General features: G+C 41.4%; 1 long non-coding RNA gene across 3 annotated transcripts; it reads left to right on the forward strand.

Moving 5' to 3' along the window:
- Positions 1-62,294: 62,294 nt before the first annotated feature.
- Positions 62,295-120,844, forward strand: LOC119256939 (uncharacterized). 3 transcript variants are annotated; one of them, XR_008553956.1, is made up of 6 exons: positions 62,295-62,405; positions 85,464-85,683; positions 86,731-86,868; positions 88,308-88,552; positions 90,092-90,217; positions 120,559-120,844. It is a non-coding gene; the product is annotated as an uncharacterized LOC119256939 (long non-coding RNA). The 3 variants fall into 3 exon arrangements; XR_008553957.1 differs by lacking the exon at positions 120,559-120,844 and adding an exon at positions 108,390-108,414; XR_005127930.2 differs by lacking the exons at positions 62,295-62,405; positions 85,464-85,683 and adding an exon at positions 86,323-86,355.
- Positions 120,845-140,260: the final 19,416 nt, after the last annotated feature.

Here is a 140,260-nt window from a genome sequence, read left to right on the forward strand (position 1 = left end):
TTAAAAATGGTAGTGTTTATATCTAGAATTGGTGCATTTTATGGCTCATAAACTATACCTTAATAAAGTTGATAAAAACTTTGAAATACATTACAATCTATGGTTACAAATGTGAATTAGAAATATAGAAATTGTAGATTTTTGTTCCAGCTGTTTTCTCTTTTGTGATTTGACTGTGCACATTAGTTTTGCCTTTTTATGCACGGTGGTTGGTTTGCATACCTATTTCTACTGACTGTGGGTTTTTTAAGCCTGGGACCTTATTTATTCATCTTTTTTATTCCCCCAGGACTTGACCAGTACCTTAAACAGAATATGTGTTTTGTAAATGTTCCATCAATTCAATCAAAAAAATAGTTATTGTAACAAATGTTTAAAGATCATCAGCTCAATAACCACTAGAGAGCTTAGCCTATACTGCTGCTCATCACTTTGAGTTGCTTAGAAGTCTATTCTTTGCAGATCGTGTTCTTGTCTAGATGGTAAGCTGGAAGGGATTTTATTTTATTTTACAAAATCCTTAGAGAATATTATCATTTTCCCCATTTTTACAGAAGAAGCAACTGAGGCACAGAAATTGCCCCAGTTTACAGGTTGAGTAAGTGGTGGAGACAGGATCTGAATCCAGATCAAGGTCCCGGTTCTAACACACTTGGGCATGGAATGAAGCCACACTGGTGGAGGTTGTGCAGACACACATCCTGTGCCTATGCCTGCTATAGTTAGCCCCTTACCTTGTCCTGCTGCCTTCTGCTTTTGTGGCATTTATAGCCCTCACTTACCCTGCTCTTTGGCTTCCAGGTCTCCTTATAATGGTCCAGTTCTCCAAGAGCTTACCCTTTTCTTTGGAGGTATAGTGTGAGATCAGGGTATTCTTTGACTTGGCCTAGACGCTATCTGGGACATGCCTCAATAGGTGGCCTTACTGGGTGCAACCAAGCTTCCACAGCCTGGCAGTCTCCCTCAGTGTAATCCAGGAGTGTGGATCAGAGAGCTTTACCTGTCCACTGAAGGTCTGGGGGCCTCATTCCCTGCCACTAATCAGACCTGCTCTGGAGAGGGTAACAGCTGTAGTTGATGGCCTGGCCTGCTGCTGGGTCCCTCATTAGAGTGACCAGAATAGGGTCTTCCTCTCTCTGCCACCCAGAACTCAGGTGATGGCTAGGGCTGCTCACGTCAGCATTTTATGGATTTCAGGAGACAGTTAAGAGCTCCCTAGAAAGACTGTGAGGAGAATAATACAATGTGCCTATTCTCTTCTTAGCCAAAGCTTTCACATTATTAAAAACAGAAACCCAACCCCCTTTCTCTCATTGCAAGCACTTGCTGCCTCCTACTGCTGCCCAATTCAGTGTTTGCATGTTTGCGAGTGAGTGGGTGTTGGTAGGAGGCTGGGAGTGTGGAGTCAACAACCTCACAGTGTAATAATGGAGCAGGCAGATTCAATGACGCCCAATTCAAATTAGTCACGAGTAAATGCATGATCATCAGCATTCCAACACTAGGGAATTCCTCCTGTTCAGCGAAATAAAGTGTCACAAACAACAGCTAAAAGAGGACTGTGTGTTTCCAGTTGTAAGAGTGCTGATTTTTAATTTTTTTTCCTAGAAAAAGATTATAGAAATGTAAAACAAAAATATTTCGACTTGAAAAATACTTCGTAATTATATGTCATAAAATAATTAGGTCATGGCAAATTAGCACAAATGTTTACAGCAAAATTGCCATGTAAAACATTATCGGTAATATTATGCTAATTGCTACAGAAGCAAAAGCTGATTATGTTTCGGCGGGATTAAAATTTGCCACGTCTGCATTTCTCTCCAGCATCACCAGTTTCCACGAGGGTACCCAGCCTGTGATCAGTTATTGAGCTGAACTGCCCATCTTTCAGCAACTAAATCTGTAAAAAGATCTTTCTGAAGACCAAGCTAAACCCGGCAGTGTAAGAGAGAGTTCTTGAAAGTGCTGAAAACTCCAGTGGACACTCACCAGTGCTCTGTATCCAGAATGATCCCTTTTGCAGGTGAAGGGTGGGGTGTGCCAAGTATGCTTTGAAGAGAGGGCATGGAATCAGGCTTCGAAGAATCTTAGAGGGGGTCCCCTGGACTGTTGTAACACTTCTCAAACTTTAATGTGCATATGAACCTGGGAAATTCAGATTCTGTTTCAGCAGATCTGGAGCCGGGCTAGGATCCTGCAATTCTAAGCTCTCAGGGAATACTGGTGGGTCTGGTCCAGGGACCACATTTTGAGTAGTAAGGCCATGAAGGAAACCTTGTCCTGGGTAGCAAATTCAAATGTAAGAGGGGCCAGGTAGGTAAAGTGCTAGTGATGGGAGCGAGATCATTTGGGATAGCAGAACCTATGATTAATTGGAAGAGTAAGCTAGTCAATTAAAGGTATTCAAGGACAATAAAAGAAAGAGAGGAGAGAGGAAGAAAGAAAGGTCTGGAGGGAAAGCGGCCAGGTAGGCAGCACCCTGCTAGTTGTCTGTGAATCTGAGACTGATTCCAACCCAAGTCAATCCTGAGTAAGCTCAGACCTAGAGGAGCAGAAGCCACTTGTCCAAGGCCCAGTTAATGGGCAGCGTGGGTCAGCTACTGCTTCCCAAGAGTGACAGCAGCCTGTGTTGAACCTCTTTTGACTGGAGACAAAATCACCATTACCTGGGGAGCACACCCATCAGTCCTCAGTGCTCTGTGCCCTCCATGGGACCAGGCCTTCCTGCTACTTGTGCAATAGCCCCTCAGCTTTCTCCAGGAGGCACCTGTTGCCCCAGTTGTGACATGTATGTTCATACCCATCCAGATAATAGCAGATGTCAGTCTTACCTTATCTTGCTGCCTTGGGCAAGTCACTTTCCTCTGGGCCTAGTTTATTACCTGTGAAATAGAACATCAAATGCTAGAGGTAGTGATGATGGGAAGTAGCGTCTTTCTAACCAATTAGGGGTGGCACCTGATCACAGCCTCAATGTCAGAGGAACCTCTGCCCCCCATGACTGAGCCAGGCTTCACAGAGGTCCAATGTCTAGGATTCCCAGTGCTACACAAAAGCCTCTCTGCCTGCAGAGTCAAGACCTTAGTTAGAGCTCATGTGAGGTTTCTGTGGTCTTGCTTTAGCCTCAGTGTCTGGGGTCCTTTGTAATACCCTGCACCTCCTCACTTTACCCTTGCCTAAGGTCTTTCAGGACTTCCCATTTTAGTTTTAGTTTGTGAGGTCTCTAAATCCTCATGATAGGGTGTCTATGTAATGAGTGCCCGCTTGGTGCCCAGCTCTAGGCTCAGGTCTTTATAGAGATGATGTCATTTCATCCTTGCAACAATTGGCTCAGGTTTTTATAAGGATGATATAATTTCATCCTCACAACCATAGATTCTCTTAGTCCCATTTTACAGATGAAGAAACTGAAGCTGAGAGAGATTAAGCAACTTGTTCAAAATCACAGAGAAAGAGCCAGGGTTGAAAGCTAGTGTCTCTGACTCTAGACCATGCCTAGATCACCATTAAGGCACACTGCTCCCTAGTCCTTGTGCCTCAAGTCTGCAAGGCCCAGGGACAGCTCTGCATGTGCCCTTCACTGTCCCAGTGTGTGAGTGAGTGGGTGTTGGTAGGAGGCTGGGAGTGTGGAGTGTGTGGCCTGGCATGAAATATTTTTTACCGTGGCACAGAACATTTTTTAATTTGGGTTCCTACTTTCTACAAGAATGACCTCTAGTGTCTTGCAAGGAGCAGGTCTTTGTAAGAAAGACCCCCAAATCAGTGCCGTCAGCACATGCTACTGGTTGGAGTTTCTGTAAAGACTGAGGCCTAAGAAGCCAGGCACCTGCCTACCACCTCCTCTCGTTTTTGCATTTTGAGCATAAGATTCACAAAACACAGCCCAACTGTTTCACATTATTTCCTTCTGTTCTGAATCATAACCCTCTTGATTGTTATTCTTTTTTATTATTTATTGTGTGCCCTGGGGAATTTTCATTTTAACCAAGACACCGGTTCAATTGCAAAATGGCAAAGAATGATTTGTAAGGAGATCAGTGTTGGGAGCTTATTAAAACATGTATTTAGGGGATGGTTTGGAAATAGGAAAGGGAAATCTCTCAGGAGAGGAGGTATTTTCAGGAGTTGAGAGGAAATCATGGACTATGAGAGAGGGAGAAAAAAAAAGGAGGGTCACACAAGAAAAGCGTATTTAAGAAATAAAATTGTTAGAAAAATAAGAGGTAAAAGGAGGAAATAAATGTGAAAACGTCATGGATAGAAAACCAAAAAAATTTTCTCAGAAATGAAATATAAAAAATTTAACATCAATTGAAACAGTGAAGATTGCTTCCGCTCGATCCTGCAGGCTCCCAGATGGATTATTTGGACTTTTTCTCTGAAACACTAATGAAATTCACAGCCCTGGGAGGAATCTCTTCCTTGCAGATTGAGTGCCCTGGAAAACCAGGGACCTCAGAGACCCAAGGAGTCTGCAGCCCCCCTTCCAGAGAGGGGTCTGGTCCTGTCTGCTCTTGACCCCATTGGGCCACTCTGGAAGAAGAGCTGCCTTGTCCAGGGCTTTGCAGAGAGAACCCATCTGTCCCTCCAGGACACCTCGGTGTCAGCAGTGCCTCAGTTCCCTTCCCAGAGACCCTCCTGAGCAGAGTGGGCTGCACTCCTCTCTCAAAATCTCCTCATTCCCTTCCTGAGCTGTGGCCTTTGAGCTGCCTCCTGCTGGGCCTCAAATGGCCTCCATAGGGCATCTCATTGTGCAAAGGTTTTTTGGGGGAGCTTTGTGTAGCCAGGCCCAGAGCACTTCTGCAAAGACTTTCTGAGTTAGGTGCTCAAGAGGGGAGTTAAGGAGAGATATTTCCACACAGGAAAGGCAGTTTCAAAAGGCACCAAGCAGCTTGGAGTATCTTCAGCAAATCCATATTCAGAGGCCAGTGTCAGACTGTGGAATTAGAGCTGACCACTGTTGGCCCCTTGGTGCCACTGGACAGTAGTCAAACTTTTTTTAAAGATTTATTTATTTAGGCACATATTAAAAAAACTAGCAACAACAAATGTTGGCGAGGGTGTGGAGAAAAAGGAACTCTCCTGCACTGTTGGTGGGAGTGCAAACTGGTCCAACCACTATGGAGAGCTGTGTGGAGATTTCTGGATCTACTAAACATAGTGCTTCCATATGATCCAGCAATTCCACTCCTAGGTATTTACCCAAAGGACACAGAAACATCCATTCCAAAGAGCACCTGCACACCTATGTTTATAGCAGCACTATTTACAATAGCTAAGTTTTGGAAACAACCCAAATGCCCAAAAATAGATGACTGGATCAAGAAGATGTGGTACATATACACCATGGAATATGACTCAGCATTCAAAAAAGATAAACACATGCAATTTGCAGCAACATGGATGGCGCTGGAAGGGATCATGCTCAGTGAAATAAGCCAGAAAGAAAAAGAAAAATACCGGATGGTCTCACTCATAGCAGGAATCTAGAAAACTTAAATAAGGGACCAGGAAAAAAGAATAACTATAAGAAAGAAAATATCAAAATCAACAAACAACTATGAACCAGAGACACTCTATGGGGGGTGGGGGGCGGGGAAAGGAGGAATTGGGGTCAAAAATAAGGGGGTTGTAATTGTATGGGGAATATAAAAATAAAATTTAAATTAAAATTAAAAAAAAAAGATTTATTTGTTTATTCATACAAGAGCTGGGGTATAGGCCAGAGATGTGGTGGGGGTGAGAGGATTCACCAGAGACAGCGGGGAGCAGAACAGGCAGAATGACCAATGTGCACTGCTGAGGGGAGAAGCAGCAAGCCAGGAGAGGTCTGCTGCACCATGTGAGTTGCTCCCTGGCAGGCTGGGGATCAAACTTGTGCTGCAGAGGCTGCGGATTGCTTCATAGTGCGGTGCTTAACCCCTTGCGCCACCAGGGAGACCCCAGTAGTCAAACTTAAGACAACAAAAGGCAATTTGTTTTTCTCTGGACCTCTCTTTCAGAAACAAGGACAGGAGAATTCTTGAATTCATGGGCTTCCATAGAAAAATGAATTCAGCAATGAAGGATCTTGGGGATTTGAGATGCACATTCTTATATCATTTTAAGAAAGAATGCTGCAAGCCACTTTCTCCTTGTTCTCTCCGCTTTCAGAACCTCAGATCACCTCTTGTCTGGCACAAATACGCACACATGTGAACATGTGCATATGCATGTGCTGCCCCTCCCTGTACCCCACTCTCCTCTGCAGTTGCATTTTTCAATCTATTCTTGGTGCAAGAGCAGCTTAAGCTCCAGTCCTGGGCAAGTGACCATCCCTCAGCCTTCCAAGCCCATGCATTTACTCCCCATGCCCGTCCAGAGCAGCAGTAAATGTGCATGTGTGATAGACAACACAGTAGTCCCCCCAAAATGGCTACCTCTCAACCGCCATAATTTGTGCCTCTGTCACTGAAATGTGACTACGTGAAGGATCTTGAAATGGAGGAGTTTTTCTGGATTATCTGAGTGGAACCAAGAAAGATCACCATAAAAGGGAGGCAGAGAATAGTAGAGAGTAAATAGAGAAAGAGGAGACAATAGAAGTCAAGGTCATAGCACTGTGGGGCCACAAGCCAAGGAATGTTGGTGGCCTCTTGAAACTGGCAAAAATGAGGAATGTCTTCTCCCTGAGAGCCTCCAGGAGCTGTGGAGCCCTGCTCACACCTTGATCTTAGACCTTCAGACTTCTGACCTCCAGAACCATAAGATAATAAATCTGCATTGCTCCAAGTGACTGAATTTGTAGAAATTTCTTACAGTAGCAATAACAGCTAACACAAACTGGACAACCTGGGGCATGACCAACCCCGGAGGCACAGAGAGAAACTCCTTTTCTGTCTTTGAGTCAGCACCTCATGGCATCTATGTTTGGCCACAGAATTTAGGCAAGAGGGCGGGGCAGTCAGGGATAGGTGGGTTCAATCACTTGTCATGTAATCTAAGCTTGAAGAGAAGACTGGGAGTCAAGTCATGTACCCGTGGCAGGAAGTTAGTGAGATTGTGCTGGAGTGGCCTCATGCAGATGAGGGGCTGAACTTAGCATACCACCCGGTCCACACAGGATGATGCCTGCAGCAGTGCCCTGGTCTGAAATCTGTCATCCTGAGCTAGGGGGTGCTGGAGGGGGTGGAGCTGAGGGGATTATTTATTTATTTATTGTTTGTTTGTTTTTGAATCATCAAAAGTGAGCTAAGCATGTAGACTCACGTTTTTGCGGGAACTGTTGTGGAAGGAAGTGACTAACAGTCACACCTGCCCTACCTTTCCCATGTTGAGGGAACCCCTGACCTTAGTTGTTGAAGGCTGGGGCAGCCTGTCGGCTCCTGTGTCTGCAGCTCCATCTCACTCCTCTACCCTGCTAGTTCTGCCTTTACCCTGTTGGTTAGAATAAAATGTGTTTTTATTTTTCTTTTGCTGTGCTAAAGACACTTTTGTTTGCATTTGTGGCAGATGGTGACCAGGCCCAGAACTGGTGAGAGAGCTTCTGATCCAGTGATAATTTTTAGACCCTTTGACTGGTAACAAATTCAAACTTAAATCTTGCTTTTAGGATTCTGGGGTAGCCAGTTATTAAGAACCTGAACGCTGAGTGTGAGCAGACTGCCTGTATAGGAAATTCAAGGAAGGGACCAGCATCCATCACTCTGTTAATGCTAGTGGGTGGGGACTGGAAAACAGGAGCATGGAACTTTTTAGATTTTTATTTTTCTACTTTTGTAGTTCCCAAGGTACCAGATGATCTGCATCATCTGAGCGTCTGATAAAAATACAGATTCAGAGAACTGTCCTGGAGTACTCAAAGAGCTCAACTGTAGGAATTGTTTGCAGTAACTATTTGCACCAGCTGTGGTATCTTGTGCCCTCCTAGCCCTCTCCATGTACATGGAATCCCTATGGCTGGCCTCTGACTCAGATTTCCATTCTGGTCTCCAATCATCTACTCCCACCCCAGCCCAGAGTGCCTAATGGACAACATTCTGACCTGTACAGGCATTGGTCAGCCCTTGGGGAGGGCACCCAGTCCCCTCGGTTCTCCATCCCAAGCTTTCCCAGCCTGGCCTTCCTTCTCTTGTCAGTCAGCTGAGCTGGTGGTGCTCAAAGGGTTTGGACAGCTCCTATTTACACAGATATGCCACAATTCTAATCATGTGGGCTCAGGACCTTAGCAGTTTTCATTCTCTCTGTTCCTTCCTGCAACTTTTCAAATTGGACCCTAAGGCTAAGGTAGCTGAGCCTTTCTACCTCCTGCAGACAGGGACCTTTGGGATTTTGCGCCATCCTCAACTTTTCCTATAATGATACACTGTTCTGTTTATTCCCATTTGAAAAATTTTGCTATCTGTCTGTCTCTCTCTCTCTCTCTCTCTCTCTCTCTCTCTCTCTCTCTCTATCTATCTTTCTACCTATCTATCTATCTATCTACCTACCTACCTATCTACCTACCTACCTATTTATTTATTTTAGGTTTGGTTCTTTGAGCCCCAGGAAGTATCACACACAAGTTAAGAGGGCTGGCAATTTCAAAATCCATGCTTTAATAGTTTTTAACTGTTTGACCTCAAACAAGTTTCTTTTTTTTTAAGATTTATTTATCTATCTATCTATCTATCTATCTATCTATCTATCTATCTATCTATTTATTTATTTATTTATTTATACAAGCACTGGGCACAGTCAGAAGCTCGGGAGGGTGAGAGAGTTCACCAGAGCCAGAGCAGGGAACAGAACAGACAGACCGACGAAGTACACAGCTGAGGGGAGCAGCGGGCGGCAGGAGAGGTCTGCGCGACATGCGGGACCCTCGCCCAGCGGCTGGGAATCAAACCGGCACTGCAGAGGCTGCGGGCAACTTCGCAACCCAGCGCTCAACCGCTGTGCCACTGGGAAGGCCCCAAACAAGTTTCTAAGCATCACTTCACTCAGTCTCCCCATTTCTGGAACAGAGATAATAGCAGTCCCTAGCCCACATGTCCCACATGATAAAATGAGCTAATCTACATATAATTTTTAGAACAGTCCCTTGCAAATTATAAAGGTTCGATAAATATTAGGGGTTATTTTGGGGGTTAGGCTTGAGGAGATATTTTTGTGAAAACAGGAAATTTTAAAATACCCCAAGTTCGGTAGACCCTTTTGTCTAAAACTCTAATCTTGTCAGTTTAGTTTGGCTCCTGGCAGGCCTTCAAACAGCAGTGAAAGAGTGATTTCAAACTCAGCCCACCTTGCTGGCCCTGTATCCTTTTTTATAGTTGAGCAAACAAGCAGGAATAAGCTCGCAAGGCAGAGAGTGGAGGGTGGGGAGGCCCAGGTTACTCAGGCTGAGATAACCGAGAGGCAGCCGAGGGTGGCCTGTGTGAATCTAATCGGCACACCATCTGTTTGCTGATTTCCCCCTCGGTCCCCCTCTTTCAGTAGCAAGACATTCGGAGCAGGCGGAATTGAGGGCCCGGCAGACAGGTGGCCCCGGCCCTTCATGCCACAGTTTTCAATTATGATGCCAGTCAATGGGAGAGAGAGGAGTGAAAATGAAAATAGAATATTTGGTTAGTGCTCTGACAAGCCATGAATCAAAACCAAGTGAAATTGCTCTGGGGTCTCTGGGCCTGTCAGCCTCCACCATCCATTCTGCTTGCCCCTTGGCAGTGTAATTCCGTGTGCGTCCAACACTATGGCAAGAAAGCTGACCCTGCGCGTTGCTCACCTGGGTCCTTGTGCTGCCTGCTCTACCAGCTGAGGGTGCGGATAGTGTGTCTTTGGCAGGACGGAGGAGGTGGGAGGGGGCAGCAGGGGGAGCTGTCAGTGGTATTGGCACCACAGTGTATCTGGCCCATGTCACACAGCTCCTCCCTCTAAAGGCCCTTCCCTGGGCTCATTGATTCCCTGCCAAGTGGCCATTTGTTCTTATTTGAGGAGCTCTGGCAGAGACTCAGGGCTGTTGGTGCCAGCAGGGGTCAAAGTCAAAGGGTTCCTTTGGGTTGGCGAGAGAAACAGAAAAGCTACAAAGGGGTTTTCCCCATTAGGAATGTTCCCCTTCAGCAGACTTGACTGATTTAGTGCCTGTCAGGGTGGAAGCAGAGGACACTGGATAAGTGATGGGGATTTGATTGAGCAGATGAATGAAGGAATGCTTGCTGAAGAGGTGGACCTGAATTCAATAAAGCAAAGCATCACACTTCAAGGTTCTGTATCCAAGATATGGAGATTGGGTTTCTTCTTTTTAACTTCTTATCACTCATCTTTTCATCTGTTAAGTGTATGTTGAGCACGATGAGTAGTATGACATGATCCAACTCTCAGGACCCTGGTTGTCTGGCACAGCTTAGAGCATGAGCAGGATAAAGAAAGCAGTAGGAACTCTGGTCCTGGATTCTGGCAGGTCCCATGGAGAAAACCTGTGTGGTCAGTACCACACAGAGCTGCTGCTCACACTTGGGTAGGCAGTTCATTGCCCCAGGGCAAAGCCCTGGAGGGTGAAGATTTCACTCACTTTTGAGCCACTTGTCCTAGTGTGGTTGTGTCTGTCCAGAGAAGAGAAACTTTCAGATTCACACAGAAGCAGGGTCAGAGGAGGTCCTGCTGTCAGATGGCAGAGAAGTCAGACCACACTGGAGCTCTGGAGCTCCATATCTCAGAACAAGTCAGGACCTTGTGCAGTGAGGTCAGAACAGAGCCCACAGAACTCATGTCAAGTTGGAAAATCAGAGTAGAATGAAACTCCAATTCAAACTGTCAGCTGTGAATAGAAAGTGGGCAATAGCCACAGGTGTGTCTTGGATCCTGGTGTGTGATCAGTCTTTCTGGAAAGCCCATGATCACGATCACAGTGTCTATTTGGTCATCATTTTTTTTAAAGATTTATTCATTTATACAAGAACCAGGGTACAGGCCAGATGCGTGGGAGGGTGAGAAGATTCACCAGAGACAGAGCGGGGAACAGATCAGGCAGACTGATGAAATACACTGCTGAGGGGAGCAGTGGGAGAAACAGGAGAGATCTGCCATGCCATGTGGGACCCTCGCTGGCTGGTGGGGATCGTACCATCGCTGCAGAGACTGTGGACAGCTTCACTGCACAGCACTTAACTGCCTGCACCACCAGGGGAGGCCCGGTCATTATATTTTTTTAAATTTTTTAAAAGATTTATTTATTTATTCATGCAAGAACTGGGGTACAGGCCAGAGGTGTGGATGGTGAAAGGATTCACCAGAGACAGAGTGGGGAACAGAACAGGCAGACTGAAATACACTGCTGAGGTGAGCAGCGGGTGAGACAGGAGAGGTTGGCTGGCCAGGGATTGAACTCTTGCTGCAGAGGCTGTGGAGAGCTTCATAGTGCTGTGCTTAACCCCTTGCAGCACCAGGGAGGCCCAATAGTCCCAGCACACCTGCCTTACCAGAAGGTATTAATACAAACCCAGATCATGCTGGTAGGTTCTGAGGGCAGAACCAAGACCAGTGGTTGGAAACTTCTGGGCAGTAGATTTTGGCTCAAGATATGATCATTGGCTATAAAGGAGGTTGCTTTGTGTGGTGGGGAATCCTCTGTCACTGAGGTGTGTTCAAGGCTGTGGAGGAAACTGCTAAGGGGATTCCTTGTGCTAACTGGACAGTGGACAGGAAATCCATCAGGTCCTCTTTCAGCCCCATGTCATCTATGAGTCTGTGAGACTTCAACCACTGACTTTCATTTCTGTCAGAGAGGATTAATTGCAGAGGAAGTTGAAAGTAATGACTAGTATAGGTTTTTAGATTTTAACTGTATTTACTTTTCTCCTTCTTTCTGGCCCCTTCCCAGGTCCTCAGTACCATATCCACTGCTTGGGTACCTGAGACTAAATTAACTAGGCAGGGCCTGGAGGGAATTGTGTGGTCATTTTGCAGGCAGTTTCTGCCCATCTCTGCCTTGTCACTGCACTAGAACAGACAACCATCCTGGTGGCTAGGGGCATGGGACGTAGGGAAGTAGCCTCACTAGACATGGTAGGAGAAGGGAAGGCTCCTGGTACAGCATTTTTTCTATGACTTCTGTCAGGCTACACTGTGAGGGAAAAGGCCAGCTCTGGCCCTACCAGCTGTGTCAGCAAAGAGTACTTTAGTGGGATGTTTCTCTAAGCCTAGCATCCATTTCCCTCCCACAGCTTGATTTGGCTTTCCTTTGGCAAACCATTTCTCTCTCACTTCCAAGCCATGTGGTAGAGTGACATCCTTGGTTAAGTGTTAAGTATGTGACACCAACCAGGTTAATGAGGTGCAAATCCAGGATTTTATATGGGCATTTGGGACAGCAGAGACTCTATATTTGCTAATGGGTATTGCTTAATATGGAAGAATATGTCTGGAGTTTCTTAGCATTATTGCAAAAAGCCTGCCTAAGACTCCAACTAGCACAGGGAAAGCAGGGTTGAGAGATGGAAAGAGCAAAATTCCAGATTCAGTTTCTCCTGAAGTCAGATCTCTCCTTGCAATTTTATTTACTCAAGCCAATAAAGTCTTTAGCTTACTTTTTTTGTTGTTGTTGTTGGTGGTGAGCTGGTGTGAGTTAAGTCTCTACCCTTGTCACCTGAAAGCATCTTGACTCATTGAGGAATGTTTCAGGTGAAACCCTGCCTCTAAGGTGTGGCAAATTAAGAGTCAGAGTAGGCTGGCCTCCCAGCTTGGGTAGTGAAACCGTTTCTTGGGTGCCTAGCTTCCTGTGGTGACTTATGATTTGATCTGAGGGGTAGCCCCGTTCCTGGTAGCCATCCTGTTTTTAGTTCATCATTCTTCACCCCATGAAATTAATGTCAGTAGATGATCTCTGAGATTAGAGACCTGAAAAACACTCTACAGAATAGTGGTTTCAGGCATAATATTGAAAAAAAAATACCAATTCACACAAATACTAGGTGCACATATTAACAGTAGGTGTGATGTAGACATGAGATGTGCGTCCCTGGTAACATCTGCAGGGTTGGGCCCTTCCTGTCTGCTTGGACACTGAGGCTGGAGAGCCTCCTTCGGGGAAACAGGACTAATCAAACACAAAACAGCTTGACACTACTGAAAACCCCTGATATACTCCTTTCTACTTTCCTCTTTAGCTATTGTTCATTATTATTTGCCCGGACATTTCTGAATATTTATCAGACAGACATAAAGCAAGGTGCCCTATGTATATGGATCACACTTAGGAACTAAAACATAATCAAAATAGAGACAGTACATTTAATCACATCATCCCAGTTCTGTTCTAAAGGCTTTGCCTACATTATCTGCTTAATTTTTCTGACACCCTCTGAAGTGGCTAATGTTATTATTTTTCCAGATGAAAGAATGAATGCTTAAGAAATTGTCACTTTCCTGGGCCTCCCTGGTGGTGCAAGGGGTTAAGCACAGGATTGTGAGGCTATCTGCAGCCTCTGCAACATGAGTTCAATCCCAGCAGGCCAGGGAGATACCCACATGGTGCAGCAGACCTCTTCTGTCTCACCCACTGCTCCCCTCAGCAGTGTATTTCAGTCAGTCTGCCTGTTCTGTCCCTCACTGTCTCTGGTAAATCCTCTCTGGCCTGTACCGCAGTTCTTGTATGTATAAATAAATAAATTTAAAAAAAAAAGAAATTGTCACTTCCCCACGGTTTGTTAAGTTGTAGAGATGGGGAGAACTCAGATCTTCTGGCTTCTGGCTAGCACTTTTATCCCACTATAGCCACTGTGGATTAGCCCCACACCAAGAAGCTACAAACTGGTCCCATGTATGAGACAGAGATTCAGTGAGGTGCCAGCGAGTTGCAGCCAACCAATGATCTTCTCCAAACACCACCCCGAGCATCCCAGAGCGAGGTGATGGCTGTTGTCCAGGGAGAGGGATGCTCAGCCTGGTAGGGCCATAGGTTTCACATTTTAATGTCTTTTAAGCCATGAAATTCTTTGTTTCCCTCAGACAATAAAAGCACTCTGACTTACAAAACAGATAAGGTTTGTTCGGTTGGAACGAATTGATTTTGTAAGTTCGAATGTATAATATTTACTCATTGTAAACCAGATAGTAAGAACAATGAGACTTTTTAGATTAATACAGTCTGTGAAATCAGTTTTTTTTGGGATAATATTTGCAGTCTTAGCTCAGTCTCAGCATTCCATTTATATATGCAATTTTTTAAGGTTGCATAACATTGAAAAAAAATACCAATTCATATAAATACTAGGTGCACATATTAATTCCTGAAAATGTGCCTTATGATTTCAGTATACTGTTAAATGCAAGTGATACAGAGGTCTGAAAGCAGAGTGGCAAGGTATTTTTGTTCCAAAGCTGAATTACTCCCATGTCTAAGAACTGCCTGCACTCCTTAATTAGTAAATGTAGAAGCTGGAAGGAGTTGATGAATGGGTTCTTCAGCTAGTTTGAAATCACAACTGATGGTAGAAAACACTTTTCAAATTTATGTTGTAACATTATGAGATGTTTAGCAATATCATTAGAAAACTCTCATATATCCTAGTACCTGCCTCTGTCATAGAGTAGCTTTAAATTTCGAAGCTGTCAAATTAAGTTTTCATTCATTCATTCATTTGTTCATCCATCTATTAATTCAAAAAAGTCATTTTGGGTATACTTTCTATATGCTGACCAGTAGTCTGAGTGTAGTGAAAAACAGAACAAAGTCCCTTCTTTCCTGGAGTTTACATTTGGAGGATGGGAGAGATGAAGGGTTATGGAAATAGACAATGAATATATACATTGGTCAGGCAGTGATATGTGGTTTTAGTAAGAGGGCAATGTTGTTTAGACTAATGATGAAAAATTGTCAAGTGAAGCAGAGTTAAAAGTACAATAGTGGTGTGAACATGAAACATATGGTGAATGTAAAGAGTCGCTCCCTTTTGTATGTTCAGTTTCTCCCAATAAATGGAGTACATGTCTCTTTTACCTTGCTGGTGAAAAAATACCAAAACCTTGGCATTTGCTGTGATGTTAATGACTTTGTACCATTCCTGTTCATGTGCACAATTTTCCACACAAGAAGTATAAATGCATTAATGAAATAATGAGGAAACCTTATTTAGAAATTTACATATTTATAAGATAATAAGGAAACTTTATTTTGAAGTCCATGCATTAACATGTCAGCATAAGGTGACTGATTCATATTTGCTATAAAACACATTGGCTTTGCCTGTGTTTTTTTGTATAGTTTTATAAAAATGGTTAAGTTATATTACAACGCAAAATTTTTGTAAAATGTTTATACTGTCTTTAAAAATCATCTGCTCTGTACTCTAGGCTCTTGGGAAACAATTTGAAAATGAGAAGCATATTGGGGAGAGAGTAGGTGTTAAGGTCCGACAGACCTGTCTTTGGCCTCACCCAGTCTGGCTTTGTCTTTATAAGTTGCACGACTCGGGGTTGTGTCTAGGCTTTAGCCTCTTCACCTACAAGGCAGAATGAATCACTTCCCACATTGACTGGATGTCTGGAACAAAGACACCCAAGTCATGTTTGAGTCCCTCTCCTTCCCCAAACTGTTCAGTCTGGATCAGCCTCAAGGATGCCAGTTGACAAGGAGAGGACCCTTGTCATAGGAATCAGGTCATGCTGGAGTATCAGTATCTTGGGAACAGAGGCCAGGGGTCAAGAGTCACTTTGGGGATGGGAAAGTAGTGGGTAAAGGGACAAGGGGCCAGAAAGGGGCCCTCTGTGGTAATCACTGCTTAGTAATGAGTTAAAACCAAACCAAGTGGTTCCTGGTGTGAGGAGAAAAGAACTTTGGGGGCAGGAAATTGTGCAGGGCTGTATGGGTAAGGTAGAAGGTTATTTTTTGGATTTCAATGACCAGTTTCCTTTCAAAGATAGTGTTCAAGTTTATCTTGACTGCTTGGGCTTGGAGATAGGACACAACAGTTGTGGCTGGAGCAAGTTCCTACTGGCTCAGGAGGCCAGACTGTCCACATCAATTCCCAACTCCATTTTTAGCACTTGCATGCTGGCACCTTAAAATCAGCAATGTTGGGAGCACTTGCACCATGCAGATTGGCAAAGATAAAAGTCAGGATGGTTTTCTCCACTGAGCCAGGTATTAAACACTTGAAATGAGCCTCTGCTGACTTTACCCGTGGGATTAAGGTTGCACGCAAGGTTTTTAATATACAAATGATGTAAACTTAGATGAGTTTGCCTCAAGAATTCCCCTAATCCCATCACTCACTCCCTTACAGGTGCCACCTCCAAAAAGCTAGAGATAATCCACAGATTCAGAAGGGGAGGAGGAAAGACTGAAAAGACAGAAGACATGGAAGAACTGTTCTGTCTGCTGGCTGGTCCTCCTCATAGTTTTTGTTTCACTTGGTCAAGTAGCTTGAAATGCTGGTAATATAAATGAGGGCAGAAAGAACCAACTGACCATTGAAAGATTTGTGTAAATTTGTTTCAGGAGAGAGTGAGGGAATAAATTAGATAATTGCTTTCAGAGCCTGGAGTGGGAGGAGCTGCCAAGGGCAGGCCCCAATGTGATTCCAACACGAGGGGTGACCCTAGGGTCTCAGAAACCAAGAAGAGATTCTAAGGTACCAGAGGGCTGAAGACCCAGCTATTCATTCTTAAATTTCTCCTAAAGTTGGCCCTGCTCCCAGGAAAGAGTGAGAGAGTTTTTTCTATATCCTTCTTCCCCTTCCTTAGCGCATGACCCTACCCTATGAGGCACAGCTTATTTTAGCATTATTTAGATTCATGCTTAGACATTTTCTCCAAATTTTTGGAGAAATGTATTTTAAGTAACAAATCAGCAATCAGACAACACAGAGTTGACAACTGTCTCTAGCTCTCTTTATTTAACAAGTCAAGATATTTTTGAAGTTTTATGTAGAGCAGGATAGATTCACTCATCAATTCAGATGATAGTTACAGAAATATCTTACTTTAATTTCTGATTCCTCCTTTGTGTGTAGAAGCTTTTAATTTGTTATCCTCTGCTTTCCAAGCATCTCTGTCAATTGGCTAATGAAGTAAACACAAATACCTGAATGTGCTAGGGTCACTTGGCATTTAAATAAACACTTTCGTAGAGAGTGAATTATCCCCACGTGGCCAGACTCCAGACCATGTAGATTCACATAGAATTTCGTGCAAGGAAACATAGGCCTGGTTGGAAATGGGTCCACTGAGGTTTTTCCAATGCTATTAATACTATTTGCCAGGATGCTCTGTTTATCTGCCTCTGCATAAGAAAAGAGTGCAAAGTTAGTGACAAACAATAAGCATTTTTATTATATCTCATTTTGTGGGTTTGATATTTAGGCAGAGCTTGGTTGAATTATTCTTATGTTTCCTTTGTCATGGACTGAGTTCACTCAGGGGTCCTTAGCTGGTACATAGCTACTCTGGAGATCTAAGAGAGCTCACAGGCCTAACATCTTGGTGAAATAGAAGTTTATTGTGGTATATAATAAGAAATATATATTGATATTATTCCTAGTTTCTGGCACAAGAGTTCCTAAAACCATTGGAATATCCTAAGAGAAGAGAACATCTATAAAGTTATCTCTTATCATGTTAATAAGGTGACTTTTGGAAAGCACCTCGGTAACCTAAGGATGACGGCTGGTTGCCAGGAGACTGAAACAATGATTAGAGTGTTGGAACTGTCAGATTTCCCTACCCCCTCACCTCTGGAAAGGAAAAGACTGAAGGTTGAATCAATCACCAATGGTCAGTGATTCATCAATCATGCCTTGTTAATAAAGCCTCAATAAAACTCAAAAGAATGTTCAGAGAGTATCTAGTTTGGAGAACATATGAAGATTTGGAAAGAGTAGCAAACTCAGAGAGCATGGAAACTCACTGCCTTTTCCCTATGGCTTGTCCTATGTCTCTCTTTCATCTGTTCCTGTGTTATACCCTTTTATAATAAAGCAGTAGTATAGTAAGTAAAATGTTTTCTTGAGCTCTGTGAGTTATTGTAGCAAATTAATCAAATCCAAGGAGGGGGGGTCATTATAGCCTGAATCTATAGCTGGTCAGTCAGAAGCATAGGGGGCAACCTGGACTAGTTTGTGATTGACATCGGAAGTTGAGGTTGGGGGGACTCAGTCGTTAACCTATGGGATCTGAGCTACCTGCAGATAGACAGTGTCAGAATTGAATTAAGTTGAGTAGGATGCTTAGCTGGTGTCAGACAATTTGTTGGTGGCATTAAAAAAAAATTCAGAATTGGGTTTAGAATTGGGATAGATGAAAGCTGGACTTGATTGGGAATATCAAAAGGAATACTTATTGCTTTTTCAACATGGTGGTCTCAGAATAACCAGAAGTCTTATATAGCAGATGACTCCTCTGACAGTGAGAGTCACACCAGGCCTTTTCTGACTTTGTCTCAGAACTCAGCACTCCCATTCACTTCATCCAATCGGGAACAAGGGGTCATCAGGACAGGCCTGACTCAGGGAAACACAATCAGACTCTACCTCTTTAAGGGGGACTGGTAGGATCCTACTCTGGAAGAGCATGTGGCATGGGAACTCTTGTGTGGCCATCCTTGTGGAAAAACAATCTGCTCACTGAATATCCTAACACTGGGTATCACTTACTTGTTGGCTGTCATCTTATATCAAGCAGTAGCCAAAAGTCTTGATTGACAGCATTTTCTGTAGCTAAATAATACTGAGTTTTGTTCAGGATCTGGATTAATTTCAACATGATCTTCATCCTCACCAGTACGCTACATCATGAAATCCAAATCCTGGTTTTGCTCTACCCCCAGCATGTTGTCAATCATTTTGAGAGTTGTCATAAACATCCTAAAATATTAACATTAATTAAGTGATAAATATTTACCATTTATGCCTTTGAAGATTTCAACATTGTTACAGCTGCAATCAGACAAGCTATGACAGGGTATTAGTCTCAACTCTTAAAGAAAAAAATGTGAGAATCACAGATGTGTATCCTAAATACCATGAATGGATAGAATTTGGAGGAATGATTATTTCAGGGATCAGGGTGAGCACATGGGTAAGTTTCTGTAAGTGCAACCAGTCATATTTCTTTAATTGATTTTTTTTTCTTTTACTAAGAATTGACCTTTTCTCCCTGCTAAATGACTGTTGTGCAGGCTGTTGCCGCTTGATTGTTTCTCTCCCACAAGCAGAGATTTGGCTGTTCACATGTGTGTTGATGAGTGTGGACGATGCCATCACTCGTTGACACCGTGCTGCTGTTACTGCCTGCTCTGCTCCTGGGGGTGGTTAATAAATCGTTTTTGATGATTTGATGACATAACCTTTAGATCTGAAATTGCAGTTGTGGTGGACTGTCAGGAAAAATCCCCTTGTGTCATACCTTGCCTGGATTTATCAGAAAACACATATTCCTCTTTGGTTTATTGAAGTCTTTCTGGGTATTTAAATAATTCCTTGAGCAAATGTTTTAGGAATCAATTGAATTGTTCCTATTGTCTTGACTAAGCTTTTTCTTTTTTGAAATTGTGAAAAAGGTATGTGGTATCTCAAAGAAAAATAGATTGAACATTTAAGTATCTGGTGCTTTTAGATAATATGTCTATTTTGGGGGTAAATATAAATTCTTTATAAATTTCTTTCCAAGACTCCCAAATAGAGTATTTCTCTAAAAATACTTGCAGACTTCTGTACTTAAATGACTCCTGAGGCCCAGAGTATACACTTGATAGTATTCTGACATTTCTTTGTTCTTGCTTTCTTCAAGTCTACTCATCTTTTACAGTTTCCAATTTTTCAGAGCCTTAGTGAGTTAGTGTAGGATGTTACCTGGGTGTCATTTTCCTTCTTGAGTCTGTCACTGGGGAGAAGGGATAGTGGCATATTCTTTAGTTCCTGGTGCAGTTGGGAAACCTTAGCTAGCACTTGTCTACCGAGAACATCCTGTGAACTAGGAGTCGTAAGGAAATGGGACATTCAGGTCAAATGGGAAGGGGAAGAGGATCTGATGCTCAGTCAGGAAGCTTCTTTTTATCCTAAGTGTCACTGAGATGTAATTGTCGCATAGCACTGTGAAAAGGTGTACACAGGAAGCTTTGATACTAGTATATATTGTGAAATGATCACACAATAAGATTAATTAATACATCTATCGCCTCACATAGCTAATTTTTTTCTTTCCATGGTACCATCTTAAATGATCCAGACCTAGTACATCCAAGGGAAATACTTCTTTCAGTTTGCCTGTCAGGTAAGACTGAAATTCCCTTAAATAGTAACAGCAATACATTGGCAAGAGGCTTGTCTCTTAACTCATGGACTGAATCTTTTAATTTCCTCCTTTTGTTTCAAAACACATTTTGTTGAGTGGAGAAGGGAGGCATTTGGAAAACTTGGTTCTGTAAGTTTTGACCTGTCTCAACATGGTATGCAGGACTTGTGGGTACTGGATCATAAACCACATCCTTTATATTAAATTTTCCTTTTTCTGATGTCATTATTTAGTGTAATTTTTTATGCTATTCATTATTATTGATTCATCTATTTAGACAGTATGTTCACTCTTGACTATGCAACAGAGAATATATAACATCTCTTCTCCCTTTTAATTCTCAACTTCTGTTGTTACACCATTACTTTCATATGGTGAAGTTTATGAGCGAGACATAATTTAGCCTTCTGCATGTTGTTTAGATTGATTTCTAAATTTGAATATCCATACATGCCATTTATCATATTGGCTGATATGTGTATTGTTTCTTTAGGAGTCATTTAGTGTTACTGTATCCATAGAAGAAGAGAAAATAATTGTCTCCAAATCTGTGCCTCTCTAAGGAGAAAGCTGCAAATGTCAGGATCAAAGAAATTTTGAAAATTATGTCATCTATAATTTTCTTTATATTTAGCTTAGTTATTTCATATACAGCTTTTCATTTATTCTAGAATTTCCAATTGCCATTCTTTTTACTTGATGATAGAAATATTTGTCTTTAAAGCAAAAGCACGTATTAAACACATTTGTTGGGTGGTAAATTTTAAACAAGTCTTTTTTAGGACTTTGAACAAAGACCATTCTATTTTCTTTTAATATATTTTAACATAAATATATTTCAATATATTATACATTATGTTAAATTTTACTATATTTCTTCTTTGGCCCATTGATTATTCAGGAGTATATTGTTTAATTTCTGCATGTTTGTGCATTTCACAAATTTCCTTGTGTAGTTATTTTCTAATTTCCTTTATGATGGTTGGAGAACATACTTTGTATTGTTTCAATCCTTATTAACCTATCGAAGCTTATTTTATGACTTCATGCAGCATATCTGGAGAGATGTGCCCTGAGAATATTTTGCTATAGTGGATGGAATATTCTGTAGATATCTGTTTGATGTAGTTGATTTATAGTATTGTTCAAATCTCTTTCATTGTAGATCTGCTGCCTACTTGTTCTATTCATTTTTGAAAGTATGATGTTGAAGTTTCCCATTATTATAACTAACTTGTGTATTTGTCCCTTCAATTCTTCAGATTTTGTCTTGATTATTTTGGGACTGTTATTCGGTGCCATTTCGTTCTTTTGTGTTCTTTTGTGTTCATTCAGTGTTCTTTTTCCTGCTTATTTTTGTTACTTTTTTTAAAATCATGCTAATATGTCATCTGTTTTTTTATTTGCATTATCTGATAATCTTTAACATCTAAGCCTACTGTTTATTGTGTCACCAATCTCATGAAGCTGAATAATTTCCTCATATATTTTGTAATATTTCATTGTGAGTTCACATTTGGGGATTTAATATTAGGAAACTTATGCAACCTGGATTGAAGTTGTGTCTCTCCAAATTGGTTTTTCTTTAGTATCTGTCAGATTCTCTAAGAATATCACCAATCTGAGATCATTTTTTTAAATATGTATTTGTGATGTGGTGGGTCATGAAAAAAAGCTCAAATTTGGTCTCTAAAACTGTGTAAGCTTTGGCCCATGAGACACTTTTTCTCCCACTGAGATGCCAGACCAAGATAAGCAAACTTTCTTTTTCTTTCCCCAGTGCCACTGGGTTGACATTTTCTAGTCTGTTCTTTTACAGAATGTGGAGCCTTTCTAGGAACCTGGCTTTTATACAAAAGTCTCAGTTCTATTCCTTACCATAAGCAGGATCAAGAATTCATTTCATTTTCCTGTGAGGTCATGAAAACCCAAATCCCTTAGATACGAGACCAAAAAATACCCCTAGGGCTGCTACAGGATCTGCTCAGGTCCTTATCTCTTTGTTTTTTATTTTCTCTTTGTTTTTGACATCTGGGAATTTCCTTCTTGGGACCATGACTATGCATGTAACAGGGTATTTGTACTATTTTAGCCAGCATTTGTGAAGAGTTTCCAAATTATCAAGTTCAGACAATTGCCAGAAATGAAAGTCAAGTCACTTTCTTTTTATTTGGAAATAAAATTGATTTAATAAAGAAATTCAATTTAGAGTGAGAGAAATAGAAAATCATCTAATCCTAATTGTTACACTAATCATTGCCATAGGCAAGATCGGTTGATGAATTTCTATCTACTGATGAATTCTACTCTGAGCCAAAGGCACCACCAACATATCCTTTGCTGACAAGGAATAGACATTCCATATTCTGTTCACTTATTTCAGCCCTCCTAGAATGCCACCCTGCAAAACTCAGATCTCCTGTGAGTCCTAGCTATACACCCAAGAGAAATAAAAGCCTATGTTTGCACAAAATCTTATACACTAAAACTTATGGGATATTTCATAACAGAAGAGGGAAATACACCAAATGTTCACTAACACATGAATGCATGAGTTAAATGTTGTATATTCATACAATGGAATATTATTCATCCATAAAAAGGAATGAAGTAGCACTACATGCTGCAACTTGGGTGAACCTTGAAAACATGGTAAGAAAAAAAGCTAATCACAAAAGTCTACATGTTATATGATTCCACTCATATAAAAGTTCAGAATAGGGAAAAATAATGAGATAGAAAGCAGATTTTGTTTGTTTAGAGCTAAGAGAGAGAGTTAAGGATTAGAAGGTAATAACTAAAAGATACAGGATTGCTTTATGAGGTGAAGAAAATATTCTAAAATTGTGATGATGGTTGTGCTTCTCTGTGATTGTACTAAAAGCCTTGAATTGTATACTTACATTGAACAAATTTCAATAAAGTTGTTAAAAAGAAAACCTATAAAATGCAGTAGCCCTCATTATGTATTGAAAAGTGTTTTTATTTTTATTTAAAAATTTGACCCAGTTTTATTGAAAAATAACCGACATACAGTAAAATCTTTATGTCCAGCAGTAAACATAGTAGCAGTAAAAACAGTGATAGTTTGGAAATGGTATAAACAGACAAATATGCTTTTCTAAACTACTTTAAATATTTGTGATCTTAGTATTTGTTGTCCTTTTCCCATTTTCAGATAATGAAGTATCATCTGTGTATGTTTCAGGAACATAGTTTCACACTTTACAAATGCATGTTCTTACACCATACCTACCACTAGAATAATCTTCCACCATAGTCCAGTGAACCCACTGAAATAAATGCTCTTTTTAAAACTTAATTTTGTTTGATATTAATATATGTACAGACTGTCTGTTGGTTTGGATTTTCCTGATGCATCTTCTTTCATATTTTATTTTCAACCCTTCTGTTGTTCTTATAACTGAGTGGGTTTTTGTTTTTAAAGTGTGTTTAATTGTTTTGTAAGTCTAGTTTCACAATTTAGTTAATTGGAAATGTTTATTCATTATTATTGATGGTGATTTTTTTTTTTGTGTGAGAGTGTATGTGTACATGACATTTTTTTTTATCATCTTGTTTTGGAGTATTTGTCCTAGCTTTTCTGTTTCTCCTAACTTACTTTTCTTGCACTCCTTTAGATTTATTTGCTACTCATTTTTTTTTTATTTATTTTTTTTTTTATTTTTATTTTTTTTTTAAATATTAAATTTTATTTTTATATTCCCCCATAAAATTGCAAACGCCCCATTCTGACCCAATCCTTCCCCTCCCGCCCCACCCCCCAAAAAGTGTCTCTGGTTCATAGTTTTTTGTTGATTTTGATTTTTCACTTTCTTATATTCATTTTCCTGGTCCCTTATTTAAGTTTTCTAGATTCCTGCTATGAGTGAGACCATCCGGTATTTTTCTTTTTCTTTTTGGCTTATTTCGCTGAGCATGATCCCTTCCAGCGCCATCCATGTTGCTGCAAATTGCATGTGTGTTTATCTTTTTTGAATGCTGAGTAATATTCCATGGTGTATATGTACCACATCTTGCTGATCCAGTCATCTTTTTTGGGCATTTGGGTTGTTTTCCAAAGCTTAGCTATTGTAAACAGTGCTGCTATAAACATAGGAGTGCAGGTGCTCTTTGGAATTGATGTTTTGTGTCCTTTGGGTAAATACTAGGAGTGGAATTGCTGGATCATATGGAAGCTCTATGTTTAGTAGGTCCAGAAATCTCCACACAGCTCTCCATAGTGGTTGGACCAGTTTGCACTCCACCAACAGTGCAAAGAGTTCTTTTTCCCCACCAATCCTCGCCAACATTTGTTGTTGCTAGTTTTTTTTAATATGTGCCATTCTCACTGGTGTGAGATGGTATCTCATGGTAGTTTTGATTTGCATTTCCCTGATTACAAGTGATGTTGAACATTTTTTCATATGTCTGTTGGCCATTTGCATTTCCTCTTCAGAGAAGTTTCTTTTTAGCTCTTCTGCCCATTTTTTGACTGGATTATTTTCTTTGTTGTTGCTGAGTCTCATCAGCTCTTTGCAGATTTTTGTGATCAGTCCTTTATCATTAGTGTTGGTGCAAAAATGTTCTCCCAGTTGGTGGGGTTTCTCTTTGTTTTTGTTATTGTCTTTTTGCTGTGCAGAAGCTCTTTAATTTGATGTAGTCCCAGCTGTTTATCTTTCTCTTCACTATCACTGCTTTGGGTGATGTGTCTGTAAAGATGTCTTTGATGTGCAAATCCGTAGTGTTTCGCCTATATTTCCTCTATGTATTTTATGGTTTCAGGTCTTATGTCTAGTTTCTTTAATCCATTTTGAGTTGATTTTTTGTGTATGGTGTGAGGTAGTGGTCAAGCTTCATTCTTTTGCATGTAGCGACCCAGTTTTCCCAGCACCATTTATTGAACAAACTTTCTTTGCTCCAATGCATAGTCTTTGTCCTTTGTCAAAGATTAGTTGACCATAAATCTGTGGGTTATTTTGGATTTTCTATTCGATTCCATTGGTCTGTATGTCTGTTCTTGTTCCAATACCATGCAGTTTTGATGATTATGGCTTTGTAGTATAGTTTGAAGTCTGGGAGTGTGATGCCTCCATTTTCTTCTTTTTTTTTTCAGTAGAGCTTTGGCTATTTGGGGTTTTTAGTGATTCCATATGAATTTCATCAATAATTGTTCTATTCTTTGAAGAATGCCATTGAGATTTTGATTGGAATAGCATTGAATCTGTATATTGCTTTGGGTAATGGCCATTTTAATAATGTTTATTCTTCCAATCCATGAGCAGGGGATGTCTTTCCATTTCTTTGTGTCTTCTTCTATTTCTTTTAACAGTGTTTTATAGTTTTCTTTTGTATAGGTCCTTTACCTCTTTTGTTAGATTTATTCCAAATATTTGATTTTTTTTGTTTCGATAATAAAAGGGGTGGTTTTTTTTTGATTTCTTCTTCTTCAGATTTATTGTTTGTGTATAGGAAGGCTACTGACTTTTGCGTGTTGATTTTGTATCCTGCCACTTTAACTGATTGATTGATGAGTTGAATTAGTTTTTCTGTGGAGATTTTGGGGTTCTCTATGTATATTATCATATATCTGCAAATAGTGATAGTTTGACTTTCTTTTCCTATTTGGATTCCTTGGATGTCTTTCTCTTGTCTTATTGCTCTGGCTAGGACTTCCAGTATTATATTGAAAAGCAGTGGTGAGAGTGGACATCCTTGTTTGTTCCAGATCTTAATGGAATTGCTTTCAGCTTTTCACCATTGAGAATGATACTGGCTGTTGGCTTGTCATAGATGGCCTTTATGATGTTGAGGTATGTTCCTTGTATCCCAAGAATTTCAAGGGCTTTTATCATGAATGGGTGTTGCAACTTTGTCGAAAGCTTTCTCAGCATCTATTGATATTATCATATGGTTTTTATATTTCTTTTTGTTGATGTGTTGGATAACGTTGATTGATTTTCGGATGTTAAACCATCCTTGTGCCCCTGGAATGAATCCAACTTGGTCGTGGTGAATTATCTTATGGATACATTGTTGGATTCTGATAGCTAAAATTTTATTGAGGATTTTTGCATCAGTGTTCATTAGGGAGATTGGCCTATAGTTTTCCTTTTTTGTGTTCCTATTCGGTTTTTTTGGTATTAGTGTAAATATTGGCTTCATAGAACGTGTTTGGTATTGTCCCTTCCTTCTCAATTTTTTGGAAGAGTTTGTGAAGGATAGGCACTAATTCGTCTCTGAATGTTTGGTAGAATTCATTTGTAAATCCATCAGGTCCTGGGCTTTTGTTTTTGGGGAGGTTTTTAATTACCATTTCAATTTCGCTGCTTGTAATTGGTCTGTTTAGGTGTTCTATTTCTTCTTTATCTAGCTTTGGGTGATTGTAGAGTTGTAGGAATTTGTCCATCTCCTCTAGATTGTTGAACTTGTTTCCATATAACTGTTCATAGTAGTTACTGATTATTCTTTTGATTTCTGCTGTGTCCGTTGTGATTTCTCCTCTTTCATTTATGATCTGTGTATTTGTGCTTTCTCCTTTTTTCCTTTGTGAGCCTGGCTAGGGGTTTGTCTATTTTATTTATTTTTTCAAAGAAGCTCTTGGTTTCATTGATCTTTTGGATTGTTTTTTTAGTTTCAATTTCATTTATTTCTGCTTTGGTTTTTTTATTATTTTTTCTTCTACTGGTTCTGGGGTTTTTTTGTTGTTCTTTTTCTAGATCTTTGAGCTTCGAGATTAGGTTGTTTCTTTGAGTTCTTTCTTGTTTTTTGATGTGAGCTTCTATTGCTATATATTTTCCTCTTATTACTGCTTTTGCTGCATCCCATACATTTAGGATATTGGTGTCCTCCTTGTCATTCAATTCAAAGAATTTTTTAATTTCTTCTTTGATCTCCTCGTTAGTCTAGTGGTCTTCCAGTAGTGTGGCTTTTAATTCCATGAGGTAGGATAGTTCTTGCCTTCTTTTATGATTTATTTCTAGTTTGATGCCTTCGTGGTCAGAAAAGATGGTTGGTATGATTTCAATCTTGGTGTATCTGTTGATGTTTGTCTTGTGCCCCAGTATGTGATCGATCCTGGAGAATGATCCGTGTGCGCTTGAGAAAAATGTGTACTCCGTTTTTTTTGGGTTTAGTGTTCTATAGATGTCTGTTAAGCCCAAATGCTCTAGGTCCTTATTTAGAGCTTTAGTTTCTTTACTTATTTTTTGTCTTGTTGATCTATCCATTGTTGATAGTGGTGTGTTGAAGTCTCCCACTACATATGTGTTTCTCTGATGTCTGTTTTCAGAGAGGACAACAGTTGTCTGATATATTTGGTGCTCTTTTCGTTTGGTGAGTATATGTTAATGAGTGTTATTTCTTCTTGAAGTATTGTCCCCTTAATCATAATGTAGTGACCATTGGGGTCTCTTTTTATTTTTTTGAGTTTGAAGTCTGTTTTATCTGATATAAGTATAGCTGTTCCTGCTTTCTTTTTTGGCCCATTTGCTTGTAGGATTGTTTTCCATCCTTTGACTTTGAGCCTATTTTTATCTTTTGTAGCTAAATGTGTTTCCTGGAGACAGCAAAGGTTGGGTTTTGTTTCTTAATCCAGGCTGCAACTCTGTGTCTTTTTATTGAAGAGTTTAGTCCATTTACATTTAGAGTTAATATTGATATGTTAGCATCTGTATTTGCCATTATGTTTGTCTTTCCTTTGATTTTATTTATTTATTCTTTTAATAACTTTTTTTTTTTTTTGGTTTCTTTCGTTGTTATTCGTCCCTCTGAGGTTCTGGCTTTAGGATTCCTTGTAGTTTTTGGAGTGGGGGTTTAGTCGAATGAAATTCCGGAGTTTTCTTTGTCTGGGAAGGTCCATATTCTTTCTTCATGGAGGAAAGAGAGCTTTGCGGGATAGAGTATTCTTGGTTGGCATCTGTTTTCTTGGAGTCTGTTGACTATGTCCCTCCACTCTCTCCTTGCCCGTAGTTTTCTTCAGAGAAGTCTGATGTCAGCCTGATTGGTTTTCCTTTGAATGTTATCTGTTTCTTCCCTCTTGTCAGCTTCATTATTTTTTCCTTGTCCTGGATTCTTGGAGCTTTACTATTATGTGTCTTGCTGTGTTTTTCCTTTCGTCGTGGAAGTTTGGTGTTCTTCTTGCTTCTTGTATATCAATTTTCAGCTCCCTTCTTCTCATTTGGGAAGTTCTCTTCAATTATATCCATGAATATTTTCTCTGTTCCTACATCTCTCTCCTCTCCTTCTGGAATTCCTATAACTCTTATATTTCCTTTCCTCATGGAGTCAGATAGTTCCCGAAGTCTTTCTTCATTCTTTTTCCTTCGTACTTCTCTTTCCTTTTCTGTTTTGGTTCTTTTTATTTCTGTGTCTTCAAGATTACTTATTCGTTCTTCCATTTCATCTATTCTGCTTTCATTGCTTTTCCCAGAGTTCTTTAGTTCCTCCATTAATTCTTTGATCTCTTGCATTTCTCTTACTTCCCTTTAGGGACTCAATTTCTTCTTCTGATCTATCACTTTTTTTAATCAATGGTAATTTTAAATCTCTTTCTGGAAGGCTCAGAAGTTCTTCCAAGTTGCTGTCGTTGCAATCTGGGGAGTGGTTTTCTTTTGTGGGTGTGCTTTTTTCCTGAGGAGTTTTTAGGTTGCGTGTGGTTCTTCTACTCTACTGTCTGTTTTCTAATTTGTCGTATGCGTTGGGACACTGTGTTGCTCGGACTGACTGACATCTTGGGTGAACTTCTCCGCTCCCCTCTGGCTCTTCCAGGACCATCTCTGTCTTCTGGGGGAGCTTTCTGCTGGTTTTAGGCAGTTTTTTACTGAAGAAATGTCCTGTTCTCAATGGCGAAGCGGGATGCAGTCCCTGCGCCTCCGGTTTCAGGCACTCTTCTGCGCACGCCGTCTGCCCGGACGTGGGTGCCTGCTCCTCTGTGGGCTCAGACTGCTGGTCGGAAGGGGCCTGGCGTGGAATAACTTCCTGGCTGGCCACTGGGTCCTCCGGAAACCTTCTGCCCTTTTCAAGCAGTCTTAAGAAATGTCCTGTTTTATAGGGTGTTAGTGACTTTTTTTTTTCCTGGTCGCTAGGTGGCGCCAGAGATCTCTCCTATTGTCCTTGGGGGGCTGTTTTTCGCCTCCCCCCACCCCGTGGGACAGAGAACAGAGCGGGAATGGTAGGGTACACCTCAACAGCTTTGGGTGCTGTGTCTGCCTTGTGCCCCACCGTCGTGGAGAACCCACGCCCTGAATTTTCGTGCCCCGGGTCTCAGTTCAAAGCCCTCAGTTCCAGGACGCGGGCCGTAGCCCAGTTCAGTGGCGCGGGAATGGCGCCTTTTGCGCAGCTCCCGTGCCTGGGCGCCTGGTTCCTGCTCACTCAGGGAGGGACCTTCACCTCAGTGAGGACCTCCGTGCGTCTCCCCGCAAGCCTAGGTCGCAGGCGCGGGGACCTGGGCAGGCCGCGATCCAGGTCTGCATTGCTTTTCAAGCTCCCGAGCGCACCGCGTTTCCGCGCCAGCTTACCGGCAGCCCGGGCTGTGTGCGGGTCTCCGGGGTCTTTGTTCTTCTCTAATGGCGCCAGGAGCCGTTCGCTCACCGCTGCGGCGGATCCTGCAGGGTTCGCCTCAGCTCCCGTTCACGGGGTGTGGTGGCTGCAATAGTTCCTTTCCACTCACAGTCCCGCTTGCTGCGTCCTTTGTTCTTGTGGGTCGTTTGGTTTGTTTGTTTCCCTCTCTGCGGTCGGAGAGTGCCGCCTCTGTGGGCGGGGGAGGGGAGCAGGGTTCTGCGCTTCCCTCCCTTCTAGTCCTCTTTTATGGCCACTTCTCTTCGGGCAGTTCGCTGGCGTCACCCATTTATCTTCGTGTCCCACTTCTCACTGGGACCTGCCGCTTTTCCTCCCTATTAACTTTTTTAATGGGAGATCTTACTCGCAGCGTCTCCTCGCCGCCATGTTGCTCCGCCCCCTCCGCTACTCATTTTTTATATGTTTATTTTTATCCTAGTTTGATTTTTTTATACTCTAATGCTATTCTTTCAGTAGTAACTAGCAATTTTAACATGCACACTTATGTTAATGAAAATGAAACTAAATCAGAAATCATATCCTATCCAAATCTTCAACAATATGAAGAGGTTGGGATACTTAATAACTATTGCTCTTCAGTATTTTATTTTTAAAAAAATCTACATTTTAATTTTTATTATATTTAAAGAAATAATTATGTTTAGAGCCATGATCACCTTCTTTTTGTTCACCTATCTTTCTGGCATCTCAAACCTTCTGTGGTAATTTTCTCCCTTCTTGAAGTGTGTCCTCTCTGTCAGTAGTAAAAATTTTACATTATTAGTTGTCTCAAAATGCCTTAAGAGTTGAAAGATAACTTTACCAAGTATAATGATGCTTAGTTGACACTTACTTTCTCCCAGAAATTTGAAAATTCTATGGTCTTCTAGCTTCTCCCCTGACCCCTAGGAAATCAACCATCATTCTATTGAAAGTAATCTATCTTTTCTGTCTTACTACTCTTAATATCTTCTCTTTGTCTTCTAAAGTTATACTAGATTTTTCTAGTTATCTTTGTGTTCATACTGTTGGGAATTGTTAGACTTCCTGAATCTGAAGATTGGTGTCTTTCATCAATTTGTGAACAGTCTCCAAGTCTCATATCCTTTGACTATTTTATTTATTTTCTTTGTAATCTTTACCATAAATTAAATTTAGATATATGTTGTAACTTTTCACTTTATATTCCATTTCCCATAACCTCTTTTTCATTTTTTTCTTATCTTTGTGCAGTATTTGGAAAGTATCTTTTGTCTGTTACTTGGTTCACAATGATCTCTGAAACTGTACCTAACTTTCAACTTAACATCTATGTAATTCTATTTCTATTTATAATTTTTATTTCTAGAAGTTGTATTTGGTATTATTTCAAACCAGATATTTTCATAGCCTTTTGTTCATTCATCATACTTCTAATATCTTATTTCTTTTCTTAAAATATTTTAAAATATTTTTCTATTCTGCTCCTGATATTTCTAATATCTTTTGTTTGTAGTCATTATTATTCTGTGATCTTTACTCATGAAAGCATTCTTTTTTAGCTTTATGTATTTTGAGTAAATACATGGTTTTCAGTCATGCATTTAAAAATTGTTTTGAAAATAAGATAGTAACCTGTATTTTATGTTTTATATCAGTAGGGTTTACCTAGATAGCCATTGTTAAGTATTGAAAGCAATAGAACTGCAATCATCCTTTTATCTTAAATTTCTTTTGTTACATTTTGTTTCAGACATGTCTCTTATTAAATAGCAATTATTTGCCTTTTGCATAAGCAATTTTGTGATGTCTTAGAAAATGAACTTAGTCTTGGCATAATCAATGTGTAACTGATATGTTTGTTATACTTCTGTTAATTTTATGCTCTCTGATTTTATTTTGACTACTTTTTGCAATGGCTTGCTATGGCCTGCCTTGGTCTTCTTTGGTAGTCTGTTTTGTTTCACACTTATTTTTTTTCTACTGATATGTAATTAAAAAAACACATTTCTCTATATTTATCTTCTCCTTATGTAAGGCAAGAGATGTATTATATTTATGATACTTCTCTGATTACCCTCATACACTATATTTTCATGGAATAATCTGGCCTTTTAGATAAATTATTTACATTTTATTTTTGCATATTATGTATTGCCTCTTTTGGGAATTATCTTTTAAAATTGTATTAAATGTTATAATTACATTGTATTTGTCTAGACATCTTTTTTAAGTTTTATTGAATTTACTTACTCACTACTAGATGTTGTTTCCAAGAGTGCTTTCCAATAAACCACCTGCATTTGAATTTCCATCTCAGACTTAAAACATCAGGACTATCTCTGGGGTTCTCAGGGTCCTGGGCAAATACTGTCTCTATGACTTTGATTAAATTTTATTTAACAAATCCATGGACCCATGTTAGGTTCAATAAATTGCTAATGAAGAGTTAGATCAATTAATAAAACAGATATACTTATGTTTTTGTTTCTTATCCAATCACTACATGTGAAGACTCTCTAGTGTCCAGAACCATTTCTTGTTCAGGTCCAGGAATCATCTTATCTTGCCCCTTATTAGTTGTCTATTTATTTTCAAATACGTAGTGCCTGGTTAATTTCCTATGTTTCAGCAGGAGAAAATGCTGGTAAATATGTTATCACATACAAGGCCATCTCTTTTCTGGACTTTTTGTATTGGAATAACACAGATCTTGTCTCTGCCATTCACAAATGCCTTTGTTTAATGCTGGGCTACTTTAATGGTGACATTGCATTAACAAAAGTTGCCTGTGAATATGGTAGCCTGCCTTATCCTCAGGAAAGCCATTCTAAGACACCCAGTGGATGCCTGAAACTGTGGGGGGTACCAAACCCTATGTATACTATGTTGTTTACCCTATACATATGTACCTGTGATAAAGTTTGATTTATAAATTAGGCACAATAAGAGATGAGCTATAACTAATAATTAAGCAGAACATTTTTTCTATTTTATTACAATATGTTCTAGTAAAACTTGTGTGGATGTGGTCTCTCTCTCTCTCTCTCTCTTTCTCTCTCTCTTCTCTCTCTCAAAATATCCTACTGTACACAGTGTTTTTGGGCCATGGTTGATTAGGAATGACAGAAAATGCTTAAAGCAAAGCTGCAGGTAAGTGGGGGACTGCTATCTTGTCTTGTTTTGGGGTCATCTTAAATTTACACCTTGACATTTTGTAGCATAAATTTAAAACATCTCATTGTCCTCCCTTGATCTCTTCAAACTGTGATCATTATATTCCTAGAGCATGACCTCTTTCACCTTTGACAGCACCCCTGCTGCAAGTAGAGAGGATAGTTGGGGGATCTGTAGGTAAAGCAAGAGGAGTGTTCCTATACCCCCAGACAATGTGTGTCTTTCATCAAACACCACCGAAGACTGATCCAGAAGAGCAGGATACCACCACATCCAGCAGAAGCAAGAGAGTACATGTGTTGGAAGGACCTTTGTGATTGTAAAACAATGGACTTGAAAGAGTCCATTGACACATAGAGGACTGGAGGACTGCTTGACACATAGAACCAAACCTGTTAGAGGGGTGGCATGATGACTCTGCTGGGGGCCATACACGGTGAGGGTGTCTGCATCCACTCTAGCACCTTCTGACCCTGTAAGTTGGATTCAGCAAGCAGTCAGAACCTGGATGCATGAACATTAAGGCACAGCCCCCTAGATAGATCCCAAACCCATGGGGCAGTAATGGCCCAAATATCTGAACTCATTGTTTATCCAACATGAATGATAATCACTCCAAAACAGTATGACAGTGCCTTTTTCAGTAGTTCAATTTCATGCCATGACATGAAAGAAATACTGTGCTGGGCAGTGCTTGCAATCTGCTCACCAGGTAACTCTTCTGGAACCAGAAACTGGTCCCAAGACCTCAGGACAACTCTAAGGTACAAGTGGCAAGGGATCACTGCGTGGACATTCTGGGAAGGCACTTTCTGTGTGAGCTCTGGAGTTACTCTCTGTGAGAAGAGTAGGGCTTCATCCACCTACACCTCCCTGGCTCCCCCTCAGTTTCAGTGTCTGTTTCTATGAGCATGGAAAAGCTGAGGATGGAACTTTGTGCTGGGGAATCTCACCTAACTTTGCTTTCCAGAGAGGTTCTTTCATTTGTGTTGGACTAGAAACTGGTGCATCATTCCTTGATTTGGAGGACTGAAATTATGAAATTTCTTCAGAGATCTTCCCTCTTTTCTTTTAAGATTATTTTTCTCATGATTTTTCTTTCTATTGACCATTGCAATGGGAATTTGGTGAAAAAGGGAATTAAAAACAGGCGCTTAAGTGGTCATTAATTATTGTTATTTCTTATTTTATTGACAAGTCCATTTTTGGCACTGGCACCAGACTTGTCTTCATGCTTCAGCAGAAAATCTGCAAAGATAAGTTCTGTCTCTTCCTAAATATGGGGTCTTTTTATTGTAGGCACTTGACCACAGCATGGCAATTAATGTTTGGATTTAAGAGGTTTAGGGTGTATCTCCAAGCTGGTCACCACAGGAGAGCCCTCTTTTCATCCGATCTCCAAGATTTGGTCTGGATTCTCATCCTCAATTACTTGAGAGTTTTTCCTTGAATACTGTCTTTAAATATTTTATTTTTCCTCATCTTGTTTGATCCCTTCTAGGCTCTGCTATCCTATGGGCTGACAATTTCCTTTGGATTCAACTGGTCACTGAGCAGGAGGAACTAACCACAGGAGAACTGAATTATGAAATTATGAACTTGCATGAGCTTGGCTTATGAAGCACAGATAAAGCACAGATAAAGTAGCCCCATCTCATCCTTCCAGGCCTCCTTCTGCATCAAAGGAGTCTTCTCTGGGGAGGACCTGCCTTTGCATTCTAGGGCTGCCTTAAGAACAGGAGCCTCTAATCAGACTCCTCCTTTCTTAGCCTGCCTTGGACCACGTGGCTAGCAGCCCCCTGCGGAGTCTCCCAGCAGATGGCCCAATTATGCCTTTGAGCTATTGTCACTGTCCCTGCCTTGTGACTGTGCCTGATTCTCACATTCTGACATCCTTTTTTACTTGCTCTTTCAAGTACTTTGACATTTAAAAAAATTGCCCTTCCTTCTTATCATTAGTATACTTTATTAGCATCTTGATTAAAAATTGAATAGACCCTGCAAGGCTTTATCTCCTGGGCCTACCACTGGGACCAGGCAGGGTAGAGGAGGCTCTAAGGCTGTCCTGGCTGTGAGCCAAGGCAAGCCAGAGATGCAGCATGACAACTTGGGCTGCTAGCTGGATGGGTCACTTGTGCCACAGGTCACAGCATTCTGGACCCAGCAGCTCTGCATGTTGACCACTGAGAAGCCACCGCAAGATCTTCCCTTTCTGTGCCATAGGCATCTCCAGGCTGTCAAGTCTGTGTACTGTGCTGAACACTCTTTGGGGTTAAAGAAGGAGTTTAGGACAGACCCAAGTCATTCTAGCTGAGAGCCTTTTGCAAGTGATATGCAAGTGTAAGCAATTTCTGTGTCCTGTTGTTTGTATGCATGACCACCTTGAATAATCCCTAAGCTCTTAGGAATCTCTAGAAGGTGCTCTCATTTTCTTCTTAAGCATTAAAAACTCTGTCCTTAATTTTCTAATTATATATATAACAAATTGTAGAGAATTAGAAATGTAAACAAAACACAAAAATAAAAAAACTCACCTTAACCCCACTATTCAAAGATTATTGTGAATGTTTTAAATATTATTTCCTTCTAGTCTCTTTTCTACATTTACATTTATTTTTTTTGCCTATGTAACGTTATTCTACAAACTATTTTATTCTGTGGTTTTCATTTAGCCATATGCCCTGGACCTTTAATCAGGTTATTAAATATTCTTCTAACTCCATTTTTAATGGCTGTATCATTTTACATTTCATACAGTTATCAATAATTATTTTTATAATTTCTGGATGTTGAATATTTAGGTCATCTTCTTTTTCTTCCTCTAACTCCCCCTCCTCTTCTTTTTCCTGTTCCTTCAGTTTGAGTATTAAGCAGCATTGTGATTGTATAAGCTTCATTTTTCACAAATCCTTGTTTATGTCCTTAGCATAAATTCACAGAAATAGGAATGCAAGGGAATTCTAGCCTTCTTTTAAAGCACCAAATAGTCCTTCAGAAGGGCCATGCTAATTTATATGTCTGCTTGAAGTGCCAAAATAGGATAATATATATATATATATATTATATTATATAAAATAAATTAGAGAAACCTGAGCTTTAATTTATATGTCTTTGATATAAATTTATCATTTTCAACAAAGCATTTATCATTTTCAAATGATTATTTCTCATCTCTTGGGTCATGCCTGTTCATGCATTTTGTTTTTATTCTCCCTATATTGGTGGTTATACCTATTGGCTGCTTTGGAAGAGCTTCTATGATTAGCACTTCTTTGTGCATTTCCATAATTTTCTTTATAATTTTTGACTTGCCAAGTTCTAATTTTGAAAGCAATAGTTCATTCATAATTCACTTAACAGAAAATATTTAGGTCCTACTTTATGCTAGATGCTGTCCTAGGTAACAGAGAGATAGCAGGGACATATGAGACCAAGCCATCCCTCCTGGTTTTACTTTACACTGGATGTTGGAGAAGTCACACTGGAAGGCTGGGTTTGCACACACTGTGTGCAAACACAGTACACACAATGTCAGATAACGATAAATGCTAAGAAGCAAAGCAGGTATCAGGGAGAAGAGAGAACCGGGGAAGCTACTTTAGCTGGGCTGGCTAGGAATGAGTGTTGCCTTCAGAGCAGAGTCTCCAGTGAAGAGAAACACATTTTGAGGCCATCTGGACAAGTGTTTCAGACAGAGGGAACAGTAAATGCCAAAGCCCTGAGGTGGAAGAGTGCTGGAGAAGGACCCCAGTGTAGCAAACCTCTGAGGTAGGGACAGAGTGATGAAGATGAATGGGTTGTGTGCTGCAGGCTGCTTTTACCTGCTCAGCAGAGCCAGTTGTGAAATTCTGAGGAATTTTGTAAGGCAGTTGTTAAACATAGTCATTATTAAAAATTAAATTATAAAAATATAAGCTTATAATTAAATGCATTATAATAAAAATAAATGTCATCACTTTCTAATTGGTACACAGATGTCATCACTTTCCAATTGTCTTCTACATTTGTCTATTATCTCTGCTCTAGAAGCTCATTGTGTCTATTGTAACTGCAGGGTGGAAACAACTATTGCTCATTTCTCACATCTTTATGCTCCATCACGTCATATTTGTAGCTTGAAGTCAGCCATCATGAGACTATTTCCCCCATGGAAATCAGCAAATTCAACAAGTCAGAGCTTCATTTATTGTTTTGTTGATGTCTAGACTTAAAGTGAAAGAGAAAACATTAATAATACAGATTAAACTTTAAAATCTGTTCTGTCTACAGCTGTTACATTGTGAATTGCACAAAATATGAGAAATATTTCTCCAGTAGTTAAAAATTATCATCAACAAAAAGTTGCTTTTCTCACTGATAAACAAGTAGACTTGTGCATATGTTTTTATTGTTTCACTTCCTTCTTACTCATTAATGAAAGATATATATATCAACCAATATTCATTTTGGAACTATACTCATCTGTCAGTTGCAGCCACAGGCTTGTTAAGAATACAGGAGTTTGAAAAAACAAAAAAAACAATGAAAGCATTCTGTGAGAATCAATTGATGTATGGATTTTACAATGAAGAAAGCTGTATCGTTTACTACTTTTTGCAAATTGTATACTACATATACTTTAAATCAGTAAAATTTGTAAGAAACATGTATGTATGCTTACATACAATTTCTTTTTTTTTTGAGAGCTGGTTGTTGAATATTTATCAGCACACCAGAGCCAGGGCCAGAACATATGGGGCTTTTGTGGGCTGAGAGAAAGATTTGGGATATTTATTCTAAACATAATGTGGCCAGTTACTGTTTATAAGAATCATTCTGGCTGCCATATGGGAAACTGACTGAAGGAAGTGAGAGGGACACAGGGAAGCCAAGGTGGAGGCTCTGTGCAATGATCCAGGTGAGAGGTGCTGGCTTAGATTAGGGAAGGGGCACAGGAGCTGCTAAGTGATTGTGCTCTAGTGTATTTTGAAGGTATATTCACAGCATTTCCCGGTGGATTAGATATGGGACTTGAGAGGCAAAGTAGGATCAAAATATCTCTAGAGATTCTGATGTGAACAACCAAAAGGATAATGAGGTGTTGTTTCTAAGATTGGGGAGTTAGAGGAAAAGCATTTTAGGTGAGAAAACTATTTGGTTTTGGATGAATAACATTTGTGATGTGTAAATGAGACATTATGATCTAGATGTCTAGCAGGCAAATGGCCACAGATATCTGGAGTTTTAGGAGAGATAAGCGCTAAAAAAAAAAAAAAAAAGATGATACAAAAGTGCAGAGAAGGTATTTGATGACATAAAAAGGATGCGATCATCCAAGAATGAATGTCACAGAAAGGGGAGGGTTTCAAGGTGGTGCCACAGAGCACCTCAGCTTCAGGAGACAGAAGACATAAGTGAGATACAGAAAAGCATCAAGAGACCAGTGTCTTCCTTCTTTTGTATGGTTGTCTTTGGTGCCTGGCTTTTCCAATTTTTTCTGCACAATAATCAATCATTTTAATTCCTGTGACTTTATGATAGATTTTAATATCAGGTAGAGTAAGCCTCTGTCATTAGTTTTCATAATTTCCTTAATTAGTCTTTTGTGTTTATTTTTCTTTATAATAATCTTTATGACTAGTGTTATGTATTTATTTGTATAGATACTTGAGAATGATGCTTGAGTTTTAAAATTTTGATGGCTGAATTATAAATCATTTTTAGTTTAATTGGTGTGTTAAGATATTTTCTTTCTAAGAAAATGTTATTTCTCTGCCTATTCAAATACTACTCAGTGATCAAAAAAGATAAATTCAAGCCATTTGCAGCAACATGAATGGAGCAGGGAGGGATTATGCTAAGCAAAATAGTCAGAAGGCAAAAGATAAATATCAGGGCCTCCCCGGTGGTGCAGCGGTTGAGTGCTGGGTTGCAAAACTGCCCGCAGCCTCTGCAGCGCCGGTTCGATCCCTGGCTGCTCCCTGGCCACTGGAGGAGGGTCCCACATGGCGCGCAGACCTCTCCTGCCGCCCGCTGCTCCCCTCAGCAGTGTACTTCGTTCCTTCTGCCTGCTCTGCTCCCCGCTCTGGCTCTGGTGAATTCTCTCACCCTCCTGCGCTTCTGACTGTACCCAGTGCTTGTATAAATAAATTAAATAAATAAATAAAAATAAATCTTTAAAAAAAAAAAAAAAAAAAAGATAAATATCAGAAGGTTTCCCTTCCCTGTGGAATATAGAAAAAACAAAGGGTCAAAGACAAACCTTGAAACCTGACTATAGATATGAGGCTTCTTGGAGGGGAGGGGAGGGGAGGGAAACGGAGCTGGGAGGGGTGAAAATGGACATGAGGGGTGGGAGAGCACAAATGTATATGGTGATGGACTGTGTGTGATTTGGTGGTGGGAGAACTATAGTGACCACCCCTGAGGCGAAAAATCATAAAATGTCCAAAAATTAACAATGATGTTAGAAAAAAGTACCAAAATAAAAAAATATACATATACTATATGCCTTTGTAAAATTTTTAAACTGTATAAAGAAGTTAAGTAATTTTTGATACATTTATTCCTCACATCTTTTTTTTTTCCTCTTGTAAATTAAACTTTTTCTGCCTACTGATTTTCTAGTTAGTTAATGCTAGTATATAAGAAAGTACTTAATTTTTTTAAGTACTTAATTTTTAAAAAATACTTAATTTTTTAAAAGATTTATTTATTTATGCATACAAGAGCTGGGGTACAGGCCAGAGAGTAGGAGTTGAGGGTGAGAGGATCCACCAGAGACAGAATGGGGAACAGAACAGGCAGACTGACTGAAATACACTGCTGAGAGGAGCAGTGGGGGAGTCAGTAGAAGTCTGCTGCACTTGTGGGTTGTTCCCTGGCCGTCTGGGATCGAACTCTTGCTGCAGAGGCTGCAGATTGCTTCATAGTGTGGTGCTTAACCCCTTGCGCCACCTGGGAGGCCCTATATACTTAATTTTTATCCTACCAAGTTATTGAACTTTTTTTCCTTATAAAGAATTTTCAGTTCAGTGGGGTTTATCAGAAAATCATCAAAATATGAATAATGTAATATCTTAATTTCAAATACTTTTACTTGTTATTTTTTATTTTGTACTTCTAGTTCAATAATTAAACTTTTCAGAGGTGAGATAATTAAACTGAAAGCAGACACCCTTGTATTTTTCCTGGCTTTAATGGGAAATGTCTCTATCATTTCAGTGTGTTTTTTTTTTTTTTTTTAAATAGAGGCATGTTTTATTTATTTATTTGTTTGTTTGTTTGTTTTTGTTTATACAAGCACTGGGCACAGTCAGAAGCATGGGAGAGTGAGAGAATTCACCAGAGCCAGAGCGGGGAGCAGAGCAGGCAGAAGGACTGAAGTACACTGCTGAGGGGAGCAGCGGGCGGCAGGAGACGTCTGCGCGCCATGTGGGACCCTCCTCCAGTGGCCGGGGAGCAGCCGGGGATCGAACCGGCACCGCAGAGGCCGCGGACAGCTTCGCAACCCAGCGCTCAACCACTGCGCCACCGGGGAGGCCCTCATTTCAGTGTTAACTGTCTTTTGCTAGTTTGGTTTTGATTAGTGGTACTCAAATTTTGGCAAACATAAGGATTATTTGCTTTTTTGTTGAAAATGCCAAATTTGGGAAATCATTTCCAGACTGTAAATGTCTAGGATGAGACTCAGAATTTTATGTTTTTGGCATGCAACCTATTGTGTTCTGAATTAGGCTACCCTGTATAAGCGATACATAGACTTCATATTAAGGTCAATCTCTCCTACATGTAGTTGAATTTCAACAAATGTTTTCTTAGACTCCATAAAATGTGAAATTCATTCTTTAGTAAAAAAAAATGTGGTAGATTCTAAGCTTAACTTTAATAGGATTATTAAAACATTCCTTTCAGTTGTACTTAAACATTTTTTGCATTTATATTCAAAAGAGAAAAATTTTACAGTATTTTGCAGATTAACTTTGTCAGGATGTCTTTGATAATCAGGTTTAATCTAGCTTTTACAAAGCAAATCAGAAATCATAATATGTTACATTTTATGTATCCTAGAAGTTTTCTATCTATTAAAAGTTTGAAATATTGAATACTTTTTCCTATAAAACTCTCTGGGCCTGATGCTGTTATTGAAGTTATTCAATGCTTAGAAAACAGTGTCAACTTTATCTGTTTAGGTGTGCTTCATTCTTGAGTCAGTTTTGATTTACCTTTTTAATTCTTTAGTTAAAAGGGGTGTTTATTTGTTTTCATTCATTTATCTTTAATGCTGAAAGCATTTGAGATTCATTAGATTTTCTTTGAGATTAGTTTAGGACTCATCCAATATGTATTAACCTGGAATCTTCTTATTATGGCTCTTCTCTAAATCAAATGCAAATGAAATTTTTATTTCTTCTTTGATCTAATAATTATTTAGGAGAGTGGATTTTAAAACCATTTCAAAGTGGTTGGAGCATTTCAATGTAAAATGTGGAATTAAAATTTAGCATATTTACTGTGACTTATACAATTTGATTTATTTTTTGTAGCCTTTTATATGATATGTGATCAGTATTTTTTAAGTATGACATTGATCATGGAGAAGAATTGTGTGATCTATGCACTTGGAACACAGAGTTCAGTTACATAAATATGCACATATGCGCATAAATATGTATGCATAACAATTATATGAAACTAAAGTTCCCTTGTGACATATTATTCACATCATCAATATCCTTGCTGATTTGATATATCCAGTATTTACAAAGGTATTGTGATGACTAATTTTATGTGTCAATTTGCTAGGCTGTGGTATCAAGATATTTATTTAAACATGTGTATGGGAAGGAATCTTTTTGATGATGTTAGCATTTAAATGAGTAGACTCTGAATATAGCAGACTGTCCTTCCTAACAAGAGTGGGTCTCTTGGAATCAATGGAAGGTCTTAATTGAAAAAGGCTGTCATCCCCAAGGAGAAGGGAATTCTGCCAGCAGGCTGCCCTTGGATTCAAGCTGCAACTCTCTCCGGGCCCACAGTCTGCTGGCCTACCCTAAAGATTGTGGACCTGTCAGTCTCTCCAATTAAAGGCCAATTCCTAAAAACAAAGCTCTATCTTTATAAATATGTTTATATACCATTGGTTTCTCTGAAGAACCTTGTCTAATACAGGTATATTCAAATCTCCCAACTCTAATATAGAAGAAACTTATTCTACAAATTATATTTCCAATAGTTAGTGTTTTACACATGTTGATGTTATATTTTTCAGTACACAAAGATTGATGACTATTTTTTCTCTGTAAATGGTGTGTCTATTAATAGTAACATCATCATATTCATTATTAAATTCTTATTAATGATAAGTTTATATTTTTTAATGCCTTTCTTGGCCTACTTTGTCTACCATTAATTTCTGTTTGGTCAAATATCACATTACAGAACTTTTAAAAGATATTTTTATTAATTGTTATCAAATTCCATTGTTTTACATTTTTGCGTTTGTTCTCACAGTAAATTTGCATTTACTTATAAGTCTTTGCTCATTTTTCTCCTTTTCAGTTTTCTGTGCCACTTGTTTTAAAAGTGACACTCAAAAACATAGTATTTTGTTTATTTTTAAAAACAGAATTCTAATGCTCTTTTCTAATAATAATATAGAAAATTAATCCATTAATATTTATTCTTAGAACAGATACATTTATTTTTACATCATCCTGGTTAATTATGATTCGTAGTTTTTTGTTTTATTTTGTTTTTACTTGGTTTTTATCTTTTACTAAATGGGCAACAATGTCTTAAATTTTATCTTGTCCTGAGGTTAGGGAGATGTTTACTAAATTTTTATTAATTTTGTAGTTACCTTCAAACTTTGCAAACTATCTTTCAATCTATTTTTCTCTTCCATCTGTTTATTTTTTGACTTGCTTGCATTTTATGTTTTATTTTATATTTTTATAATTGTTATAGCCAGTGACTATAATTTTTACTCCTCAAAGTTGTACTTAGGTTCTTATCTTATTTCTTTAATGAAATACCATTGTTCTACATCCTTGTTAATATTTTGACAGCATAGGATTTCTCCTCTCAGCTGTGGTCACTGCAGCTCTCCCACCACCAAAGCACCCATAGCCCTCCACCATAGTCCCCCTCTCTCCCCTGTCCTCTCCCTCCCCCTCTCACACTCCCCCTCTTCCCCCCCTACCCTCCTCTTCTCTCCCCTACCCCTCTCTCCCTCCCCCTTCCTTTCTCCCCCTTTTCTTTTGGTGCCTCAGATCTATGGTCAGCTTTCTCAGGTTGGCTTTAATATTTGTCTTTGTCGCACCCTTTGTTTGGTTTCTCTATCGATTTTATCCTTAAAAACAGATGGAAGAGAAAGGAAACCTGCATTCTTCTGTCTGATGTCAAGGATGAAATAACATCTCTTAAATTTCTATTTTAAAAGGATGAATTTGGGACCCTTGCCTTTCACTTGTGCTAATCAGCTAATACTAAAATACTTTGTCTATGGTAAATGTAATATCAGCTTTTAAATATCATGAAATATAATTATTATTTGATATGTTAAAAGCAGTTTTTTCAAGAATGATTTTTGACATGGTATTTAATTTTGTCTCTATTAATAATAATTATTTTTATTGTAATTCATTTCATAATAACCACCAGTATTCTCCTATCTTGCGCTTATAGTTCTTGAGTTCTTTTTTTAAGATTTATTTATTTTTTATTTTTTTAATAATAAATTTTATTTTTATATTCCCCATACAATTACAACCCCCCATTCTGACCCCAATCCCTCCCTCCCGCCCCCCACCCCCCAAAATGTGTCTCTGGTTCATAGTTTTTTGTTGATTTTGATTTTCACTTTCTTATAGTTATTCATTTTCCTGGTCCCTTATTTAAGTTTTCTAGATTCCTGCTATGAGTGAGACCATCCGGTATTTTTCTTTTTCTTTCTGGCTTATTTCGCTGAGCACGATCCCTTCCAGCGCCATCCATGTTGCTGCAAACTGCATGTGTTTATCTTTTTTGAATGCTGAGTAATATTCCATGGTATATATGTACCACATCTTCTTGATCCGGGGTACAAGCCAGATGCACGGGAAGGTGAGAGGATTCACCAGAGACAGAGCAGGGAACAGAATAGGCAGACTGATGAAATACATTGCGGAGGGGAGGAGCGGGTGAGACAGGAGAGGTCTGCTTCGCCATGTGGGATTCTTGCCAGCCGGCCGGGATTGAACCTGAGTTGCAGAGCCTGCGGACAGCTTCACAGTGCAACACTCAACCGCCTGCGCCACCAGGGTGGCCCTATAGCTCTTGCATTCTTAATATGCTTCTTTCCTTAATTGATGAAAGTGCAGGTTTGCATTTTATCTAAGGATATCTTTCTTCTGCTTTTATATTGAAACAAACCAGCTATAAATTATTGGGTTAGACATTTTTTCATCCACACTCTAGATGTTGCTGTTTGTTTTTGGGTTTTGTGTTACAAAGAGATATGTGGGATCAGAATGAAGTGTGTGTTTTTTTGTTTTGTTTTTTTTGAGGTGATCTCAGCTTTTGTCTCTGGTGATTTTGTATGAAGATCAGAAGCTCAGAGTTTGCAGTAAAATACCTAATTCAAATCCTGGTTTCAGTCACTTAATAGTTGTGTGATTGTGGGCAAGTAGCTTTCTTCTTTCTTTCTTTCTTTCTTTCTTTCTTTCTTTCTTTCTTTCTTTCTTTCTTTCTTTCTTTCTTTCTTTCTTTCATTTTATTTTATTATATTTTTAAAGATTTATTTATTCATGCATACAAGAACTGGAGTACAGGCCAGATGGAGCAGGAAGGTGAGAGGATTCACCAGAGACAGTGCGGGGAACAGAACAGGCAGATTGGCAGGAATACACTGCTGAGGGGAGCAAGCAGCGGACGAGATAGGAGAGGTCTGCAGTGCCATGTGGGATTCTTGCCGGCCAGCCGGGCTCAGACTGGTGCTGCAGAGGTTGCGGACAGCTTCCCAGCGCTGCACTTAACCTCCTGAAATCCTTGGTCATTTGTTGGTCTCCAATAACTTTGAACTCCAACTTGCTGGAGACCCCAATAACTTTCTATTTTTCTAGTCTGCAAAGTGGGGATAAGGATATTTTCTTTATTTTTTTAAATTTTTAAAAAAGATTTATTTATTTATGCATACAAAAGCTGTGGTGCAGACCAGAGTTGCTGGGAGGTGAGAGGATTCACCAGTGACAGAGTGGGGAACAGAACAGGTGGATCTACTGAAATACACTGCTGAGGAGAGTAGCAGGTGAGGCAGGAAAGGTCTGCTGAGCCTTATGGGTCACCTCCTAGGCAGGCCAGGGAATCGAATTCGTGCTGCAGTGGCTGGAGATAGCTTGATAGCGCTGTCTTTAACCCCTGCACCACTAGGGAGGCCCAAGAATTATTTCTTTAATTTTCTTTTCTTTAATATTTTCTTTTCTTTTCTTTAATATTTTCTTTAATATTTTCTTTATTTTCTTTAATGGGTTGATCTGAGTGTGTGTATGCATGAATATGTACACACATTTGTATATATGGTGTGCATTTGCATCACATATATCCACCTGTGCACACATGTACATCTTGACATGGACTTGCAAGCATGGACATAATCCATTGGGGCATGGAGGGCTGTGTGCAAGCATTCCTGTATGTGTTATTGTATGTTACCTCAGAGTTATTCTCCTTTGGCCAGATCACATGAAGACATCTGCAAAGGGGCTTTGGAAGGGAAACTGTTTTATAAAGTTAAAGTTTTGTGATGCAATCAGTTGTTGTATCCCCTCCTCTGTTTGTTCCTCTCTTAAATAGTCTTATTTTTATTTAGCAAAAGTTATCTCTTCCATTTCTACTACCACTTCATTCCTCATCCCTTGCCTCGATCCAATGCAGGGGCTTATTGATTGGACTTCTTGCCTCCAGGTAAGATCACCTCCAACCCTCTATAATCTCAAGGGTAATTTGTCTTTTTTTTTTTTAAAGATTTATTTTATTTTTATGTATACAAGAGCTGGGGTACAGGCCAGAGGTGCGGGGGTCGGTAGGGGGGTTGAGAGGATTCACCAGAGACAGAGTGGGGAACAGAACAGGCAGATTGACTGAAATACACTGCTGAAGGGAGCAGACGGTGAGTCAGGAGAGGTCTGCTGCGCCGTGTGAATTGCTCCCTGGCCAGGGATTGAACTCGTGCTGCAGTTGCTTCGGTTAGCTTCATAGGTTGCGTCTTAACCCCTTGTGCCACCAAGGAGGCCCTCAAGGGTAATTTTTCTAATGTGCAGAACTCGCCACAGAACATCCCTACTCCCTACTGTCCGTGTCTTCCCTTCACCTACATGTGATGCTCCAACTCACTTTACACCCTTCCCCACCTCCCAGTTTCTCTTGCCACCCACACATGTTTCATGGATACTGTCTTGCTTTTCTCCCATATTCTGGTTCATTTTTAAAAAGCCTAATCCAGCAGCTTCCTTGGAGGAAAACTTTCCACCTGCCCTCCCTGATGAATAATGCAGTGGTCCTCGCTGTGTTCACGGTATGCCCAACCCTCATCTCTCATGTACACTCACCTGAGAGTGTGCTTGATTTACTAAATTCTGCAAAACCAGTAAGTGGCAGAAGTGGGATTGAATTCCAGACTTCCAACCTGGAGCCCAGTGGCTGTTCAGTCCAAGCTTGGCATTGCTGCCCTGGCCTCTGAGCAGGTTGTAATGTTAAAAGTTGGGTTTTGAGGTCCTGATGCTCAGGTGAGAGCACAGTTTGCTGCATCACTACCTTGCCCTTCACTGAATGTTCTGCTAGGTTCTGCCGGAGAAAGAGAATGCACACTCAGAAGAGGAGGTGGGAGGAGGTGACCAGGGTCTTCACTGTAATGAGCAGTGGGCTGGGCTGAGCACTGGAGAGGGTTAAAGGTGATTTCCCAGATGGTTTCACTGAAAATTCCAATTCACTCACTTAATTCAGGTAGCTCATAGGGCCCAGTCAAACTGGAGCATTATAGCCCATGGGTGTCCCTTAGGAGAGCATTAACAACACAACTCAGTCAAGATTACTCCAGGAGCTCTTTATTATGCCACCCCCGAGTCTGGGAGGGATGGTCTTTGTATTTTGGTCTCAAGAAACATTTTGCTTCCTCTATCTCTGAGCCAGAAAAGATTTTTGGCTCTTGTTTAATAATAATAACAATAATCACAATAGTAACTTTCCCAGAAGCTGTCACTGGCTCCATTCCTGTGATGAATTCAGGTTCTATTTAAGTTATTTAACTCTTAAGCTACTAAAGATATTCAAACAGATGTTCTGGGGCAGTTGAAGGGAAGGCTGATGGATTAATGACAACGTGTAATAAGAACTCACATTTGAAATGCACTTTAATGTCCTTATTAACTTGTTTTCAGGTTCATAACAGTCCAATAAGGAGCCTGAAAGGATTGTTGAGTCAGTACAGGGAGAACCAGGGCAGAGCAGTAACACCAGAGATCTCTGGACAGCAGCTTGGGGGGTATCTCAGCTCTGTCCCATTGCAGCTGTGATTTGGGGCAAATTGCTTAACTCTGTAGGCCTACCATCCCCCCTTCTTTAAAATGCGAGTGATAATGATTTATTACTGGGCTTGAATAAGATAGCATCTCACATGTAATAAACACTTAATGAGTGATATTGTTATTATTAATGGTCACATAATAGTAAGTGGTAAAAGTAGGTTTTATATTTGAGTCCTTTGATTCCAAATTTATGAGTTAACATATCTAGTCAGAGTTCTCTAACCTCAATTTTTCTGCACCTCTTATTTTTCTAAATCTTCATTTATTCATCAAACATTTTTTGATCACTACTATACTTGAGAAGTTCTGGGGGTAAAGAGACAAAGTAAACACAGATTTATGGCCTATAGTGAAAGACAGAAAAACAGACACTCACATGTAGAGTGACCTCACAGGGTCTGTGACAAGGTTTGCCTGGGATAAGATTGGTACTCTGGGTGTCTGGAGACAGAGTTAATGAATTGTAGCTATTGATCCAGGCCCCGAGATGTGAAGCTTGCACTGGGTTTAGAGGACAGTGTAGGAAGACATGAAGGTTGATGATAGTAACTGTAGTGAGGGTGCTTTCCTGGCAGCAGTGTGGATGTGGCTTGGGTGTGTGGTTGGTGTGCATAACAAAAGGGTGTGGTGGGCATGGAGGGCGGAAGGGAATGGAAAGCGTAAGGCTAGAGGAGCAGGCAGAGGCCAGTCCATGAGTGGGTAGTAGTCCATGAAGGGCCTCCTGTGTCCTGCCGCCTGGTTTGCCTGGTGCTCATCAGGAATGGGAGCCGCTGAGTGGATTTTAATAGTGCCATGATCAGATGAAATTTTGAGAAGAGAGAAAATGTGAAGGATGAATGGTAGGGTGTGGAGATGAGGCCAGGGAAATAAGCAAAGGCCCAGATTCCAAGCAGGGTCCAATCCTGGACACTTGGAGCTGCGACTCTCAGACCCTGCAATGGGGAGCTTCTCTGGCTAGTGAAGGCAATGGGTGAAAAGAGACTGTGAACGTGGGAATGACAGTGTAGCTCATAGGAGCATTCTCAATAACTGCAAAATCCAGGCTGCAGGAATGGAATCTCAAAGATGAATTAATTGAGGAGAAGGGATTTTTTAAAAAGATTTATTTATTTATTTATGCATACAAGAATTGGGGTATATAAGCCAGAGGTGTGGGGAGTGAGAGGATTCACCAGAGATAGAGTGGGGAAAAGAACAGGCAGATTGACCAAAGTACACTGCTGAGGGGAGCAGCGGGCGAGACAGAAGAGGTCTGCTGTGCCATGTGGGTCACCTCCCTGGCCAGGGATCGAACTCATGCTGCAGTGGCTGTGGATAGCTTCAGAGTGCTGCGTCTTAACCTTTTGTGCCACCACAGAGTCCCAGGAGAAGGGATTTGGAAGCTAACACTGGATGTTTCACTAACAGAGACATTGAAATCACAAGGATGATGGCGGCTTGAATGAAAACATGAGTGGAAGTCGGATGTCGTGACTTTAATGACCTTTAGGTCAGTAGACAGCAGTGACTGGGTTTGCAAGATGGGAAAGGAGTAGCTTTTGCAGAGGCCCACCCTTTTTATAGGGGAAAGTTGTTGTTAAGCAAGAAGAGACAAGAAATCCAAAACTGAGCTGGACCCCAAGCGGCTTAGTCAGGACGTAGGAGAATGAGCCGCCTCCCATCAATAAAATGTCTGAGAAGCTGTGTTCTTTTAAGAAACTGGAGGTTAAAGGAGGCAAGAAACGTATGGAGTAACTGTGAAGAGGTTGAGGCTATGTGTAATGTGTTTATAATAACTGGGGATTCTAGAAGGCTTCCAGAGCTGATGGGAAGCCAGTGTTTAAAGCAAGAAAAGGATGTTCTCTTCTTTTAATTTATTCATTTTTTTAAATTGAGGTAACACTGGTTTACATTGTTATTTGTGTTTTAGAGGTATAAGATCCCCCCTCTAGGTGTTGTTACTACACCATCCCCATCACTAAAGTACCCATAGACCATCCCATAATAGGTTTGTTCTCGCTGGTTTCGCTCTAGTAACCTCAGTCCTCTAGTCAGCTTTGTAGGGTTTGTTATTAGTTTACCATTATCTGACCCTTTGTCTGGATTTTCTGTATTCCACATTTAAGTTATCATCCTTTATATTTCTTTTTCCTTCTTACTTACTTCATTTTGCATCAACCCCTTCAGCTCCATTCATATTGTTGCAAATAGCAAGAGTTTATCTTTTTTGATAGCTGAGTAGTATTCCATTGTGTACACATATCACATCTTCCTGATCCAGTCATCTGGATTTGAGCACTTAGGTTTTTTCCATAGTTTGGCTGTTGTAAATAGTGCTGCAATAAACGTAGATGTATATGGTTTCCCTTTGAATAAACGTTTTTATATATTTTTTTTAAGATTTATGCTTCGCAGCCCAGTGCTCAACCGCTGTGCCACCAAGGGAGGCCCTGTTTTTATATTCTTTGAGTAAATGCTTAAGAGTGGAATTTCTGAAAGTCATTTTTATTATTTTAAGATTTCCCTGGTTTTTGTTCTGCTTTGTTCTTGCTTATGGCTGCTGTCCTTTGTCTATTTTAATGCTGTTGTGCTTGACTGCCCTCCCGTTCATTTTTGAAACTCTTTCTTTTGGTGTGTTCCTACCTATACTCTTTCCTGGTTCATTGCCTGTCTCTCAGGCTGAGTCATATTTATTTACAGTCAATAAATATTTATTGAAGCACTTCTTTTGGCTTCCTGGCTCTTCTCCAGTCTCCAGTTAAAAACCAGTCTCTTCTACTCTTTTCACTCCACTAAGTCACTTGGGTATTGTTTAAGTTCTCCTGGTTTCGATTCACATTCTAGACCATGAAAAATCCTGAAGCAGATTTTTCTACTTCCACTTCCGGGTGTGATGGGCTCGAAAGTAGACTCAACCTTGTAGCCAGAAAGGGACCAAACCACTCAACACCCTGGTGACAGGACCTTTCTATACTCAACATCATTTTGGGAAAAGGGCTCTGAACTGCCAGTGTCAGACAAGAATTTTTGTATTGGGCTTTCCCCAGTAGGAGTAATGAGTAGTTGCACCCACAAAACTATTGGACAGGGTGACTAAGCACAGAGAAAAAAGAGAAAACAATATGTGACAATCCATACTTAGACTGATCCTGAATTCCCAAATTCTAAGACACCTGAAGAAATCTAAAGCCAACAAGGGTTGCTAGCAGTATCCATCAGCTCAGAAATTTATCTCCAGGTGAAATGCCTTTAAGAGTCTGGAGGGGGAAAAAAAAAAAAAAAAGAAAGGTCTAAAAAGTAGGTTTAAAAATCTGAGATAGTTAAAGAAATAATTTTCATTAAAACTAAGGACTTATGAAACAAGATCATTAAGAGGAAACAAGAACAGTACACACAATAGAAACCAAATAAAAAGCATAGTACCTAAAAAGTTAATGGATATAAATTCTAAACTGGATACATCTGAAGATAAAAGTAATGAATTGGAAATGGCACCAGTAAATATATTCAGAAGAGAGGGGGGGAAAAGATACAAAAATAGGAAATGTGTCAGGCCTCCCTGGTGGCGCAGTGGTTGAGTGCTGGGTTGAGAAGCTGCCCGCAGCTTCTGCAGCGCTGGTTCAATCCCCGGCCATAGGGCAAGGGTCCCACATGGCGCACAGACCTCTCCTGCCGTTGGCTGCTCCCCTCAGCAGTGTGCTTCGTCAGTCTGCCTGCTCTGTTCCCTGCTCTGGCGCTGGTGAATTCTCTTACCCTCCCGCGCTTCTGACTATACCCAGTGCTTGTATAAATAAATAAATAAATCTTTTAAAAAAATTGTAAAATTCTACTTGAAATGATTTACTAAGGAAAAAAAAATAGGAAATGTGTAATTTAAAGACTTGTCTAGCTTAGACTTAGATAGCTTATGACTATCCCCAAACATTTCATGGGGAATTCAAGAGAAAATAGAAACCCCAGCAGAGAAATAATTGTTAAAGAGATAATACCTAAGACTTCTTCTGAATCAAAGACAGATGAGTTTAAGAGGGGACCTATCTTTGGAGTATATTGAAAAATAATTAAGTTTGAGTCTACACTGAGACATATGACATGAAATTGTGGAACATAGGGTAGAAGACAATCTCAGAAGTTACTAGAAAGAAAAATAGAGCAAGAGGCAAATAACACTCATATTGGCAGCAGATTTCTCCTCAGCAAAAAAATAGATGCTAGAATAAAATAATATATTTAAAGTGTTGAAGTGCCAGACTTTGGTACTGTACTCTGGCAAGCCTCCATTTTGCTCATGAGAAAATGCAAATTAAAGACATTACAGAACATCAAAAATGAAGATACTTTGTCATCCACATTTACCAGTGACAGGCAAATAAACAAACAAAATCTTAAGAGAGACTCTTTAAATAAAGAAGGAGAATTAGTCAAGAAAGAATGCATGGGGGGAGGAGAAAACGTGGGAAAATCTAGAAACTAGTAAGGTATGTAGGTAAGCATAATAAACTAAATATCTGTATTGAATAATTTTATATTTTATTATAATAATTGCAAATTATGGAAGCTAAATAGCTTGTATGGTTCCATTTTATCTTGTTGGCTTAATAACATTCATTTCCTTTTCTATTCTTTTTAAGTGGCTTCTGCAGAGTTTATAGTATACATCTTTAACTTATCACAGTCTCTCTTCAAGTAATATTATATCACTTTTAAGTGTAGTATAATGGCCTCCAAAGGAAATTCTGTACCCCCCTTTCCCTGTTCTTCATGTTATTGTTGTACATTTTGCTTCTGCATGTGTTATATAACCTACAATTCATTGTTACTACTACTTTAGCTTCAAATAGTCAATTATCTATTAAGGAGATTTTTTTAAATAGGGAAAAAGGAATTTTTCATATAAATCCACTGTTTCAGTCTCCTGTGTCTCTCATAATAAATGATCCTAAACTTAGTGGCTAAAAGAAAATAAATATATTTTATTACATCCTGGAGGCCAGAAGTCTCAAATCAAGGTGTCAGCAGGGCAGGCTTTCTGTGGGGTCCCTGAGGGAAAATTTCTTCCGAGTGAGCCTCTTTTAACTTCTGGTGGCTGCCAGTAGACCTTGGTGATCCTTGGCTTCTAGCCACATGTCTCCAATCTTTGCCCTCTGTCTTCACATCACCGATTCCTCTGTGTGTGCCTGTTTTCTTTTCTGCCTCACTCTTAAAAGGGATTTAAGGTTTTCACCTTGCAATCCTTAACCAAATTCACCCTTTTTCTAAATAAGGTAACATTCATAATTTTCAGAAATAAGGATGTGGGGATACTTTTTGGAGGCTACCATTCACACCAGCAAAAGGACAAAAGTGTGTAGTAGCCTCCCTGGTGGTACAGGGGTGAAAGTCTCAGTGCCATCAAGCTATCTCCAGCCATTGCAGCCTGGGCCTAAGTTTGATCCCTGGTCAGTTAGCCGACCCGCATGGTGCAGCAGACCTCTCCTATCTCACCCGCTGCTCCCCTCAGCAGTGTGTTTCTGGCAGTCTGCCTGTTCTGCTCCCCACCCTGTCTCTGGCGAATCCTCCTTTCAACCCCTGCACCTCTAGCCTACACCCCAGTTCTTGTATGCATAAATAAATAAAATAAATCTTTTTAGAAAACACAGGACAAAGGTGTGAAGAAATGGGAATAATCACAAGTTGTTGGTGAGAGCAATTTGACGATATCTATAGATAACAAATACATACACATGTGACAGAGGTATTTTCCCAAGTCGGGAGACTCAGTCTATGTAATGGGTCAGCTGATTTCTCCAGTTCTTTTCCTGCTGGCAAGTTTCTCTTTGAAGCTGTTCTCTCCCTACTATTATCTTCTTTGTCTAATGTCAACCTTGCTATTTTTACTAACTTTAAAAGGAAGTGTCCCTTAATAATTTGGTACTTATATTTTTCTACCCTTCACTCTTTCAATTCATATTTCAGAGCTCTCAAGATGGATTCATTGGTAGTGTCCTGGTGCTGCTGAGGTTTCTGGGGGATCACTAGGCAAAGTCTTGAAAATCAAGTAGTTCCCCTTCTCTAGCACATTTGTTCAAGGGGTTTTCTATAAACGGAATTTCCTTGAAGCAGGGTCTACCCAGCCGTTATTACCCAAAACGGAGCTGTCAGATGCTTCATTGTTTGGGAAGAACACTGAGCTGGATGACTGAAGTGGTGTAATTGGGCCCTGATCCAAACTTGAATCCCACAGCAGGAAAGGGGGCCTTTCATCCTCCTGCAGCCCCGCCTCCCACCCTCGCTTGCTGGGAGACACCAGCAGTGCTGTCAAGGGAGCCCAGCCCAGAGCTTGCAAGAGAGCTTGCAGACGAGATCTGAGGCCCTTTAAAGATCTTGTATCTAACAGAGGAGGATTTCCTCTAACAGGCAGGAGACAGATGCGCTGCAGGGCCAGAGAGAGACATCAGAGAAGGGGTCTCTCCCCTGTGAAGAGGGCTTTGGGGATGAAGCAGGGGGGCAGGACTGGAGGCACTATTGCTCGCTGTGTGTCACTCAGGCCCAGCTGACAGCCTGGTCATAGAATCTCAGGGTTCTAGAAAGGCAGCAACAGCAAGGCCCTCATTGTGCACTGGGCTCCAGAGGGAGAGGGATTGGCATGGGTCACACAGTGGGTTCGTGGCCATGCTGGGCCAGGTCTCCTAAATAATAACAGCATAGGCCAAGTTTCTATGTAGGGCGTTTCCCTCTCATTCCTGCTGTCAGAGCGTAGTCTTCATGCAGAGTGGAGAGTGTCCAGTCTATTCCATACATAACTCAATGTTAGGTAGAGAACAGAAGTCCTCTCTCCCATTATGAATTCCCTGCTCTCACTGCCTCTTTCCAGAGCATCCTCTGTCTCTTTCTAGACAGAGCCCAGCCCAGTCTTACTGGCTCTGATCCCAGGGTCCTGCGACTCTCTCTGTTTGGGGTCCCCTGCAGCCTCAGTGAGATAGATGCAGTATACTCGGTGGCATGTAGCAGCTCTGGAATTTGTCCTGGGGCTCTTGGCTAAGCACCTTAATGGAGACACTACAAAATCAGCTCTAGGCCATGTAGCCACCCCTGACCATTGCTCTAGATCCCCCACATTCCTTACAACCTCTGGAAGGGGTTCCTCCTATGGACCTGCCCACGGTGCAATTAGAGACCCATCCGGCATGCACTTGGCCTGAGCTCACTCCACCCCTTGCACACATGCTTCACACCTGACTTCTGTTTTGACTCAGGAAAAACCTGGCTCTTCATGGAGACATACTGGGCCCTTCTCACTTGGGACTTCTCACCTCCCCAGTTTTTTTTTTTTTCTCCCCAAATTATAGGAAACTACCTATTATTAGAAACTAATAGATAGTTTCCAATTTTTTTTTTAAATTTTTGCATAGAACTGGTGTGTAGGCCAGAGGGGTGGGTGGGGGAGAGAGAGAGAGAGAGAGAGAGAGAGAGAGAGAGAGAGAGAGAGAGAGAGGATTCACCAGAGACAGAGTGGGGAACAGAACAGGCAGACTGACTGAAGTACACTGCTGTGGGGAGCAGCGGGCGAGGCAGGAGAGGTCTGCTGCGCCATTTGGGTAGCTCCCTGACCGGGGATCAAACTCAGGACACCAGGGAGGCCCTCACCAACTCAGTTCTGATGCACCCTGTGTGTTAGGCCTCTTGGATCTGGTCAAAATCTACTTGGGGTTGAGGATACACATGTCTTTCCTCCTGCCTAGACTGACCTTCACTGTGGCACCCCTGACTATGTCCTCACGCTGAGGACAGCTGGGAGAGCCTCTAGGTCAACTCTCACTCTAAATGAGAGAGAAAAACCCGAATTTTGAGAGCGGAACTGAGACTCTGGCCTTGTTTCCACTGACCTCAAGACTGGCTCTCAGAACAGAACGGGACCATTACCTCATTTACAAGAAAACTGCTGTCTGGCTCAGATTTCTCTTCCAGACCCCTCACATCTCCAGCGAGGGGAGTTTGAGACTTTCTGAGCTGCCTAGGCGGGTGTTTTTCCACCACCCAGGGCATTTGGTGGGAGAGGTTGCCCATGCTCTTCAGGTTTTTTCCTTTTCAAAAAACTTTTCTTCTATCAATATTTGATGAGGGTAATTTCAAAGACTTGTTTAGTATGATCTGCACATAAGGAGCCCTTCCGAGTATTTATCACGCTCGGGGTATAATTACATTCAAATCCTGAGACACTGTTGCTAGGTTACTGTTGCTCCAGGTTCCTCTGACTTCCATGCTCGAGGTGCTCCGCCTCCCCCTTGTGATATTAGGGGCAGGGGACTGGCAGGGTAAGGCCTGGATCCCCCTTAATGAAGAAGAGACTCGGGAGTCTCTCAGATTCTTGAGAAAGGGGGTGGGGTGCTACCTGTGCTTGCAGGGCCACTCGTACACCTCCCCAGGTGGAGCCCGAGGTATGGATCATGTGGTTCTTGCAGCAAGATTAAAGAGGAAGGGAGGGGATAAAAAGAAGGCAGTTGCTGCCTTGAGAGACTCCCTGGGAGGACTCATCTCTGAGCCTCCCCTTCCGCCCTGCATTCTCCCTGAAAACTGAGCAGGCTTCCTGCATCCTCCTAGGCCCCAGGAGGAGTTCCGTTCTGACAGCAGGAGACTGCCCTTGTCCAAGGACACAGGCAGTTTCTGAGGGGAAAAAAGCACCAGCCTCCCGAGCTGAACTGCACCCGTTCCCAAAATCTAAGGCAAAAAATCAGGATGACAGCCCAAGGCCAGCCCCAGTCCTCATGAGACTCCCCCAAGTCAAGTCACTTCTATACAACGAGTGGGGGTGACTGTAGTCTTGAACCTGAGCTGCCTGCCACCATGCCCTTGGGGTATGGAAATAGGGACAGGAGGCCTTTCTTTCGGTCTCACATTCACAAAAGGTCTCAAATGCAGACATTTGATGTCCTTTCCAAATGAGGCTAAGTACACAATTGTTGTACTTTTCTTCTTTTGTTTTTGTTTTGCCAAAATTAAAGGACTCACATTATTCAAAATAAGCCTTTAAATGATACCACATATTTATGACTCTGGTTTGGCATTTACATTTCTTTTCAATCAACTGGGGCCTGTCAGCATGGGAAGTGGCCTGTGCCCCCATCTACCTTTGAAAGCTTGGTTTAATTTCTTCTGCCTGTGCCTGGCACCTCGCAGTAGATTGCTAATCCATGGATGCTGCCTTTGTGGCTGCACGTTGATTAATGGCCGGTCAGGGCTGAACCCACACATTTGTGTTTAATGCACTACTGAGTCAGCACCACTGGCCTTGGGGAAGAAAGAAAGGAAATAAAATCCAGGCAGATGGGTTTGGGGATGGAGTTTAGCTTTGAATTTGCATTTCCTGACTCTGCTGCCCAATCCATTTCCCATTGGCCTTTAGAAATGTGCTAGATTGAATTGTGTTTCCTATTGCAAATTTTAAATAAGGTGGATGATACAGTAGGCATTACTATCCACAATCCCTTGGGTATAGATGCAAATACACTTTTAAACCGCCAAGCAATTTCCCTAGTCATCACGGAGCAATAATTGCTATTAAAAGGAATATATACTCACGCACACACACAGTGTTTGTAGCTCATCAGTGGGGAATATCGATTGTTGTCAATTTTTAATGCAAAAAATAATTAAAGACTTAGCATCTGTTCAAAATATTTACAAACAGATTTACTATTAGTGTTTATCTTCAAAACCACAAGCAAGATCTAGAGATAATTCTTTGAGACGTCAGCTGGGCAAAACACATTTTGTTTCAACATTTAAAGTTTCTGAGCCTTCAAGTCAGGAGCTGCCATGAAGGGTAGTAGTGGAGAAGTTTACCTAAGTGGGAAAAAGCTGATTTTATGCAAAATGCAAAGGATTCATCAATTCTTCAAAATGATACTGCATAGTGAAAAGGAGAGGTAATGCTGGCTGTGGGATTCTTTGTATTAAAGAGTACACATTTGATCCTTGTGTTTGTTAATTGGCTTATGGCCAACAAACAGAACAGCCACTTCTGGTTTTGCTGACCCCAGGACTTGACTCACTCTCTGCTCTGAAGCTCTTCCCAGACTCAGGAGAGAAGATAAGGCAACAATCATCTGTATCACCCAGAAAAATAGAACCCAGGCCAAAGAGTTCAATAGAGGGAGTTAGCTAAGGGAAATTAACTACTGAGGGGTTGGAAGAACAGAAAACAGGGGGTGGTAATGTTACATGGCAGGGAGAGGGGCACCCCAGACCCTGTAAAACTGCCTGCTCTAAATAGGTTCTGCCATCCACTGCATCAACGCAAAACATATGAGACTTTAATGGGAAGGAACTTTAATAAAAATAAAACTTTAATAAAATTAGGAAACAATCCAGGAAAGGCACTAAATTAAGCACTCAAAGTTACCCATCCCCTCATGGGTAAAAGTCCACCCAAGCAGGATTGGCCCAGAGCAAGGCCCCAAAGCCTCCCACAAGTCTAAAGCATCTTCCAGGGGGGACCCACAGAAAAGCATCAGAAACAACCAGACAAGTCTGGAAGGAAAAGAGCAAAATCAAAATCAAGACAAAGACCGCCATTGTCACCTCCCCATGGGTCTCTCACACACATCTGTGTCACCCAGTCCACAACCAAAAGGCAAGCGTGGTTTCTTTACGTGTCTCATGTGCCTCCTCCAGGCCTCCTTCTGGCTCCCCATCCTGCTTCCCTCTTTCCTCAGTCTCCACTGCAGCTTCTTTTCCCTCTGCTCAGCTCCACCCTCCTTTTGGGTGGGGCAGGAAACCTGGAACCTCCCCCTTTTCTAGGGACCACCCTGTTACAGTAAGGCAACCCAGAGTTTAACAAAGGAAACTTTTACCACTCACAGGCTGATGAGGCAAAGAGAGAACTTGGGGTGACAGGATCTGGGCTTGCCTGTTAAAAGCTGAGGTCATGTGATCATACTTCTTCTAGTGATAGCCTTTCTCAGAGCAGAGAGAGGTAGAAGAAGTTCCCTGGATTCTTCCTTTCCTCTGTTTTTAAAGCTTTGGCCATGGCTTCCCCTGGAAGACCCTAACCAGGAGTCAGTGGGCATGTGCATCTGGGAAATGCATCCTGCAATGACAGGCCTCTGAGGCACAGAGCAATAAGGCAGGGAGCAAAAAAAGATCTGAGAGTTGACTGGTGTTTGGTAACCAACTCAAGCATAGGTGGTGGTGGTGTTTTTGGAGTCTGTGGTTTGGAGTGCGGGGTCCTTGGGTTCACTCTGGGAAAGGTGTCACCAGAGCTCCTGTTTCAGCGACATGCGGCGAGTTTCCCAGCGAGTTTTTCCATGAGACAGAGATGTTAGTTATATTTAAAGGGAAGGTTTATTAGGGGAGGGATAAAACAGTTAAAGACACTTGCACAGACACAAGCGAGCAGGAAGAGCTGCCCCAGAGGCACAGGTTTGCTAAGAGAGGCCTGCATGGTTGCGGGTGGGTGGCCTTGAAGGGTGGTGGGCAGGCAGGAAGCAACTGCCCTGCAGAGGGAGAGAGTTGGTGAAAAGAGGCACCTGCATAGTCACAGGTGGGCAGTGGGAGTGCTGCCCCGAGAGCCTGAGCCTGTGCGGAGACTGCACTGATAAAGTCTTCTTCTATTTGGGAGGGGCCACTCCTTGTGAGCCATCAGCTGGTTGCTAATTTTGGATAACTATGTAGAATTTGAAAGGGACCAGAGATTTTCAATGGGCTCAATCTCCATATATTTACCTTTGGATGCCCCTTGGATACCTGCTTGGATGTGATGTTTTGTAATCTAAGCATCAGTGCCTAAGGATACTAGTCTGCGTCTAAGGATACTAGTTTCTGCAACTGTGTCCTATGAGTCTAACAATCTTGGTTTCCATAGCTGTGTCAATGGCTATGCTAATGTCTTCGACACCACCTCCTTTTGTGAACCAGGCTTCTGGTCTTGTGGCGCACCTCCTTTTCAGTTTTGTTTTTTTCCTATTCTTTTTAAAAAAAAAAAAACTTTTATTTATTTATTTTTTAAGATTTATTTATTTATTTATACAAGCACTGGGTACAGTCAGAAGCGCGGGAGGGTGAGAGAACTCACTAGAGCCAGAGCAGGGAGCAGAACAGGCAGATGGATGAAATACAGTGCTGAGGGGAGCAGCGGGCGGCAGGAGAGGTCTGCACGCCATGTGGGACCCTCGCCCTGTGGCCAGGGACCAGCGCTGCAGAGGCTGTGGGCTGTTTTACAACCCAGCGCTCAACCGCTGCGCCACCAGGGAGGCCCTTTTTTCTATTCTTGTCTTCCATCAGGTGGGACAAAATAGTGAGAAGAGTGACTATGTTCCATGGGGATATCAAGGAAGGTTTTCTAGAAGAGGCACTAACTGAAATGGATCTCAAAAGATAGAGAAGCGCAATAAAACTAGGGGTGAGAGATGGAGAGACACTGTTAAACACTCTTTTGCAATTGAAGGTACAGACAATATGAGGGAGAGATTATTTTTTTAAAGATCTATTTATTTATGAATACATAAATATGCATTAGAGCTGGGGTACAGGCCAGAGTTGCAGGAGGCAGGTGAGAGTATTCACCAGAGATAGAGTGGGGAACAGAACAGGCAGATTGACTGAAGTACACTGCTGAGGGGAGCAGTGGGAGAGTCAAGAGAGGTCTGCTGCACCATGTGGGTTTCTCCCTGGCTGGCCAGGGATAGAACTTGTGCTGCAAAGGCTGCGGATTGCTTCATAGTGCAGTGCTTAACCCCTTGAGCCACCAGGGAGGCCCAAGGGAGAGATTATTTTGAGCCAGTAGGAGATGGATATCATTTGCTGGTGATACTGTAATTTCAGGTTTTCAGGCCTAGTCTCCCAGTTAGGAATGAATCCCAGAGTGCAGTGGCAGCGCTGAGTCCCAGCCACTAGATCACCATGGGTTGGTGTCTCACAAAGCCACAGCAGGAACTTTGCTGATGCTCAGGAAAGCAGTGAAAAGAGGCAAATTTATTTAGAGAAAGAAAAATTTATTAAGGAGAAAAGGAACAGATAAAAAGTGGGACTCCCAGGCTGGTGGAACCAGGCCAAGGAGGAGCAAGGTAGCCGAAGTGGAGTCGTGCCTCAGGGAATATGTACCTTTTCCCCTAATTATTCTAAAACCCCAACAGTCGCTTTGTGACTAGTTAGTTCTCGGTGGTCTCATTCACTCTGCTACTGTGCTTGGGATCTTTCCGCTTCACAGCCCTTTTTATTGTCCTTGTCCAGGAACATCCACTATGCCTGGTCCTGGGGTGTTTGATTAACCCCTTTTGGAATTTATTGACCTTATTGCTGGACCTTCTCTTTTTCCTTTTGTTGCCTTATTTCAGAATAAGATAAGATAACTCTCCTGAAGCCCCTGCCTGCACTGTCCCTGAAGATGACTAATCCTAACTTGCCCTAGGACTCACTGAGACCAGGTATGTGGTTGAAGAGGATAGACTTGAAGCTAAGACAAAGAAAAAAGCTGTCACAAGTTGAGTTGCTCAGGAAGTGGACCCTCAGACAGATTGGCATGCAGGGAATTTATGAGGGCATACTCTCAGTATCAGGAAAAATAGGAGAAGGGAAGGAATCAAGATTGGGTGGAGCTATTTACAATAGCCAAGATATGGAAACAACCTAATGCCCTAATCAAGAAGATGAGGTATATATGCAGGATGGAATACTACTCACCATTTAGAAAAGATAAAACTCGTGCCATTTATGGCAATAGGAATGGAGCTGGAAGGGATTATGCTTAATGAAATAAACAAGGAAAAGAAAGATGAATACTGGATGGTTTTACTTAAATGTGGAATACAGAGAAAACAAAGAGTCAGGCAAAGACAAACTTTACAAACCCTTGAACAAACCCTTGAAAGCTGACCATAGATCAGAGGCATCCCGAGGTGGGGGGGAGGGAGAAGACAGGAGGGAGGAAGAATGGTGAAAACAGGGATGGGGAACAAATGGATTATGGTGGAGGACTATGGATACTTTGGTGGTGGGAGAGTTATGGGGACCACACCTCAAGGGAAAAACACTATACTGTCAAAGTATTAACATGGATGCAAAATCATGGTACTTCATTGAAAAATAAAAAAAAAATAGATGGAGAGAGGAGTTTGGCTGTGATGCAGTCACAAGGACCTCAGCCAAGTCCCTGGGGAACCCTGGGGAGAGAATTGTAAGATATTGAAGGACTAAACAAAGCAAGACAGCAGCCATTTTAAGGAAGACGACCATTTTGAAGAGCACAGCTGAGCCCAAGTTTCGTTTCAGGGTAAAACCACAAGTTCCCCAAGGCAAGGATAAACAAAACTTAAAGGTTGCCAAAGAAAGGTACACAATCAGATTGAACTTGGTCTCTGTTGTGAAAGGTCCCCTTTTTCTGATATGAAAGGTCCCCTTTTTCTGCTGTAAACAGAGTATAAAAAACAGCTTGTCACCCTTAAAGGGGTCCTTCTCTCAACCTGATGAGACTGCTGTGTCAGTACACCAGGCAGAGTCGGACCCTAGCTTAAGCCACCCATAAAGCCTTTTTGCTTTTGCATCTCTGGCTCCGTGTAGTTTTTGGGAACCCTGGACGGAGTTGAGGCGCCAACTCCTAACATTTTGGGGCTCGTCCAGGATACCCAAATACTGCACAAAGTGGCCAAAGAAAGGCTCAGGCCAGAGGAGGACAGCTGGTTCCTGGTATATGGGCTTCCTGGGTCGGGCGGACGCGCCATACGACCAGGGGCACGGGGTTTGGAGAGACGTCTCAAACCCGCGACGGCCGACGCCCAGGGAAATTCAGATTTTTCTGGGGCGTACGCGGCCCAGTTCCGACGAGGAATCCGGAAATCTGGGGCGTACGATTTTTCGGAGCCGGTTCCGACGGTTTTTCCGGAACCCGTCCTGAGATTCGAGCCGGGACGGGGAGGCAAATTTGGGGAACAGTCACTGTCCTGTCCGGTAAGCCCGAGGGCCTGTTTTTGTTATCTGTGGTCTTCAGTTTGTGTCTCGTGGGAATTGTTGTCCCTGTCTTGTTTTCCTTTCTACAGGATGGGCCAGGGACAAACCACACCATTGTCCCTCCTGGTGGACCATTTCTCGGAGGTCCGGGCAAGGGCCCAAAACCTTAGTCTTAATGTTAAGAAAAGGTTACTAATCACTTTTTGTTCTAGTGAATGGCCAATTTTTACTGGCATCCAGTGGCCAAGTGGAGGATCCTTAGACCTTGCTGTCATTCAGCAAGTTAAAAAGCGAGTTATGGCTCTTCACCCTGATCAAATTCCTTGTATACTTCTGTGGGAAAATATTACTACCTTTCCCCCTAAATGGTTGCAACCCTTTGTTCCAAGACTTGCCCTCGCAGCCGGACAAGGAAAAACCCGTGTTTGTCTAGCACAACTAAAAGAAGGGCCCAAAAAGCCTGTCCTCCAAGACTCTTCCTATCCCCAGGATATTGATGAGAGCCTTGAGCCTATGACGCCTACGGCTCCACCTCCCCCTTATCCCGCCTTAGACCCAGAACCCAACCCTGAGCCTCTAATTCCCGATCCCGGACGAGCCCCCAAAATGTTAGGAGTTGGCGCCTCAACTCCGTCCGGGGTTCCCAAAAACTACACGGAGCCAGAGATGCAAAAGCAAAAAGGCTTTATGGGTGGCTTAAGCTAGGGTCCGACTCTGCCTGGTGTACTGACACAGCAGTCTCATCAGGTTGAGAGAAGGACCCCTTTAAGGGTGACAAGCTGTTTTTTATACTCTGTTTACAGCAGAAAAAGGGGACCTTTCATATCAGAAAAAGGGGACCTTTCACAACAGAGACCAAGTTCAATCTGATTGTGTACCTTTCTTTGGCAACCTTTAAGTTTTGTTTATCCTTGCCTTGGGGAACTTGTGGTTTTACCCTGAAACGAAACTTGGGCTCAGCTGTGCTCTTCAAAATGGTCGTCTTCCTTAAAATGGCTGCTGTCTTGCTATGTTTAGTCCTTCAATATCTTACAGAATGACCTTTCATAATTGTCCTACATTGGGACAAGGGGGATGGACCTCTATACCTTGGAGTCAGTTAGTGGGTGTAAGCTGCCCCAAGAAGAGGTAAGACTCTGGGTGAGGCTACTCTCTTTAGACAGGAGAGTCCCCAGGGTGTGGGCAGCCCCGGTGGCACTTTCATCAGCACGGGCGATGACATCCTTCAGTCGAGTCTCGGTGGACACACCACTGATTATTACCAGAGGCCCAGGTCAGGGAAGTAACTACAGTAGCTGCTATGCTCTATACCTGCACTTCACACATCTCACTTTATTTCCAGACATACCTTGCAAGGTCAATATCATAACTTCATTTCATCGGCAAGAAGCTGAGGCTCAGAGAAAGTAACTTGCTCAGTGTCCCCAGTCAGCAAGAAATGAAGTCAGGATTTGAACCCATGTCAGCCTGGCTTTATGCCCACAAGGCCAGTGAGAATACTAACCATGGGGAGCCTCTTTCCTCTCTAAAGAAGGAAGTGAGGGGTCAGTGGTAAGAGAGGGAAATGGTTTTTAGAGTGCTGGAAAAAAAAAATACAAATAACTGCAGAGCTGGACATGATAGGAGGAGAATAAAAGGATTGATTGCCAAGCAACAGAGAAGGCCCAGGTGAGGTTAGCTGGCACGGATGTTTCTGGCACATAATGGACTTTTTTATTTTTTTGGCCGATCAGCAAGATGAATCCTCTCACTTATGTTGAAGAATTCCCTGTCTTATAAGCCCAGGTGGGAGAAACTGAAAATGGGTGGTCGTCACTTTACCAACCACCCTTGCTTCAGGGGGCGTCCATGACGCAGGCACCATTGCTCATCCACAGCCCCCCAGCTTTGAAGCAGATGGTTGTGGGGAGTATATGGTAGGGAGTGGAGATCTCCAGGAAGAGATTTTTGTGGCTACGGGGTTGGTGGGCTGGTCCCACCCATGCTGGAGAGGGAAGTGGGAGGCAGCACTATGGCTGGGCACAGCAGAGGCATCTGAGTAAGCTGTTGGGCAGTGCAATTTCTTTCTTTCTTTCTTTTTTTTTTTTTTTTTAAAAGATTTACTTATTTACGAATACAAGAACTGGGGTACAAGTCAGAAGTGTGGGGGTGAGAGGATTCACCAGAGACAGAGAGAGAGCGGGGAACAGAACAGGGAGACTGACTGAAATACACTGCTGAGGGGAGCCATGGGTGAGACAGGAGAGGTCTTGCGCTATGTGGGTCACTTCCACAAGTTCAAAGTGAGATTGAACTTGTGCTGCAGTGGCTGCGGATAACTTCACAAGTGCTGTGTCTTAACCCCTTGTGCCACCAGGGAGGCACCTGGGCAATGCGATTTTTAGCACATTTTGAATACTACTCCCAGCTGGATAATTCTAAGTCTGACTGTTCAGCTGTCCTGCTAATTCTGTGAGTGACCCAATTAGAAAAAACATTATCGTGAAACAATTTCACACTTATATTGCAAAAACAGTAAGTCCATAAAACCTTCATTCACCCAGATTCTCAAAATGTTAACATTTTGCCACACTTTGTTTTCTCTCTTCATTATCTGTCTTACTATAGTAATAGTTTCAGGTAAGATTCATGAGGATCTACTAAATTAATGCCTGAAGAATGAAGATAAATGAGATATTTACATAGCCTCAAAATATATCCCCTCAAAGTAACTTCACAATGAAAAAACCTGGTAGACAGACACCACCTTAACCAGCCACCAAACGCAGTCTCAGGAGTTGGACAAACACATACCATACAAGATTTGGTAGGAAGAGCCGAGAAGAACACACGCTCACATCTATGGCATTTCTATAAAAAACGAACAACCTAAACCTACTCCTCAGGAAACACCAGAAAAAAATAAGCCAGAGTTTGTTCTACAAATGATCTGGCCCATTTTCCTTGTATCATTTACATAATTTTAAAAATTAATTTAAGGGCAACCTTCTCTGCAAGTGCTTTGTTACCTGCACATCACTGTTGCTGTGATGGGGTCCGGGCTAGTGAAGACACTGCCAGGGACTGACTATCCACTTGTAAGCCCCCCCCCGCCCCCCCCCCCCCCCCCCCCCCCCCGGGAACAGCAGCAGCAGCGGCAGACATGCTGGTTGAATACTTGTGCACATTCTTGAATACTTGTGCACATCCCGCTGAAGCTTTGTGTTTCAGTTTTCCATGCACACCTTTGCTCCATGGCTGCACAATTATGGCATATTTATTTTTCGTCTTTGAAGCTGTGGGAGTGACAAAGGGCAGAGCCAGGCAGGGTCTCTCGCTGAGTGCTGACTGTGTGCTGGTGTGGTGGGTTGCCTCCACCCAGTGTGTTGCAGTGGTTAAGTGCTCAGACTTTTGAATAACTTTCTTCATCTGTAAAATGGGGGAAATGGTAACATGTAGTTCTGAGGAGTGATGTGAAGCTTAAATGGGATACCAAGTATAAACAGTGCGCCATTGTCACAAATTTAGATCATGGCTGTGTATGTGACTACAAGAGTGTTTGATTAGGTGATTAGATGCCCCCGAGGTCAATCAGCTTTGAAGAAGAAACAGGGACAGAGCCCAGGTTTGCATTTTTCATTCCAGCATCCTCCTCCATGGAAAGCACAGAGATGACAGGACTGACAGAGGGGGCTTGGGCTGGAGACCAAGTGGCCATCGCACAGACAAGGAAATGAGGGCTGGTGGAGAGCTCTGGGCTTTCCAGGTCAGTGCGGGACACTCTCTAACACTCCCCTCTGTTGGGCTCCTCCATCGCCCCCACTCGTGCTAACCTTGGTGCTTGCAGAGTTGGGCAGGGAGCTCATAACTCGATAATTGCCTTGTGGATTTTATGGGGCCATATAAGAGTGTGCTGTGCAAACTTTTATGAGTATTTACTTTACAATGTCTACGGAAGCCATTAACACTTTCATTAGCCAGATTCAAGGGCTTTGAGAGGCTTGACTTCCCCACTAAGTTTGAATTGTGAATAAAAGTTTACAAAAGCTTGCATGCTTATTCCAAGGCAAGGCGGTGCTCTTGGTGTCTCACGGACACAGATGGAATTACAAATCCGTGGTCAACTATCCTTTCCAATTCTGTGTTGACTGGAAGGGGGCAAATGAAGATTACTAGACTACAGACCTCAGTATTTGTTACTTAGTGAAACCTGAATTTCTCCAAAAAAGCTGATCTCAAGTGACCTCCTGCCTTCTGAGAATGCACTTTCAGTTTGGATTCCATAATTTCTGGCAGGTAGGCTCTTAAGCATCAGGTAGCAGAAAAGATAAAAAAAAATAATTTCTAGTTCCTTTGAAATATGTGGTTGTGCATTACAGGTTTCTCTACCTGGTAAAATGAGGACACTCTTTTAAATGTACTTAAAATCTATCGTAAAGGCTCAGAGCTGGTTCTTGTATTATTTTAAGTGGTGCTGTGAGTTCACGTTATTAAGAGAATTACTGTATTTGAGAGAAGTGACCATTAGCAGGAAATGATCAGATAGAGAAACCAGGCCCTGGGAGTTTGCTCCCAGTAGTGCATGATGAAAACATGGATTGCTTATTTTCTGAGCACTGAGGCACCTCGTGGAGCTTGTCTGACGAAAATAAATGCACACTTTGCACATCACTTGATCCCCCCGTCCCCCAACAATATGCAAGAAAATGTCCTAAAAATGATGAAGAGAGATGTAAAAATGAATTGAATCCTACTTCTCTGGGATACAAGTTGTTTTGTTGTTACTGTTTGCTCATTTCTTGTGTATCTTGCTTGCAGTAAGTGGAGTCTGTCCTCCTTCTGAGTTCCAGGCCCATTTATCATTATTGATACATGCCAAGCCCTTCTGTCCTTTTATTTATTTTTTTCCTTTTCTCCCCCATTCCACTCTCTCACTCCCTCCTCCTATGGGCAACTGCACTTTTGCATTTGATGTCTGTCATTTTTGCCTGTATATGTTTTTATAAAATGTTTACTGTTTTGCTGCATGTATTTTTAATGTATGTAAATGGTATTGTGTTGTATAATCTCACTCCATTTCTTACTCTTCTCACTAAACACTGTGTTTTTAAGATTCACTCATGTTGCTGTATTTAAATCTAATCTGTTGCTTCTAATTGCTGCATAATGCGCCATTCAGATTTTATTTGTGTGAAAGAGGAAGCTATTTTGAGGAAGAGGTCTATCTGAACTTCATGAAAATAATTCTATGGGTTCTGGAGAGAATAGACTGGAGTTCCTGGGGGAGGGGGAAGCTGGGAAGCAAGTCTTGTCATCCAAATGGAAGGCCCCTAGTTGGTGGTGGGAATGGGTAGGAGGGGTGACTTGATACATTTTACTGCATAATGGATACAGAGAGGTGGATGCAAAGGAGTCAAAGGTAATATTAGAATTCTGAGCCTGAGGGGCTTCATGGCCCAATGATTGAGGGAGGAAACAATGGAAGTGGGGGATCTATTGAGAGACAAGAGGGTGAGGTGCCTGTTATATGTCCCACATTGAGCAAGTCTGCTAGGAAATGGCAGGGCTGGGTATAGAGAGATCTTTACCTTCATTGAGTGGAAAACAGACACTATCAAAAGATCATAAAAATAAAAACAAGTTGCCACAGGGCTCTGGGAGGTTGAAGGGCACCAGGTATAGGTAGGATGTAAGGAGGGTGTACTCTGGGGACATCACACCTGAGCTAGGGCTTGGTGTAGGAGTTCCCTGGGTGACAAATGAGGGGTGAGAACATGAGCAAAGACCTGAAGTGGGAAAGAATTTGGCACAAGTGGGGGGCTGAAAGAAGGCAAGGATGTCCTGGCACGGGGAGCAGCCGCTGCTGGGGCCTGGTTCTGCAGGGTCTCCGGCTCACCCACAGCATTTTTAGGATCGTCCTAAGAGGGATGAGGAATAGGAAAGGCTGTGATTCAGGCTTGCTGAGTTGAGCGGTTCCAAACAGGATGTTGTGGAGAAGATTTTTGAGAGGCAATGAGGGAGAATAGGAAGGGTTTTGTGGGTGTGGGGTAATGTTTAGGCAGACGATTAGCATGTGGGAAGCCCTGGAGGTTGCTAGACATGTTAGAGGAGTTAAAAGAAATGAGTGTAGCTGAAGTGCGGAAATGAGAGGAAGAACGGCGTGATGATAGGATTCAGACCCACTTGGGGCTATTAGGTCACGTGATGGAGTTGGACACTGTCTGAAGGAGAGGGCTTCAGGCAAGAGTACGATTGGAGTTTTCCAAATGAGAGGTGGGAGTGGCTTGGATTGGGGGTGGCTGAGGAGATGAGGACACGGAGATTGATTTGAGAGGTTTTAAGGTCAAGTTGACTGGGCTTGATGATGGATTGGAATGGTGGGGGCAGGGAGTCTGTGTCAACAGAACGGGTTGAGTTTGAGCTGCCTGTCGGATATGCAAATACAGATGTCCAGGGATCACTTGGATATGACACTCAGACATGCAGAAGATGGTTTAGAGAGCCTGAGATCAATTTTGGAATCACCTGTGCTGGGGGAAAGGGGAAACCATGAAAACGGGTAAGATTACAAGGAATATTGTATGGGAACAGAAATTTGGAGATGCTTATTTGGAAGATAAATTTTTATTGGCAGTTTTAAATTTTGTTATTCATTTTTCAGACATTAAAAATGCAATGACAAGCAAAGAAAAAGACAGTGTAATCTTATATTCCCATCATCATGAATATATGCAGTCATATCTGCTACATCAAAAAAATAAGAAATAAAATATTATAACCCCAATTCCCCTCAATTTCTGCTAAACACATTCATGAACTTGATGGCAGAATACTTTTTTGAGATGTGCATTCCTCTTTTCTCTTCGTGTTTTTCCTTTCCTAATTGAAGCAGGTTGCAGATTGCCGAAGCAGAGTTCTGGATGTTTATGAGGTCAAGGCTGTCTGAAGAAGATGGAGAGTGAGATAAGGAGGATTTCCTAGTGATTATGTAGAGTTCTCTGGGTGATGTCTATGGTCCTGGAGTGGAAGCAGAGGGGTCCTTTTCTCTGTCCCTGGAGTACTCTCAGCATTGGCAGGACCTTAGAACGGTGTCTGAGCTGCCAGTTATGCTAAAGCTTTCCCTCTATTAGCTTGGTAGGAAGAAGTAGGGCCCCATAGTACCACAGAGTCTGAAGCAGTAGAATTCTCTGTGGATATCCAGAGTGAACCGATGTCTTATCAGAGGTGTCTCTCCTCTATGTCCTAGCCCTGTGTCTCACCTGAAGACCATAACATAACCCCTCAGGGATAGAAGAAGGGGCCCCAGGGATGACTGAGACTCAATTCCTCACCCGCAGGATAAGTGCTCAATGTAGAACTTAACTTGATTAACAGAAAACAAATAAATGAAATATTTTCTGAATCCTTGAGTCTATGGGTAGAAATTCATAGCCAACATAAGTCTACTTGATGAGAGGAGTCCATAGGGAAGACTAATAGGAGGAGTTAACTGTCTCCCAGAGAAGAGGTAGTCCAAAAGATGAGAGTGGTCTGCTGTGTGAGATGTGGCAAGAAGTCCTGGGGTGGGAGTCCCAGAGGAAATAGGCGATCCAGCCTGTTGGGATGGGGAACCTTTGAAAGGACAGAGGGTGTGTGGCAAGAGGCCAGAAGAGACTGGGAGTAACACTTGTTTTTTCTTTTTTAAAGATTTATCTATTTATGCATATAAGAACTGGGGTGTAGGCCAGAGATGAGTGGGTGAGACAGAGTGGGGAGCAGAACAGGTGGATTTACTGAAATATACTGAGGGGAGAAGCAGGCGATACAGGAGAGGTCTACTGCATATTGTGGGACACCTCCCTGGCCGGGTATCGAACTCATGCCTCATGACTAGCGATACCTTGATAGCGCTGTGTCTTTAACCCTGTGCCACCAGGGAGGTCCACTGTGGGTGACACTTGTATCGACTCCACTTAAGAAGCTTGTTAGTGAAAAGAAGGGAAGAGAAAGAAGATTTATTTTATTTTATTTTATTTTATTTTATTTTATTTTATTTTATTTTATTTTATTTTATTTTATTTTATAGGGCTAAGAGAGACTTGAGGTTATTTCTTTCCTGAGATAGAAAAAAAAGTAGGAGAGCGTTAATAAGAAAGGTAGGGAGGACAGCTGATAACTGATGGAAGGAGATCATGGTAGCCAACTTGTACCAGAGAGGAGGGAGGGGATTGACCCTGTAAGGAGGAAGAGCACATCCCTCTGGATCTGCAGGAAGAAGGACCTATGGCCATATATAGAGGAACCCTTATAGTGTATACAGTGTACAAGGAAGCACATGGTGGGTGGCCTAGACCTTCACAGCAAAGCATGTAAAGCATGTTAACCCATCATGGACTTGGGGATAATAGAAATATTTTAGGGTCAATACAGGAAAGGACATAATAAGAAATAATTAAGTCTGCGGGCCTCCCTCGTGGTGCAAGGGGTTAAGTCTCAGCACTATGAAGCCATCACCAGCCACTGCAGCATGAGTTCGATCCCTGGCCAGGGAGCTACCCACATGGTGCAGCAGACCTCTCCTGTCTCTCCCTCTGCTCCCTTCAGCAGTGTATTTCAGTAAATCTGCCTGATTTGTTCCCCACTCTGTCTCTGGTGAATCCTCTCACCCATCCCGTACCTCTGACCGGTACACCAGCTCTTGTATGCATAAATAATAAATAAATCTTTTTTTAAAAAATAATTAAGTCTGAATAAAAGTGTAATCTTAATAAAGATACCGCAATGATTATATTTGATGTGGCAGATACTGTATTATGCATACTACTGATATAGGAATTGCAGGTTTTCAGGCCTAGTCTCCCAGCCAGGAACGATCCCAGGCTGCAGTGGCAGTGCTGAGTCCCAGCCACTGGACCACCACGGGTTGGTGGTGTCTCATGAAGCTGCAGCAAGAACTTCACAGACGCTCAGGCAAGCAAACGAAAAGAGGCAGATTTGTTTAGAGAAAGAGAAAGTTTATTGAGGAAAAAAAGAACAGGAAAAAAAGTGGGACTCTCCGGCCATGAAACCAGGCCAGGGAGGGGCAAAGAAGCTGAAGTTGAGTCGAGTCTTAGGGAATATAGACCTTCTTTCCCTGATTATTCTAAAGCTCCACCAGTCTCTCTGTGATTGGTTAGTTCTCGGTGGTCTCATTCACTGCCTAAATGTCTCCGTGCCCGGAACTAAGTCTCTGTGGCCCAGCCCTTATCTTTTTTTCTTCATTGTCCTCTCTTTGGAATGTCTTGTTGACCCTAAGGTCATAAATTAAGTCCCTAATGTCATAAGTCATGGGGTGTTTGATTAGTTCCCTTTGGAATTTGTTGTCCTTATCTTTGGAGCCTTCCTTAACTATCCTGAAGTCCCTGCACTGTCCTTGAGGCTGCCTAATTATCCCTAACTTGCCCTAGGATTCACTACTTAATGATTTATATAATCAGTATAATTCTTAGATATTTTAGTTATCATTATCCCCATTTTATTGATGAGGAAATTGAAGCTTAGAGAGATAAATAATATAGTAATTTGGTCATTCATCAAGAACATTGCAGTGCCATGGTTTTAGCCAATCTACTGGACACCAAAATCAATTTCAGTCTTTTGTCAACCGGAGAAACACAGCAGCACAGGCCTGGTGGTTCCACTGAGTGAGATGCAGGCAGCATGGAAGTTCTGCAGTAGTTTGGGTTCAGGAGGATTTCTGGATGCTGGATGAACTGGTTTAGGAGTTCCAAGATACTCTGATCTTAAGATGTGTGGATAAAGATGAGTATGATGCATGTGTCACCCCGACCAGGTTGTTCAGGGAAAGAACTGACAGTCTGACAGAATAAAAAGTGTGAAGGATGAAAAATCTGTAGACCGAGGTCAAAGGTGGATTTCAGAATGCATCTGTGTATAGTTGGAATCTGGAGACATGACTGATGGACTCACTGGGGGTCCAGTCAGAGTAAAGAAGAACAGACCTGAGAGCAAGTCTGAATGAATTCCAACAGGAAGCAGTCAATAAAAGAAGGAGAAATTTGCAAAGGAAATAGAAAAAAATGTTGGCAAAAATCCAAGAGAGGGATAGAGTTATGTCGTTAGAGCAAAGTGAAGAGAATAGGAATCAAGAAGTAGAGAGTGTCCACCAGGGCCAGTGAGGCTGACAAGTACAGTGAGCTGAGGATCAAACACGCCCATTGGGTTTGGGACCTGGCAGTCTCTGGCAAGTTCTAGTGGAGTGATCGGGATTACAGGCAGTTTGGGAGTAGGTTGAGAAGTGAGATGAGCAAGGAACTATAAATAGGAAATGTGAAATAACCTCTTCAGAAGTTTGGCTTAAAAGGTAAAGAGATGAGGCAATGGCTAGAAGGGTGTCTGAAGTTGCGGGAGGCACTTTTTAATTTGAGAAGACGATGGCTATGTAATTGCCGTTGGGAAAAATCCATTTGAGAGGAAACTAGAAAAAGGATTGTGGATAATGCACATTTCCTGACAAGGCAGGAGAGGCTGAATCTTAAGCCATGTGGACTAATCAGTCTTGGTTGGTGGGAGGGAGAAAAGGCCAGGGAACAGGAGGGAGGGGGTGGGCTTACGTGCTTGGTGGTGGGAGGGCAAGAGAGATCCTCATAAGAGACTCAATGTTCCCTGTGAAATAGAAGCCAGGTTGTTAAGCCAAGAGTGAGGAAAGAAGTGGGGGAGTCTGAGGCTTGAGGAGGGCAGATCGGGCTGGATGTGTGTTGAAAGAACAGTGGCAAGCACGCCGGGCAGTGTTGAGTGCTGTCTGGGAATAGTCAGAAGAGTGAAATGTGTCTGCCCTGTTGTGGTACTTTCTTAATAAAACTCAGCAGTTTGTGCCATGCCTCAGGGTAAGAGGAGGTTTATTCAGAGTTGACTTTTTGCCAGGGAGCTGTAATAAAAAGACAGAGTAGCAGAGGAGTTTAGAGTTCTGAAAAAAAGTGTTGTGGAGTGGTAGGCCTTGAGATCTGTTTGTTAAGAAGGAGAATGCAAAAAAGATGTTAGCTGAGGGACTGGCAGGGAGTGAAGGGGGTTCATTGACCTGAGATTCCAATGAGGTTCAGAAACAATTGGTGAAAAGTTAACCAAACCAGCTGGAAAGGAAGTTGAAACTTGTGCATAAAATGAATCACAGTGACAAGATTGAGGTGGTTTGGGGAATCAATGAGCAACGGAGAAAGTCAGGAGGGGATGAGGAAGTCAAGGGACTGAGAGGAGAGTTTTGCATGGTCATCCATGTGGACTCTGGACTCACATGGTTCAGGGGCTAACTTCATCAGTGGATGAGGATGGTAGGGATGGTAGCACCCCTGAAGAGGGAAGAGCAGTAGAGCCAAGAGTCCTGGGAGGACTCTCTGTCCAGCTGGGAAGAATCAAGAATAAGCTCGTGCCTGAAATGCCACAATCTGAGATTCCTTTTTTTGACTTAAGATGTTGTCCCCTTTAAGTTGCAAAGGTTCCCAGAAAGAGTAATGCACCAAACTTTGTGAATCATTTACTCTTTGGTATAAATGAATTTTTCAGTAGTTTACAAAAAATACTTTTTTTGGCCAGGAGAGCTAAAAAGGCATATGGAATGAGAGGAAATGGCTAAGCCTAGAAAATGTCATCACAGTCAATCCTAGGAATGAACACAGGGCAATTGGCTCCATGTAGCAGGAAGTCATAATCAGGCAGGTGTAGTTCGACTGGCTCACAGCAACCCCTGTGAGCAAGCAGAGGGCACCATAAGACATGATTCAAACCTTTCCAACTCTTTGACTGGAATAGTTTGCATGAGATCTGGGTAGAGATCAGAATCTGGACAACACAGAGAGAACACAATTTGCCCTGTTAAGGATCATTTTTAAGCTGCTAGTTGCTGAACCTATAATTGTATATAGACTTTTTATTTAGAAAGGTAGGAATGAATGCACTGGCTTAATTAAAGGGGTTTACTGATTAAATTATAAGCCAGCTGTCATTAAGGAAAGCAGATCACATGTGTCTATTTTGTGAAACAGATAGTATCATACTTGTAAATTCATCTGTCCACTCACCTATTTATCGCTCCATCCATGTATCCAAAATCAAATTTTCATTGATCATTTTCTATATGCATTTTTTTTTTGTGAGGATTAGGCAAAGATATGAATAAGACATGTTCCCATACTTCAAAGAGATCAACATCTGGGCAAGAAAGGAGACAAATAATGAAAATGCTATTCAATGAATTCCATAATAGTCAATTGAACAAAACAACTAGGGAATATAGCAAAAGAAGGAAATTTGCATACAAATTTTGTTCTAAATAAGAATATGGGAAAACTGAAATATTTGTTACAAATATCTTTAGAAAGTTGATGTCTTTTGGGTAGGAAATAAGGCATACTGTGCCTTCTTAAAATCACTACACAGAAAGAAGTTTTTAGAAAGTCCTGCCATCTGGACAATTGTCTTGATGTTGCTATGAAGGAAACACTTTTAGGCCAAGTATGTTCCAAATTAATAAAGGTGAATTTTATGAATTACAGGTCCTGTACAATGAAGAGAATGCAAGCAAAATCATACAACTGTGATTTCTTCCCCACTTGGGAACTCTCCAATGTGTCCTTAAGGCTGGGAAGGGATCCCAGAGATATCCCTACATCCTCTGGTCTTTGGGAGATGTAACTTGAGATCTCAACAAAGCCTGGTGCCTGAAAGCTTTGCATACACCACTTTCTCTTTCTTCTCTCTAAAACCATGGTTTTCAGCTTGATGTCGCTGCACAAGGATGTATGATCACACATGTAATAACTAGAAGTAATTCACTGGCCCCCCAACAGTAGTTCCAAAGTTATTTCTATAATAATATAACCCTCACATACAACTCTGATTCGTAGTTGAGATCTTTTCTTTTTCGTAGATGCGGAAGGGGGTTGATGTGCAACCCTAGAAGGAAATTCAGCATGACCTACCACCTATTTCTTTCTTTTTTTTTTTTAAGATTTATTTATTTATGCATACAGGAACTGGGGTACAGGCCAAAAGTGTGGGAGGTGAGAGGATTCACCAGAGACAGAGTGGGGAACAAATCAGGCAGATTGACCGAAATACACTGCTGAGGGGAGCAGCAGGCAAGTCAGGAGAGGTCTGCTGCGCCATGTGGGTAACTCTCTGGCCAGGGATCGAACTCATGCTGCAGTGGCTGCGGGTTACTTCATAGTGCTGCGTCTTAACTCCTTGTGCCAAGGGAGGCCCCCACCTATTTATTTCTACCACATCTTTTCTACCATGAGGAGCTGTATGATTGAGGAGCTGATTGTCAAGGATTATACAGGAAAAGTTTCAGTTTGGGATCGTGGGTACCATGTTGCTGTTAGCAGGCCCAACCTGGAAACTCCCCTTTTATTTTTTTTTAAAGATTTATTTATTTATGCATACAAGAGTTGGGGTACAGGCCAGAGGTGTGGGGGTGAGAGGATTCACCGAAAACTGCCCTTTTAATGGAGATTTACTCTCTGTAACGTTGCTGTTTCTCCAGATGTAAATAATTAATCTTTCTGTGATACTGCTTATGATCTAGTCAGTCATGATTCTTCTATAAAAAAAGGAGGTTTTTTAAAGAAAAAGCGATATGCATTAATTAACTTTACTCCATAGGAGGTGAATAAGTTCAAGTTTTCAACAGGGTTTAGAAAGAAATAGAAAGGTGAGGCACAGATTGGTGCCTTTGAACTGGAGCGCTCATTAATTTCTGCTTGACCTGAGGTTTCCTCTAATCCTCTAGGAATCTTTTTAACAGTCTTTCCAGCTCCTGCCTGTCTGTGGACTTCTAACTCACCTTCCTTCTGGCTTAGCCTCTGCCTGGGGCTGGGGTGGGTGGATGTCTCTCCTACCTTGTCTCTCTCCAAGTGCCTTCAAGAGACAATTGACTTTTTGTTTCGTTTCCTTTGGGACTAGAACACAAAGAAAATGAAAAGCTCCTGTGGGTCACATTCCGTCCCCTTCTACTCAGGCTCATGTTGTGGTTACACAGGAAGTCTCTCTCCTCTGCCCCCTGCCGGGATCTCTCCACACACCTGTCCTGCCTTTGCTGGTGAATGGACCCCTCAGACACACCAAAGACTAAGATTCCGCCTGGGAGCCTGCAGTGTGTGGAATGGCACAGCCTTCTTCTGACAGCCCTTTCCTTAAAGAAGCCAAACTCTTTTGGCCTTTCCAAAATTGAAAATATAGCTCAAATATGCCAGAGCATGTGTTAAGCAGAACAACATAGAAGTTTTCATATATCCAAGTTACTAATTTTCTGGGTCCTGCCAACATTTCCATTTTAGGCTTGTAAAATTAGAAAGAATAATTTGAAAATATGTCAAAATTGTACATATTCCATATAGGCCTGGGGTGTGGGTTTCTAGGGGTAGACTTTGTGGTTCCTTGGCAATGCCTCTCTTCTCCCCATGGGTTGCCAAATTTTTGTCCATTTACTGGAGGGCAGATTCAGAGCTGTCTGCATTATTTTAGTAAAGTAAAGTAAGAATGGAAGATGGGAAGAATTTAAAACCCATAGACTAAATTGAGGTGTTACAGTTGTATTGTATGAAAGAAGCTTTGATGGCAGATAAAGGGTTTTGCGCATTGGGGCAGGTATGTGCCTCTTTTGTGCTATCCACAAAGAAAGCATGTGCCCCTGGGAAGGGAGATATGTCCCTACTCTACACTTAGTTTTCCGTTAGCCCTCCACAACTCAGCGCTTTCCCATCTCACAGACACTTACCCCCACTCACCCTCAGCTCCCCACACAGATGCACATACATCTACTCAACCCCTCCCTCTACACACACACAAGACATACACTTAAACATAAGTGTGACTCAGAAGTAGGGTCACACTAGGCAGAATGGAGTGGAGAGGTCCCTTGATGGGAAATGAGAAACTTTGGTTGGTTGTGTGTCACTTTGGTAAACCCTTCACCCCAGTTAGGGCTCAGTTGCTCCACTTGAAAAATTAGGGACATGTTTGCTCCATTCCTATAGCAAACAAAAAAATCTTTCCCTCAGGATGCCCTCCTACCTCTCTGTGCTGAGGCTTCTCAGAAGCCAAAGAAGATGATGAAATGATTAATGAGGCAGCAGAGATGTAACCTGCTTAGCTGGTCTAGCACCTTTTGGCCTATTATTCAGAGCAGTTTTTTGCATCTCTTTTCCAGGATTTCAAATATTTCTCCTTGACATGATACACCCATCCCACCTACTTTCACTCCTGGACATGCTGGGTGTGGGCTGGAAGCCAGGCCCACTGCCAAGACCTTTGGGGATGGTGAGGCTGCAGCTCTGAGTGTAGACATTGGAGCCCTGTCACCTTGGGATTCTGACCTTAAAGGGAAAGAGGAACAGCGATTGCTTCTCAGCAGCATCTCTAAAGGCTCAAGAGGCACACAGTTGCTCTCCTTTTCACATCACTTTGCTGCAGGCAATGCATGTTCACGCCTATTAATTACTTCTTTTGGTTCTTACAAGAGCGCTGAAAAGAAGAGAGTTCACATATTCTTATCGCAATTTTTGATAAAAGGTTAAGTGACTTGCCTCACGGTCACGGCTAATGAGGAGCAGAGGTGAGACTGCACGTGGGTTTTTCTGATTGACAGGCCAGGGCCTTTTGTGAAGCCTTTTTTATCATCTTTTTAAAAATATGGATGTCTGAGACACCTCCAGTGGTGAAGGAGCTCATGGTTTCAGCATGGGGTGGGCGGCTAGTTTGTTAGCTAGCACACCTCAGATTTGCCCAGATGCATGTCTCCCAGAGAATGGAACTGCGTAGCATGTTAAGGAAGCTGTGAGTGGGGAAGGTTTTTGTGTTTGCAGTCAGAGTCCTGGCATGAAATTCTGTGAGACACTAGATTCTCTCACCTGTCACTCTTAGTTTTAATCTCTATGTCATCACGAGGAACATGAAGTCTACCTTGGGATATCCCTTCCCCCTCCTACACACACACACACACACACACACACACACACACGCGGGTAAGCTCAGGGGTTAATGTTTGGGAAAGACTTAATATACATGAAAACTGAATTAGCTTTTGTTGTGGCAACAGCCTCAGTTTATCTGTGGCTTACAACTACCAATCACTTATTACTGACTTTATTTTTCTTAAAAATTTTCATTTTCATTTTGATTGTGGGTTACACTTTTGCTCTTGCATATGTGCACATGTTCCACTCACCCTCCACCAAATCACCTGTGCCAATATCCCTTCTGCCACTGACCCTCACCCCTTCTTCATCCTCCTGTTCCCTCTGATAACCATTAACTTCTTCCATTAAATTCAAGATTTATTCTTGCTGTATTTTGCCTGTGTATGTTTTTGGTTGTTTATATTGCACAAATCAGTGAGACCATCTGATACAGGTATTTCACTTTCTGACTTATTTCATTTTAGGTCCATCCATTTTGTATTAAGAAGTCACTATTTCATTTTTTTTTTCACAGTTGTGTAGCATTCCACTGAGTATATATTCCACATTTTAAAAATCTATTTGTTTGCTGAAGGGCAGTTAGGTTGATTCCTAAGTAGAGGCTTCCCTCCAAGGAGGATTCAGGGGCCCAGACCACTTTTATCCCATGGCCCCATCATTCCCTAGGTCTTCAATATAACAATTGTGGATAGTACTGTTATGTACATCATAGATCAATCTTTTCACATCAGAGTTTTCATATACAAAGGTTGCAGATTGCTGTCCTTTTACTGGGCCTACAGAGTTGAACTATGCTGAGGTACAGACTAAGGGGTGGCCACTCTCTAGGACAGGCTATTCCCATGGTGAAGGGTAGGAGTAAAAAGGGTTAGAGAAAAACTCCAAGTTTATCCAAAAGTCTTCTCAAACATGATCTACACACTCACAGTGCTTTAGTCAAAACATCTCAACCAAAGCTAATATTAATAAGATGGGTAATTATATATTCCACCTGCAGGGAATTATGACCTGAGTGGAGAGGGAGGGAATAATTGTCAATACACACTGCAGTTCATCAGAGGTGTGTTATTATACTGCCCACGTTTACAAAACTCATGAACTTCAACTCCAGTGGTTGACTCAAGCTCTCCATTGTCTGGTTGAGTTATTACCTTTCAGTTAGAGTGACTTTGATCCCATCCTAGTACTTCTGTGACTGTCTCTGTCTCAGGGCCTCTTGATGACCCTCTCTCTACAGCCTCTTCTGCCCCAATAGTGCCCATGTCTCAATAGAAAAGTTCTCACCTTCAGGGACATGCAATATAAATGCAAACAAGGAGTGGCCGCCACAAATCTCAGCAGTCTTCTTGAGTGTTTGGCATGCTAATCACTCAGCTTGGCATGGACAAATGCCCTCATCCTTCTCTTTCACAAGAAGTATACAAGTATACGCGGAAGGTGAGGCCACATAGAGAAGATAGGAGACCAGCTTTCAGGGTTTCTTGCAGGCAATGAATGTAATTAAAGGAAGCCAGAAATTTGCAAGGATTTCAGTGACAGGAAGAGAAATGTCAGCATGAATTTTCCTCCCACTGTTTTAGGGGCACAGTTCTCTAGAAAGAGGTTCAGACCCCATGGCAGAATCCATAGCACATATGGCTTCTTGAAAGGAAGCCTGAGCTGGCCCATGTTCAGAGCACAGTGAGAGATCATGCCTCAGAGGGCTCAGTGTTTTGTAACAGCCACCCCCTTGCATGGTGGTGTGATCCTTTCAGTCAACTCCATTATCATTGTGCATCCTGCTAGTGAATAAACTGATCCCTTACCTGTTATCAACATCCCAAGAGCTTGGGTGTTTCTTGCTGTCTAGGCCCATCTCTGAGGATATGAGCAGGCCCCAGGCTCTGACCCCAAGAATTCAGTCTGCAGCACAATTTTGATATATAACCAAGCCTCCTATCCCAGCAGAGGCCCATTGGAAAGGCAAGATTGATGCAGATAAGAAATTCACTTCTCCTGTTACGTCATCTCCTTTTCCATAATGATAGTAACAACCAGCACATGTGGGGCACTTAAGCCCTTTGTTCACTTTTTTGCTATAAGCAGCTCTTATATTAACATACTTGGCTATGGAGAAGCATGGGACATAAACCATCCTGGCATTTGAATCCTTTGGCTCTCCCCTTATGAGCAGTGCGACCCCATGTGAGTTATTTAACTTTGCTGAGCTGCTTTTTTTCGGTGGTAAAATTGAGACAATAATACATCCTTTCCTGGGGTCTTATGAGAATCAGAGGCAAAATGGACAATTGGATAGTGTCTACTTCCAAAATGTTATATATTCTAATTTTAATCACCTCCTTTGAAAACTGGGTGAATACTAGCTGGTGCAACAAACAAATCTCTTGATTTCAGTCTTTAATTAAAAAAACTATTTTGCCCTAATATTAGAGTTTAACACTACTGTTCATGATTGGCAAGAGGCTTCCATCCAAGGAGGATTCAGGGGCCCAGGCCACTTTTATCCCATGGCCCCATCATTCCCTAAGTCTTCAACATTCAGAGATTACAGCAGATGGGCAAGGAGAAGGAAGAGTCTGCATGCAGCTTCCTAGCCAACCTGATGCAGAAATAAAACACATTGTTTCTATGTATATTTCACTGAGAAAACAAATAAAGAAAAAAGTCAATGACCACTTCTAATAGCAGCAGATATTAAGAAATGTAGTCTTCTTATGAATCAGGAGGGAAAATGTTCACACAGCCAGTCCACACATCAATTTCTCTCTCAGACGGCTGCAAATGTCCCCTGAGCTCACTTTCACCCCAGGCTAGTCTATCTCCAACACTATCTTTTTTTTTTTTTTTTTAAAGATTTATTTATTTATTTATACAAGCACTGGGTACAGTCAGAAGTGCGGGAGGGTGAGAGAATCCACCAGAGCCAGAGTGGGGAGCAGAGCAGGTAGAAGGACCAAAGTACACTGCTGAGGGGAGCAGCGGGCGGCAGGAGAGGTCTGTGCGCCATGTGGGACCCTCCTCCAGTGGCCGGGGAGCAGCCAGGGATCGAACCGGTGTCGCAGAGGCTGCAGGCAGCTTCGCAACCCAGCGCTCAACCACTGTGCCACCGGGGAGGCCCTCCAACACTATCTTTTGTAAGTGTGAATTATGTTATGTTCCTGTATAAAGCCTTTTGTATCTAGAATGAAATCTAGATTCCTCACTGTGGCCAGGAAAGGTATACAGGACCTGGCCCTGCCTACCTACTACTCTGCCTCTCACTCACTCCACTCTAGCCCTACAGATCTTTCTGTTCTGATAACAGGCTGGACTTACTAACAACTACGAGGTTTTGTACGTTCTGTCCCCTTGACATGTGAAAACCCTCTACCTCTCATTTCATTCAGTTCTCTGGAGAGGCCTTGTGTGACCTCTAAAGGATGATCAAGGGAAAAAAATAATATGACCCTTATCTTCTTAAACATTTATATTAGCAAATACTAAAAATAGGAAAAGCTTTAGAAAATCTTGAGGTGAATGCCTATACCACCATCAAGCTTTATCAAGGCTAAATATATGTAGGAGTTTATTAATGAGGATCTTTATAACTCCACTTTGACCAGGACCCAAGATGGATGTAAGTGTTAAATAGCCCCATAGTCCAAAGCAAGCTAATGCATTAGATAATCACCCACCTTCACCTTATAGAATGGGGAGGCTGGAGAGGTTGGAAGAGAGATTTTTTGCAGGGAGACAATGACTGGAATGGCATGTCCCTTAGAAAGAAGAGAGGGGTCTTTTCTTTTAATGTAAGAGGTAGAGGCATTACAAGAGTCACTCAGAGAGACCCCTGGAGTGAGGGAAACCCCGAGACTAGAAAAGTCTCTAAAGAAAGTTGAGTGGGAGCAGAGAACGACGTAGAGGAGAGAAGCCTTCTCCAGGGAGAGTTGCAGGGCAGGTGCTGCCAAGGTGGGAAAGCCAAGGTGGGAAAGCCAAGGTGTTGACCAGATGATGGGTGCAGATGAGCACCTCTGAGGAAGCTAAACTCACATTTCCTGGCAACTAGCTGGCTGTGTGTCATCAGTAGGTGCCCCCCCCCCATGTCTCACTGTAAGGTGCTGAGAGAATGGGGGGTCCATGCACTCCCTGACCCTTCAGATTTGCTTTCGCTATCTCCCATTCAACCCTCTACCACAGGAGGGGGTATACTTAGCTGCTGAATCCACATTGGGCTTGGCCTAGTGATTAGCTTTGGCCAATAGAATGTGAGCAGACATTTCATTATGCTTACTTTTGAGCAAAAGGTTTTAGAAGGATTACCAGTCTGTTTGTTTTCTACCTTATATTTTGGTTATGGGAGTGCCATTTAGTCTCAAGACCCATCTCTCTGCAAACCAGGAAGAAGAAACTCACCAGGAACTGAAGCATCACCCAAATTGTGGGACTACCACCTTCTAGACCTGTGCAATCTAAGCTACCCAGCCCTTGGAGTTGTTAGAGTAACCTGAACACTGAAGCTGCACCTGAGCACCAGACGAGGAAGCACATATTAGTTTAACATTTTCTGTAAATTCTCTTTATCAGATTGAAGGATATCCCTACATTTTTGACTTTTCTGAGAGTCTTTTATCACAAATAGGAAAATGATAAACAACTGCATAGTCACACAATAGACTACCTCTCAGCAATAACGAAAGAATAAGCCATTAGCATGTAAAAATGTGGGTGACTCTCAAAACATGTTGACTTAAAAAAGACAGACCCAAAAAAGTACATACCCGGTGATCTCATTTTTATGTTGTTTCTGAAAAAGCAAAACTAGCCAGAGATAATAGAAATTGAGGAGTAATTACCTCTGGGTGGGAGGATTGACTGGAAAGTGACATGAAGAAACTTTCTGGGACCTCCCTGGTGGCACAGGGGCTTAAGCATCAGCGCTTTGAAGCAATCCACAGCCACTTCACACAAATTCAATCCCAGCCAGGGAGGTGACACACATGGCGCAGCAGACCTCTCCTGTCTTACCAGCTGCTCCCCTCAGCAGTGTAATTTCGGTCGTCTGCCTGTTCTGCTCCCCACTCTGTCTCTGGTGAATCCTCTCACCTCCTGCACCTCTGCCTACACCTCTGCTCTTGTATGCATAAGTAAGTAATTTTTTTAAGAGAAACTTTCTGGAAGTGTTCTCTATTTTATGATGGGTGTTGGCTACATGTGTCAACATGTGCACATGTGTCAAATTTTATTGAATAGCTATGATTTGAGAATATGTTTGCCATTTTTATTTTGCTGGGTTATGTTTGGCTTTCTTTGTAGTTAATTCTACCTGTGATTCACAGCACTTCATGTGTATGGAGTTTATTATTTGCCTCTACATTTTGAAAACAATCATTATGTCTTCAAATACTTGCTTCTGTCCAATTTTCTTTCTCTTCTCCTTCTAAAACCATAGTACACACACACTGGGTAGAGGAGGACAAGGAGAAGGATGAGGAAGACAAGGGGAAGCCCCTTCAGAGAAATTGTCTTGGTGTCTTTTCAACTCAATTCCTCTTGTGCCTGTGGGGAGCCCTCATACCTTCCGGTATCAAGAATCTTGTTTCCAGATCAACACGAAGCTACCTCTTATAATTCGTTTCAGGGGTAAAGGCCCGAAATGTGACCATACATTCTATTCTCTTCCCTGTCTTACGGGGGAAATGTATTATAATAAATCCTTGTGCATCAAAGGTCTCATGACTTTCAGATGCACTGGAGTTAGGTTCCCAAGACTGCAAAAGGAAGCCGTGAGGCAGGGGATGTTTTAGGTCCTGTTCCCTTGATTTCCCTTTTTGAAATGTAGTTGCATTTAGATGAGCAAAACTAGTACTTGTATATGATTTTGTGGATTAACAAGTAGCTTTGCATTTTAGTTTAGTAATCAATGCTTTATTTATTTATTTTTTAAAGATTTATTTATTTATTTATACAAGCACTAGGTACAGTCAGAAGTGCTGGAGGGTGAGAGAATTCACCAGAGCCAGAGTGGGGAACAGAACAGGCAGATTGACTAAATACACTGCTGAGGGGAGCAGCGGGCACGGCAGGTGAGGTCTGTCATACCATGTGGGACCCTCGCCCGGTGGCCAGGGGTCAAACCAGCACTGCAGAGGCTGCGGGCAGCCTTGCAACCCAGTGCTCAACCACTGCGCCACCGGGGAGGCCCTAGTAATCAATGTTTTAGACAGCACAAACATAAATACCCCTATTTTGCAGATGTGGAAGTTGAGGTTCAGACTGCCTCCATGTGACTCAGCTTCATAAGGTTGGCGATTATTTCTAACCAAGGCTGAGTGAGGTTCTAACCCAAATATCACTGATTTTTTATCTTATTTCTTGCCAGCTTTACACTTATTAAGAAAATAATAGTAAAAGAATAAAGAAAAAAGATGAAGACATGAAAATGAAGGAAATTTATGTATAACTCAATCACTCCAAGTGAAATGTTCTGATTTTCCTAAGCTTTCCTTTCAGTGTTTGTCCACGTGCCTACATAATACAAGGTGTCTTGATCACAACCCAGAGAGCACCCTGGATTCTGGTTTTTCTCTCAGTGCCACATCATGAGCATTGCCCACGTTGTTGTAGGGTCCTCAAGTTTACCATGCTCGGGTGTGGATTGTTCTGTAGGAACCTCAAGCTTTCTCTGTCCCTCCCCTTCCTACTCTACCTCCCTGACAGCCTCCCCACAGCTGGACATCAGACTTCAAGTCAAGGGCTCCATGACCCTATGTGTGTTTTGGAGGGGGTACAGTGCAAAGTCTTTTTTCTTAAAAACTCAGATTTGAGCATCAGCCAAGAATAAATATGCCTGTTACTAAAGCAGTAATTTTTAAGGATTGTTCATCAACAGGTGAGTCTATGTAAATCCCTGGTTCAAACTGCTATTTTGAGGTCCAGAGGAAATGGAAGGTAATGACTCTCTAATGCCTTCATTTGCTTGGACATTCAGCAGGAATGGCAATTTCACTTAAGGGAAAATTTCAGCAGGAATCAATTTTTCTAAATCAAATTCAAGGGTCACTGATTGTTAAGGCAACCATGGGGACGCTAACGATGCTATTTATAGTTTGGTTAATACGTATGCATAATAAGAGAAAATTATTTACAGGGATGATGAATTTACTATTGGAAGTGAAGCAGATTTACAGCCTGGAAAATGTAATTGCTTTTTGATATCAATTAAAGGACTGTTTCCAAAATCAATAAGAATTTTAAAGAATAGCGTGAACCTGAATGAATGATAAATAACCTGGAAGCAATTTTAAAATCTTGCAGTGAACAATTCTCTTGAGCCCCATGAAGGGCTTTATGGGCCTTTGAGGAATAAGGTAAGATTTTTTAAAACTTTCATTGATTCAAAATGAAAGCAAAGCTTGCACACACCACTGAACTGCCACTTGTGTCGCTACATAAAGCCATGTTGGACATAGTGCTCTGGGAATGATGAATCAGGAGTGAGAGAGCTCTGGAGTGGTGTCTTATAGACTGGAGTCAGACAAAGAAGCACCTGCTGAGCCTGGGAAGGGTTCAAGGCCTGCCCTATCTGGGGGCTTTGAGGAAGGAGAGGTGGATAGCACGTTGGCCGCAGAACAGAGCAGAAGAAGAAATCTAAGAGAGATCAAAAAATGAAAGGCAGGCAATTACATCACTTCACAGACACCTATGGCGCATCTACCAAGAGGAGATACCTTGCAAGTCTCTGCTGGGAAACAGGGGTGAATGAGAAAAGGTGTTGTCCTTGAGGGGTTCATGGACTAGAGGAGAAGGCAGATATGCAAGCAGTAACAGGACAATATAACATTTTTCCCCATTTATTGAGAACTTACTATGTGACAGACAATGTAGAAACTCATGGAAAGCACTGTCTTATTTAGTCTTCACTAGAAGGCCCCACTTTATAGATTAAAAAGAAGACAAAACAAACTTATGTAACCTGCCCAAGGCCACTTACCTAACAAGCATAAGAAGTGGAAATCAAGCCCAAGCATTCTACTTTTGTTGTAAGTGATAATGCTGTTTTTGGTGGGGTTTGGGTAGTGGATCTTTGCAGCATGATGCCAAAGCAATGGCCATAACATCTAGGTTAATGCCCAGTGCTCGGAATTGCCCAGAAGGAAATCTCACTTTACCTGGGGGAGGTAAGGAAAGTCTCAGTCAGCTAGGTCTCCAGAAGACAATGACATTCAATCAACCATTCAAGGATGAATGGGCATGGGTTTAGTAGGAAATCTAAGGAAGGATATTTTACAGGATCAGAATTGTAGTCCTTGGAAGGAGGAATGTATGGGTCATGAGATAGTCCTGTTAGCTGTAGAAAAACTTTCTCAGATCATCTCAAACAATGGATGCCACTCCTGTTTTTAATGATTCCTCAGAGGATTTGCCTGTGATGAAGACCTTCGGCTAGTGGTCATTACTGTCCATTTGTAGGGTGGCTGAATCTCATCAGCACCATCTGGGGAATCTGAAGGCCAGGATAAGAGTTCTACCCCTCCCTTGCTGTGTCACAAAAAGTAAGTCATTCAACCTTGCTTAGTCTTTATTTCCATATTTGTAAGATGAAGAAGAAGATGTAACACCTATTTTTAAGGTGTGTTGTAAGGTTTAATATGCAATACTGAATCTATAATGTTGTTATGGAGGTCTGGCCCAGGATAAGGCTAAGTAATTCTAATTATCTTTGTGTTAATATCTGTATCCATGTGATTATAGCTATATGTATATCTATATATCTCTATCTTTTAATACTTGTCCCCAAAGAACATGTGAATGCTAACTTCCACTACAAAACCAAAGACCGTGTTATTGACTAAGGTAGAGAACCATAGGATCTCCAGGATTTGGAACTGAGAGATATCTAATTGATTATCTGGTGCAAACTTCTTGATTGTGTCTGATGGTTAGTTGATTGTGTTTTCCAGCACAACACATTTTAGTGTGTGGCATCACACTTAGTTCCAATAAAAATTGTTACATAATAATCACAAATCAGACATGTCTCGATTAAGTGTTTAGACATGGAAAAAGTAGGCTAAACCTTAGATTTTGGGTCCATTACCAACTACCCATGGGAGCTTATAATATTTATAAACTTAACTGTGACTTGATTTTTTCAACTTTAAAATGGGAATAATAACTTCAAGTATCTCATTAAATTCTTGGGAAGATTAAATGAGAGAACATATGTTCATCTCCGGGATAATGTTTGATTCATAGTAAGTGTCCACTAATATTAATACCAAAGAACTGCGAAACTGCAACAGGCAGTTTACTTCTTCCAATGGGTCATCAATGCAATCAATGTGGCCCTGCCAACCCAGCCAAAAAGCACGTGGACAGTGATCTGGAATTTTCAGAAAGAGGGTTTGATCTATATTCTGTTTTCCCCATTGGCTTACAGAACAGAATTTCCATTGATCCAGAATAAATTTAGATACATTCTATTGGTTCAGAAATTGATCTTATGTGAGTGCTGGCTTGTCTCCCATTAGGATGTTGCCAGGAAGAAATCAGTATCATCTTGTGATAAAGGAGGCATAGAAGGATCAATCCTAAAATACCTGTAAAAGAAAAGCCCCAAATCAAACTTTGCTGGAGAAAGCCCCACTCAGCTATGTTGATGTAACAAAGGGTTAAGTGATTGAATTCTGGAGGATCCCTGGGCAAGTCATCTTGCTTTGTTCTGCTTCAGAGATCTCATTAGTAAAATGGGGATAATTAAAATACATAATTCACAAGTTTGTTGTAAAGATTAAATACATGTACATATAAAGCATCTAGACGCTAATAAATGCTGAATACTCATCAGATATTATTGCTAATACACAGATCAGTGCAATAAGTAGAAGTATTTCCACAAGGGTAGGGGTAAAGGATGAGAGGATGGGAATTCTCACTTCTTCATCTCTAACTTGTCTCACCATTCTAATTGTATTATTTTTAATTTGTTCAGTTCCTTATGTAAAGCATTTACTGAAGGCCAGATGTGGGCTTAGCAATGTGAAAATATTGTAGGAGACCCACAAGGAAGAGCAAAATATATCAAGCATCATTTCCACCCCAGGGAGTGCCCCATCTGAAAGCAAGCTATTTCTAGGAATGTGTACTTCTCTGGTGCACTAGCTCAGGCAAGAGGAGAGCAGGGCTGGAATAAACTACGCTCTCGCAACAATCCAGGATGACATGAGAGCTTTTCAGGTAAGAGGGCATCAAAAGTCAAGTCAGAGAGTTTTGACCTAGTTGATAAGTTGGGGGAGGGAAAAGATGAGGAAACCAATGTGGCTGGGAACAGAAAGTTAAACTTGAGGTATTCTGTAGATTACATTGTTGTCAGGGCAAAGATTTCAGTGGTTGTTCATTGTAGAATTATAAAACATGGTTGTTAAAGTATTGAAATTTACCCACATGCAGTTATTAACCTGGATAACTTGTTCTACCCTCCCCCCAACAAAGGCCCAAAACTGAGAATTAAAGTGATAAAGGAGGCATATTTATTTATATTTATATTATATTTATATTTATATAATATATTTATTATATTATATTTATATTTATATTATATCTCAGTTTATTCCCAAACTGAGAATTAAAGATTAATATCAGCACCGCAGGGTATCTCCAGGATCAGCTACTCTAGTTCTGTGGCCAACTATTCTGATTGATGAGTTGGAAGATCACCCCAATTATTAGTATACAGAGGACCTCAAGGGCTCAACTGGTGGGATTGTGCTTTACTCTCGAGACCACAGAGATCCACTGGCAGTCACTGTCCTTAAAAATTCTCTTTATCCTATAAAGACACAACAAACCAATGCCTCCTGCCACAGTGGCATTTGTTGCATCCATCCTCAGAGAAGGTATATTTGCTCTCTCCCATGGGTTTTCCCCTTGACTCTCTGGATCCAATTAGCCATGTCACTGATGCCACACTGAGGTCCCAACATCAACACAGGACAATAGATGCTTACCTACCTTTCCCCATCCCAATTTGCCACTATAGAGCTTTAGTAGCCACCTCCCCCATCCATTACAAAGGATATTGGTGGCCACTCTGGATCTGACTCTGCCTTTGTACAAATTGTTGGTTTGTCCTCATAATCTCTCAACAACTTGTCTTGTGTGTTCTATTGTCTCCCCAACCTCAGGTTGCCCTTTACCACACTAGTTCCCTCGAAACTTCTTGATGACATCCCCTGTGGCTGAATTCCGTTCTAGTACCTGCCACTTTTATCTTGTCTTCTTACCTTCCTCTAGGTGCAGGGAGTGTATTTGTGGCGGCCTAACCTAATAGAGACAGGATGCATATAGTGGTTAGTATTCAACTGATACATCTGTTGTTGAGGAGGAGGACAGCACCAAGGAAATAGAAATGCACTCAGGAAAGGTTGGGGAAAGCTTCCTTGAGGACAAGTTGGAAATTGATTTCTGATACTTTTAAATTGAAAGAGGGAAGTACTCCTTGTTTTCTTTAAATAAGTCCAGGTAATTCTATCAAGGAGGCTGATTATATTGGAAATTTTGATTGATTCAGAAACATAATTATTTCAATTCAGAAACATACAAAATTACATTGGTTAAAAGCCATCATTTCCCTATCTTGTATTTAAACAAATTACAGGATTCTTTGTTCTCTTCCTTTTAGATAGCTATTGAGAGAAATCTGGATCTCCCAGCTGCTTGATTTGCTTCTTTTTTAGACTTAACACACAAAAACAGTGCTACTTCTTTTCACTCTAGTACTGTGGTGGGCTGAGGAGTTTGAAGTACAAGGTAGAGCTTTCTGGAAAATCCTTTGAAGAACCATTGAAAGGATGATCAGAAACCATGTCTGAGATAAACTGAGGTCCTAGAAAGAAGACAAAGGTGGGTCATGAGTTTGTTATTTGTTTATAAGCCTGAAATTTTCTGAATCTATCATTTTCTCCTCACAGCCTTAGTCACCTTCCCAACCCAGTTCCCACTACCTGGATTCTGTGTGAGCCTCTGTCTGCATTTTCAACTATACTTCCGTATTACCTCTCATTTCCCCCTATATCTTACTGCTACCCCAACCCAATTACAAACTCCTTAATGTGCCTTCCAATGTACCCAAAGCAGTGGTCCACAGATACTCCATGACAATTTGTTCATTGACATTTGCACTGATGGGAAATGATCCTTGTTGAAGGAAATGCCATCCAAGGAAAGTGGTTTTATATGTTGAGCCATCTTGGCCAAAAATGAAACGATAGCCTGCCTTACTGAAATAATATCCTACTATCTTTGTCTAAATGAATGACTGAAGGTGGGACTTTACACACCCATCACTTTAGAAAGTGAACATCAAAATTCAGGCAATTGCCAAGAGCCATAGCTGGGTGCTCCAGGGGAGAGTTTGTCCAGAGCAGGGGAGCATTCCAGTTGCTCACTCAAGTCTGAGGGCCAGACTCTCTATATCTGAATCCTGATTCTGCCACCAATTTTCAGAGTGCAATTGACAATGTTTTAAGATGTTCCCTTGTTTCATAGCAACCAACCAAAAGTGGTACTGAGAACAGAGTCCAAAAGATAGAAACTATTGTTGGTTGGTCCCCTTGCAGAAGGTAACTAGGACCCAGTCTTCTAACATCCAGAAACCTGCTTTCCTGTTACCCTTGTGAAACTATTTCAGCTCGCTATTTAACAAGATCTGCTTCAGTATGCTCATGTGCTTTGGGGATTATCACATATATGGATTTTAGCAAACACCCTCATTTTGTAGATGTAGGGGGGAAGGAAAAGTACTATGATCTAGGATCCAGGAGTCAGACTCTAATTTGACGTCTATCATTCAGCACATTAATTATTTTGGGAAATACTCATTTTGTTGTGTGTATTGACAATTTATTAGTTTGCATTGCTGCAAAATGAAAGGATATAGTGTAATACATAAGACTTATCTAAAAAGTTTACAGCAACTTTATTTAAAAAGACTAAAAGAAAAGAGCCTTGAAAACAACCCATGTCTATCCACACAAATGTTTTTATGATATATTGGTCTGCAATTTTCTTATTGTTGTTATATCTTGGTTAGGTTTTGGTATTGAAATTATACTGGCCGTAGAAAATGAGGTAGGCATTGATCCTTTCTCTTGACAAATATATGTAGTATCAGTTACTTTTTTTCTTCATTGTATGTTAGAATTCACAAGAGAAACTACTGTTTCTGTAACAAATGGCTAAAAATTTAGTGATTTAAGATAACACAAATTCATTGTATTATAGTTCTGGATGCTAGAAGCCTGAAATGAGTCTCATTAGGTTAAACTGAAGGAATAATCAAGGATGTAGTTCTTTTGGGGTAAAGCTTACAGGATACAATCTGTTTTCTTGCCTTTTCCAGCTTCTAAATGCTGCCTGCATTCTTTGGCTCAAGGTACATTTCATTTTCAAAGTCTGCAGTGACCAGTTGAGTATTTCTTAGGCGTTCTCTGACTCTGACCCATCAGCTTCTCTCTTTTATATCTAAGAATCCTTATGGTTATATTGCATTCATGTAGCTAACCCAAGATATTCTCTGTACTTTAGGTCAGCTGATTAGGAACAGCTGCTGCCACAATTTCCTTTTGCTACATAGTCACAAATTCTAGGGATGGAGCCATCTTTGGAAAGTCATTATTTTGAGTACCATGCTGTGTCAACCCAGATTTTTCTTTGTGGAATGGAGTTAATTTCTTTTCAAACAATTTCTTTAATAGATACACTACGCATTCTGTGTGTGTGTGTGTGTGTGTGTGTGTGTGTGTGTGTGTAGAACTGGGGTATAGGCCAGAAGTGTGGGGTGTGAAAGAAGTGTGGGGTGTGAAAAGACTCCTCAGAGACAGAGTAGGGAGAAGAACAGGCGGATTTAGTGAAATATACTGATACACTGCTAAGGGAACAGGAGAGGTCTGCTGCCCATATGTGTGTTAGCTCCCTGGCTGGGCATGGGACTCAGGCTATAGCCGTGATAGTGCTCAAACTTAAACCCTAGGCCTCCAGGGGGATCCCAGTTCTTCAATTTCCTCCATCAATTTTTGTAAGTTGTCATCTTCCCAAAATTCCTCCATTTTTACCTATATTCTCAGATTTGAGGGTTATTCATCGTATCCTCTTGCTATTATTTTAATGTGTGTAGGATCTGTGGTGATAAATTGTTTTCATTCCTAAATTAGTGATATGTGTCCTTTTCCTTTTTTATTTGATGTTTTTAGAGTTTGTCAACTTTGTTAAGCTTTTGCAAGAATCAGATTTGCTATGTTAATTTTCTGCCTACTTTTTATTTCATTAATTTTTATGCTTAACCTTCACTCTTCCCTTTTCTACTTTGGATTTGTTTTGCTCTCCTTTTTTCTAGTTTCTTAAGTTGAAACTCTAGGTAAGTGATTTTTAAGTCTGTCCAAGTACAGCTTTAACTACATATGGACAATTTTGATGTATTGTATTTCTGTTGTTTTTCAAAAAGTCATTAAATCCATTAGTTGCTGTGGATCTCCAGTCTCCTTAAAACTTTTCTTAAAAACTGGAATTTGAAATGGTGATATTTCTATATCCCAACAGGTTTTGGAATGGGAACATTCCCTTGAATTAAAAAATGAAAACAAAACAAAAACAAAAACTTAGCGCTAGACCAGAGGTCTTAATTCATGACTGTTATTTGCCCCCAATAATTTTTTTTTTTTAGAAAAAGAATTCTATAAACATTTCCAGTATGCTCCAGTTATTTGCCATCTAAATTCAAGTTGGTTAGAAATCACATCTTGAATAATCTATTACCTTCCTTCTAACTAGGGAAGAACAGTAAAAATCATCTTTAATAATGTCACCTGAATGCATCTGTTTCTAGCTTAGCTTGTACAGACTTTGTTTTTTCCTGGTACCTTTTTGAACTACTTCATTGTGCTAAATGGGGTGTATATGGGTTCCTAGAATATGTACTTGTTGGGAGGAAATGATGCAAAGTAAGGTCCATAGAGGACAGGACTTTCTGAGTCAGTAAGGTTTAAGGCAGGGAAAGCATGTGGGGCTGTACTTCGGCATCTGGGTTTTATCATGGTTCTGCCACATAAGGAGACGTGAGAGCAAATCCTTTCTTCTCTCTGTGTCTGCCCTGTCAACAGCATGGGTTGTGTGGCCCTCAACAGAGTGCTCACGTGAAAGTCCCTTGTGTGCTGGGATGACTAGTGCCTGGCATGGCTCTCTGGTTAACCTCCTCACCGATGATGGGCACCCATTTTTTCCAGGACATCTTGCTGTTCAGTCTTAACTCCATGTTCTGCTATCACTCTCTTGAAATTGTAAATAAATTTTAGCCAGAGGCCCCAAATTTTCACTTTGTACAAGGCTCCACAAATTCTGTAGCTGATCCTATTTACCTGGAAATCCCCTTAAAGACACACTTTTCCTTGAAGACAGTGAATTGGCAAGTATAGAGGGCATAGAAAGGCTCCAGGGGCAAAGCTCAGAAGTGGTTGCAGGCACAGTCAGGTGCAATGTGGGATGGTGTGTCACGTTTTTGTGCCTCGCTGAAACAACTTCCAGCAGTGCCTCCCCCGTCCCTAGACCTCCTTGTAAGGAGAATTTTTGGAAAGTTAAATCATATTTTCCCGGATATTCCTCACCACACACCTGCCCCAACAACTCCTCCAGTTCTCATTCACATCTAGCAACCCAAGAATCAACAGCACCCATATGGTGCAGCCTCTATAAATGAAAGCTCTTTTAATTAGTGATGGGATACCTCAAATAATTTCAGCAGATGCTTCCATTTCATGCAAACAGGCACACATCTTTGCAATTGGGCAATATTGTTCTAATTATATCATAGCCTGCAGCCCAACTGGGTATGTCTCCTAGACAGTCTTTCTGAGGGAGAGTGCGTGGGTTGGGGGAGATCTATTTTATTCACTCTCCCACACACACACTATCATATCTCCTTTCAATATTTAATGTTCGTTAGCTGTTTTTTTGTTTTGTCTTTTTTTTTTTTTTGCGATTTTTATTTCCAAGTGCTTCATATAGTCAGGAAAGGAGGGATGGGAGGGACATAATTACTTGGCACTAGAGTAGGTGAGGAGAGGAGACTCTAGGACTTTCCTTCTTTTTACAATTTCCTTAAAAAGAATGGGTCTTCTTCAAGGAGGCTGCAGAACAGACTGTGTGACGCAGAAATTCATTTCACTCGCCCCAATATCTCTGGCAGAGATGACGGGGCCGATTGCTATAATTAAAGATTCTCTAAGTTGTGGTGGGAGAGAGTGTGGTCTCAGAACAGACTGGGTCTGTATCTGGAGGCGTTCATATGGTTCTGAGTAGCTCTTGCCCACAGTGCCAGAGGGACCTGTGGGCGCGTCATGCTGGGAAGGTGTGTTGTCTGGGCCCATGGGAGACTAGTTGTGATGACTCACTGACTATTTCTGGTTCATCCTCCACCCTTTGAGCACATAGTAGGACTATGTTTCTGTCCTTCTTTGGGGTATTATGGGGTTGTGTGCTTTACTTAAGCCAGTGAAATATCAGTGGGCGTGACCTGTTCTCTTCTCAGTGGAAAACTTCAAGAACCAGGCTTCCTTCCACTACTGTGGTGGTCACGGAGGCACACATCCAGTGTCCCTGAGTGTTCAACCCCTGCAGAACCTTCCTACGTAACTAAGGCACTTTTGTCATGTTACGCTACCGTGATTTTTAGATTGTTAGTGCAGTATAAGCTGGCCTATACCGAATAATATAACAGCGACTAGTGCTAATCCAGGTTCACACTGAGAATTCCCACAGGGCCACTCTGAGCTCTGAGGAAAACAGCATTTCAGAAGGAGCAGTCTGGGGATTGACCATACCAAAACAAGTGAGAGAGGACCTATTGATTGACACCTCCAGAAGCACTTCTTTCCCACTCTGGAGCACAACGAACCATGAGGTTCTCCAGCTATTTTTAGGCAAGAAAGAGTAGCTAGACTCTGGAGCAGGAGGCACAGATAGGATGACTCAGTCAAGTTGAGGAATAGACTAAATGAAACTGTGGTTGAGGTTACCTCAGGAGAACCCAAAGTCCTCAGATAGATGTGGCAACTGGTCTTTCTGTGATCAAGAGCTGGTCCTAACCTCTGTTGGCTCAGCACTTGGGCCACACTGCAAAATACAGCTGGAAGATGCACCTGGGTGTCCCCATCATGCAGAAGGGACCCAAGGAAAGCATAGTTTGTTTCCCTTTCCTCTGGGTCATGTAGGTTCATGATTTCTTGGTGAATAATCTTCTAACCTAGAAGGTTCACTTGCCTTCCTGATTCTCCTGTGATGACCCCCACGTCCAAAAGCAAGTTCAAGACTAAATTTTTCCATTTCTGGAAAAACTGTCTGTCTCACTTTCCCTGGTATTGCTCTGGGAACAACCTTTTATGAAACCTCTGCTTGTAGAAAACATGACCTAGGCCTCAATCAATTGAGTAAGATGATTGCAAGATGGGGAGATTTGTGATCACTTTTGCCTCAAAAATGTTTTCACCAAAACAGAATATAAGCAAACATGAAAGAAAATAAGCAAGCAAGCAAGCTTCTTATTTTAAATCTCTTCTACCACATACTTCAATCTGCTTTATTACCAAGATAGTAAAAGTAATGGGGGTAAATTTGATAAAAGCAAGGAGACATGGTAACTTTTATTTTTAGTGACACATAACATATTTAAAATGATCTCTCAGAGAAAATAGTCAAGGCCAAGTCTCCCAGCCTGAGGGCTACTTGTTCTACCCACTGGCAGTAGGAGGCAGAGAGGAGGGGTCTTCAGCAACGTGGGCACCACCCACCTGCATCTGCGCCATCTTTTCTCCACAGTGACTCAGGTGTACTGACAAATTGCTGTAAAAAGGAGCCAGAAATCTCCTTCTGTCTTGCTTAGAGGCAAGGGACTGGATGGAAGTCATTCCACGATGAGTTCTCATGGGATTTTTCCAGGCTGAACGAATAATGCAGATTGGTACAAAAAGGCAGGAAATTATAGGATTTTGAACTTCCATGCATTTCCTGTCTGAGGTGGCACTCAAAGAAAATAAGTTACAGCCATTCTCAGGTAGTTAAAAATATTTGACATATGTGCAGATCACATGCATTAATGCTAATGGCTTCAGGACATCATTAGCAGAGCACTTATTTTGCACTTGTTCTCTGCCATTGGGTGCTCACTCTGGAGAGGCAAATATATTTCAAAACTGTAATTAGGATTGTGTTAGAGACCTGTACAGCTACTGTGACAGTGCCGATGGGACATAGGCCCTGACTCTTTGGATGAGTGGATCTCAAGCAGGATCTTCAAAGAAGTGAAAATTAAGATCTAGGGTGACAAAGCAGCATCCCTGGGGTGAGAGAGCTTTCCCCTGGCAGGACAGGGCAGTGGCAGGATGGGAAGCTGGAAAGGATCACATCAAGTGCAGAGGACAGAACGTGCCAGTGAGGGAGTACAGATTTCCTCTTGAAGCAGTGAGGAATGGAGGGAAAGACACAACAGGTGGATATGTCAGACCAAAGATGTCTGCTACAGAAGGAGACTGGCTGGAAACAGTCACATTGGAGGCAGTAACTCTGTAGAAAGCTTCTGTACTAAAGCAGGTGAGAGATGGCCTAAGGGCAGGGAAGTGGGCACAGAAAATCAGGGGAACTCAGTATGAAGGGTGAGCACACCCTCTATCTTGTGCTCTTTCTCGGGGAACAAGCATGCCCAAGCAGCCAGCAGCCTGCCTGTGTCCAGCTTGGAAGTGCTTCTCCATCACAGAAGCATCTGTGTGTGGGTTTGGGCTTCAGTCCAGTGACAATTGAATTGGTGGAAGTTTGTTTATTTATTTATTTGTTTGTTTGTTTATTTATTTATTTTACTTTATTTATTTATATATATTTTACACCATTGTTCATTTTTGTACAATATATGCTTTCTCCTCCCAGGTGTAGTCCCCATAAAATTCCCACCAGCATTCACCCGTGCACCATCACCATAGTCCCTTGTGCTCTTCCTCCCCTGTTTTTATCCCTTTCTCTCCCCCTCCCCTGCAGAGTCTCTCTGATTAGTAGTTGCCTGTTAATTTTGTTTTTTAATTATTATTATTTTTCCTGATCCCTTATTTGGTTTCCTGACATTCCTCCTATGAGTGAAACCATCCCCAATATTTTTCTTTTTCCTTCTCACTTATTTCACTGAGCATATCCCTTCTAGCTCCATTCATGTTGCTGCAAATGGCATGAGTTTATCTTTTTTTGATTGCTGAATAGTATTCCATTGTGTATATATACCACATTTTCTTGATCCAGTCATCTATTTTTGGGCATTTGGGTTGTTTCCATATCTTATCTATTGTAAATAGTGCTGCGGTAAACATAGGGGTACAAGTGTCCTTTTGAATTAATGTTTTTATGTTCTTAACTTTAAATGCCTTCTGGCCACTCAGTCTCTGAGCAGTGGCTTCCCCTGAGCTTAGAAGCAGGACCATGGTACTGAAGGAAGCAGTTTAAATATCAGAAAATGGTTCTCATCCAGATATGCCACAATTCTCCCTTTCTCTGGACCTCACTTTTTATTTCAGAGAAATGGGTGCACTCAGCTTCATGCTCTCAAAAGATGCTCTGAGTCTCAAGCTGCAGCATGCATTAGAATCTTCTTGGGCTTGTTAAAATACAGAAAATACAGTTGGCCAATCCCCACCCCAAGATTCTGATTCAGCAGATATGGCCCCTGAGAATTTGCGTTCCAATGAAATTCCCAGGCAACAGTGATGCCAGTGGTCAGGACCAAATTTTGCAAATCATTGTTTTCCATCACATTCTTCCAAATCATTTTTTAATCATACCCTATGGAGCACCCAGCCCTTTTAAACAGAAAGCAGGAGTATTATATTTCTAGTTGGCAAGTGGGTGATCCATATTGACTCTTGCACCAAAGTGCCAAGCATTGCTCTCTAGGCTGGTGGACCTGAAAGGAGTAGGCATAACTGGGAGAGGCTGGTATATGGGGGTGAAGTCAAGGCGGATATGAACTCTGAGCTCTCCTGCCCAGACCTGCAGATGTGCTTGGTGACTTTGCCTTGGCACGCTCCTTCATTCCCTAGTCAGTTTCCTCTCTCCTGATATGTGGGAAAATCAATGCCAGCAAGGTATTAGAAAAGCCATCGAATTGCCCTTACCTGCCACCAGGTGACACCTGATATTGATTTAGCTTATGAAAGTGATTCACAGGTTTGCGGAAGCCTGGAAAAGATCAAATGTTATGAGCTTTATGATCTCATCCTCCATCTCTGTTCTCAGCTAACACTAGAGGAGGTAATTGGGAAATAATAGACTGAAGAAGCTCTTTTGGTGTGCACACAAGGAGAACAAAATACAGGAGAATAATTTCATTGGGAGAGAAGGGATTTTAGTATGATTCGTTTTTATTTAGGGCAATTTTCTCTTTAAGAGAAATATCCTCCAGACTTGACCATTATAGAACAACAATTTTACCACAACCAGTAAATCAAAGGAAAAATTACTGTGGAGAAAAAAAATCACAGATGTTCCGATGGTTATATACCAAGCAGGTAGTGTAGAGCTGAGAAAGGCTGGCATCTGCCAGGGAGCCTGTGTTGGGGCTTCCCAGCCCTTTGGAGGGAAACTCTCCCTTTTTAGTGGCAGAAGTGCTGGGAATAAGACAAATATTTACTAGCTTGTGACTTCAGGCAATTTCCATCTTTCTGAGCCTTCATTTATAATGATAAATTATACACTTATTTGGTAGGGTTATTGTACAAACTGAAATAATAAAAAGCGATTTGTCCTGATAGCATTAGATTGGGATTGTTATTGTTAGGGCATCAGAAGTAATAGTGAAAACAACATCTGTTGCAGGAGGACAGAGTTCCCATTCACTGAACGCTGGGGGAACACGGTGACAAGTGGTCTCTACACCCTTTTGTCCCCTTGGACACATAGAGAGGCCATGTACCCCAGCTTCCTTTGCAGTTAGTTTAGAGCCATATGACAAAACTGTGACAATTAAGACACAGGTAGAATGATGTTACGATTTGGTTCCAGACTCACACAAACATTACAAAAGCTTCCAAACCTTCATCCTGGCTGCATTCAATTTGAGTTTTCATATGCCATGTGTTCAGCTGCAAGATGGAGGAAGGCTACGAGACCTGCATTACAACTTATGTGAATAATAAATAGACCATTTTATGTCAAGAGCAGGAGACTTGGAAGTTTATTTGTTACTGCAGCATTGCTTATACTATCTTGAAATGCACTAATGGCTACTATGTGTTAAATGGCAAATTAGACACATGAATAAATAATATAACCTTACTTAATCTTCAGAAAAACACTGTTGGCTTACTGTCCAACTCTACCCTGCAAACTTGATCTGTGTTTGTATACATTTGTACTACAGAAAGCTGAGGGAGTAGAGAAAGAAGGATTTCTAAAACTGGCTACTGTTTTGCCTAGCATTTATTTTTGTCTAGTATTTATTTTCCTTATTAGTAGAGGGTAGATGTGCCTTTATTTAACCATTAAGGAATTTCAATTTTAATTTTTAAATAAATTTTATTTTTATATTCCCCATACAATTGCAACCCCCTTATTTTGACCCCAATCCCTCCCCCCATAGAGTATCTCTGGTTCATAGTTTTTTGTTGATTTTGATTTTCACTTTCTTATAGTTATTCATTTTCCTGGTCCCTTATTTAAGTTTTCTAGATTCCTGCTATGAGTGAGACCATCCGGTATTTTTTTTTTTCTTTCTGGTTTATTTCGCTGAGCATGATCCCTTCCAGTGCCATCCATGTTGCTGCAAATTGCATGTGTTTATCTTTTTTGAAAGCTGAGTAATATTCCATGGTGTATATGTATCACATCTTCTTGATCCAGTCATCTATTTTCATGCAAGTACCATAATGGTATCTCTTGATAGTTCATGACTATTGGACCCTATTTCTAGACTGTTCTTTTTATCATTTGGTGTAAGCATTCTTTTCTCCTCTTACTTGGTTTGCCATATAGAATATCTTGAGTAAGATGAATATCACTTTTGCTTAAAATTTGATTGAATGTTGTTATTGGAAAGGCCTTTACTATTTCTATAAAATATCTTTCAAATACTATAGCCACCATATTTCACATTTACGTACTACATATGTGTTTATTTGTTCATGGTTTACTGCTCATATCCCCTCACCACTAGACTGTATGTATCTCACTACCTATAATTATAATTTTTGCAGATTCACATGCAGTTTGAAATACTACTACATACAAGAGAGGTCTCTTGTATGCTTTGCCTAGTTTCCCCATTTTTACAGAATTCTCATATGATCTCACATGCAAGATACTGACATTAATATAATCCATCAATATTTTTCTGATATCCCCCCTGGTCTTTTTTGTACTCACGTATGTGTGCAAATAAATTCAGTACAATTTTATTATTTCTGTATGTTTGTTTGTCTATCACCCCAACAGAGATACCAAACATTTCTGATGCCACAAAGATTACTGCTGTAGGCCTTTTATAACTGGGCTTGTTTCCCTTCTATATTCCACCCCTGCAACCCACCATCTATTCTCTGTCTCTAACATTTTGTAATTTCAAAACCATTATGTAAATGGAACCATACAGCATGTAATCATACCAAATATAATCAGACAGTTTGGGACTGGCTTTTTTTAATAACATTCACATAACATAAAATTAACCATTTTAAAATGTACAATCCAGTAGTATTTAGTATATTCACAATGTACAACCATCACCTCTGCTAAGATCCAGAAAAATTGTCTTCACTCCAAATGGAAACACATAACTATTATGCCCTCACTAGCTTTCTCCCTTCAACAGAACCCCTTGCAAATAACAATCTGTTTTATGTCTCTATGAATTTACCTATTCTGGATATTTTGTGTAAACAGAATCCTACAATATATGACCTTTTGTATCAGCTTCTTTCACTTAGCATAATGATTTCGAGGTTCAACCATGTTGTAGCATATACCAGCACTTTCTTTTTATGCTTGACTAGTATTTTCATTGTATTCAATGAAATGGCTGGACCACATTTTTGTGTATCCATTTATTAGTTGATGGACATTTGGGTTATTTCCACCTTTTGGCCATTATGAATAATGCTGCCAGGAACATCTGTGCACATGTTTTGTTTGAGAACGTTTTTCAATTCTCTAGGTATATACTTATGAATGGAACTGCTGAGTCAATTCTAGTCAGTTTAATTTTTTGAAGAACTGTCACATTCTTTTCTACAGCTACTATGAGACTTCACATTGCACCAACAATATAGAAACACTACAAATTCTCTACGTTTTCACCAACACTTGTTATTTTCTACTTCTCGACAATAGTTATATTAGAGGGTGTGAAGTAGCATCTCATGGTTTTGATGTGTACTTCTCTAATGGCTAGTGACTCTGAGCATCTTTTCCTGTGCTTGTTGGTCATTTGTGTATCTTATTTAGAAATATTCAACTCTTTTTTCCATTTCTAAATTGAATCAGTTGCCATATTGTTGATGACTTCTTTATAATAATCTGGACATATATGATCTGAAAACATGTAGGTTGTTTTTTCACTTTGTAGTGTATTTTGTAGTACAAAATGTTTATTTTGATGAAGTCTAATTTGTAGATTTTTTCTTTTATTGTTTTTTGCATGCGTCATATCTCATAAACCATTGCCAAATCCAAGGTTATGAAAATTATCCCTAAAGATTTTCTATATTTTTGGCCTGACACCTTCTTTGACATCAAAATAAGCAGTATGTTATCTCTCCTTTTGAGCTCTGCTTCTACGCTTCCATCGTCTCTCTCTGACTCTGATCCCTCCCTCTTCTTATAGCGGACCCTTGCAATTACATTGTTTCCCAAGCATAATACAAGATCATTTCCCCACAGCAAGACCTTTCACTTAATCACATCTTCAGAATCTCCCCTGTAAAATGATAAATTCACAAGTTCAGGGGATTAAGATCTGTTTGTCCTTGAGCACCTATTATTTAGCTAACCACACTGGCACCAGAGTTTGCCATTTCCATTGAGGTGTGAAAACCTTCATAATAAATCATTCAGATCTCTTTGTCTTCTCCATTTTGCATAATTATTGTCTTGAGCATAAGACGCTGTTATGATTTTGGTTCAATAACCTATTGAGATTTATAAAGCTCATGAAGAGAAAGCCTATTTTATGTACCCAAATTTCTGCTCTTTCCATTCTTCTTTCCTGAAACCCCAAGATTCATTCTTTTTTTTTTTTTTTCATTTTCTTCAGTTTGAAGAAATTTCTTTAGCCAATCTTTGAGAATATGTTTGCTAGTGATACAGTTTTAAAAATTTCCTTTGTCTGAGAATGTTATTTCCCCTTCATTCCTGGAAGAGAGTTTCAGCAGATAATTAATTTGCAACTCACACTTCTTTCCTTTCAGTACTTCTTTCTGTCCTTCCTGGCTTCAGATGAGAAACCCACTGTCTTTCAAATGGGTGTTCCATACAGGTAATGTGTTCTATCTCTCTGACTGTTTTCAAGATATTTTTTTCTTTATCTTTATTATTTTTTTAAGTTTGATTTTGGTGTTTTGGCATGATTTTTTTTTTGAGTTTATTCCTTTTGGGGGTTTACTTAGCTTCTTGGATCTGTAAGTTTATATCTTCCACCAAATTTGGTAAGTTTTCAGCTATTATTTCTCCAAAGACTCAGCCCCATTGTCTTTCTCCTCTACATCTGGGATGATGGTCTCCCATTTAGGCTTATTATGCAGGCATTAGCCTACTTCTATAGGCTGTGGTTGCAAAGGCAGGTTAATTTTCAAAGTATTTCAGGTGTTATTTTTGTCTACTTAGTATGTCTGGTATCACTGGATTCCACTAGTGGTGTTGCCTGGGAAAAACGCTTTGCCAGGGCTATCTTGTATGGCTAAGTAAGGAAAGGGCTAATCTCGATGGCTAAGTAAGGAAAGAATATACTCGATACCCCCCGGCTAATACTTCCTCACCTGCACTTCTTCATCCACTTCCCATCCCCAGGTGTCTCTGAATGTAGGGGGAAAGTTTGGGCTCTTGGGGACACAGAGCCTTCACAGATCAGGCCAGCTGCTGTAACTGCATCTCTGGCTTCACTGACCACTGCATATGTCTCTTTGTGGAAAAGGGAAACTTCAGATAATGGGGACCTGGCTGCTGATTCTGATGGGGTTCCCAATCAATTCTCCTTGCCAGTGGTGTTGTACTCACCTAATGTTTTCAGAGGGACCCCCACTGGATCTCTGTGAAGAATGAATCCATTGTCTTCTATTGCTAGGTTGAGGGTGGGGAGATGCCACATCAGAGTTTTCCCCCCTTGTTGGGTAAGGGGTGCAAGAAGCCCACCTCTGTGTTGTTGCTCTAGTCTTGAAGTCTCACATCTTTTACCTTTCTCTTCCTACCATTCAGAATTCTTTGATTGTTTCTTGCTCCATTTATAGGGATTATATTTGTGCTTAGCAAGGACAAGTCAGGAAAAATAATCTTACAACTATGTAAGTCACTAGAAGTGACTACCATTTTTCTCTAATAATTTCCTCATCTTAAATGACTATAGTAGCTCATTCTGGAAGTCCTAATAAATGTATTTTTATTCTTTCTTTTTATTCTTTCTTCCTTCACTTAAAAATAATGTTTATGGCCTCCCTGGTGGCACAAGGGGTTAAATCCCAGCACTATGAAGCAATCAGCAGTCACTGCAGCACAAGTTTGATCCCCACCCAGGGAGCTGACCCACATGGTGCAGCAGACCTCTCCTGTCTTTCCTGCTGCTCCCCTCAGCAGTGTATTTCAGTCAATCTGCCTGTTCTGCTCACTACTCTGTCTCTGGTGAAGCCTCTCATCCCTCCTCCACCCTGGCCTACACCCCAGCTCTTGTATGCATAAATAAATAAAATAAATTTGAAAAAAATGTTTGCTCTTTTAGTTTCAATCTCTGGCTTTTTGCTATGGAAGTTTTCCTTATCTTACCATTTGCTGTTCTGGTTTGCATTAATGTTTATTCTATTGTTTTGATGCCATGCTTTTTGATTTTTATCTCAAAATTTCAAATCAGAAGCATTTTTCTCCCCCTCTGATTGCTACTTTTAAACGCTTCCTCAAATAATGCTAAGAATACAAGTAAGTAGTATAGTTTTTAAGTTACTTTCTTTTCCTTTCTTTCTTCTCCCCCTTGATTTCTTGAATATGTTCTTGTTTGGTTCATTTTGGCTTTCTCTTCCATGTTGCTGATTTTCCTACAGTCCTCAAGATCCCAGCTGCCTTTTCATATTTATGAATGATAAACAAGGCTGTTTGGTAGGGATGGCACTTGAGGAAGACTTTGCCTCTGTCTATAAGGCCTAGGGGGCAGACTGATGTTGAGTTTGGTAGACAAGCAGGTGTATACTTCCCCCCACTGCCTAAATACATTGGATTTGACCCTTGTCACAGCACTTTATTGTGTTTTACTCTTGAGTGAAACTGCCATCATTTCCGTTAATCTGAGATACCCAGTCTTTCTTTTTCACTTTCCCTACATCCATATCATGAGCCATGGGTTCTGCCAAGTAAGTACCTTCCTATAGCCAGGAAGGTACCAAGTCAACTCACTTGGATGATAGACAATAACCTAGTAGATGCCATTGGTGGGTCCTCTCCCTGTGGTTTAAATGAGTGGATTCTTGGGAATATTATAGAACTTCTGCTGATATGAATTTTCATCTAAAATATGAAAGACAATAAAACTCACTAATTTTAATATATGGACTGTCATTCCTGAGGTAGAATAAGAGTTCCTTAATCTGCTTGTTTGCTTGTTTTATTGTCTTGTGATGAATTGCATTTTATGTCTTCTTCTTCTTGGTTAAAGAGATTTATGGATAATATATTACATTAAAAAAATCTAATCTTTGCAAAATGGTTAAGTGATTAAAAATTCTGGTCTAGAAAATATGAATCAAAGAGAATTTTGAAATGTCAACACTAGTAAACAATTGCAGAATAGCAAAGTCAATACTTCTATCTTTCATTCATTATAATATGTGATGGAAATAGTGGTAACTTCAGAGATCTGTTGATAATTTGTCCCCTAAAGTTTAAAACTATTATGAAGACAACTTGTAAACTGAATTATTCATGATCATTAGTGATTAATCTCACCCAAATATGAATTGTGTTGAAATATGTTCTAAGTAGTGTATGTGTGTATAGTGTGTGTATATATATACACACACATATATATATACTTTATAAATAAATTTACCTAAATTTTGGGTGAGTGCTTGCTTTTTTAAATGATAAGCATGTGACTCAAACTGGGAGACCCTGTGGGGCTCCCCAAAAAGTAGAGTGTACCCACTAGAGTTAGAAAATTCTCCCTCATGGTTTCAAATGGGAACTATCCAGTCACATCTGTATTCTATTTCCCATAAAATTTTTTATCATTTCTGCTCCTTTGATGACCCTGTTCCTTATATTTAAGTCCTGCCACGGATTTATTCTTTTTGTTTTGTCAAATGTCAGTGACACTTTGTGCTATCCTGCAGGGAGACGGGACAATGCATATACATAGACCATCATCCCAAATCTGAAGCTCAAAGGTCGCTATTGAGCTTGGAGAACAAGAAATTCTCCAGTGGATGTCTTCTCTATCAATTGTATTTTCTTTTCATTTTCTGTTGGTATTTATTGAAACAAAAGTTAAAACAAACAAAAGCAGCCTGACTCAGGAGTCAGGCGATAGAACAAGCTTAGATTTTGTTGTTCAGCAGAAAACTCCTGGGTCCTGATGTGAGTCCGCCATCCAAGGGGACGGTAAGACTGATGGCGAGAAGGGCAAGTTATTATTATCATCAAGTGGTGTTTAAAGGGAAAATGGGAAAGGCAATTTTTTTCCCCTCTAGAAAAATTCTTCTACCAGTAGAAGGCTAAGGTCAGAATCAGAACCAAGCTTCCCTCTCCCACCTCTATTTAGACCAAGTAAGTCACCTTCTGGTGCCCTTCCTTGCTAAGGTCCTTGGAGGCCCCTGGGCTTACCTTTAATGAGGGAGGCTGTTCTCCACAACAAAAGCCTCTATGGCTTAACTTTATGGTACATACATTCCCTCCTAATATATCATATGGCACATTCAACACAAGAATGAATTTAAATTAATTGGGTTTGAGATTCCTTTTTGGAGAGTTTCATGAGGCCTTTTGAAATAACAGCAGTGTCATGAACAGACTGGGAAGCAGACATTGAATACAGAAAGTATGCCAGAGGAAGATACAGTCGTCAAAAAGGTATTTTTCCTCCTACAGTGACAGGTGGCTCTGACAGGTCTGGTTTGTCAGCAGGCAGACACATGAAGATGAGAGGATCAGAAATGAAAGATGCCAGTGAAAATAATTCCGTCCATGGCTGTGAAGTGATCATGACATTGCTGTGTCATAACATGCTGAAGACAGGATCAAAATGAAATCTCTCAACCTTTAGAAGAAATTTCCACCTGATAAGGCTCTGTCCCCAGCCCTTTCTGTATTTGCTGGTGTACCCTATTGATGAGTGGAACGGAGCAGGTCTGAGGAGATGATCTGCCCACGTCCACGGAATTCTGGAGTCTGGAGGCTGCTTTAGGTTGAGTGTGGTTTCCATGCTGTGTCCCTGACTTAGAGAATGGGCTCAGAGAGACTGGGTGCTGGAAGCTGCTGGGTGGGGTCAGTTATAGTATATGGGGCCCAGCACCAGGAAGAGATCAACCTCCTGCCTCCGGATGCACAAGTAGCTTGATGTGGTGGTCTATTTGTGTTAAAGTCTTTTCCACCTTCTAATGGCTGCAGATAGTGAAAAAGGTGTTCATTTTCTTAGGAAAGAAGGTCTTAAGAGAAATAGTCTCTCCTCAAAACTTTGGAAATAGATGATGGCCACTGTAGTTTCCTTCCCTGTGTTCGATAGCTGGGAAAATAGCTAGTCATGGAGTCCTGAATTACTTTACCTAGACACAGGGATGCTTTGTCCATCAACCAGACATGATAATGGAAACACAACTTTCTGCTGAGTTTGACTTGAGGTAGGCTGGCAAAGAGCCTGAGAGGAGATTCTGCGTATTAAGTTCAGAATGTGGGTGGACGTAGGAGTCAAGGACTGCAGTGGAGAAAGATGGGTTCACTCCTGGATGGGTCCCCGATCCCTGCTCCTTTATGGCATCTATATGAATCTGTTTCCCAAGATTTTTCTGAACATTTGGGAAAACAACTGTATGTTAAACATAGCCTGTACCCAATCATTGTGGCAATGAATTTCTAAGCTCACCATCTATAGCAGGTAGAAGTGCTTAAATATCTGCTCTTTTACTTTACTGTTGTGGGGGCTGGAGAAAGATTTATATTCATTTGAACATAGCCTATTTTTGGAAAACCTGGTAAGTCCTCATGCTTGTTTCCTATTGGTAACTGTAGGCTATAAATTCTAGTTTAGGTATTCATCAAGTCATCATTTGAATTGTCCGTTAAAAAAAGTGGAATCTTCTTCAAAACTCCATATATATGGCAATAAATGTATAGCATAGATCTTCAAGGATAAATAGACTATTAGAGAAGCAGCAACAAAATGTTTGAAAGCTGGATTGCAGGTGTACAAACCTCATTTGACCTTAACATAAAGAAAATGGAATCTGAAGACCACAGTGGGGAGCGTCGAAAAGCAAACCAGTTTCCAACCTCAAACTCTCAAAAGGCTCAGCAATCACTGTTCCTGGAATCTTTGGGAGTGGAAATTAAAGTCAGGATGAATGTATCTCTTTAGACCCCTTTTACTCCAAGAAGGTAGACTTCTGTCCCTTTTCCATCCTTCCGGAAGGCTTATTTTATGGAAAGAGAAGAGAGGGTTTCTGTTTGAGGGGATCAGGCCCATGTGAAGAAAGGTCAGTGTATGTAAAAAAGGGGGATTGCATGCAAGTTTATTTACTGAACAACAAGACCACCAGCTCCCTTTCATACTCTGCTCCCCAAATGCTGACATCCAGATCTTAACTTCCAGGGAGAAGAGCAGAAGAATCTTCAATCCTATGTACTCTGACCAGCTTAGGAATACATACCTAAAGATAATGGAACTGATGTTTCCCAAAGAAAAATTCAACCAGAACCCCACTGCGTGACATCCACTCCAGAGAAGCTTTAGCAAGTTGCATAGAGCTGCCAATCAGAACTTCAGTTTCCTAATGTGAAACATAAGCAATCAAGGGTGACCAGAAAATGGAAGAAGTCCTCAAACTTAAAACATAGAGACCCAAACAAGTAAGAAGATATGTAACTTGGAGAAAATGTAAGAATAGGAAAATCTGAAACAAATCAACCCTACCATGAATATAATCTGACAAGTAATAGAAGATATTCTCTCCATGAAACAAAAAAAGAAGAGGCTCTAAATGTTAACATTTGGGGGACAAATATATAATCTTGAAGGTCAAAAAGATGATGATAAAAGTGGAAAATGCAATAATAGGATTATTGGGAATAACAGGAAGATAGAGTTAGAGAGAAAGTGAACATAAAGAAGAGATATAACGGAGGAGAAATCACAGAGCATTTTAGGAATGTCTCAGAAATTCAAAATCTAAATAATAGGAATTTGCAAAAGAAAGAACAGTTAAAATAGGAGATATTTATCTATAAAGAAATTAAAGAACTTTCTAAGTTGAAGGGCATGTTGCCCAGAATTTAAAACTTAGTGCCCGGCAGAAAAATAGAACCACATCACCCTTATTACCAAAATCATCATCATCTTCATCAACCTCCCCCTCCTCCTCATCCTCATATATAAAAGTGAACAAATACATGTGATTTTTATGGTATTGGACAAAACGCAGAGCAGAATTGTAAGCCTTGAGAGAGGGAAATATGAACTGGTCCCAAGCACATCAGGTTTTTTCTTTATACTTTTCTACCATAGTGCAGAGACCTGGCGCCAGGTGGACCATTCTTACACTGAACTGAGGAGGCAGGTATTAGAGTTTGAGACTGCTGACATAGATTGTAAGAACATCTGTGAGAAACCAGAGCTAGAACCAGGAATGCCCAGCAGGGAGCAGCTGCTACAGGACAAAAGCCAAGCTGAATGAGATAGAAGAGGCCCTGCAGTGACAGGACACTACAAGCTGGAGAAGAGCCCTTGCTGCATCTCTGTAATATTCAGATAAGACCCTCAAAGACCACATCTTAGCTATAAAGGTCATATATATTATAAGTAAGAAGAACTAGGTATTAACATAGACACAAAATCTCAGCAAATTGGATCCAACATTGTATAAAAATAGTAATATATTGACCAGTGAGATTATACCTGGAATGCAACTTGGTTTAGCATTTTTAAAATAGTATAATTTACTTTTTAATAAAATAAAAGGAAGTTTGATTACTTCAATAGATATAGAAAAATATTTGAAAAATATTTTGAAAAAAATCAACAACTATTCATGATAAAAATTCTCAGAAGCTAGGAATAGATGGAAAATATCCTTGACCTGATAAAGAACATTTAGAAAAAAAAAATCCTTCAGCTAAACATTGTGTTTAATACTTGCCATCTAAAATTAGTATCAAAGCAAGGATAGTCTCTCTCATTAACCTTATTCAACATGGTGTTGGAGGTTGTAGCCATTGTAATTAGGCAAGATATAGAAATGAAGCTACAGAGTTTATGAACCAATAATTAAACCTGTCATTATTCACAGTCAACAAAATTCTTGAGTAGGAAACCTTAAAGAATACCACAAAACCCTACAGAACCTTATTCATGAAATTGGCAAAGTACAATATATGTTCCACCTTAGTGTTTGTTACCTTAATAAATGACATCTCTACTCAGTCTTGAACAGAAACCTGGAAGTCTTTCCTGACTGTTCCTCTCTGTCAAGTACCACATCCACCAACCATCAAATTCTGGCAGTTCTCTCATAAACAGCCTTAATCTATCCACTTATCTCCTTCTGAGGCACAGTTATCCTAATCCAAGTCATTATCATTTTTTACTGGGACTGCCTCCTAAATCCTTTCCCCAAATCCTATACATTTATGACAGAGCAAAGTAGTCATTATGATCTTTAAAAAGGGCATTCTACAGGGTGAGAGAGGGGAGTAGGATAAAAACAGGGGCGTAAAGAGCACAAGGGACTATGGTAATGGTACATGGGTGAATTGGTGGTAGGAATTTCAAGGGGACTATAACTGAGATGAGAAAACATACATTGTACACAAATGAAGAATGATGTAAAAATATATACAATTAAAAATAAATAAATAAATAAATAGATAGATAGATAGATAGATAGATAAAATAAAAAGGGGTTCCAGAACGCACTCTGTTCGTGGGGAAAATGCTCATGTACATTTTCTGTCATCTACTTTTTCCCTACCCTGTAATGTCTTTTATCCCTCTATATAGTCTATTGTCTATCATCTCTGTATCTATTATTTATGTATCATCCACCTATCATGTCTTATTTTGTGCATCATATTGGATGTACTATGTGTGATTTTAACTTCCAATTATTTACTGCTATTCCATATTCATTTGCACAGAGCAGTCCTATATCTGTCCCAGGTCATGTGAGTTGGCATCCATCCTGCCAGGAGGTGGCCTGGAATGAAGAGAACATGGCAGTGCCCAATTATGTTCCTTCCCCCTTGGCTGAGCAAGGGTGAGAGGGGGACCAACACTTCCAGGGCATCCTTTCAGTCTGAAAAAACCTTGATTGCTAAGGCGCTTTTTCCTCCAGAAAAGAAGAGTTGCTAGGCTGGAGTTGGGATATCCCGAAGCCCTAAAACACTGATTTGTTCACTTTCCTTGGAACTTCCTAACTGTGTGAACCTCCTTCTCCAGACACTGGGCAAAACCACCCAGGACCAGAGGTCACTCACACTGATTGTACACAAAGTCAGTATGGACTCAGGTGTAGAAAATAGAGAGTGCCTGATGAGGGTACTGACCTCATCTAACATGGCCTGAGACTCACTCATTTCCTTAAATTCCCCTATAAACTGCCTGTGCTCCAGCCCCATCTTCTCTTGGAGGCTCTGTGGTAAGGTAATGGCCCACTTCCGCCTAACCACCGGACTTCACCACATGTAATGGGAAAAGTCGGTGGCACACTCCTTCCTCCTCTCGTGTCTGTGGGTGAAGTCTTGCCTGGCCAGCTCTGAGCAGGAAGCTTTCCATCCACTCCCAGGCAACCAAACCAGGTCCTATCCTTGCTTTCCGGAAAGCCGAACTCTCCCACAAGATTGCTTATTCATAAAGGAGTTTATTTGATGTCACCACCAGGAGTTGGCAGGACTAACGCTCTGAAAACCAGTTCCCCAAATGGTGGAAAGGCTGTTACTATATAAGGGGGGAAGGAATGTGAGGGAGTAAAGGAGAGGGGGCTTCAAATTTTCAGGCTTGAGGAGGTGCTGGGCAGTCCAGTCATCACAAGGAGTGTGGTTCCTCAGCAGGAAGGGCATCCTTGGGCTATCAGCTCCTAATGATCAGCAGATGCTTATTTTTGATGTTACTATCAATCTCAATGCGGGACAGAGCTTTTTTGTTAAAGATGTAACATAATCAATTTTCCAAGTTTCTTGAATGCAGTTGGAGAGAAATGCATTAGTGTCCAGTTAAAGGTTAATCACAAGGAGGAGGTATGAGGGAGTGAGAACAAAGACTGGTTAGAGTTTAATTCTGTTTAGTCCTAATTTTAAGTCTAGGGGTGTTTGGTTGCAAAATGGGGGAGGGGGATTTGACTATCCACTTAGTGCTCACAGTTCCTCCAGAGACCGCAAGCAATCTACTCACCAGGCCCAGTCACCCATTTCTTGGGTGCAGTCTGATCTGTTTCTAGCTCCAGTTTCCCTTTCTGTGTTTGAAGAACGTTGGCTGGGTTTTGAGGGAAGTGACATCCGTAGTCAGGAAGATGCTCCAAGCACATCAAGGAAGATTTGAGGCCAAGCTGAGCTAAATCAGGCCAGTTTGGAGCTTACAGATGGCTTAAGGCCGATGATGTCAACTCATTTGCATGTCACAGACATTTAGTGGGCATTTTATTTGTGCCTCTAGGCAGGTTTTCACCTGGAGAGGCAAGGCCCTCTTCATTCTGCAAGCAGCAATGTCTTTTCTGTCCTGAAAGACATCTTGTACCTCCTGTACCCCAGGAAAATCCCACCTCTTGGGGGCTTTAACAGCAGTGAAGATTCAAAGGAAGCCCAGGGACTGCCAAGCCTGTCTGCCTGGTGAATGAAGTAAATCTGTGTCAGTCACAGGTTAGAGTCCTACCCAGTTCTGATGGAATTTCCACATAGGATTCTCCTTACAACTCTCCCAAGAGATGACAGGCTCCGTCCCCTTAGGTCTCCCATCTGCAGCACGGAGCCTGCTGCCTGCGAGGGTTATGCACTCTGTGACTGGGCAGCTCTGTCAGAAAGTGCTGAGCTGCCGCCTTGTAGGGTGGTTGCTCTGGCTTCTCAGTTGACTCAGAACAAACAGTCCTCTTTTCCATAGGAAGAGTCTGCTCTCAAACCCTTTCAGAATGTGTTCTGGGCTCAGCTACCATATCTTCTAAGGCTGGGTTTTGCTTTCCCTCATCATCCTGGGCATTTCTTGTGGACGTACTCACTGTTATGGGATCGGAACCCAGAACTGAACAGAGAACTCCAGGTTGGGGGAAAGTTCTCACCTGAGTTCCCTGGGCTCTTCAAAATCTGCCACCTGCCTCCCGCAAACCAGGGCACTGTGCTTCTGTAATTTCACTTCTCTGTATCTCATTTTCTTGATCTGTCAAAGAAGGATAAAAATAGTACTTACCTCATAGGGTTGCTTGAGGGTTAAAGCAGACAATCCATGTAAAGTACTTAATACATGACTAACATGATTAATCAACCTAGCCTGAGCCACCTCTAGAGCCTGAGAAAAAATTACAGGCAGGGAATTTATCTGAGGAAGAAATGGCAGGAAATAAGAACGGGGGACTGAGAGAGAGTCACATGCTGGTCGTGGGAAGAGTGAAGCAGGAAGGAAAGAAAGCTAATCCATGGATGTTCTTGAATTGGTCACTGTTGCCAATTGGGGCTCAGTCCTGCTGGAGTCCTCTGCAAAGCAGTGTATCTTGAATTTTCCATCTGGAGGATGGAAAGGGGAACATTTATCGTTGCCCTATCTATTGATAGCCTTCCTGTGTGTTGACTTTCCCACGCTTTGTGACACGTCTGAAAGTGGCAGCAAATTTCTAAATTACCCACACTAAGGAATCTAAGAAGTCGTCATAAGCAAGAGTGATAGGTGCAGCTGAGAGACAAGGCATGCTCAGGTTATACTTGCAAAAAGGTCGTTATCCCAGCAAAAACTGGAGTAAAATGGTGGGTTAAAAAAAAATGTGAAGCAGGGCCTCCCTTGGTGGCGCAGCAGTTGAGCGCTGGGTTGCGAGGCTGCCTGCAGCCTCTGCAGCGCCAGTTCAATCCCCGACCACCGGCAAGGGTCCCACCAAAAAAAAAAAAAAAAGAAAGAAAGAAAGAAAAGTGAAGCACTGCACAAGAAATGCCCAACATATAGTGCTCAGTACAGCCTTGTTATTTTTTTCTTTTTATCATTATCACCAAAATTAATGCAAGCCCAAGGTCACATTCACTCTTTGTCAGTCACATGCTGATCCTAGTCATTAAGTTGGCACAGAACCAAGTTTCCCAATAACCTCAGAACTGCACATAGTGACCTCTCGTGTCAATCAACATCCACTTCATACAAGTTGCACACTCAGCAGCGCATTCTGATGCCCCTTTCCTGCAGACTCTTGGTGACCCTAAGGTGTCCTATGCTTACTGAATCTGAATTTCCTAATCTCCAAAATGGGTGATTGGGGGTGGGGTGGAGGGCAGCATCACAGAACCTTTTCTGGGGCTGCTCAAAGGTGCATACATACAAGGAGGAACTGTGGGGTAGTGTGAATGAAGAGAAGATGGGGTGCTAGTAGTCCCTCAAAGACACAAATGCTCCTCACTTGTCCCTTTGGAACATGGAGAGACTGAGTAAGAAGAATCAGCTCTATAGCTGCATGGGTGGGCCAGCGAGAGGGGATTCTCAGAAAGGTTGTTGGGCACATTGGCCACTGGCTTACACACCAAGGCCAGGTTATCCTCTTCAATACAGGGACACAAATATGGGAGTGAGTGAGAGAACAGATGACATAGGGACATCCTTACTCCGGTCCCTCTGGCCAAAACTTGGTCTACCAATGAGGATGGTAAATCTAAAGTTGCAACCTAGACTGGAAGTGGCCAGAAAGCCCAGAATTGCCCGAGTCGTACCAGAAAGACGGGAAAGGGAGATTTGACAAAGCACAAGTGAAGGCAGAGGCAGAGGAAAAGCTCTTCTATGTGTGTGCTCTGCAGAGTTCAGACAGGTCAATAAACCAATTACATTTGTGTAGCTGAGGGCCAGAGTGGACCACTGTGGGACCAATTCACGGCTTGCTTGCTCTGACTTAGTCTCCTGCAAAGCAGTCCACGGAGTAGAAAGGTTCGGGGCGGCATTCCTGCCCAAATCAGAATGTCATGCTTCATTGTCTTCATCCTTTCCCTGGAAATGATGCTGAATAAGAATCAGATGGAGCCGCTGTCTCCTACTTTTCTGTAATTTCACCCGGGAAGGCTACTGGCCAGGGTGGGGTAATTACCCCTGGCCTTCCCATCTGCGCTGGAGATGAAGCCTGGCGCTCGGCCACCAGGACTCAGATCCGTGCTCCGGGCAGCGGCGCTCCTGACAAGCAAACTGACACTTCCATTGCTCTCATGCCAGCACGAGGCACAACTTTAATTAAATGGGGTTGCTTAAAACCTCGGCAGAAGAGCTGGGGCTCAGACTGTTTCTTCTATGACATCACCCTGCTTGAGGGCGTTCTTTCTCCATTCCTAGGGACTAATCTTCCCTTGGCAGTGCTGTTCTCTGACTTCAGACCACTGAGATTTCTTTAAATGCTGCCTTCAAAGTCCTTTGCAAAAATAAACTCTGGTGGGGAGTGAGGACAGAAAGAGCTTCCTTTATGTGGGTTGCCTCTTTAGGAAAAGTGGATTCTTTCCACATCCTCTACTGTACACCCTCTGCTCCTGGCTGTGTAGATTTAATAAGAATAATGCAGATGCCCAACTGAGAATTGTATGTTGTCTAAAAGGTAACTAATTTAATCATATTCTGGAGGTAGGGCTATACCCCATGGGGAAGATGAGACATGTTTCCGAGTAACCATATTGGCCTGGTGTCCACAGGAACCTGGAGAATCAGTGCCCTGGGGTTTGAAGTAAAATCGGTTCCGCAGGACCTTGGTGACCTCAGTCTCAGGCTGCATCCTCAGCAATGCGGGTAGTGGGAATGGACAGGGAGCTAGGAGAAGGGCATGGTCATATTTCTATATAGGTTTGGCCAAATTCCAGTTGGCTGACCTCCTGGCCATCAAGGCCAGGACTCTTGCATTGTTATTCACTGCCCGCTAGAGCCTCGATTGAAGCTTTATTTAGTTCTGGATTTAGTTGTTGTAAAATGTGGGGATACTTTCCCCTTTAAGTAGGATATTATAATTCTGCACTGGCTTCTCTTGAAGTTGATCTTTTGTAGGCTGCCATATTTAAAGGAAAGAGAAAGAAAAACCGAATAAATAATCGCACTGTGCTTGATAGCTAGGTGTCAGAGATGGATAGGGGACGATAAGGGCCTATTCCTGGTGACTTATTCCTGGTATGAAATTTATCAGGATGGGGAGGAAAGCCTTGGAGTGAATGTTTAATCAGAGGAAGCAGTGACCGATGGGCAGACTCATTATGTCCACCTTCTGTAGTGTGATCCTAGGATCATGAGGAAAACAGTGCCTTTGTCTGCCCCTCTTAACGTTTTTTAATTTTTAAATGCATTAAAATTCTTTTTAAATAAGTGAAGAGTTCTGAAGGTTTTTTAATAACTGACTTGACTAAAAGTTGGATTGAGAACGTCATTTTTTTTCTGGAAAATTTCCCCAGCCTTTGAAGTACTCCCAACTATATTCTCCCTTCAGAGAGAAAATGGTTGTTTTGAAAGTTGCCTTTTAAGCAGCAACGCTGTTTTTTCTCTGCAGAGAGCTGCTCTTGTGCACTTCAAAAGCAGAGCGTGTCAGCCTTCCCCACCCTGTTTCTCCCCTTTGAAGTAAGTGTGGGGGCAGCCGCTGTTTCTTGATCACACTCTCTGGCATTTCCATAGCACTTTACAGTTTTCAAAGCTCTTACACAGCCATTATCTTATTTGATCCTCATGACAACCCCTGAGGTAGGAAGGGCAGGTAGGGATATTTATCCCCATTTCACAGATGAGAAATCTGGGGCCCAGAAAGTTGGAGATTAGTCCCAAGGTGGCAGGGCCCCCAAAGTAGAGGAGCTTTTGATGGCGACTCAAATTACACCACCTTGTTCCACTGATGGTTGGAGAACTAGGGATGGAGGAATTGGAGTAAATGCGATAGTTGATGTTGGCTCTGCCCAGTGTACCAGTGACACCTGCTCTCTCGGGCTCTCTGCTTGCAGTTCTGGAGATTGTGTTAGGGATAGACCTACATTAAAATCTCTCCTTCCACAATGGAGGAAAAGACAATCAGAAATAAAGCTGAGCATTGACAAATCTTGTTCTCTGCCTTCAAGCTTCTCAAATTCTGGCAACTGTGGTCACTTGTCTCCTCACCTCTGAACCCAGGCCAGGCCAGGCCTGATATTCCTGGAGCAGGAATATTAAATACTTTTTATCATCACCCTGGCTCAGAAGCCACAAGTCCATGGTGATATCATCTTTTAATGACTAAACTTCAGCTTATTTTGAATGCTTTCTAGTACATTATTAATTTTTGTCCAAGGCTTAATCCATATGTCTAGGTCAGAATTCAAGTTTGCCCAGCAAGCAGTTATCTCCTCTTTCTGTACATGCAGTCACAAAAGTTTACGGAAATTTCCTTTAGTATAGACTTGTCATGCTCGAGACACTCCAATTATTCATTTCATTGACTGGTTCATCCAATAAGCACCTTGCAGTAGTTGCCTATGAGACCTTGGAAGAGAAATGATGGGGTGCAATGCAAAAAGAAATAAAGATGCTTTGGGGTAGAGGATCCAAGATGGAAGGAGCTTAGGGACTGTGATCAACTCAGTCCAGAATCAGAAATCAGAGAAAGCTTCCTGATTCAGGCAAGACCTGATCTGGCTGCAGAAGTGTGATAGGTACAAGCCAGACAAAAGGAGAAGGTCCAGGGGGGAGTAGAAGGGGTAGGGTGAGGACCTTAAAGGAAGAAGAAAAATGTCAAAAAGTGAAAGGAGGGTGCAGTGGGGGGCCAGAAGTATCTCGTTGTGACTGTAATGTCGAGTTTGGGGAAAAAGAGTATGAGTCCAGAGTATGAGTCCAGAGTATGAGGGTTTAGTCACAAAGTAACACATTAAGAATCTTGGACTTTGTCCCAAAGGCAATGTGCAGCTTTCATAAGGGTTAAGAAGGATAATGTCAAAATCAGATTTGCGTTTTAGAAAGATCATTCTAGTTTCAGTCTAGAGGATCCAGCACAGATATACAGAGACCTAGGCTTCCCACAGGCCTGCTCAAGATGTCGGCAATGAAAGAGACAGTTGGAACAACAAGCCAGTCCCCCATTTTCCTGAATCCCATCAGCTATGTGTTCTTATTTAGCAAGGTCATCAGAAACCAAAATGCTAGGCCTGGGCTGTTTTGATTCCCTCACAGACATGCCACTGCGGAGCTAGAATTTAATGATTTTCCACTTATGTAAGAACCATTCATCTGGAAAAGTGCCCTGGTTTTTGTCAAGTTGAAGTTAAAGACATTGTCCATCAAGTAATCAATATCTTTTATTTGAAGAGCCTTCCTTTTAGAACTTTGTTTTTTTCAGCATCAAGAAAGACAACATGACTTTCCTATATGTAACATGAGGGTTGTGTGATTACTTTTCTCGACTGTTGGGAAGATGGACTATAACCACAAATGTAAAGATCCTTGAATTCACTTAGGTATTAAATAAGCATCCGTGTATTTCCATGATTTACACATAACCTTCAATTTTAGGAGATGGTGGATAGATATGGGCATTGATCCAGGTACCAGATTTCAGCACAAATCCTGGCTCTATCACTTTTGATAGCTGAGATTGCAGGTTAAGTATTTAATTTTTATGAACCTCTGCTTTCTTATCCCTAAATCTTGGAAACTAACATTCACCCCACCGAGTTACTGGGAGGAGAGAATGAAATAGTAGATGGGAATTGCTTGCCACATTGTAGGTGCTGAATGAATATTGATGCCTTCTTTTTTCTGCAAACAAACTTGTGAGCTTAGTTTCATCACAATGTGAGGACTCATATAAGTCAGCTTGTTTCTCTTTTCTTCTTCACTGTCAGGAAGCACAGAGTTAGCACAGGCTCAGTTACAGGCTCCTGCCAGCATCTATTCTTATGTTTCCCATTTTTCAGATTTCTGTCCTTATTTTGTAACATTCTACTTTGTATGTGTTTATGTTTTAGAACTACCTCTAATACTCTTGATGTTGGCACATTTAAATCCATAGTAGGCTTGTTAGATAAATTCATTTGGATATCAGCATCATATTAATTAGAGACCCAGCTCCTAAATTTGATTCTTCTGTGGAGAATTGACCTATGCTCTAGCCTTAGCCATAAATGCAATTATTGGAGAACCAGTAGATGGTCACTATCTCATAAGTAGATACTGCTGTTTGGTGACAGTTCTCTAAAGCAATGTGTTGAGTAGATGACAAAAACATCCATTAATCCAACAAAAAGGGAGTGAATGCTGATAAAATAGAAATGTTCTGCGATAATTCTGGTTTCAGGCAAAGTTTGATGGGGGCTCAAACAATGTCACCAAGTCTGGATTGTCTCAGCTTTGCTCTCTTTCATGTGTTAACTGTATACTGAGACTCAAGTTCCGGCAAGATACTGGTAGTAGCTCCATCTTTTCAAGATCAGCCCTAAGTTCTTCTCTGCCTTTGTTCCAGAATTCTTAAGAAAGTCTTCATGTACCTCATTCACTTTGACTGAAATTTGTTATATTGCGTCGTTGTCCTTTCTCATTGTGATCAATGTGATATGATATCCTGATTGGCTTAAATCCTAAGGCAAACTTCTGGATCTGGAGATGGGTCAGTTTATCTAATTTGCTTAAACTGAGAATGAGGCAAGAGTGGGCTTCAGAAAAAATTAATAGTTTTGATTTTTTTCCAGGGAAAGTGAATGAAGAAGAGGAAAAGTGGGAAGTTTCTTTTGGTTTTTCACTTTTCCTCATCTTTCGTCCAAAGACAACAAAAGTTTGGTTCCAGTCCCAGTTCTCTTTACCCTTCCAGAACCATCCTTGCCTGAGTTGTTGTCTCCAGTTCTTCACCCTCATTCTTTCTAAACAAATATCTATTCTATCTAAAAAACAAACAAATATTTAGATTACATGTTCCAGAGGACAGGTGCAATGTCTGTGCCAGAGAAAATAGCTGATATACAAAAATAGCTGCAAGATTTTCCTAATTTAAATAAGCAGAAATCTGGAAAAATCATCTGGGAATGATTTATAAACTGACAGAGCATCATTTCTATAACAGTGGGTCGTCTGTAACAGTGGCTGAAGTTGAATTTATCTATATGGTTCTTGGTTAGTTGACTGAAACCTGAATTTAGCGATGTTGAGATGCTCAAACTTCCTTTGAATAACGTAGAAGAAAGAACCTAAATGCTTCAGAAAATTAGAAGTAGATTTACTCTGTGCAGTCTTCATATTTACTCAGTCCCTTCAAATTCAGTGGAAGGATCCAGGTTTCACTTCCTTAATTAAAGTATTGAGGTGAGCATGAGCATAGGAACTCCAGAAATCCCAGACAGTTCCCTCATAACCATCTGTAGGCTGGGAGGTGCCGCCACTGAGATGGTTCCCTGATTTCAAAGAGGTTGATAGGATTCCAAAACAGCAGAAGTCAAGGGATAGTGCCAAATTCCCAGATACAAGGTGGACAAAATTACCATAGTGCATAGGAGGAAGTGGTCATCATCATCTGTATGGTTTTAACCTGTAGAAATATTTGGTAGTGTTTTGTTGATCACAATGTCCCTAGGAATGAAATAGATGGGCAGCCTATTAAAATGTTATTTAATTTCTATAACAGGAAAAACTACAGTCTGGTGAGCAGATACATGGACAGACATATCTAAATGAAGAATCCAGGGCCTCCCCTGGTGGCGCAGGCAGTTGAGCACAGTACTGTGAAGCTGTCTGCAGCCTCTGCAGCGTGGGTTCGATCCCAGCCGGCCAGCAAGGGTCCCATATGGCGTGACAGACCTCTCCTGCCGCACCCGCTGCTCCCCTCAGCAGTGTGTTTCGTCAGTCTGCCTGTTCTGTTCTCTGCTCTGTCTCTGGTGAATCCTCTCACCCTCGTGCGCCTCTGGCCTGTACTCTGGTTCTTGTATAAATAAATAAATCTTAAAAAAAAAAATAAGTAAATGAAGAATCCAGGTGTCCCACCCAGTTTCAAAGACTAAGTCAGTTCACAGACCCAGACCACCCTAATTGCAGGGGAAACTGAGATCTTCTGAAATAGGCCCTTACAGCACCAATTCTGCATGTCCTCCACACATTCTCCAAAGGGATATGAAGCCATCTACTAAGATGATTGCACTCAGGCTAATGGGAAAATATTGAGACATTTCAAGAATTGCTAAGCATGGCTGTAGCGTAATGTCAATACTTAAGGATATAAAATGCCACAGTGATTTGCAGGCAGAGGGCAAGCTCGTGGAGGGTAAGTGATAAATTGGGCCTGGCTTTATCTCATAGTAATCTGGTCCTCTATATTCTCCTTGGGTTTATTTTTCCTGGTTCTTTACACATAATTAGAACAGCCCTACTCAGCAACTAGTATAACACCTACATTGTTTCCCGATCTAAGAAAGGAGGACTTTTATGGTATAAAAGTCCAAGTAGAAAGATCCTACTGGAATAGTAAGCCAAAAATAAAACCTTATCTCAGGGAAACTGCAAAGAGTAGTGTCACCATTGAAGTCTTGAAAGATGCAGGTGAAGCCATTATGCACACATCCCCTTGAATTTTGTCCTCTAGGTTTGTTCAGATGGTGATAAGATCTTGGAGAATGACTGAATATGTGAATTTAATCATGTGTTAATGTCAATTACAGTTGCTGTTCCAGATGTGAATCTCTCCTGGTGCAAATCTACTCAATCCCTGGAAATTTTTACATAGCTACTTGTATAGCAAATGCTTTGAGCACAATATCAATTTACACAGATTATAACAGTGGCTTTCTTTCACCTGGTGAGGGACACAGTATGCCTTCATTGTTTTCCTCAGGCTAAGTTGTCCCTCCCACTCTTCGCTATATTCTAACCTAGAGATGCTAATCAACTTGACGTTCCACACTGTTAGTCATGAAAATCATGAAGCATCAAGTACCTTAGGAGGTTTAGTAAGATACGGTAGTGCCAGAGGACCAGAGATAAATCCTATATATTTCATGGGCCTACAGCCTCAGGGATATGACTAGAGTTCTTAGGATCTAGATTACATTGGACATGAATTTCAGTGTGAAGGACTAGTATCTGTATCTTGTGCCACATACCACTAAGAAGATGGGACAGTTTTTCAGACATCTTGGGATTTTGGAACATATACTATGCCTGAGTGTGATGTTCTGATCCATTTTTCAAGCAAAATAAAAGTTTTGAGTAGGTCTCAGAGAAAGAGAAGTCTCTGAAGGAAGTCCAGTCTTCAGGGCAAGATTCTCTGTTACTTAGTCCCTTTGAGCTAGGAGATCCAATGCCAAATGAAGTTTCTTAAGTTTTAGGTGTCCTTTGGCAAGACTTACATGGAATGCCTTAGGGTGCTGGAGAGAAACTTATCTCTCTTCTTTTGAGAAAAAGCTCCATGATTGCTGTATGGTTCTGGTAGTAACTGAACATCTGACCATGGGACTCCCAGTGATCTGAGCTGTTCTTCATAAACTGAGTATTATTGGCCCCTTTAAGCATGCTAAGAAGCAATTCACTATCAAGTGAAAATATACACAGTGCAAATAATCAACTCAAGCAGGCCCTTCAGGACCAATAAGTTGAATTTACCAGCGACTCAGATTCCTGTAGCCCATAGTACAGCTGCACTGCCTCCTCTCCCTTGAGTCACATTTGTGGCATCATGAGAAGTTGCCTATTAACAATTGGCCCCCTTGACCCACAAAAAAATTAGCGCCTAGTTTATGGATAATTCTGCATGATGTCCTGGCACCCACAAGAGGGAGAACTACGATTTTACTGTCTAGTTAGTTCATAGGATTGTTCTACAAAATCGTCTGGCTCATAGCTTCATAATCCTCCTTCTTGTTCAGAGTTGTGTCCACAATGGTTCTGCTTTTTCCTCCTCACCATCTTTAGTGGGGTGACTTATACTGTACTGTATAGCGGATGGCTGTGCTTCCAGACATCATTCATAGTCAGTGCAGCAAAGAGTGATAAAAGAAATGCCAGTTGGCTTTCCCATTAATCAATAAAACAACCTTCCAGAAAACTTCTGTTTAAGTCTCCTTGGCAGTGACTGTGTAGTGTGACCACTTTGAGCTGTGGCAGAGGATGGAAAAATATTTAACCCTTGCTATTCTGCAATGAAAAATGGCAAGGGAGAAGGGAGTTGGGAATGGCTGGATCCAACCAGCAGTGTCTGGCACAGACATTAGCTAGTGATTGGCTATTCCTAGTGACAGCCACTGCTTTGTGAGCCCCCTCTGGGAATGCTACATTATCTTTATGCAGTAGATGCTGGTCATCCTTTCTGTTTATTCAGCAGACAAAAACAGATTCAAATCATCTAAAAACTATCAGAGTGGTACAAGGCACAGATACTTTTTATGTCACTGGTGATTTTGTGAGACAGAAGGGAATTCCTTACTGCCTGATTCTTGCATTAAAGTCTTTGAAAGAGAGTTAAATAGGCTTGAGTCAATAATGAGGTTGTACAATTTGAGCCAAGTTTGATTTCTGTCTGTAGTGTAAGGAGTTGATGACACAATCAATGCATGTTTCCTGGTCCTAGGTTATCTTTACTTGCATTTCCAATTAAAGAAACCCACTTCAAGATATATTTCAGATTGAAGAACCTAGGCCTATAGTTTATCTAAAACACAGCTGGCACCAACTCTGAGAATCCATCGATGGGTTGATGTATCAAAAATTTGGGGAAGCCAGAGATGACCCTCTTTACGTTCATTAAAAGACATGGAGGCTGGGCCTCCCCTGGTGGTGCAGCAGTTGAGTGCTGGGCTGCGAAGCTGCCCACAGCCTCTGCAGCGCTGGTTCCATCCCAGGCCACTGGTGAGGGTCCCACATGGCGCGACAGACCTCTCCTGCCGTGCTCGCTTCTCCCCTCAGCAGTGTATTTTGTCAGTCTGCCTGTTCTGTTCCCCATTCTGGCTCTGGTGAATTCTCTCACCCTCCCGTACTTCTGACTGTACCCAGTGCTTGTATAAATAAATAAATAAATCTTAAAATAAATAAATAAATAATAAAAGACATGGTGGCAGATTATTTGGACTAAAGTATTGTAAATACCAGAATCGAAAATCTAGGGCAGCTTTAAAGTAATCCTAGAATCAGAATTCACCTCAAAACCCTCCTTCTTTGGCTTCAGGCAGTTGTTGAGATGAAGTGTCATCACTGGGAGAATTCTGTTTTCCACTTGTCCTGAGTGTGGTATCACCACAGCTCAAGGAACTACATTTCACTCAGACATCCTACACAACCATTTCTTCAGAGGCCTTGTCATTAGTCACCTTTTTATGTATGGCAATATTTTAGTAATTAAAAAAATTAGGTATAATAATATTCATTTAGAAAAAATGACAAATGCCAGTTTAGTGAATTTTTGTTACCTGAACACATGTATGTAACCTGTACTGAGTTCAAGAAATAAAAGATTATTTGCACTCCAAACCCACCTCTTTGTATTTACCGCATCCTGACAGTACTTCCCCTTCCAATGATATGACTACGCTTTTGACTTTCCCCCTCGCTTTTATTGGGATTTAATTAGCATATAACATTGTATAAGCTTAAGATGCACAATGCAATGAATCAATATATGTATAGACTGTGAAGTAATCACTGTAATAAGTTTGGTTAACATCTCTCCCCTCACAATTACATTTTTTTTTCTTTATGATGATAACTTTTAAGATCTATTCTTTAAACAATTTTCAAATATATAATACTATAACTATACTCACCATACCCTACATTTAATTCCAGGACTTCTTTGTTTTATAATGGGAAGTTTGTTTTGACCCCCTTCAACTATTTCCCCCATTTCTGTTTTCTGTTCCTGTGAGTTTGGTTTTAATTAGATTGTTCATGTAAGTGAGATTATATAGTAATTGTCTTTCTCTGTCTAACTTATTTCACTTTGCATAATGCACTCAAGTTCCAGCCATATTGTTGCAAATGGCAGGCTTTTTTTCCTTTACAGCTGAGTAGCATTTTACTGGGGATTTCCTATGCTATCCTTTCATCAATGTGTACTCTCTTGACTTCAAACAGCACATTTGTGATTCACTTGCTTTTAAAACTTATGTAAGCAGAATCATGAGCAAATAGTGCTTTGTGTCTCATTGCTTTGTGTTTCATTCAATATTATAATGGTGGTATTCATATTGACACATGGCTTTCATTCATTTGTTCATTCAATCTCACTGTTGTGCAATATTCTTTGAATGAATGCACCATTATTACTTCATTCTTCTGTTAATGGTCATCTGGGTAGTTTCAGGTTTTATACTATCAAATAGAGGGTTAATGAATTTATGGGTGTGTTTCTCTTGGATGAAATTGCTTTGTCATAGAATATGCATATGAGCTTTGGTACACACAAGCCACAGCTTCCCAGAATCATCAGTCACTGTTAGTTGGGGGTTATGAACTGGACCTTCCTCTGAAAGCAGTAGGATGCCTGGCTTTTGTAGGGGAAAAAGAACTTCTGATGCAAAGTATAATAAGTTCATGCATTGTCTTACAAGCTCCTCTTTAGACTCCATTTTGCCAGTTTTCCTAAGTTTTTCTTATCTTTAGATGTTTTCTGGAAATTTTAACTTAACTACCCTCTTTAATGCTCAGCTTTGGTACAATCATATGCCTACCCTGTGGTGGGTACTGCTAGAGTTCAACCTATTTTACTCCATTAACTTCAGAGAAAGCCACTGAAGAAGTTTAGCTTCTCTTATATATGAAAATGCCCATGATTGGGAAGGAGAGTTTGGAGCAGTCATGGAGACCCAAGCCAGTCTACTTGCCTATATCTGTCTTGATCTTTCTTCTCAACTTATTCTGATACCTGGCTTTCACAAATTTTCAATTTACTAAAAATGGAAAGATGCATTTCATAACTCTTCTCCCAACCTGCTGTTCTCTGTCACCAGAGACAGTGTGAGAAGACAGTTGGTAGAAAGTTAAAGCTTTGAAACTATTTGAAAATCTACAAAGAGGTTTCAGGGGGATAAATAAGAGGAGGTTCTATGAAGCTGGCAGTTTGGATCCAGTTAGACCAAAGAAGGGAGATAGCATTTGTGCAGGTCTCTCCCCCACATCTGGGATCACAGTGTTGTCCTGAGCCCACAGGCAGGGACTGTGCCTCACAGGCACCCAATCCTTCAATAAATGCTTTTAATCACTTTCATCGCAAGCATGATGCCGGGTCTTCTGAATAGAGAGACATGTTCTGCCTGCCTTGGAGAAGCCCATGGAGAAAGCAGGCGGTTAATCAAATAATTGCACAGAAATGCTGAGGTGCTCTTACAAAAATAAGGGTAAATCAGGGCACAGAGATGTAGGCAGTTCTCCTGGAGAGAGGGGCTGAAGACCTGGTTAGGAGGGATCTAAAGAGAGTGTGTTTGAGTGATAAGTACTAAATATCATAGAATCTGTGTGTGAAGAAAAGATGAGATAGAGAGTAGACAGGGACCATGCATGAAGGCAGGGGGCCAGTCAGGGGCTTCATCAGGGACATGCAGGTCAGATGTCCTGGAGTTCATGCATGCTATAGAGAAAATATCTAACTGAAGCTTTCTGGAAAGAGTCTGAACTGTCTCTTGTCAGCATTACCCCTGGAAGGTAATAGCAGCATTTGTGGGAGGCTGGTGTGGTGTGAGGAGCAGAGCCTGCCCTGTGGTGGGGTGGACACTTGTTATGATAAAGTAGAACTTCTGTCACACACACCGACCTCTGGAGACTTGAAGGACTGTTGCTCATAGACAGTTGCCAACATTCTTTCCCACTGGGATGTGGAGGATTATACGTGTTTGCCTCCCTGGAGACCAGTCCTCCTGTACTAGGTCTGAGAGGATGCACATTGTCACAGAGGTGAGATCTCACATTTCCAGGGATGAAATTTGATATTATCAGTGAACTCACATGAGGGTCAGTTTTCCCAAAAGAGGCTGCTGTTTGTAAAGTGATGAAAGAGTTTCCTGAATGACACTTGCCCTCTTGCCAAGTATTCTAAGGGATTCATCCAGGGGTGTGTTAATTCTACCCAATGGAAATAGAGATTAGTTTCTTTCCTGACTATGACCTCCTAGAAGGGATGGAAAAGAGGGAGACAGAATCCTTGTAACTGCATCTATGGGGCCTAAAGCTATCCTTTAGGTAAAGGCAGGAGAATCTGGGTGTGGGGCAGCAGAAGACAGAGGGACTGATGAAGGAATTCCTTCTGAGCACAAGGAAGGATGAGGAATTCCTTCTGAGCACAAGCAGGATGAGTAACCAGGGGTCCCTGTGTCTAGGGCCTTGGAAATACACATCTCTCTTCTAGACAAAGTGTCTGCTTAGTGCCAAGTAGCCCTGCCCCCACCCCACATCACTGGTTTGGAGGGAAGAGGATTCTGAAGAGAAGGGAGCTATGTGGCCTTGCACTGGGGGAAGTAGTTGAGGTTTTCTACAGGGATACCATTTTCTTCCCCTTCTGCCTGTAACAGAGTCTTGACTCTCCTCAGGATTGGACATGTAGGTCAATCTGAGTCAATCTATACTATCCTGGGAAATACACCTGTGGGACAAAGGAAGATGAAGGGTTGGCATATGCCATCTGAGCATGTCCCCTAGTTCTGTTGCTACTCAGATGCATAGAACAGCTTTGTCCATGAGATCCCACATTCTAGGACCAACTTTTCACTCTTAATTTTATGTATTACCTCAGAGTTCTTCCAATTAATCACATACAAAACTTCCCTCTTTCCTTATGATTTCCTCCTGCTTAAGTCAGTCAGAATTTGTTCCTGTTGTTGCGGCAGAATCTTGGCTGATATAGAAATTGGTTCCAGAAATTAGTTGTAGACAGCAGGCCCTCGGGGTATGTGCAATTGGTCATGGGCCCAAATTGAATGTGTAAGTATACAGAGAAGAAATAGTTACTTGGGTACCTGTTGTGTTCACCTGAGATGGCCACATGCCCAGTGAGGTGGGCAGTGCTGGGGACGAGCTGCCCTGCGTCAGAGCAAGTACGGAATAAGATGTGCCAATGATGGCCCTTCTGAGAACATCTTGTAGCCTAAACAAGTGCCTTTACTTAAACTCAAATACCTCTCCTTAAAGTAAATCATCTCTCATTACTTGTGACTATTGGGCTGATGCTTCTTTAATAATGCCAGGGACTGGTTTCCAAATGGCAACTCTAGTTAATTCATAACCTCTTGACCCGGGGGCATAGGTCAGATGGGCTAGTGATAACTGGGATGGGGATGTTGGTGAGCAAGGGAGGACTTTAGCTCCTTGTCTCTTTAATCCCCTCTGCAAAACTCCATTTGCCCCTCACTTGCATACAGAAGTGGGTAATTCTCTGGCCATACTTCATTGTTGCTCTCTGAATCAACAAGAGTTAGACTTGACTCTACCTGGGCTGGAGAGTGAAATGCATAATCAGGAGATAGAGGAAAAAGTTGTGTCTGAAAGTAGTTGCAAGTCCATTTTCTGGGCTAACTTGGGAGTGGGCATAAATGCTGCAATTTCTTAACTAATGAGGGTGAAATGTAATTTAAAGGGGCAGACTTTACTATCATAGGTGAGTCCATCAGATACTGTACCTGCTAGCACGATCAGCTGGATTCTAACTATTTGATGCTTTCATTAATGAAAAATTCTACTGACTACTGGCCCATGCTGGGTGAAGCCAAAAGACCAGAAAATCTGCAATAATGCAGACAAGGGACTCAAAGACCACAGACTGCCCTCTTGCTCTCTGTCTTGACAGGACTCAATCTTATCTCTCCCTTGCATGAGGAAAAGATATTAAGGGAAGTGCCAGAATCTTTTTTTAGTGTTTTAGTGATTGTCCCCCTTGGGTCAAGAATACTATAGATGAGCCCATAGTGTCCTTGGAGATGGGAAATCTTAGTGAGATATAGCCCAATAGAAGCAAAGCAGCTTTGATTCTCATAGGCAGTTTATAAGTGTGATAGTCAGGACTCAGTGAATGATCTTACACACAGTGAAAACTAGTTGTGATCAAGCATGTGCTTCAAAAACTGTGACCACCTCAGCATCTGTATCACTCAGATCAAGCCAGGTTATGCCGCAGAACAATTATCTCCTGTAATCTCAGGGATTTAAGATGACTAAGATTTAAATCTCACTCACTCAGCACCATCTTCCATAGAATGTTAGTCACAAGAGGGGTGCAGGGAGGGCTATGGTCATCACAGTTATGTGGGAGCCCAAACTGGTGAAGTAGCCACCATCTCAAATGATGGCAGTCACCCCCAGAGGGAGAGAGTGATCTGGGGGATCACACCAGCCTCACAGGAGGGACTTGCAATTTCTCACTAAAGCTGTGATATAGTTCCATTCAACTAATGGGAAGTCAGGAAATACAGTCTGCTGTGTGTATGTGAAAAATAAAACTAATTCTGACTAAACCATATCCTGCTGAATACTACACAGAACCTGCAACTCCACGGGGAAGTCACTGGGGTCTTATAAATAACAATGGAAACAATTAGAGCTTGACTTTCAAATGATTCCAACAGCATCTGTCAATACTAATAGGAAATGAATGCTGGGGAGTGACAGCCATACTCAGAGATGGCCTGAACCCTACTGGGGAAGGGAAGTCCTTCTAGCAACCTGATTTTGCCTGGAAGGGGAGATGAGCTGAAGGAAGGATCTGCACAATTCCTTAGCAGTGACTGCTGGATTGGATGGGTGGTTAGAATCTTGGAAGGAGCAAGACCTGAAAGTTGTGAACAGAGGAATGGATAATCTGCCCAGATGGGTCCAGTGCCTGAAAATATCCATGCCCTTAGGAACATACACTAAGCAAAAGGACTTGGGCTATATCTTCCAAAATCCAGAAGCAAGAAAGAGAGAAGGAATGGATTGTTGAAGACTTCATTTTGACACCAGCTGGAAGGTGACACCCTGTGAGAGGTGGGCACTATCCAGCAATATGTGGTCCATATGCTATTTCTCTTTAATTCTGAATACACAGGTCCAGGAAGCAAAAGGATGGGATTACTGGCAATTCCTTAGTTTTTGTTTCTCATGTTCATGAGTCAAAGTTCTGTGATATTTTTAACATTTTTCATGTACTATGAAATTTACTCTTTGAGATGTAGCACTCTGTGGATTTTGACAAATGCTTAGAATCTATTATCCATGATCGGAGTGCAGGATAGTTTCATCACCCCAAATTTCCCACATGCTGTCCCTCTGTTCTGCTAGACGTTTTGTTGTCCTAAAGAAGGGTGCTTCCACTAGAGAATGTATTCCTGGGCTTGTGACTAAGCAAGGCCTTGGGAGTGATTCTCACAGCAGTTCATTCATAATCCCTTTCTCTTAGGGGCTGGTGGGAAGCATGTGGGACCAGGCTCCATGTGTCTGGGATGAGAATGGAGAAAGGGCCAAGTAACTCACCATGTCCCCAGAGATGGCTGAAGGCAGGGCAGGCCTAGAACTCATAGGTAGCTTCTTCCTTTGAGAGGAAAGTACATTTGCAGGCTGCTGAATTCAGGCCCATTCTGTCCACCTCCTGTCAAGACTGGGCTGTGCTGGCTTATCTCCTTTCCAAGTCTTTGAACCTGGCCCACTTGCATGTGGTTCAAGATGCAGACCAGTATCCTAAGGTCATTTCCTGAGCTATACACAGAGCAACTGCTGCTGGAGCCCATACCCTTCCACACTCTGCCTGAAGAATACCCTTTTACAATAGTACCTCATAGTCCATTGTGTCTTTGTGTGGGCTGTAGGAGCAGGGGAATAATACCAAAACAAGTGGGTCCCAAGAAGAACAGTTAACATCAGGTCTGCCAGTTACAGATCATTATTGGATCTGGTCCAAACAATGAATAAAGAGAATAGCTTCATTCTAAGAGCATCGAAAATTAAAGAAATGACAGGAAAGAAGAGAGATGTTGAATGCTGGGTTGGGTGGAATTAAGGCTGCTGTGCACAGCTTTCTGTCTCCCAGTCTCTCTCTCCTTTCTATGTGTGTGCGCAAGTGTAAGGGATTGGGTGATTGGAAGAAAGGTGGAGGAACACGTGGAACTGAGATGACTGTGCAGAAGCAACTGGCCATACTGGTCATACTGGCCACTGGAAGGAGAAAAGGGTTCCCAAAACCTGAGAGAGAGAGAGAGAGAGAGAGAGAGAGAGAGAGAGAGAGAGAGAGAGAGAGAGAGAGAGAGAAAAGAGAGAGACCTTGTTTGGTGTCAGAGTGGACATAAATCTTTGATGATAAACATTTGGTAATCATAATCTATGGATTGTTGTCTTTCTTTCATCTGGGCATTTCCCATATTCCATCAAGGTCTTGGTACTGGGAGGGTCGGAAAAAATTAAAAACAAATTCTATTTCTTTTTCTGGACATATCTCACTAGCCAACCCTTCCTGAGTTAGTGTGACACCCATTCATGTGTTTCTCCAGTCATTTATCGACTGACTCTTCAGCCGTCAGGGCCTCACCCCAGTGCAGTCCTACCTGTACTTAGGTGATTACAGGAGACCTTCCCTTCCAACATCAAATGGCTCTGTGGGTAGTTATAGCAAGACCCACCCCCTGGGGAAAGCAACAGGTGGAATGAGGCCCATGTCCATGCTGCTGTTTTATCTCTTGAGTCACTGGGCAGGGATCGGCCCAGAATCAGGAGGGCAGAGGAAGGCAGCTCAGACCAGTGCTGGTGCTTCAGCCCCCAGCTTTCCTGATAAGCCATGAGGAGCCAGTAGAGACCAGTAGGGAGGGAACAGGGATATCTAGATCATCATGATGGCTAAATGTTGGGCTGCTCTTGGTAGTGAGGGATGCCAGTGTTACCTACAAGAGGACATTGGCCTGACAGGGCATGGCTTCTGGCTGGTAGTTTCTGTGGTAAGACTCAGGATGCTGCCAGACCAGGCACATCCCTCAAGCCCTGCCAACCCAGGGAGAGAGGCTGGCACATTGGCTGTGGAGCCTGGGGTAGACTGCAGGAAGGTCATGACATTGTGGTGTGCTCTGTCAAACAGCTCCTGAGTGGCACTTGCTCAAGGCAAAAAAACAGAAACGGCTGGTCCAGGTCAATTGGAGATTGATTTACTTGACATGTCTATGTTATATGTCTATTGGATTTCTACAGATGGCTGATCTTCAGTTGATATTGCTGGGCAGGAGAGTGACAAGATGGGCTGCCTGCTCCAATCCCAGTTCCTGAAGCTTCCCCTGTAGCTGGGTTATTTAACCCTCATGGGAGACACAGTCCTCCCAGACTCAGGGACCATGTCCAGCTCAAGACAGTGCTACATATGGAGCATGGGGCCTGTGACCTTTTGGCTCAGGATTCCATCAATCTTGTTGTCTCATGTCAAAAGTCCTGGATCACAGAACCCAGGTGTTTATTCTAAAATCAACCTCTTTATCTCCACTTGAGTCAGGGACATCTGCCTCTTCCTCTATGCTGAAGCACCATCTCTGGGGCACAGCTTGTCCTGACTTGTGGCAGGCCTTGGTTGACCTCAAACCTCCCAGAGACTCGTCCTGCTTCTGAGTCTGTATCTGACATCTCTCAGATTTTGTCTTGCCTTGCCCCTTGACCCCCACTACACATTCCATCCCATCCCTGGACTTAGTCATTGATATCCTTGGATGTTAGGTGCTCTTGTCAGGGTCCCATTTTGCTCCATGTTTGAATCCCTCTGTCCCATGTTACATGTCTGCCCTGGCTAAATCTTGGAATGCTGTCCCCACTGGGCTTGTGCTTTTCCTTGCCATTATGGTCTAGCCTCCAGTTCCTACTGGGTGACTTAATGCTACCTCCTTTTCCCACTGTTCTGCCTGCCAGGAGATATTGGCAAGATCGTCTCCCACCCACTTCTGCCTGCACTGACCACATGATCTATAGGGCTTGTGCTGTGCCCTGTGCCTGTGGATTGAACTTCTCTTCTCAGAAGGATCAGACCATCCCTCCAGAGAGTTGCTGAGATGCCAGCTTTAGACTGACCAATGGAAGATGCCACTTGCCTCTCTGGAGATATGAAGGGCACCATCTTCTGTGTTAAGAGAGCCATGTATCTCTCGACTAAGGGGAGCCTCTGGTGGCCAGAGAGATGCAGGCTAGGGAGTAGGATGCAATGAGTTCTCAAAAGTTGACTCTTTATCAAATGCCTAATTACAAACATTTACATAGCATCTACTTTATTAAAAGCAAACAAGTCTATTATGACTGCAGGGAGGGATGTGGTGGTATCCCGGGTAGCAAGTCAAGTCTTGTTCCAACCTTACAGCCTAGTTTTAACTACATGAAGTAGGATTCAAGGTCATCCTCTTTGGGCTAGAATATGAAAGAGAGAGTCAGATCACCCAAAACAACCAGGTGGAGGTGGCATTGGCTCTTAGTGAGACCCCAATGCAAAGCAGAATCTTGGGGGTGAGAAGCTGAGAGGGCTGGTTCCACTTTCCTTGTGGTTTGGAGACCTACCATCCCTACGAGGCTGGCAGATGGGGAGAGGTTACAAGCTTGTGCTTTGAATTCAGGTAGACGAGATTACAAACTCATCTCCATCATTTACTGGATTTACAATCCTGAACAATATAACAATCTCTCTAGTACTTAGTTTTTTTGCATGTAAAATGAAAACTAATACTTTCAGCACAGGATTATAGAGGTTAGTTGAGACCATGCATGCAACACAACATAGTGCTTGGAATACAGGAAACTCTCAATAAGTGATATCTATTAATCTATTTTCAATCTTGGGTGACAGGAGTTTGCATTTATTCAGGTTGGATGCAAATTCTTGTTATTAGCCTGCTTGGCCAATCATTTGTGCCTGAAGCTTGGCCCTGCATTTTTCCTAGAGTGTGAAGATGGGTCCAGTGTCAGCCCCCCCAGCCCCAGCCTGACCTTTCCCTCACCCACTGGAAGAAGTGGCAGCCCCTGCTCTGGAAGATGCCACAGACCAACCCATGCATGTAGCACATGGAGGCCCCTTCTCCTTAAACTCTCTATCCCTTGAAGAAGTCTTGATAATACATTTAACTACCATAGCAGTCATGTGAACTAAAGAGCTTTGTAAGCTTCCTGTTAAGGAGAACAATTAATATAAAGTGAATGTGTGTATCAAGAGGAGTGGGAAACATAATGATGTGCTGTCCCTGTGAACAGTGGGGAGACCAGGTGGACACCTACCTCGCTACTCATTTCCACAAAGAGATTGATTTTGCAGCTCCAGCTCCATTCTCTTTATACATCTAACTTGGGCCTTTTGCAATTTATCCCACTCAATACTAATTAGATGTGCATGTGAACCATCATTTTCACACCCTCTCTTCTTTTATCCAAATTAAGCATTTAATTGTCTAATAAGCATGTTTGTAAGAGAATTAAAGGGAGGGAAATCAGTGCAAGATCAGGGAAGGCTGGAGGAGGGACTCAGAACCTAACAAGTGGGAGCATCCAAAAGGGTGCTGGGCAGGCACACCCACCCCTCAGTGTGTGCCCAGCCCCAGGGTCAAGCTAGAGTGCCACCTGGCCAGCTGGCAGTAATGTTCAACACACAAGCTCAGCTCAGACTTCTTCAGGCTGAATAGGTATTAGTTAGGGATCACTTCCTCTCCTTTCTTTTTTCTTTTCTCATCACATTTTTCTCCTCCTTTAACAAATAAACTGAATGGAAGGTTTTCATGTTATGTCCCATTGTTATCTGTGTTCTACATTCATTCATCAAACAAATGTTTATCAGGCTGCAAGAATACTGGTTATGTCAAGGTGAGCAGCTTTGAGCTGAGGGTGACACACACTGTGATGAGCACAGGGAAGAATACAGTGTATTCTCTCTAAGTACCTTCAATCAATTTACTTAATATTCTCCTGCTTTGGCCTGGAGAGAAATGATAATCATTTCTCAGATGGTAATGAAAAAGAAAGCCCACTTGATAAGTTGGTGCTGTTATGAGGGGTGGGTACTTATCATGAGCTGGAGAGTTCCACACTGCTTTTCTCCTAGCTCTGTCTTAGCCTTTTCATGTCCTTCAATTTGAAGCACTGAGAGATTCAGTCCCTCAGCAGGATTTTACTGAGAATGGGTTCTGTGTGGGGCATGGGCCCAAGAGCGGACACAAGAAAGAGAATCCATTCGATACTCATCAGCAGAAGTCAGACATGAAAATAATGGGCAACTTACCCTAACCCCTGGGCAAGGAAAACTGGTGTATGGGTGCTTCCAGCTCTGTCTTTTCTCTGTCTTTCACAGCAGTGTTTGTGAACCACTAATAGGGTGGTCTTACTTTCTGGCACCATCTTCTCACCCTAGCTCCTTAGAGAGTGCACAGGACTCAAAACATCAGCCTTGAATTTAATTCTGTAAAGCAGCTCACCAAACTTGTACCCAATTTGTCCATAGCAAAAATGACTGACAGGAGAGGGAAAGGCTCTGCCTGGTAGGTTTTGAGCTGGGTTAAGAAAGAAAAGCTTCTGGAATTGAAAAGAGCGCATTCTCAGGACAACAGTGCTGCATTTGAAAGATACTACTATGACAGCTCCCTCTCCCAGGTCAGACTCTATGACCCTAGAATACCTCCTCCCCTGCTGGCTTCAGGACACTGCTCCATTTAGAGCTTGGGGTGTCCTTGAAGCCCCCTGCTTAGGCACTGTATGCTGCCTCTCCTGCCTTTGCCCTTCAGAAGTTGCCGAAGGACCCCAATGATACTCAGCTTCCAAGCAGAATTGGTGCAGGGAATCTGGTGCTCTTCCCTTTGCACAGATGCACAGCTGTTCCTGCTAGTGGTGGAGAGCCAGGCCCGCCACTTAAGGAGAGGAGAGAACTTAGGTGTCACTGATTTCTGCCAGCAGGAGGACGAAATGTCTACATCCCATTGAAGGACATGCCCAGATCCTTCCTGGCCATGTGGTGAACAAAAATCTGTCACTGAAGTCTGCTGCCTTGGCAGTCTACAGGCTGCAAGTTCATGGAGAGACCAAGAGCCAGGAAACGAGTTAGCAAGCAGTGTGACTGCTAGCAGATTTGAGAGTCTGGCAGTGGAAAGAACTCAGAGGCAGAATGAGCCAGCCACAGGACCTGACCTCACAACACTCATTCAGGGCACAAGAAGACCAAGCAAGAATGTGAAGGGACATGGAGAGTACCATGGGAACTCTAGAATTCCTTTCTGATGTCATCTAGAAAGTTTGTTTCCTCTTCACATTCTCTCTGGGAAGATTCTTTTTAGCAATTAACACATGAGGATACATGTCCCCATCCCCTTTGCTTTGCAAAAGGGTGTCAGCTTTGTCACTGCGGAAACAGGCCCATTCAGTGTTAGTTCACAGACCTCTAGAGCTGTGGATGTCTAAGAAAATTCTTTGTTTTACTAATGAAAATGATTTCTTATTATAATTTCACCCACTAGTCTGAATTCTGAAGTTCTGGAAAATCTCCTTTGTGTGACAGCCTTTTAAGTATTTGAAGATTTTCAAGAGTCACGACACCACATTATCCAGGCAAATGACCCCTTGTTTATCTAATGACTACTTTTAAACCCATCTTAATCCCCCTGTTTTCACTGGATATTTATAACTTGCCTCAAAATCACGATCCACCAACTTGTCCAGAAATGCAAAGTGTCAGGTCCCATTATAGACCTGCTAAGTTAGAATCTGCATTTTAAGTATGTCCCGACGTGATTTATATATACTGTAAAGTTTGAGAGGTATACTGCTGTATAGCATCTTGATAGTAACACACACACATAAACACACACATACACTCATATTCTGTAATAGAATTATCAATTAAATTATGACATATTTATCAGTAGGATGAGATATTGAGCATAGAAACTATATACAAACTACACAGAAACCTGAGTGAGTGCAAATGCATTTAAAAAGAGCATTTATTTATTTAGCTTTTTAAAAAAACAATTATTTTTATTGAGATGACAGTGGTTTGCAACATTGGGTATGATTTGGGGATAGATTCATACCTCTTCAGATGTATGTTACAATACCATGCCCACCACCCAAACACCCATAATCCTCTGCCATAGTCATTGATCCCAATTTCCTCTTTGTTACCTTCCCCCTCCTCTGGGAACTTCAGTTCTACAGTTAGACATCTAGGGTTTATTTTGGTTCTGAGTTTCTGTTCCTTTGTTTAGTTTCTCTGTATTCCACACATGAGTGAAATCTCTGGATATTTGTCTTTCTCCTGTCTCATTCACTTAGCATAACCTCCATTGCCATTCATGTTGCCACAGATAACAAGAGTTCATCTTTCTTTTTATAACTAATTAGGACTCTATTGTGTTTGTGTGTCTACCATATCTTCTTTTTTTTCTTTTATAAAACTTCATTTTTAATTTTTTAATTTTTAATTTTAATTTATCTATTTTCTACATCATTTTTCATTTTTGCAGAAAGTATCCATTTTCATCCTGGCTATATTCCCCATACAATTCCCACCCCCCTTATTTTGACCCTAATCCCTCTTCCCCTCTCCCCTCCACCCTGCAGTGTGTCTCTGGTTTATAGTTGCTTGTTGATTTTGATTTTTACTTTATTATAATTAGTCCTTTTCCTGGTCCCTTATTTAGGTTTTCAATGGAACATTATTCAGCAATCAAAACAGATAAACTCATGCAATTTGCAGCAACATGGATGGAGCTGGAAGGGATCATGCTCAGTGAAATAAGCTAGAAAGAAAAAGAAAAACACCGGATGGTCTTATTCATAGCAGGAATTTATCATATCTTCTTAATTCTTTCATCTGTCAGGCATCTAGGTTATTTCCACAACTTAGCTATTATAAATAGTGCTGCAGTAAGCCAAGTGTGCATAGACTGTTTTTCATGGTGGTTGAGCACTCTTCCATTCCCACCAATGATATTCAAAGTTTCCCTACCTTGCTCCATACCTTTTCTAACAATTGCTGTAATTAGTCTTTTGGATATTAGCCATTCTCATAAGAGTGAGGCGGTATCTCATTATGGTTTTAATTTGCATTTATTTGATGACAAGTGATGATAAACATTTTTTCATGTGCCTGTTGGCCATCTTTATGTCTTTATGGAAAAGTGTCTATTTAGCTCTTCTTTCTATTTTGTAATTGGATTGTTTTTTATTTGTTGAGCTGTATGAGTTTGTCATAGATCTTGGATATTAGCTCCTCGTTGGATGTATGGTGTACAAATATTTTCTCCCAGTCAGGCAGAAACTTTTTAGTTTCATGTAGTCCCTTTTGTTTATTTTCACTTTTGTTTACTTACTATTGGAATTGAGTCCTCAAAGACATCACTGAAGCCAACATCAAGTAGTGTTTTACCTTATTTTTCTTCTGTGCATTTTATGGTTCCTGTTTTTACATCCAAGTCTTAAATCTATTTTGAGTTAATTTTTGCATATGGTGAGAGATTGTGGTCTTATTTCATTCTTTTGTTTGTGGCTATCTAGTTTTCTCAATACTATTTGATAAAGAGACTTTCCTTTCTGTATTTTATATTCTAGGCTCTTTTGGTATAAATTAGCTGTCCACACAAATGAATTATTTCTAGGCTCTCAATTCTATTCTGCTGGTCAGTGTGTTTGTTTTTATTACAATTCCATATTGTTTTGATTACTATAGTTTGTATTATAATTTGAAGTACATTCTTCTTTTTTGGCAGTATTGCTTTGGTTATGTTTCCATTTCTTTGAAAAATGGCATTGAAACTTAGATATGGATTGCATTGAATATATATATTTCTTTGGGTAAGATGGACTTTTTAACAATGTCAATTCTTCCAGTCCATGAACATGGGCTATCTTTCCATTTCCTTGAGGTTTTGAACAGATCAATTACAAGTAAGAAAACTGAAACAGTAATAAAAAATGTTCCTTAAAAACAAAATTCCAGGGCCAGATAGTTTCACTGGTGAATTTGATCAAATCTTCAATGGTGAACTAATACCTCTCCATCTCAAACTCTTCTAAAAAACTGAAGAGAGAAATCTTCCAAAGGCATTTTATGATACCCACATCACTTTGATGCTAAACCAGACAGAAAAAAGAAGCAGCTCAAATGAAAGAAAACTACAGACCAATATCACCAATGAACAAAGATGTAAAATGCCTCAACAAAATCTTAGTGAACCAAATTCATCAGTACTTTAAAAGAATCCTAAATCACGACCAAGTAAAATTTATTCCAGGGATGCAAAGTGGTTCAACATCTACAAATCAATTAATGTAATTCACCACATCAACAAAAGGAAATATAGAAATCATATGATTATATCAGCAGGTTCAGAGAAAGATTTGATAACAATCTCTACTTATGGATGATTTGACATCCACTTACGGACAAAAACTTGGGAACTTATCAATAGAATTAATATGTCTCACCGTAATAAAGGCCATATATGAGAAGCCCATAGCTAACGTCATAATCAGTGGTCAAAAACTGAATGCTTTTTCTCTAAGATCTGGTAAAAAAACAAGGATGTAAACTTTCATTATTACTATACAATATAGTATTGGAAGTTCTAGTTAAAGTAATTAAGGAAGAGAAAAATACAAAATGGAATACAATTTGGGAAAGAAGTAAAAGTATCATTATTTGCAGATGATATAACATACATAGAAAACTCTGAAGACTCCACTAAAAAAAACTCTAAGAAACTACAAATCAGTACAGAAAAGTGACAGGATACAAAGCCAATATATAAAAATTTGTTGCATTCCTACATGCAAATAACAAACTAGAAGAAAAAGAAGTGAAGAAAATGATTCTATTTACAATCATATCAAAAATAAATCGATATCTTGGAATAAACTTAACCAAGGTAGTAAAAGATCTGTAGAATAAAAAGTAAAAGAGCATTTAATTTAAACATTTAAAGAGAATACTGACTATACCCCAAGTCTCTGCTCAAAGCATATTCATGATTGCCTCATCGATTTATCACAATTACCCTACAAAGTAAATAGCATTATTATTTTCATTTTAAAATGGTGAAAGTGGCCCTAAGAGGGTGTTTTCCCCATTATCATACAGTTGGAACCCAGTCAGTTTATTTCTGGAGTCTCCGTGCCTGGCTGCTCAAAATCAGATGACAAACCATAGTTACCCAATTGTGTATAAGCTGTGACTACAAATCTGAGACCATAGGTTGAATATTCTCTAATGCTGTAATATTGTGTTATTAGAATAAAAATAATTTAAAAACAGCATGCTCCAAGCTAAGCACAGCTTTATATAGCACCAACTGTATTTCTATCACCTCTCTTAGTTTTTTTTTCAATTTAAACAATGTTTACAATATAAAAATAATATAGTCATGGTGAAAAAAATTCAAACTCTCAAAAGAATATAAAAT

Source organism: Talpa occidentalis, unplaced genomic scaffold, assembly GCF_014898055.3.
Source record: "Talpa occidentalis isolate TD23 unplaced genomic scaffold, MPIMG_talOcc4v2.1 talOcc4.4, whole genome shotgun sequence".
Classification (NCBI taxonomy): Eukaryota; Metazoa; Chordata; class Mammalia; order Eulipotyphla; family Talpidae; genus Talpa; species Talpa occidentalis.